General features: G+C 39.9%; 10 protein-coding genes across 15 annotated transcripts in view; 4 read left to right on the top strand and 6 right to left on the bottom strand.

Annotated features, from left to right (window-relative positions):
* The window catches only part of slco2b1 (solute carrier organic anion transporter family, member 2B1), a 32,123-nt gene extending 31,564 nt beyond the window's left edge, over positions 1–559 (top strand). For both annotated transcript variants that reach the window (XM_053331190.1, XM_053331191.1), the window contains one exon: positions 1–559. This exon is cut by the window's left edge and continues 75 nt beyond it. In XM_053331190.1, the coding sequence (XP_053187165.1) occupies positions 1–124 (124 nt within the window). In that variant the 3' untranslated portion in view covers positions 125–559.
* Positions 560–12,931: 12,372 nt separating this feature from the next.
* Positions 12,932–22,135, bottom strand: serpinf1 (serpin peptidase inhibitor, clade F (alpha-2 antiplasmin, pigment epithelium derived factor), member 1). Of its 3 annotated transcripts, XM_053331211.1 has the most exons (9): positions 22,063–22,079; positions 20,018–20,106; positions 18,765–18,825; positions 17,766–17,961; positions 16,498–16,653; positions 15,411–15,614; positions 14,846–14,985; positions 14,494–14,704; positions 12,932–13,570 (listed from the first exon to the last, which is right to left on the bottom strand). In XM_053331211.1, the coding sequence occupies exons 3-9, from the start codon at positions 18,822–18,824 to the stop codon at positions 13,320–13,322; spliced, it is 1,218 nt and encodes a 405-aa protein (XP_053187186.1). In that variant the 5' UTR covers position 18,825; positions 20,018–20,106; positions 22,063–22,079; the 3' UTR covers positions 12,932–13,319. The 3 variants fall into 3 exon arrangements, with proteins under 3 accessions (XP_053187186.1, XP_053187185.1, XP_053187187.1); XM_053331210.1 differs by lacking the exon at positions 20,018–20,106 and having other exon boundaries at positions 22,063–22,135; XM_053331212.1 differs by lacking the exon at positions 22,063–22,079 and having other exon boundaries at positions 20,020–20,042.
* Positions 22,136–24,829: 2,694 nt separating this feature from the next.
* On the bottom strand, positions 24,830–29,889 carry serpinf2a (serpin peptidase inhibitor, clade F (alpha-2 antiplasmin, pigment epithelium derived factor), member 2a). Its single transcript, XM_053331196.1, has 9 exons — positions 29,738–29,889; positions 28,348–28,416; positions 27,994–28,243; positions 27,675–27,812; positions 27,526–27,568; positions 27,284–27,429; positions 26,930–27,072; positions 25,865–26,069; positions 24,830–25,398 (listed from the first exon to the last, which is right to left on the bottom strand). Exons 2-9 carry the CDS (start codon positions 28,399–28,401, stop codon positions 24,872–24,874), a joined length of 1,506 nt encoding a protein of 501 aa, XP_053187171.1. The 5' UTR covers positions 28,402–28,416; positions 29,738–29,889; the 3' UTR covers positions 24,830–24,871.
* Positions 29,890–35,151: 5,262 nt separating this feature from the next.
* Positions 35,152–50,814, top strand: slc13a5a (solute carrier family 13 member 5a). Of its 2 annotated transcripts, XM_053331189.1 has the most exons (13): positions 35,331–35,526; positions 41,017–41,145; positions 41,830–41,966; positions 42,392–42,627; positions 43,220–43,390; positions 43,944–44,112; positions 44,462–44,584; positions 44,729–44,941; positions 47,828–47,931; positions 48,010–48,131; positions 48,776–48,937; positions 49,078–49,215; positions 49,803–50,814. In XM_053331189.1, exons 1-13 carry the CDS (start codon positions 35,413–35,415, stop codon positions 49,929–49,931), a joined length of 1,947 nt encoding a protein of 648 aa, XP_053187164.1. In that variant the 5' UTR covers positions 35,331–35,412; the 3' UTR covers positions 49,932–50,814. The 2 variants fall into 2 exon arrangements, with proteins under 2 accessions (XP_053187163.1, XP_053187164.1); XM_053331188.1 differs by having other exon boundaries at positions 35,152–35,526; positions 47,828–48,131.
* A 1,123-nt stretch (positions 50,815–51,937) lies between these two features.
* med31 (mediator complex subunit 31) lies at positions 51,938–55,171 on the top strand. Its single transcript, XM_053331240.1, has 4 exons — positions 51,938–52,110; positions 52,955–53,029; positions 53,146–53,242; positions 54,751–55,171. Exons 1-4 carry the CDS (start codon positions 52,101–52,103, stop codon positions 54,962–54,964), a joined length of 396 nt encoding a protein of 131 aa, XP_053187215.1. The 5' UTR covers positions 51,938–52,100; the 3' UTR covers positions 54,965–55,171.
* A 2,296-nt stretch (positions 55,172–57,467) lies between these two features.
* LOC128371011 (uncharacterized) lies at positions 57,468–65,549 on the top strand. Of its 2 annotated transcripts, XM_053331205.1 has the most exons (10): positions 57,468–57,589; positions 58,569–58,781; positions 59,245–59,383; positions 60,204–60,346; positions 60,429–60,481; positions 61,136–61,260; positions 61,333–61,440; positions 62,346–62,558; positions 63,071–63,388; positions 64,772–65,549. In XM_053331205.1, exons 2-9 carry the CDS (start codon positions 58,576–58,578, stop codon positions 63,380–63,382), a joined length of 1,299 nt encoding a protein of 432 aa, XP_053187180.1. In that variant the 5' UTR covers positions 57,468–57,589; positions 58,569–58,575; the 3' UTR covers positions 63,383–63,388; positions 64,772–65,549. The 2 variants fall into 2 exon arrangements, with proteins under 2 accessions (XP_053187180.1, XP_053187179.1); XM_053331204.1 differs by lacking the exon at positions 64,772–65,549 and having other exon boundaries at positions 63,071–63,909.
* Positions 65,550–69,229: 3,680 nt separating this feature from the next.
* On the bottom strand, positions 69,230–70,897 carry LOC128371008 (P2Y purinoceptor 3-like). The gene is made up of 2 exons (XM_053331201.1): positions 70,437–70,897; positions 69,230–70,145 (listed from the first exon to the last, which is right to left on the bottom strand). The coding sequence occupies exons 1-2, from the start codon at positions 70,895–70,897 to the stop codon at positions 69,230–69,232; spliced, it is 1,377 nt and encodes a 458-aa protein (XP_053187176.1).
* Positions 70,898–76,581: 5,684 nt separating this feature from the next.
* On the bottom strand, positions 76,582–79,580 carry LOC128371748 (uncharacterized). Its single transcript, XM_053332126.1, has 7 exons — positions 79,283–79,580; positions 78,760–78,825; positions 78,399–78,427; positions 77,987–78,007; positions 77,462–77,875; positions 77,110–77,340; positions 76,582–76,907 (listed from the first exon to the last, which is right to left on the bottom strand). The coding sequence occupies exons 1-7, from the start codon at positions 79,578–79,580 to the stop codon at positions 76,641–76,643; spliced, it is 1,326 nt and encodes a 441-aa protein (XP_053188101.1). The 3' UTR covers positions 76,582–76,640.
* Positions 79,581–83,288: 3,708 nt separating this feature from the next.
* On the bottom strand, positions 83,289–111,537 carry LOC128371005 (uncharacterized). The gene is made up of 6 exons (XM_053331197.1): positions 111,460–111,537; positions 110,298–110,606; positions 97,938–98,225; positions 86,753–87,037; positions 85,138–85,425; positions 83,289–83,764 (listed from the first exon to the last, which is right to left on the bottom strand). Exons 2-6 carry the CDS (start codon positions 110,602–110,604, stop codon positions 83,442–83,444), a joined length of 1,491 nt encoding a protein of 496 aa, XP_053187172.1. The 5' UTR covers positions 110,605–110,606; positions 111,460–111,537; the 3' UTR covers positions 83,289–83,441.
* Positions 111,538–131,226: 19,689 nt separating this feature from the next.
* The window catches only part of im:7136398 (schwannomin-interacting protein 1), a 4,979-nt gene continuing 1,797 nt past the window's right edge, over positions 131,227–134,408 (bottom strand). The window contains exons 3-5 of the mRNA XM_053331238.1: positions 134,326–134,408; positions 133,120–133,237; positions 131,227–131,888 (exon numbers count right to left, since the gene is read on the bottom strand). The exon at positions 134,326–134,408 is cut by the window's right edge and continues 31 nt beyond it. Coding sequence (XP_053187213.1) covers positions 131,794–131,888; positions 133,120–133,237; positions 134,326–134,408 — 296 coding nt within the window. The 3' untranslated portion in view covers positions 131,227–131,793. The remainder of the gene's footprint in view (positions 131,889–133,119; positions 133,238–134,325) is intronic.

Below are 134,408 nucleotides of genomic sequence, written 5' to 3'. Positions count from 1 at the left end.
GAGGGGGTGGCGTGAGGACCAAACAGACGCAGGGAGCAAAGGAGGCTACGAGCTGGTGAACGGGCAGAAAAAAGGGGAGGCCATTTCAGCTAAAGAAAAAGAAGCGAGGGGCATCAAGACCTGAAGACATGAAAGAAAGAAGAGAGAAAGAAAGAAGAGAGAGAGAAAGAAAGACGCAGAGAAAGAAAGAAGAGAGAAAGAAAGACGCAGGGCGGACGAACGAGGAGATGAGAGACATCACAGTGTGATGAGTGTCAGCCGCTATAATGAGGCTAAGAAACCTTTTGATATAATTTTTACATCCAAATACACACAACATTTCCAGGGGGACCATTGGTGTTTGTATATAAGCTGGTCCATATATTGTGACATATAAGCTTTTTGTATATGAAGCAGTGAGCCTGAACAACATCCTCCTCCACTTTTAACTGTTGTATCTGATGCTTATGTGTAATAAGCTACAGTTACTCTAATTTCCACTAAATGCTGCTCCAATGAGTTTGGCTGTATTGATGTGAATACAGTCAGGATACTGTGATCTGTGGAAGCCATTTTAATTGAGCAACACTAACAGCGTACCTGTATGGACGGTGATGTCGGTTGGTCCAGACTAACCCTAAAATAATAACTTTGAAGATCCTAAAACATCATCTAGCAGCATCAGGTCAAACATTTAAAGTGTGCAACACCAAATATCTGCATAACTAATTACATTCCCTTCGGCCTCTCAGCTGAACCTTGTACTGTGTTCAGTGCCAGCCAGCAGGTCCATGTGGGCCCATAAGGGTTACATTTTGGCTGCAAATATGGGTCCCAAGTGGGTTTGTCTACAGTTTCCATGGTGACCCCAACTATGTGTGCCCATATGGGCTTCAAGTGGGTTCTGACTGGGTTTCAGGTGCAGACCAGCTGAGTGAGACTCATGTAGGCCCCATGTTTGCCCATATGGGGTCTAAGTGAAATCAGAATGGACCTTAGATGGGCCCATTTAGCCCACATGAGCTTCACATGTGGGACTCACAACATTTGCCCAGTTGAAGCCCACTCAGTACCCACCTAGCCCACATTTAACCCATGTGGGGCCCACATGGACATGCTGGCTGTTAATTAAGAAATGTAGCATACTGTCATACCTGTCTAACATCAGCCTGTTAGTATGCTGATGTTAGCAATTCACTTTAAAGCACTGATGTGTTAGTACAGCCTCAAAGAGCTTCTACTGTGACTGGAGACTCTTCATGAAGCTGGCTTACTAACATCTATTGTGTGTGTATCAAAGTCTGATATATCTTCTTCCACTGATGTAGTCAGCACGGTGACTCAGTGGTTAGCACTGTTGCCTCACAGGTAGAAGGTCTTGGGGCCTTTCTATGTGGAGTTTGAATGTTCTACCCATGCTTGGTTTCCTCCCATTGTCAAAAAACATGTGATAGATTCATTCTCCTGTTGGTGACAAAGGCGCTCACATAAGTCCTGTTCCCATAAAGGAAGTTCCAGGTAAAATGTAGAAGTCGGGAACATGACAGGAACTGCTGTTGTGTCTCCACTGCAGAGTAGGACCTTGATCGGACCTGCCCGAGTCTAGAGGTGACCTAATCATTCTGCAACAGTTGAGAGACAATTACCCCGATGTTCCTGCAGTAGAAACAACACTATAGATCTGAGCTGGTCCTCCTGCACAGTGACTGCTCACTGCTCCCAGTACTTAGGATGGGTTCAATGCAGAGACTGAATTTCACTGTAAACAGTATGTGTGACAGATGAAGTACCTTTACTTTTGCCCCAAAATAATTAAAAACACAAAACTCCCAAACTCTTCATAATGAATCTAATCTTCAGAGTTTGGTTAGTTAGTTAAGAAGCGACTCTAAAGACTAATAACAGTGATCACATTTTCAGTCTCTGTAGAGTAGTTCTGTGTAAGGCAGACGCTACTGAGCATGTGCAGTAACGTGGGTCTGTTTACAGCTTCGTTAGCTTGCTGTGCTACAGATCACTGCCTCATGGCTTCTGATAATGTGGTAGTAACAGAGCCGTGCACCAGCACATGCTCAGTGGCGTTTTTAAAACACTGGATGTATTTTTGTGAACATATATCAGTGTTTTCATTTAGATTTCAGAGCAGATTGAGTGTGTTGACCTCTGAGGAGTCATGTGATTTCTTGTTTACATGAATTTAAAAGCGAAACATTTTATATTTGAGATGTATTTTATTTTTCTTGGGAACAAAGCAGAACACAGAAACATTCATCTGAGCCTCCAGTGAACACTTTGTTTTTTTATTGAATTTTGTGATTTTGTACACTCGTAAGTCTTTACTCTAAAAAAAATAAATAAAAATAAAAAGCTGCATTTTGATTGCAATGCATTGAATGGCTTGTGCATCAAGCATGAATGATATCCATATGGGGTTTAATGTCATTATTTTAAGGATGATTACTTTAATCAAATGTAAAGATGTTGACATGTTTTTTGTAATATTCTTTTCCAGAAGGCCACTGTGCAGCATCAAGTGAATAATTCAGTATGTGAACCTCAAAGTCCTAAAACTACCTACTTAAAAATGTTTGGGGACTTTTTGGGGCTTTGTCTGTCTTAAACCTGTGTGATTTCTTTCTGATTAAAAATGTATTTTTCTTACCAAGTGTGTGTGTGTGTGTGTGTGTGTGTGTGTGTGTGTGTGTGTGTGTGTGTGTGTGTGTGTGTGTGTGAGAGAGTGTGAGTGTGAGTGTGTGAGAGTGTGTGAGAGAGAGAGAGAGAGTGTGTGTGTGTGTGTGTGTGTGTGTGAGATATTTTGGGTTTTGAGGATGAACTGTAATAATTATCGTGATCTAACTTTTCATGTAAAGCCATCGTCGGGTCAAATTTACTGAGGATCTTTGAAAGGCGATAAAGTTTAATAAAGTAGCAGATGAGTAACTGAGATCAATAATATCCATGTTAAATATTAAAAAATGAGGAAAAACCCTCCTGAGCAAAAATCTTAAAAGTCTGACCTCAGATGTAACCTTCTTTGTAATCATCAACATCCTCATCAGTAACTGGAACAGATTACACATTTAATTTGTAATTTAATTACATAACACTGTTACATGGAAATAGTCACTCCCCAACTCTGCTAATGGGAAACATCTTCCCTCGGATAAACATAAGCAGTTATAAGTTGCCTTTGTTACGGCTCTAGAGGCACTCCTGTAGATCCTCCAGTGTTGTGGTGTAAGCAGGGCTTCTTGTCCTCGTTCTACCTGCCACACCTGCCTCCAATCAGCTCATCTCCTCCCTCATTGAACACACCTGCCATCTATCATCACATTTCAAGCATATCAACCCTGAACTTTACCCACTCTCCTCTCATGTGTTCCAGGATCATTTAATTACTTCCAACCTCCAGATCCTTCTCCTCTTCATCACTCCCAACCCAAAACTACTTAACTAGCACCACTCCGTCCTTGTTCCTGTGTTTGTTTGTCTCTCATAATTTCTTAACAGCCTTTTGTTTAATCAATTTAAAAGAAACAAGTAAAACATACTGAAAACATGCAGGTTAGTGTTACAGTAAATGATGTGGACCAAACCGAACCCATGCTTTAACCTACTGATCCCTGGTGTACAGTGTGTCCTGAATGTTGAAATTTGAAATGAAATTTTAAAATCCCATTATTATGCTCTTCTTGGACACACACAGGCAGAACATATTTAAACTGAAGCCAAATACAATAAACAGATTTCACAATCTCAGTGTTGATATAAAACATTCTCTGCTGAAGGGAATGGAGCTAAAGACAAGCCCAGGCAGCATCTTGAAGTCATCGTCATTAAGAAAGCTCATGCTGAATGTGGGACAGTTTGTGAACAGACCTCTTGCTTGCATTTCTGTTGCAGGCTGAAACTTGTGAGCTGCTCCTACTGTCAGTCATTTCAAGTTTTTACGCTTTAACGCCACTCATGAACCCAGCAACACGACACGCTGTGAGTCGGGTCATACTCATTGATTTCTTACACAACTTTGTACCAAACATTCAAGGTCACTGACAGAGCAGAGTGTGTGTTTGCATGTTCTCATGTGACCAGCTTACACTGATTCTTCTGCAGTAGGCAGATTTATTTCATTACAATGTTAACCAGGCCATGGTGTAAATGAACAGGATCAAAGAAACCTGATTTCCCTGATCAAGGAAAGGATAAAAGAAATCTTAATTATCGCTGCGGGGCAAATTCTTTTACTGACAGTTGTACCACATAACCATCAGACAAAATCATAAACACAACGAAACACATTGAGTATGGAAAGCACTGAGTACAACATAACATACAACATGATATTATAATGTGTTGTTTAAAAGGCCAATGGCAGCTGGAACGAAGAAATATGCTCCTTAAACTTTCTGCTAAAATATGTGAATGGTCACATCGTCAACACTCCCGTCAGACCTGTGAAGCAAACTGAAGTGGATCCAAATGATCCTGCCCTGTATTTAGAGGCTCATCCTTCACAGTTTTCTCAAGAGGTTTCAGAAGATGCAGACATGTAAGTGCCAAAGGCCTGTAATCACTTAGTAACTGTGGAGGATTGTTTGTTGGCTCAGAGTATATCTGCCGTTTTAATTTTTAACGATACAACCTCTAATAGGGCTGGGACTTTACTTGAGCCATGTTTCCATTAAAGCAACAAAACGAGCTTTGTTATTCTCCATCAGGAACTGGACATTTGCCCGAAACGTTCTTATCTTTGTTGTGTGACTGGACACAGCAATGATCACTGTGGAAAGGTGTATCCAACGGTTACCTTGTCTCTTCAGAGTCTGGAGCTTGCCGACACAGGGATGGGATGCTCCAATCCCCTTCATCAGGATCCAGCCAGGTGATCTCTCTGCTGAGGGATCCACAGTGCCCACACCAGAGCTGTGGAGGAGCTTGAGGCTATAATGGAAAATCTCCTGGTATTCACAAAGTCTGCACAAAAAGTGGTATAAAGGCATTAAAATGAGATGGAATCCTAATCTGATCATATCAGTAAAAAAAATGGACGATAAGAGAAGTCAAAAACAAAAATCGCAGCACACCACACCAGTGCTGCTGCCTATCACCATTTCCAGCCAAACAACAGATTTCCCAAAAAGATAGATTTCTCCTGCAGAAAGCAGATTTCTTATCTGGGTTTTTAATCAGATGGCAAACTGCATTCATCCAATCAAGAGCAGGCAGGGAGTAAATCTGTGAATCAGAGATGTGAATATTCCAGCTCAAAGTGGACAAAGAGTAAATCTGCACACTTTAAAGTGATCAGAGGTATGAACGCTCCAAACTAGAGACTGCAGGAGCAAAACTGTGCACTTTAAATCTGTAAATGACATGAACCGTCCAATCTAGAGCAGAAAGAAAAGAAAGAGAAACCGCATGCTCTGAGATGGTCAATTACATCCAATTATGATCAATCTAGAGACCACAAGGAGCAAAATCCATGGTGGTCCAAAAAGTGACATTTTTCTTGTCAAAAAATAATCAGTACATATCAGCCAGGCTTTCTAGAACTACTGTAGATCTACTAGTAGGGTTGTAGTCAAGACCGCACCAACCCGAGTCCAAGACGAAGACCATATATATCAAAGGAAAATCATAACAAAACATCAAAATGTGATTTTTATTTTTATTTAAGTTTGCTTTTAAATAAATGAGACTACAAACACTGACACCGGGCAGCAGCTGCAGCTAGCAAGATCTTTACACTGCCAATGATTTGAAGTTATTAGCTGTTTCTGAGAGGGTCCTTTTTCACTCTTATCAGTTAGGCATGGACAAAAAGCCTATCAGCGGTGGTCTCATTAAAAAATCCTGAGTCTGCCCAGTCCGAGACCGAGACAAGACCAAGAACCTCAAACAATGGTCTCGAGACCAAGACCGATCTCGAGTACTACAACACTACCTACTAGTCCACTAAAAAACTAAAGAAACCAAAGTTGGTGAACAGAACTAAGTGCTCTAAAGCTGTCAGAGATGTGAACCGTCCAATCTACAAAATCTTAACAGTAATTTGTAGATTGACTTTTTACATCTGAGCAGCATAATCTTAAAGAACACTGATCCTACCAGATCTGTCTTTCTAGTTCGTTTCATTTCATCTTCAGTCAGTATGATGTGGTGTTCCAGTAATACCACCCTGAACACACTTACCATCATCATGTTTTATAAATAAAATGCTTGATAAGATGCAGTGTGAAACAGTTTCACTTGCAGAAGTGAAGTGTTGCTGACAGGAAACATTTTAGTCTAATGATCTATTTTGTCATGAGGACATGACGTCTGCTGTCAAAACGAAATTAAGAAGAAGTGAGTTTTTGCTTCTGTTGGTGATGTGTTTTTGTTTCCATAGATTGAGGGATTTTAAATGTCACACAGAGTGAATGTGTGAAATACAACGTGCTGCATTAAGAAGAATTAGAAAAAGTATAAGAATCTACCACCATGCTAGCAGCTCTGTGAGGCAATGCTAACATGCTATAGCAGCTATAGTGTTTGTACTTCAGTGTGTCAGTATTTAGCATTCAACACAAAGTACAGCTGAGGCTGATGGGAATGGCATTAGCGCCGCAGTCGTTTGGTCACAAACCAAAGTATTGGACATATTATATTTTTGACCAGATGATGGCGCTAGAGGAAAGTCTGAGGATTACGAAAGTTATTACAATTCATCCTCTGGGGGACGTAAATATCCAAAACCAATTTCATGACAATTCATCCAACTGTTAAACTTTAGAGAAAAAACGGATGCTAAACTTACGTAATTAAAGGGAACATTATTAAAAATATAGACTAAAATATTCTTTAACCAAAGTGATGGATTGATGAACCAACATCTCTGGAGCCATACTGCTGCATGACTAAACAGAAGAAGCATCTCCCTCTAAAACCACAAACTACATTTTTTACATTTCTGTAAAACATACATGATGAAACCTGTTACTGTTAGTCAGTTCTCCGGGTGATGTTAGACTGATAAAAATCTGAATATCTCAAAAATAATGTGTGTTATCCTGAATGTTGAACTATGCCTTTATCGTTTAGAGGCTGAGACATTCATTATTTTAAGGGTCCACACATGTGTAGAGGTTCAGACCTCAGCAGTGTTTGTCTCCCTCTGGTGGAGACTGATAGAGTCACAGTCAGCATTCAAACTGCTGTCAGAAAATAACTGAAAGTAAAAAATAGTTTAAACAGCAACATTAAAATGATTGGTTGAGGTTGAATCACAGACATTTAACTATTTAATAAAAGTGTTGTTTAAGGATTGTAATGTTTTCTATCATATTGTAAATGCTCATCGTTGTGTCATGATATATGATTTATTTATGAATCAAAACTAAACAATATAATCCTGAAATCCAAAAACATGTGAACACAATTTGAATATAAGTAATGATAACATCGAAGTACAGAGACAGTCTGATAGATAGAGTAACAGTGTCACTGCAGATGCTGAGGCACACTGGTCCTGCTGTTATAGTCCCACTGAGTATTGTCTGTTGATCTGCTCTGAGCTGTACTGAGTGACTGGTCAGATATCACTCTAATGCAGGGGTGTCAAACATGCGGCCCGTGGGCCAGAACCGGCCCACTGAGGAGTCCATTTCGGCCCACTTTCCTTCCTGTCTTCTCTCGTCTTCCTTCCTTCCTTCCTTCCTTCCTTGAGTCCTTCCTTCCTTCATTCTTTCCTTCCTTCCTTTCTTGCATCTCTCCTTACATTCTTCTCTCGTTTTCCTTCCTTCCTTCCTTCCTTCCTTTTAATGGACCGGCCCGCATAAGATCAAATTGGGCTGTATGTGGGGGTTGAGCGTGTTGAGGTTATAGTCCTCGTTGCATGTGACCCTGGTTCGAATCCCAAGTCAGACGGTCTTAGCCTGCGTGTCATTCCCCCTCTCTCTGCCTGTTTCCTGTCTATCTTCACTGTCCTGTACATTAAAGGCAAAAAAGCCCGAAAAAATATACTTTAAAAAAAACTCCAACTCCACAAAATTGGGCTGTATGTGGCCCTTGAATGAAAATGAGTTTGACACCTCTGCTCTAATGCATGAGATACATCATCAAGATTCAATTTCAGTTTCACTCCAAAACACTTTCACCCTACTTGTTCTTGGCAGCTTCTTCTTCTTTGTTCCAAACAGGATTGACTCTGTTTGACCCAAATGTTCTGAAAGCTTGTTATCTATGAGCCACTCTCCTACACTCCTAACTCATTACTCATGTTTCCCTTGCCATCATTCCCAGATTAAACATTATAATAAATGTTGTTTCAGTGCTGTGGTGACGAAAACTTCCAGTGAAAGCAGAACTGCTGAGAATGTGGAACTTGGTCAGTCTTCAGCTGACTCGTGCCACTGCAGAGATCACTGCTTGTAGGTTGCAGAGAGTTAGGAGGTTAAGGTTTAACCCTCCTGTTGTCCTCAGGTCAAGGAAGGACAGAAGGAAGGACAGGAGGTAAGGAGAAGGTAAGGAGTTCGGAGGGAGGCAGGAAAGGAGGAAAGAAGGAAAGGAGTAAGGATGAAAAGAGGAAGGAATTTAGGAGAGAAGGAAGGAAGAAAGGAAAGAGGAAGGAATTTAGGAGAGAAGGAAGGAAGGTAAGAAAGGAGTATGGAGGGATGGAAGGAGGAAATGAGGAAAGAAAGGAAAGGAGTAAGGAGGGATGGAAGGAGGAGCAAAGAAAGAAGGGTGGAGGGGAAGAAGGAAGGAAAAATTAAAGGAAGAAGGAAGGAAAGAAGGAACAGTCAAAAGAGCGATGGGGGGGGGGGGTAAATTTGACCCGGGAGGATGACACAAGGGTTAAATATGTGGCTGTTTCTTTGAAGGTTGTTGTTGGCGCTGGTATGCTGGTACTGCTCAGCGTCCCACAGGACTGATAACAGCTGTGGGACGCTGTGGGGGAGAGTGCCCTCTTTAAAGTGCTTAGTGCTTCTGGAAGAGTTCTTAAAAAGAGTTCAGTTAGGTTTCACAGAGAGGATACAGTGTTATGGTTTCTTCCCCGGTCTATGAGTAAGTTTGCTTTGAGGCTAAGAGGAAGGGGGGAGCTGGGGGGGCTGCTATTTGATTATCGAAACCCTCACTCAGATCCTTCGAAGAGTTAAATTATTGTGCATTTTTGGTCGGTGTGAAGTGTCCGATAGGTTAAAACCAGGATCCATCAATACATGGAAACATTGTGTAGATTATAACCTTTATTTTAATGCATTAGATGACTATATATACATAGATATTACCACTTTTGGACAGATTTCTTGGCAAAAGCGACAAAAAAAAAAAGTCAGATCCCTTTAACCCTTAAATATTAAACACGCTCACAGTTTATTCTCCTCATTAAAAGTGTTTATACCAAATGTTGAAGCACAGATGTGTTTAGACAGCATCAATAATCAATAATCTGACTGATGAATAAATGTGATTAAACCTTGATTCATGTTTCAGAGAGCAGAGAGACTAAACAGCTCCTATCACACAATATCATGTTTTACCTCAGACATGAAAATATAACATAGACATAATGATGGAAATGTTATTTTATTGGTGGTTTTGAGTCTCTTTGGTCACTCCATCTCATCGTTACCATGGTAACTAGATGGCAGCTGTTCCTCCTTTCCTTCCTTCTTCCTCCCTTCCATCTTTCCTTCCTTTCTTCCTTCTCTCTTTCTTTCCTTCCACCCTTCCTCCTTTACTTTCCTTCCACCCTTCCTTCCTTCCTTCCTTCCTTCCTTCCTCCCTTCCATCTTTCCTTCCTTCCTTCCTTCCTTCCTTCCTTCCTTCCTTCCTCCCTCCTTTCCTTCCTTCTTCCTCCCTTCCATCTTTCCTTCCTTTCTTCCTTCTCTCTTTCTTTCCTTCCACCCTTCCTCCTTTCCTTTCCTTTCCTTCCTTCCTTCCTTCCTTCCTCCCTCCTTTCCTTCCTTCTTCCTCCCTTCCATCTTTCCTTCCTTTCTTCCTTCTCGCTTTCTTTCCTTCCACCCTTCCTCCTTTCCTTTCCTTCCTTCCTTCCTTCCTTCCTTCCTTCCTTCCTTCCTTCCTTCCTTCCTTCCTTCCTTCCTTCCTCCCTCCTTTCCTTCCTTCTTCCTCCCTTCCATCCTTCCTTCCTTCCTTCCTTCCTTCCTTCCTCCCTTCCATCCTTCCTTCCTTCCTTCCTTCCTTCATCCCTTCCATCCTTCCTTCCTTCCTTCCTTAGTCCTCTTCTTTAGTCAATTTAAGTCTCTTATTAGTCATGTTTTCATCTCTTTTTGGTGGTTAAATGTTATTTTCTATGTAAAGGTAAAATGAGCAGAGCTTTGTGGAAGTGTGGGGTTTATTGTAGAACCATTAGAGCCATCAGTCTTCATCCTCATAACTACTATCTTATTAAAACTATTAACTATTCATTTCACTAAAACACATGGACATAGATACGGGTCAAATTTGGACGACTTCAGGAAAAGTTTCAGGGTAAAAGAACGACCTTTGGAGTATTTTTACAGCTGTCAAAGTCAAAATGGGTCAAATTCTACCCTAAATATTATGTAAGGGTTAAGTCAAATTTAAATCAGTTTTACATAGAGCAAGTCTAGACTGGACTCTTTAATTTACAGAGACCCAACATTCCTCCATGAGCAGCATTTGGCGACAGCAGCAAGAAACAAGTCATTACAGTATCATGTCCAAGAACACAAGGGAGGCGCCACCAAGACCTGGATTTGTTGTTCGCTTGTTTTCAGTGAGTAAAAACTTTGAGCTTTTTATTTGTGGTCAGAGCTTCATTCATTCACTGCTACTAAATGTCTTCTTAAATCAAAATCTAGTACCAGTTTGTACTAATTGGATAAAGACTGGTTTAAGTCAGGGTCTTCATCTCGTCTTTGTGCTAAAATGAAGAAGTTGCATCTTCAATCCGGTTTGCTAAAATAAATATATACTAAAGCAGACAGAGGATTTATGTTTATTTCCTTTTAGATTATAGAGTTTCCAGTCTGTGGGCTTCATCTCGCCTCTTTTTGTCTCCAGTTTTCCTCTCTGTCAGCTCACTTTCTGCTGGGCAGCCTTTCAGAAACCTCAGGAATCTCCAACTGTGGAAAATCAAGACCACATGGGCCCACTAAACACACACACACACACACACACACACACACACACACACAGAAAATGAAAATGAAAATCACTTCAGATTCTTTGCTAATCCGATTTGTACTCTTAAAACTTTCATTCTGTTCATTTTAATACCGGATGTTCTCTTTTTTGGATGTCTTGTGTCCAGATGTCATTAAACACTGATGATGCATGAGAGTAAATGTGGTTGTTGTTTTGTAGAAGAATAAAAAGCAAGAATCATGGTGGTCAACTTGCTAAGAACAGAATCCAGAAATCGTCTCTGGCAGAAAGTAGTTTTTTGGGGAATGTGAGAGAGACGTGTCATGTGACCCGAGTTTCACATGTGGAGAAGTAATTAAAACGACAGCAGCTGCTTCCAGATTTCAAGCTGCTTGGTTTGAATTTCACAGATTAACCGCTGAATCTGACCGGTCTCAGGTTGTTTTTAATGGAAGTCTGGAACTGAATATCAGTCAGGTTCTTACTGGTTTTCAAACTACTGATATTAATCTAATGTGGTCAGATTGCTGATTGTTGTGTTTGTTCAGCTGCTTGTGTTCAGACAACATTCAACATTTGAAAACTTTTTGGGGGTTTTTTTGTTTTGTTTTTGTAGAAAAAAAAACACCTGCCGACCAGTTCCTCATTCCCAAATCATCCTCACCTGCCTCTCGTTGTCTCATTAGCCTCAGCAACATTCATACCTGCCCAGGTTCATTTACTGTTGATTCTTTGCAGCTGACTTTTCCTGATCCTGCTCACATGTTGCTGATTGTCTGGAATCTGCTGCCACTTTCTGCTGTTTGCTTGTTAAGTTTTTCCTGTTGTCAAGTATAAATCTGAGTTCATCTGTTACTGTGATTAAAAACCATAAATAAACCCTGCTTCAGTGTCTGCATGTTCCTTCTTGTTTGTAAACACAGCTGTGACAAGCAAGATGTCAACTAAACACTCATTTGTATTGCCAGTACTGAAACTCAGGTTTTACTTATCAAGAAGTCTGAAGATTCAGGAGTTATGTAATGTTTAAAAACAAGTTCACCATTTTCAAATGTGTCCCTATGAGCAGTGAAAGAGGTTTTCCTCTCTGTAATCATTCCTCCTGTTCATACTGACTATTAAAAGATGGAGGACTGTATCACAGTGTGTCGACTCCACACAGTCATTAAAAAGTAGATGTGATGTTCATTTGGGTTTCTGACTGTTGTTTTAAAGCACACTTGAAAAACTGTGAACTCGTCCTTTAAGTGAGTCTAAAGAATAAAAAGTGTGATAGTGACGCCTGCTGGTTGCAAAGTTCATTACACTCCATAACAGAATGCAGTCGGATAGAAGCACTTACTTATCAGACAATTACATTTACAATTAAAATTCTTTGTGGTTTATTATTAAAAATCAAACATCTGTTTTTGCTTCTGAGCCACGTAGTAAAGACGAACTACATCTCCCCCGTAGTGAATGGGTAATGTGGCTCATTCCAGCATTATGTAAGGTTTCCAGTAACACAGGGGAGACTGTGGGCTCTCCACACAAAGTCTGGAAAAACTGCCTCAGTCTACGCATAAGCACTTCTGATGTTCACACTAATGTCACAAAACTTCCTTTTTGTATTGTAGTCTTTTCCTATTTGGACTAAGGTTTTTCCACTGTACATAAATCCTGCAAATATGATGATCCAGTTTTTCCTACAGAGTGAATAAAGAACTTGCAATGAAAGCCTTAGGGTGGCACCAGAGGGCATGAACCATCTGGAGTTGATTATCCTCAGCTGTCATGGTAATCTGACCTGTAGTTGTAAGGAAGTCTCACTCCAGTGAAATAATCTGCACAGAGAGGCATGTTTCATTTCATTGTGTTTATTTCTTTTGACAAAATGACAATATTTGGTTTGTAAAAAGCATTCCTGTGTTGAGGTTTGGTTCAGGGTGTTTGAGCGTCCTGTCAGATTAACATGATCACGCTAACGTGTTTCAACATGAAAAGTAAAAAAAAATCATGTATAATCAAATCAAACTCAAATATCACGTATGTACTTTTGGCTCCACAAACACCTGAATTCCCTCCTAGGACCTGCTAAGAGTGTGTGTGTGTGTGTGTGTGTGTGTGTGTGTGTGTGTGTGTGTGTGTGTGTGTGTGTGTGTGTGTGTGTGTGTGTGTGTGTGTGTGTGTGTGTGTGTGTGTGTGTGTGTGTGTGTGTATGTGTATGTGTGTGTGTGTGTGTTAATGTGTTATATCCTCAGGTCCTTGGGGTTGACCACCCTGCCGATGAAGAGCAGCGCCCCCGACGCTTCGTCCCGGATCAGGTAGAGGAAGGGCCGGTCTACTCGGTAGGACAGGTGGCTCGGTGTTGAGGTGGAGCTCGGATACTGGTTCCCTTCAGGCGCCATCTCCATGACGACCTTATGATTCATGGTGCTGAGCTTGACGGGCTGAGCCGAGATCTTCTCCAGCTCCGTGTCTGCTAGCCATTCAGAGAGACCTGCAGGGAGGGAGGTTATGTTAAAAGTATTGTACGTTCAAACAGTGACACCTAGTGTCTGTTATTGGTACACTGATGTAAAACTAAATAAGTTTCACAGGAAATAACCTTCGACTTCCTGTCTAAGCTTCTAACATCTTGTAGCTTTCGGTATATAATGTGATAAAGTGTTTATTCATCATTTATATTTAATTGTTTTGGTCAAGATCGAGCCTTTTAGAGGAGATATTTACCAGAGCATGCTTACTGATGTTTTTCAAGCCAGTTTGTATTTTAGTTATACTCATTCTCACTTTCTCACTGAAAGTTCATATTTAAAGCACAGTAAGGGCTGCAAATCTTTGGACTGTATTTTTATTAGGGCTCCAAAACAATTTGGCATTTAAATATTTGGTAGATTATTTTTCATTGCCAGGATGTGACTAAGTACCAAGGAGGATCATGTCTGACTGAACATGTTCACTGTTTTTCTTTGTTGAACACAACAGGAAGAAGAAAAGATTTATCAGTTTATCCACAGATTTGAATCTTCAGGGTGGTCTGATATCTTTCCCTTAACGGCCTGAAAATATGTAGCATCAAATAGCGTTTCCAGATGTAACTGTGGAATTTAGAGCTAAAATCAGACTTGTGTGTGCGTGCCCAGTTCTACCACGACTGAGATTTCTAAAACAAAACCATGCATGTGCACAGCTTTACAAGATTTAAGTGAAGAATGAGTCCATATAGTTATGTATTGTTAAGTTCTGGCCCTGGTCCTCAGATGTTTGCTCTAACACACCTGATTCAAATAAAAGGGTCGTTCATCAGGCTTTTGCAGAGTGGATAAAGAGCTTATCATTCAGATGTGTTGGAAGAGGGAAACTTCTAAAAACATGCAAGGACCAGGACTGACGAACACTGATCTAGACTCCTGGACTCACCGAGGTCGCTGAGCAGTGGTAGCAGGTCTGTGGTGTAGCTGAACTTCAGAGCGGGCAGAGTGAGGGTCACCCGAGCAGGATGAAGCGTCATGGAGAGGTCCTGCACGAACTCAGCGGTCAGACTCTCCTCCAGCAGAGTCATGTTGGACGTCACATCATCGGGCAGGAACACGAACATGCTGACATCGTCCTGCATCTGGAATTGAGCGATCTGGACGAGGAAACGCCAAAAAATAAAAGTTTCATAAAAAGGAAATCAGACAGTTTCTAGTGACATCACCACACAGGGTTTTCTGGGTAATGAAGTATAACCAATTTTAGACTTTTTTTGTAGTTGTTCCAGTGAACTCACCGTGCAGCTCAAATCTGGGTCCGCTCCCATTTTTATTGGGTAGTTCTCCTGTTGCATCATGGGAATGCGGACAGGTGCTTTTCCATCCAACTGGAAGTTCTCTGACGTTCCACTCTGACTGAACCGTGTTGTCCATTTCCCTGTTTACAGACGAAATAGTGACATGTGTGGAAACATGAACATGGGGCTCAACAAGGGGATTTATTCAACTCTGAAGTCTTTTCTCACCTTCTTGATTTCTATTTTGAATCTATTTTTCTTTCATTTGTCTTCTTTCTTATTTAATGTGCATACCAATGTTAGCATCAGGTCTATGGTATATTACAGTATGGTGTCATGATCTGAAATGAGTAAATTCATACGTTGGAAAAGTTCAATAAAATATCTAAAAAAATAAATAACAGACATTTACCCATGCTTGGCTTCATACTGAAATGATTAGAAAACTAATTATATAATAAAAGATCAGGGTTGACCCAAGGCAGCATTTTCAAATCAAGACATACCAACTAACAAACTTTTCTTTCAAACTCTACAGTCAGAAGTTTTTTTGAGAACGTCGTACCTTTAAAGTAGGCGGCGCTAACGGAGTTCGCTCCAGAGTTTCGGGGGAGGGGCTTGGTCAGGAAGCGCTGGACCTTACCGCCCGTCTCCTGAGACACCCATTCGTTGATTTCTTTAACATCCTTGGATCCTCCCAGCAGAGGTTTGGGGCGAATGCCGTACTGCTGCTCCACAAGTCCGAAGAAGTCCTGCTTCAAACGAAGGCCTGAGGACAGTCGCACATAGAGGGTTTAATCACAGTCACAAATGAACATGGGAACAGAGAAACTAATGGACCTTTTAAGACACAGTTTAAACCTAGATTGTATTGACTGAAGGTTGTATTTCCAGTAAGACAGTGGCATAAGACTTCACACAGACCCGTATAAAATGGCAGATGCAGCTTCTGTTAACACTTCCTTCTGTTTTCTTTTCACATACTATTACATGTGAGTCACTGGAATACAGAAATAGATCAGTTCTACACTCAGTGAGCACTTTATTAGGTACATCTGTGCAGCCTAATGCAATCCAACAGCTGTGCCATAAACTCTACTTAAAGCTTACACATTTTCAGACACGAGAGGAGTAAAATATTAGGAACACCTTTTCAATATAATTTACTCCAAGCTTCGTTAAAGTAGAGTTTATAGCAGAGCTGTTGTACTGGATTTAATTAGATTGCACAGGGGTTCCTAATAAAGTGCATGTTGAGTGTATGTTGAACATATAGTTTAGTGCAGGTTATAATCTCCAAACTAAATGTTCCAGCTTTTTATAAACTGCTCCAATAACAAACCTGCTTCATTAAACCTGACTGTCATAAATCTCCATTAAATCTCTGTGTTTTATTCTGTGTTGCATGCCAACAAACAACCAACCAGGGGCTGCTAAAGAGAGTGATCTGTCTACAGGGGGCCAATGGTGAGCTGCCATCCTGCTGATCTCTGTTAGGTTGGTGCTAGGCAATACATTTCTTTTAGTAATTCCCGCTGGGCTTAATGAGCTATGTTTGTCCAAATCTCTTTATTGTAGTCGAAAAGAGACATAATAACATGATGATATACTCTGCATATCTTTACATCCCATCGACCCCTACATGAACTCACGTCGTGCCAGGTAGATGCGAGCGGCGGTGCTCAGGCCTTTCCCAGGCGCCTTCACTGAGGCCAGCAGGTCTTTCAGGGTGTTGTGGAGCTGAGGGTCCTGCAGGGTGTGGTACCTCAGGGCCCTGAACAGCTGCCTCTGGGAACGCTCAGACCCTCCTGAGGGTCAGGAAGGGTCAAGTTAGCTGAGATCCAACATGTTCATCATGATTTATTATTGTGGCTGTTGTAGTGTGTGAGTGAGTGTTTTATATGTGTGGTGTCTGCTTTGTCTAATTATTGTTTGTTGGGAGCAAGTTTTTAGCACAGTTAATCTATCTATCCATGTGTATGAAATATTTAAGGTTAGCTTTAAGCTTCGGATTCACCTTAAACATCTCGCTAGTTCTGAACTCTTCAATACTGTAAACTATAAAAACGTAATCATCTGCATGGTTCTAGTTTTTCAGTCTCGGTTCAAATTGACTGAACAAAGTAAAGTAGAAGTGAGAGGAGGAAAACGTGCGGGACAAAGCAAAGAAAATGAACTAAAACCATGTTCTTTTGTGATAAAGCTTATAGTTCGGGCTGGTTCCAGCTCCTAGTTTATGCTGCTATAGGCTTAGACTGCCGGGGGACTCCCATGATGCACTGGGCTCCTCTCTCCTCCTCCCTCTCTCTCTCTATCCATCCATCTATATCCATTAACATTCATGTACTATTAATGCATTCAATAAGCTAAACTTCTTCCCCGGAGTTGTCTGTGCTTTCTCGTCTCACAGCTAATCTGGGCCTGTAGACGTCCGGATGACAGATTCCAGTCCTGGACCTTCAATGTGCTTCTCTCTCCTCTCCTTCCTCTCTCTCCTCTCTACTCCAACCGGTCGAGGCAGATGTTCTCCCACTCTGAGTCTGGTTCTGAGGGTTCTTCCTGTTAAAAGGGAGTTTTTTCTCTCCACTGTCACCAAGTGCTGCTCATGTGGGAATGTTGGGTCTCTTTAAAGTTAAAACCTGAAGAGTTCGGTTTAGACCTGCTCTATGTGGAAAGTGCCTTGAGATAACTCTGTTGTGATTTGGCACTATACAAATAAAGATTGATTGATTGATTGATTGATTGATTGATTGATTGATTGACCACCAAGAAGGCATGTGAGAAACAAAACTAGTCATGTGACACTGCTGACCACCTGAAATACATTTCAACCAGTCTGGCCAACGAGCTCGTACACACCATGACGGTCAAAGCCAAAACACCATTTTGGTTTTAGTTTGTAGTGTGATTGTGTCTTCACCCATGGACAGCTGCGTCAACACTGCAGACACACTGATGGGGGACAGGAACACGTTAGTCGTTGCGTCGCGGCTCGCCAGAGCGCGGAACAGGTTGTAGCCGAAGTCCGAGGCGGCGGCGCCCATCTTTGTCCTAGGGGTGGTGAAGAGCTCCACATGTTCCTCCTCTCCGCCCGTCTCCTCGCCTCCCGTCTCCGACTGGAACAGATGGAGACAGAAGAGAAATAAACATTACTGTGCTCTGTGTGAGTGGATCCATTGTTACTGACGACATTTTAACCGTCACGAAATAACAGAATGTAGGAGAAGAAAGAGGAGGAGTGGTGGGAATGCTACCTGCTGCTCAGTGATTTTAATGTAATCTCTCTTTATGAGGCTCATTGTGAGGTAATAATCATTACAGCTACAATGAAAGGCTGTTTTTAAGAGTTGACTCACTGCTCTTCCTGTCATTTAAACTTGGAACAACATCCTCATATTCTAAAGTGGATCTCTGAGTTTTTCCGTTTTAAAATGTTGTGTAATAAAGTTTTTCTAATCTGACAGATAGAGACATGCTCAGAGCAACATATCAGCCTGTTTGGTCACCATGACAACAGAAACAAACAACAAGGAAAGGACTCTGTTGTAATGTCAGCTGCTGGTTATACTCCAATATTTTTTTCTCTGGATTTATGAAAGTTTATTGACTTACAAAGAGAGAACACAGTACCTACCTGTAGCTAACAGTACAACAGCCCATTACCAGCCCACTTTTATGGGGTCTCCTGATGGTTTTACTGGTTTCCAAACATGCCTATATGTTGGTGTCAGCATGTTTCCTTCACCCCACCTCCCCAAAAGACATAAACCCAGTCTGAAGGAACTTTACACTAATTGGAGCATTTAAATGTGGAGTTTAACAGTTAAAGCACTGCAGGTAACTATAGCAACAGTCCATATATAGGCTGTAGAAGGATATAGAAGGAAATAGGAGGAAATAAAGGAGGTTTTGTTCATACCTGAGCCCGACAGAAGCTCAGTAAGACTCCAAACACCAGCAGGAAAGTTGTTCGCTTCATCCTGGAAACACAAACACATGAATATATAAAGACAATCTTTAAACCATTCAGCAAACTTACAACATCACAGCTACCAAATACCTCAATCACAGATAACGAGCTCAAAAAGACAAACAGAGCAACATTAAGAGACTGTAATAACTCCTGTGTTTCTGGTCTCGGTATGTGTTTCATTTAGTTTCTGCTGGAAGTCTCTTTATGTTTTGCACTGATGATGTGAGGAGTATTTCATTTTAGTTTTCAGGGTACTTGCTGGTTAAAAGAAGAAAATAAATGCTGGTTAAACATCAGTCGGAGCATATCGGAAGAAAACCTTTGGGAGCAATGATACATTCTGCCATCGAGAGCTACTCTGACTAAAAACAGTGAACTCTCACTCTGATGTGAAGAAGGATGAGCTAAAGGTCAAGCTAAGCAGAGCAGACCAGAAAGCTCTGAGTCTGACCACCAACTCAAACAAAAACCACATCACAGCTTTTCTTAAAAATGAAGCTGTTAGTTATCGTTGGTGAGTGTCTGTCTGTCCAAAGCAGATTCATTGAACCTTCTAACTCATTTAGTTTATATCTGAGAACACATGAGGTGGTGCAGTAATCCCTCTGGTATGATCGTGTTTATAGTAAGATTAATAATATAACATAATAAATAATAGTGTAATCTTGTTGTGTGCATGTTTAGGATTACAGAGAAGAACATCTGTGAAGTTTCTCTTTCGTCTGTACATGTTGCAACCTGATCCTGAATCAGTTTAGATTATAATCTCCTGTAGTCTGAGTCCAGATCTCTGCAGCCTTAAACCAGGATTTCTGTAGAAAAACAGTTTCTCTTGTAATCATGGAGAAAGTTATGATTGCGAAATTATAGTTATCATCATAAAATCATGCAGCTGGAACACGTCACCACAGTAAAATGTCAGTGCTGTTGAGGCTCAGTTGGAGTTAGATGTTAAGTAAAAGTCTTTTATAGAAACACACGTTGTGTCTAAAACACAGAGAGAAAGGAAAAAAGGTCTCACATCCACACAGACTGTCTTTGTTCTTCTAAACACATCTGGACCTGGTTCTAGTGGTTTCAAAACAAGACTGTCATTTGAACCTCAGACCACACTCTCACTCTCTCACACACACACACACACACACACACACACACACACACACACACACACACACACACACACACACTAACACACTCACACGCTCTCCTGATGGGAAACCCAGACACTCCTTTCTCCAGATGGTGATTTCTTTCTTCTCTTCTGCTCAGAGCTTCTGTTCTTTTCTTTCTGTCATAACAGAATATGTAGATTTTAAACAGTTCATGAGTCGTGGTAGAAGAAGTAAAACTACTCTGTTACAGTTAAAATCCTCCTGCTCCTGTGAACATTTATTGAAATGAAAGCATGTGAGAAGTTTAGCTGTTAACAACTCATAGACATCTGAACTGTGAGCCGACTACACACTGCTGACTGGTTTCATCTTTAACTATGTGTTGTATTTTAAAAGCTTGTTAACATGCTGCTCTAACACTGATGCTTCACTATCAATAATACTGTAATACTGCATACTACATCACTCATAATACTGCAGTACTTTTACTGTAATACTGCATACATCACTCATAATACTGCAGTACTTTTACTGTAATACTGCATACATCACTCATAATACTGCAGTACTTTTACTGTAATACTGCATACATCACTCATAATACTGCAGTACTTTTACTGTAATACTGCATACATCACTCATAATACTGCAGTACTTTTACTGTAATACTGCATACTACATCACTATAATACTGCAGTACTTTTACTGTAATACTGCATACTACATCACTCATAATACTGCAGTACTTTTACTGTAATACTGCATACTACATCACTATAATACTGCAGTACTTTTACTGTAATACTGCATACTACATCACTATAATACTGCAGTACTTTTACTGTAATACTGCATACTACATCACTATAATACTGCAGTACTTTTACTGTAATACTGCATACTACATCACTATAATACTGCAGTACTTTTACTGTAATACTGCATACTACATCACTATAATACTGCAGTACTTTTACTGTAATACTGCATACTACATCACTATAATACTGCAGTACTTTTACTGTAATACTGCATACTACATCACTATAATACTGCAGTACTTTTCCATGAAGGAAACGTTATAAGCTACAGATGTGAGTGATGGATGTTGAGCAGCTCTGCCTCTCTTCATATCTGATGCGTGTGAACTTTGCACAGACCTGATGGAGACTGAAGACGAGCCGCTGACTCAGCAGCAGACATGTTACCTGCAGGAACTTGTCTCTAAAACACACTGGAATGTTTTTTCATTGGCTGATCTGATATCACATCAGGTCATAAACCCGAAATTATTCAACAGAGAAATGTTGTTCTTGGCACCAAAGTCATTACAACCTGAAATAACCTCAGTGATTTAAAAAGTGTGTGTTTCCAAACCCTTCAAACTAAACTACAGAAGGACAGAAATCACAAACGTTATGAATTTCATAGAATCGTAGCAGACATTACACCAGATATTACACTAATGAACATGTCAGATGCTTAAAAAAAACAAAATAAAACAATAAAATTAAAAGTGTGTTTAATGAGTGTTGAGATCAGGGGAATGACCTGCTGTGAAATCAGAACTATTATATAAACTGTTGAGTGGAACAGACTGACTGTGTTTGTTGGCACAGCAGCAGAGCTGAGGTGGAGAAAGTTCACTGACTGGAAACACAATCAGCGTGTTGGAGAAAACCATTCATCAGTTAAACTGGGTCAACTGATTGTTTCTTAGACTGTTGCTCTTACTGGATCATATTTATTATAAGTTTAATAAACAGATGTAAGCCACGTTGTTGTTTGTTTAGCTGCAAGCCACATTTCCTTTGAGGGACAAAAAAATCTGAACTGAACTAAATATGAAACTGTCTTTATCTCATCCAGTACGGAAGCCGTGAGTTATTTTTTAATCTTAATGCCAAAAGACCAAAACTCTGGATTCTCTGCAGGATCATCAAACATTTGTGGAGCTTAGTTTCGGTCAAAGTTGCAGCCTGCACTAAAGCAGACTAACCCAAACCCTGCTCCAACATCATCCAGAAATAAATGAACCGTAAATAAATTTCCACTCAAGATAAAACTGCTGCAGTTAAAGTGAAAAGCTAAATGAAAAGTTGTGCGTAAAAGCGCACAAAAAGCGCACTCACCTCTCCTCTGCTCGGGACGGTCCACGTCTCTCAGACTCTATGTGCAGATGTTTCCTCCCCGCTGAGGCGCGCCCCTGGCCGTGCACGTACGACCACAGCGGCGCAGGTCCAGTTGCTGCCAGGAGAGCCGCGGGGACGCGCAAATAAAAGAGAAGCTGCTGAATGAAGATGAATGAAAGTTTGCAGCCAGACAGAAAACGTGTTGGAACAACCAACCTGCCAACTGCCTGGAAACTGTGTGCAGATGTACCGAGAAGAGCTGCTGCTGTAACTGCTTTAACTGCATCAAGCTGATTTTACTGCAGGACTTTTACTGTAGTGGAGTTTTTTACATTGCTGTATAATGTTACTTTTACTGTAGTAAAGCATCTGGATATGTCCTACTACTGAGACCAGTGGATAACAGACTGGACCATCACTAGGAACCTCTTTAGGACTAATACATCCAGACATTAGGACACCAACCTCAGGGCTCCAGGACCCTTAAAGACCTCTAGATGTCTCAAAGGGAACCTTCATCCACTGTTTGGACCCTTGGAGCTCTCCAGAGGACCTTCATGAATTCATGAAAATTCTCTTCTGTAGCTACCATAGACTGTATATAAGAAATGGACGTAACATCCGTGACGTCACCCATTGGTTTGTGGACTGCTGCTCGGAAGCTCGGAAGCCAATAGTATCGAATCTAGGCAGCGCCATCTTGAAAATTTCAGGTGCATGCTGGGAAAAAATGAACACGGATTCTACTTATATGGGCATGAGGCGGAGTCATGAACAGACGAATGGGCGAGACCAACGGCGGAGCGGGGAGGCTGCGATTGGTTGCGAGGGCTGGATCTCAAGGACATTTGTCAATCAACCTGTCAATCACAACGTAGCCACGTAGCCTGCTTTATCGTCAAATATAAAATCAGGGAGGCCAAAATTTCACAAATGAACATCATACTGCATTGAAGAAGGCTTTAAACTAGCGATTGAGACCATAAACACATTTTGAAAACGTTTACTGAGGTTAGAAATCAAGTGAGAAGTTGGTGAATTCTCCATTGACTTGTATAGAGACGGTCGCCCCCTGGTGGCCTTTTGATAGAATGCAGCTCTAAGTTACTTCCGCATTGGCTTCTTTTCAGAGGACAGGAACTCCCCGCCTGGTAGATTAGCTACTCTTGTTTGTTTGTTTGTTTGTTTGTTTGCCCTGAACTTTGTCTTTCAGGCAGCACCTACCTCATTGGCAGTGTCTCTAACGAGCTCCAGCAATCAATGAGTTCAGTTTGAAAGTTGTAAGAATTAGTTTAAGACAATGGTTGAGTGCCAATTCTGTAAATAATCTGAGAGCTGGATCTGCCTGGAAGGCTGAACTCGGGGCTAAAATAGTTTTTATATTGGGCTTTTTTACAATGATTGTACATTTTGTTATTTCTTGTTATTTTGTATGTATAGTGCATGTAGAAGTGAAATTATTTTTCTGGTTTATGTGAACATAAAAGTGTTAACTGGCTAAAAATAAACAGCAGTGGTGAAGTGGTGAAACTGTGATTTTAAAAAACTTTCTTTCCATCAAAACAGATTAAAACAGTTTGTGTCAAAGTTTTATTTTCCCTGACAGAATATCAAATTAAAGTCATCACACTGTGGATAAAACATCTGAAGAGAAACAAAAAACATTTAATATCATAATGCACAAGGTGTTGTAAAGAATATTTCTGTGTGAGAACTATAAAGCTTTAGTCTTAAAACACCTGACAGGTTTAATAAATCAATAATGGTAAACCTGCAGTCAAATTATAAAAATAGGACTCTGCTGATTTATGAGTTTTTAGTATTTTAAATAGACTCTTTCATATAAAACTCAAATCTCATCATCTTCTATAATTGCAGTGCATTTGTAAGTTTTAATGTTGAACTATATAATGCCTTATGAGCAACGTGTGTCTCTCCTCTGCTGCACATCTGAATCTGCTTCAAAGGAACCGTTTGACATTTTGAGAAATGCACTCATTCACTTTTTTGCCAAGAATGAGATGAAATGTTTGATATCACCCTCATGTCTGTTTCTGGCAGCAACAATACTCCACATCATCACCTCCTACATTTACACTCTCCTGTTTTTATTCACATTTCCAACAGTGGAAACACAGAAAACTGTCAGCAATGGTTTAATGGCACCGACTGGAGAACTGACACCACAATTATTTATTTTTGATCAAATCCCGATATTTAATAACAGTAATGGACAGAAACAAGAATAAATCTACAACCACAACTCATTTTTACGTTTTTTTTTTTACAGATTAAACAGATAAGATATAACAACATGTCCTGCAACACAGTGGAGGTACGAACACTAAGGGCTCTGGCAAAAACAGCCAGGGTCATCCAGCAAAAAAGTAAAACCAGGCTCAACTTTTGCCATTAATGCAAGACGCCGTTTTGACCAATCACATTGTGACACAAACTCTGTTCCTCTTCTGTTTGTCTCGTAGTCATTGCTTGATAAACTTCCAGAGTTGTTTAATCCTGTTTCTGTGTTTTGGTATCTAAGAATCCTTCAAATTCACAAAATTCAGCAACCTTCATTGTTTTATCTCAGTCTAGTGAGCTAGTAGATTTTGTTACCTTTAGAAAAAGCCAGGCTAGCTGTTCCCCCTGTTTTTATGCTAAGATAAGCTAACTGGCTGCAGGCACTAATTTCATATTTATCCAACAGACAGACATGAGAGTGGTTTAGATTTTCTCATCTAAATCTCGGCAAGAAAGCAAATAAACACATATCTGAAAATGTTTAATTATTCCTTTTACAAGTAAGATTTCAAACATCAGGTACAGAGTTGTCTGGTTTGGTGTAGGTTTCATTTCCTTGTGTCTTCTTCTTCCCACTGCTGCCCTCCAGTCCATTTACAGGCTGCAGCTGCTCCTTTTCACCAGTGGGGGTGCTGCATGACTGCCTGCTGCTGCCCTCTGCCTGCTCTGTGTCACTGCATGACGTCAGTTCACTATTTATGTCACTTTTCCTTACGCTCTCCATTGCGGGTTGGTCGCCCATGGTGCTGTTAATGTGGGGATCATCATTGAGCATGGGGTCGTTGTCGGGGGCGGGGTTTGTGACAATGCCCATGAAGAGCGGGGTGTGGGAGGCCTCATCAACCAGCGCAAAGAGGAAGGGGGAGTTAACGGAGAAGAGGGAGATGGAGCGCATGGAGGTTATAGCAGTGGTGGCAGATGCCTCCGCGCCTTCCTCGCTTAGTTCGATGGTGCTGGCATGGCGAACATCCGTTACCTTCAGAGGATGGTCGGAGATCCCAGAGAGGTCAGGACCGGAAAACAAAGAGCCGAGACCTGAGAGACAACCAGAGACAGAGAGAAGTGAGGAGGGCTACTAATATACTCTGTGTAGATCAAAGCTGCAATGATTTGTCGATTAATCTATCTAGAAACTAATTTGATTAATTGTTCCAGTTATTTTTTGAGCAAAAATGCCAAAAATATATTAGTTCCTTAAATATGGGGATTTGCTGCTTTATATTGTAAATTAAATAATAATGACTGCTGCTCAGACTTCTTGACATTTCATAGACTTAAAACAATTAATCTATTAATTGAGAAATGAATCAGGGCACTGACACTCCAGTAAAGCATAATTTTTTATCACATTCACACTTCTGCTTGAATATTGCCTCTAGTGTGTCGTAGAGTCATATTAGATGATGCTACCAACATGATCAGTGTGTTTTGCCTTTAAGCTGTTTGAAAGTGATGTGTTGCTTGCGGTAAATGCCTCTTTGGTTCCTGTGAATATTCTCACCCATGCTGGTGAGCGCTTCCTGGAGCTCCTGGCGGTACTGCAGCTTCACCTTGGGTAAGTTGACTTGTATTGTTTTCTCCTGAGGTAGACGTCTGTAAAGGTCAGAGATGTTCAGTTTGGGAAGCAATGATGAGACGTTTCCTCTTCCCAGCAAAGGCATGACGATTAAGAAGCTGGTGTTTCCCTTGAAGGGAAAACTGGCAACCTAGATGAGAGATGAGGAATTTATTTTTATTTCTTTGTGTTTGGTCTGTCATGGACTAACTCCCTACAAACAATCAATAGGAGTACATGGTAGTTAAAGGGAAAAGGAAGAAAGCAAAGGAAAAAGAAATGCAATGAGATAAACTAGACTAAATTTAAACCATGGTCACTGAAAAATCTTGTACATCCTCCAGGATCCCAAGGCATACCCAAGTCAGATGGGATCTAAGATTAAGGAATCTCATGAGCCAACTCTGTGTTCAGATCGGTGCCCCATCAGACAGGACAAAGCAACAGGAAGTGGATTGATGTATAATCAAGTTTATACTGGATATGATTCTGGGCATCACCTCCGAATTGGACATGGCCAGAAGGAGTCCTGATCAGATGCCTGAATCTGTGATCTAAAGCACACAACCACAGCAGAGTGCTGGACTGTAAATCGAAGGTTAAATTGAGAATCCTTGTTAAGTGACCATGGTGTAAATTCTACACTCTTCTACGTCACATGCTTTTGTATATCAAAATGCATGATTGTGTTTCATTGCTTACATATACTGTGTGGAATTCAGACAAACATGCAATGCAGTAAAGAGAAAGAGATATCCATGGTGTTGATGTAGCCTTAAAACTTAGTCAAATGAGATCTACATGAATGATTCATCCAATTACTGCAATAACAGCACATTAAAGAGCATTACTGTCAGGACACTGGGTCAATGGTTTAAGTGGGACATCTGATAAGTCTACATGAGAGAGTGAAGATGGGATCCTACTATGTGAAGGCCTTTATGGCTTCTTGGCTATGCCCAAGATAGTGGATGATATCTTCAGCATCTCTAATGTACCCATGGCCATTACCTGTGCTTTCAGCTGTGGATCATCCATCAGGCGGAGTGGGTACTGGGAAGACTTCATCATGTCTACTGACACTGAGTTCTGGTTGTCCAGGTAGAATAGTCCCTTAGAGGTTGCTTGTGAGTCAAAACGTGTTTGCCATTCACCTGATGAGCACAGAGGAGAGCGAGAGGGAAGCATTAGTAGCTTAAAGGACAACTCCATCTGCATATTTTTCTGAGTTGTTCAAATAAAAATTCCCATTCAGCCAATAGCAGAAAGCAGTCAAGTGGGTTAGATCACTAATGCCCCCTACTCCCTTTTTGGGGACCTGCATTAATTTGGAGTCTCTGGGGACCAGCTTATCCAATGGTTCACCTTTGAAGTACACAGCGTTGATGAGCATAAGCACCACGTTATGTGGAATCCTTTCCAGGAAGTTGGGGATGTGGCCATTGGTGGCATTACCCACCCAATGATTGACCTCCTCCACAGAGGTCAGGGGAACGGGCTGTGATCGGTATCTGTACAGAGAAATAAACTATTTATTTCCATCAAATGTTCAATGTTCAAAATCCGCTGAAAAGCATTCAACCTGTGTGTTTATGACATGAGTATACCTGGCCAGAGAGTCTTCAACAAAAGATAATTTCACTTCAAATCCTGAGAGATAGAAAATGGAAAGAAAAGAGGAAAAAATGGAGATGTCATGTAAGAATAACTGTACTTTTTGTAAACAAAGTCCTGTTCAACACTCTTCAGCACACACCTGGTCTCAGGTACATGCGTGATGCCACATCCATGTTGCTGAAATTAGGTACAAGTCCTCCGAGTATATGATGGTAACATGGCAGACTTTGGGCATGAAGGCTTTTCAGCAGCAGCTTCTCTGTTTCATTACGAGCACCTGAGGGGAAAATATACAGTATATCTGAACAAAGTGTTTTGAAGGAACACGCAGGAACAATTGATGGTTGACAGTGTAACATAAGCAGCCTCTGTAACATGTGGCTTTCTATATGCAAACATTATTGGGTGATAAAGGGTTTTATCTTCTATACAGCAATTTTAGGAAACCTCTAACTAACCTAAGGTGAGATGTGCAAGTGCAAAAGCCAGGCTGAGAGGTGATAGGACGACATTTGGCTGCTTTGGACCAATAGGTAGCTTTTCTAGAAGCTGTAAACCCAGTCGCTCTATGGCGCCTCCTATCGCCCGATTCTCCTCAGGGCTGAACACTTGTCTTTCTCCACAGCTGTGAACCCTCTCCTCCGTCTCATTTTTTTTATCTACTGGACCAGAGACCTCAGGAGCTCCTGGAGTCGGACTGGGCTCCTCCTGGAAACAGGAAAGTGAAGAATAAGGTCACACCAAGAACAAACAGCAAATAAAGGATTCCTCTTTGGTGCTGAAATAGTTTACAAGACTGAGGTTCTTCTTACAGTCAGTCCCAGTTGGCAGAGACAAAGAAAAAGAAGAAGAAGACACAACTTCATTTCCAAACCACCAGCCTGAAAAACACATAGACATCATCAACAGCAAGGAAGACAGTAGCACCTGTGAGCAGGTTCATGTACTGATTGATCTGATCAATTGTCAGCTAAATGGAAACTGTAACGGAAATTAGACTTTGGGAATCAGCAAACAAATGCAAATCATGCAATACATATCAAATACATACAAAATAGACAATAATCTTTATCTGTGATGGCCCTTCGTATAAATATATTCAGGCCTGTAGAAATAACTGATGACCACCTGAACACAAATATCTAGCAAACATGATGTCACCAGGAGGAGTATTTTACAACTGGAGAGTTTCAGGCATCCAGTGGTGAAGTCCTCCAAATTCCACATTTCTTCTCTGACATGCTCACAAGGACAGCCTAGCATTTCACCATGCTAATATTAGCATGGTAGCATTTTCAGTCATAAAACAACAAAACTTTTCCACACATTCATCACGAAAAACCAATGAAGAAAGGCAGTTATTTTAACTTTTAGTGTTTTATCTTGCTTTAATTGTATGTAACACATTTTTTATAGTCTGAATCAGTGTGCCTTATTTCAATAGTTGACTGACTATTGTAAAGTACAGCTTTAATTTGTAGATAGCCTACAATACAAGTTGTAAGTTTTCACTAAAATACTAAATATTTCCACTCTTCTGTTATCTTTCCATTTTGTTCAATAGAGAAGAAAAACTTTTACACATTGAAAAAACCTGTAATAGACTCTGAGGATTTCGCATCATGTGGTCGGCTGCTGAAGTGTTGGAACAAATGTACTTTTGTCCACCTGGTGATGCTAGAGTTAAAGTTTCTTCCTCTGGGGGTCAAGAGTGTTTGTACCAAATTTTATGATACTTGATCCAACAGTTGTCAAGTTATTTTATTCTGGACCAAAGAGTCTTATTAAGCAACACCATCATCAGCTTCTATGGATGAAAGCTGTCATTAAAATAGTATCTGTCTATGTATGTGTCCATGTAGTATGTTTAAAGTCACTTGAGGTTTCAGATATGGCGGCTGTGTTTACCAGATGACTAAAGGTTACTGTTTCAGAAGCCTTTTTTGGCTGAATACACAGAACACATAATACACTGAACTCCATGAACTATATGAATCTACCACCATTGCATACAAGATAAGACTCAACTTCATGCTCCTTTAAACAAACTGCAACCGTGGATCATGTTGCATCTTGCATCTGAGAGCAATTCAAAGCAGTCTGTAAACTAAACCAAATTATTTTATCAGCGCTGCAACTGATTAGCAGCGCTGAATGCAGTTGAAAAAGCTTTTGGTGAAATCGAATATAGTCTGAACTTACCTGGCCTGTGTCTGATGTGGAGGAACAAAAAGGATTAACAGAAGAGAGGGATAAAATAAGAGTAAAGCCAGGTATGGTCAGTGCTCTCTAGGCTGGACAGCGTAGTGCCTGGACTCAACAACTGCCGCCCCCCTATTGGTTGGTTAATAATCAACACTGCAGTCACTACAGCATGTAAAAATAAAGAGACAGACTGACTATAGTAAGGCTCCTTGTAGAGTTAACTCACACTCTAAAAATGAGTCTGTGAATCCATCTGAGAGGATTACAGCCAATCAATTTCATTTATTAGCATTTTCAAAGTGAGCTAATTTATTCCCAGAGGTTCCAGTAAGTTAGATGCTATGACACAATAAACGACTCTTTACAAATGACTAAAGGTGGCTCAACTATCTCAACCATAATGTAGTCAAACATATAAGTTAAAGGACCAGTATGTGGGATTTAGTGGTATGTAGAGGTGAGGTTGCAGATTGTAACCAACTTATTGCCCCTCCTCTTCCAATCATGTAAGAGAATCTACAGTGGCCACAAAACTTGCAAAAAACATGAAAAGTCCTCTCTAGACCAATGTTTGGTTCGTCATTTTTGGGCTACTGTAGAAGTATCTATGTAGATATAAAGGGCTTATTCTAGGGTCACGAAAACACAACAATTCCTATATTATGTTGTATTTCTGCCAAGTTCCTTCTGCTAGTTGCTGTTAAACTCTACACACTGCACCTTTAAAGGTCACATATTATTGTATACCCTATATATTATTGCACAATTTCTACAAATACACCTGGGCCAAAAAAGAGTCTAACAAGTGACTTTACTTTGATTGCAGGTGTAGTTTATTTGATGATTATTTATTTTACTTAAAAGGATATCCGTCACCAATTCCAATGATTTAATAACATGTTAAATGTTAAATGTTAAAACACTGTAAATATGGCGAAGACACATTGCTATGAGTGATGAGGAGCTGGCAGATGATCCTATGCTGCTTGGCCAGCTGGCAGGTAACGTTGAGCTTGACCTTCACTGGTGTAACGGGAATAGATTAATGGCCTTTACATCACATTTATTTACATGCCAGAAGTCTAGCTTTTGATAAATAAACATTATTATCGATATTGTTAAGGGCCTCATTTTTTATTTTTCACCTCAACACCTCATCATGTTATACCCAGTACTGGTACATGAACACAGATTCACCACCAGTGGGCAATGCATAATCTACATTATAGCCGTGATGACAATATAGTATAATAACAAGATGTATTTTACTCCAATGTCCTAATAGTCATAATTATGATATTATGATTAAAATGTTCATCATTTATTTTTAATCAACATTTTATAATTGACTTTACGTTGGTAGACACATCTTCTCTATAAAGCGAATTATAGCTTTGTTTTTCAAAACTATAATAAACAATCAAATTACACAAACCAGATTTAAAGCACACAACCAGGCTAAGTTAAACTAAGCTATACTACAATGCTAAACTAAACTGAACAATAAAAATAATTAAACTATACCACACAACAAAGCTAAAATAAACTAAACTGACACTTTAGCTTAGTTTAGTTTTTCATTGGCTGTCGTTTCACAGTGTATTTCAGCTGCTTTGTGCACTGAATCGTCCTCCAGCTTTGTGCCTTCATGGCGCTCTGCACATACATTCAGCAGAAGGTGTGGGCGTGTATTTGTCTTGTCCTGACCGCCGGGTTGCAGCTGAACGCCCCCACAATGCAGCTCTCTAACAAACAGGGTCCTTCGTTCACCTTGATCCACATGTTTTCACCACAGAACAGTCACTGACACACTCCGAATCAGTCCAGTTTTGTTTAAAAAAACCCCACACACACCACCCTCCATAATACAAGGTTAACAACTCCCACGGTGTAATTCAAGAATCTGTTTATTTACATGGGTTGATATCCTCGTTCAGATCAGCACAAACAAACAAACATTCAAGAGTTCAGAGTTTCAGACGAACATCTGACACATGATCAGCTGTCAATAAAAAGGGATCATGTCCTGGTGTCTGCATACGTCTGGACTTCTAGCATATTACATTACTGAGGGTTCTCATACAAGGGAAAGGTAAAGGAAAAGGGAGGAGGACTGTACTGTCCACAGTGCTGATCAAAGAAAAACATGATTTAAGATCCAGCTCCTCCCACATGCTCTGCTGCCTGACTTCCAGTAATAACAAATATTTTGCCAACTACACACTCTGACACACTGACTAACCCTGTAAGCCTTCCCTATGATTGGTTCAGGCACCTCTCATTGGCCGAAAGTGACAAAATAAAACATTTAGTGTAAATTCTGACTGTCAAAAACTGAAAAAACACAAGTTAGTATGACTTTGTATCACCTGGTATTGATTAAACGTTGTTGAAGAGTCAACATTAGGAAAGGTTGTGTACTTCATGCACATCTGAACCATGACAGCATCCTGTGAGGCTCTGAACCACAAACACAGTAGTACTGCACGTCTGTGGAAAGAATCTCTGTTTATTCTTTAAACAGAAGCTCAGAAAGTCCAACTCAGAGAGCAGCAGGTGAGCTAACTATCAGTCACAGCTGCCAATCAACGCCCACATGGCAGGAATCTAAACTACTATTAGTCCACCAGCACACTTATTAGAGCCTGAATGTAGAGATTAGAGATTGAGACCAGAATGACTCAATGAAGAAGAAGTTAATTCGTACAGAGTTGAAGTTGAAGCTTTCAGTCAGTTGGAGCAGCTGGAAGACTTTTTACCTTAAACATCAATCTCAATAAATGTTATTAAAAATGACGTTTTAAATGAAGTTGTGGCTATGTATCTTTAATAGGACACATGTGTACATATCTGCCTTATTTTGAGTTAAGTAGGTTTTATTTGATAACTTCAGTTCTTGTAAGAATGAAATCAAATTAATGCTAAAATGCTGCTTGGCCTTCAGTCACCAAACCTTCAGGAAGAGCTTCTCTCACTATTTAATTTGATTTTGATTCTTGGTGGCCAATTTGATTCAGAATCAATTATCAATTAAAATCGATTCTATAGAAAATCTGCAGCAGTGTGTTTTTCTTATATACGTGTACGCATTGTCTTGAACTCACTATTTATTATGAGGTTGTGCTTTTTTAATCCCTCCACTGCAGTACCCAGAGTTGGCCAGCAGATGTCACCAACTTGACCAGCAGCACTTTCAAGGACTTCTTGTTCATAATGAGAAATATAGATATTATTGATATAACTTTTATTTTAACCTTTAAATTCTTTATCACTGGATTCTTCTTCTTCTCTTTTCAGTGTTTTCGGGAGTACAAACTAGGATTTGTTTGATGTCGTCTCTTACAGTCCTAAATCAGATCTATGTGATACTCAGCAGAAGTCAGACTATGATCTGAAGTTCACTGGTTCATCATGCAGGTCTGTATGTGTCCACCAGGGGGCAGCAAAGGATAAAACACAGAGAATTGTAGTGCGCTGATTCAGATCTCATATCACTCATCTGAAAATGAACAAACTGATCTAAACACGTGCTGATGATTCAGACATCATTTTGTTTGATATTTTAATGTAAAAGTCAACATCAGATCAATGAAAAGTCAACTACAAACATCTCTAATACATTCTTATTGCTTATTAAAGGAATACTGTGCAGGATTTTCCTAAAAAACAAACATATATACAATAATCCATCTCAATCATCACTTATGATGGACTAGAAGTGTGTGGTAGTGTGTGTATTTAAGGAGACTCTGCTCTCTGCTTGCATACTCTTATAACTTTGTTATTTATTCGAGACGTTTCTGGGCGTAAACCTTTGGTCAGTGGGTTTGTTGCCTCCAGCCAATAACAGCAATGGGTGTGAAGTTGGGATTCGTAGCGTAGTGACCAGGTTACATGTCTGTTTCCATCTCTCTGCTCCACTCTCTATCTATCTATCTGTCTATGAGACCAAGGTTTTCTGAATAAAGAGACATGGTCGAGTCCTGTAAGTGATTTTAGGAGGAGTTTCATAATGACTGATAAATGCACTGCTGACATAATATGAGACGTTTTAGTGTCTAAATGAACTGTGTATGTGTACTTGTTTGAAAACTTGTTCACCTCTTGAGGGACGACTAAAACATTTTGAATTGAGTAGAAATCAATCTTTCATTAGAAAATGTGACTTGGTCTGATACTGTCAAATATTGTACTAGTGAGGATGGACTGTTGGTTCTACAGGATAGTAGATCAACACAATGGGTTGTTTGTTAGAACAACAATCACATAACAAGGAGGATCCAGTTCCAGTCCATTTTATTATTCAAGCTGGTTTGTATCTTGAATAATAAAAGGCAGGAAATCATAGATCAGATTTATGCATAATAATAACTAACAATCAACCAAATATATCTAAACATTACTCAAACTAAAGAGGTAGGAATAATCTTCCAATACATTTATCATAATTACTAAACAGATTAATAACATGGAAACAAAGAGACTTACATCAAATACACAGCTTAAACTATTGTGTAGTTCAGCCAGCTACTTTGTTCTCCAGAAAGGGAAAAAGGCTGAGCTGGCTGAGCTGGCTGCCTAAATATACCGTGGGGCGGAGCTGGAGTGAGATGTGGTGGAAGGAGGTGACTTGGCCTGATACATTAAGTAACTGATAAAAACTGAGCTGATTTCTTCATGTGTTGCTTAAAGCAACTCTGTCTGCTAGAAATGACCTTCATATACGACTCAACTGTTTCACAGTGATGCTGCATTAATCTCTGCCTGGATGATGGACACAGTAAAGTTTTATGGAGTGGATTAAGCTAAATGTTTCTGCAGTGTGTGTGTGTTTGTGTGTGTGGGGGGGGGGGGGGGGGGGGACTCTGACAGCAGAGTGCTGCTGAGACCATGATCTTTGTCTGACCTGAGTGCTGCCAGAGTCTGAACACAACCAGCAGATGATTTACTGCAACATCACAGACTTTACTGTAAAATGAGATATTTTAATATGACATCAGATATCAGATATAACATCAGATAAACATTTAACTCATACATTCAGTATCAACATCTTGTCATCATTTGTCATGCTGTTGTAATATAGTCAAATATGAACATCATATGTAGGACAGATGTCATGAAACATCTACAATTAAGAAGACAGAATGAACATTTCAGAATAAAAAAGTAAGAAGTTGTTGAACATTCTCAGTAACATTAATAGATGTGTATCATCAGCATAGAAGTGAAGAATATCAAGTTTATAGTTAATATCTGCTGTGTGTGCAGGTTCAGTGCAGGAGGACACCAGGTGAGCTCAGCATGACGTAAACAGGAGATCTGATTCCTCTTCTGTGTTTACTCTGGTGAAAGTTTAGATAGTCTGCAGGGACACCGCGTGTTAGGGTGTGTGTGTGTGTGTGTGTGTGTGTGTGTGTGTGTGTGTGTGTGTGTGTGTGTGTGTGTGGTAACTCACATTAAGTTAATATTTAGTGTAGACCGTGAAATGCATCACAAATGTGTTGGAGAGACAGAAGCCGGCAGACAGAGTGAGAGCAGAGAGAGCAGAGTCTCAGTGGTGCAGTTCTTCTCTGACGGAGAGTATTTAGACTTTTTCTCCATCATCATCATTTTCATCTTCATCTTCATCTTCATCTTCATCGTCATCATCATTTTCATCCCTGTCACCCATGTCGGTTCTTCCTCTGCGGGTGAGAATGCTGCGGCAGGTCTGGAGGATGAAAGGCATCTTCATCCTGGTCTGCAGCCCGTTCGTCCTGCTGCCGCTGGCTCTCAGCACCTCGGTGAGACCAGTTCACTGAACAGGGACCAGTTTAACATTCCCAGTTAGTGTTTTACTGAGTTTGACCAGTTAAACTTTTAGCTGAATATTTTAAATGTTCATTTAGCAGTTTGCTGATTAACAGCTAAGTTTGCATTGTAATGTCTTGACCAGTTTAAACAACCAGTTTATTGGGAACCAGTTTGAATGAATAACTGACAAGTTCAAGTGACCAGTTTGCTGAGAACAAACCAGACTTACTGGTTTATGAGTGATAACCAGTCTAACCAGTTTACTGATCATATGAACAGTTTACCAGTTTACAGAGAGATCACCAGTCTGTTTAACCAGTTTCATGATCACTGACCAGTTCAAGATGCTGGTTTATGAAAGCTAACCTGAATAAAAAGGAACCAAACACTTAGTAGCTAACGTTAATCACTAATTAACACGTAAAAGTAACAAAGTGCTGATTTATGGAAAGTTAGTCAGAAATAATTTGACTATAACTTTTAAACATTTCTGCATCAGATGAGATAAACGTGTTAATCAGTGAGCTGCAGCTACTCATTCCTGGAGTTTATGGATGTTTTTGTGCAGAGCTGTTAAAGTTAACCAGCTGCTGACTGCAGAGATCAGAGCGATGCCAATCTACCTAACGCTCAGTCAGACAAGACAAATAAGTGTGTTTTCCAAAATGTTGAATTATTATGCAAAAAGTGAAATCTCTGAGTTCTGAAGCTCATAAAAACCCAGTTTAAAATGTGAAAGGACTCTGATATTTAGAGTACATTCAATGTGACATATACGGGAACAGATGTAATTACTAGGATGTCGAAACGTTTTACTGAACATTTAGAGATAACTTCACAGAGAGCAAGTTGTCTGTGTTCTGGCAATATTTATTTATCAAGAAGCACAAAGCTGTACGTTGTCTTTCTCTAGTTTATTCAGTCGTCTGCAGACGGACTCCTTGCTGTCTCAAGCGTGAGAGGGCACAGCGAGCCCGGAGCAGAGGAAATAGTCCTTGTTCTACCATCAGAACAATGTCAGCACAATAGTCATAATGTGTGTACAATCAGGACAATGGTTAGTCAGTAGATTATAACATACATGATGTTCACTCAATCAGCATTTCATGTAATATAAGTGGTGTCATGGTCACCAGATTATGACACACACATACACCCGATCATATGACATAGTTACTCATTTGATCAGAGAAGATGAATACTAAGAATTCCCATTACATCTGTCAGAGTTTTATTGTGATAGTTCAGGTTTGTCAGGCTGGAGAGATCCAGTATAGAGTTCAGTCTTGGTGTTAGAACATTACACTAACAGGTATTTTCTATCTTTAGAGAGTTTCTATCAGTCTCTGCTAGGGCTGGGTATCGGCACTCAATACCCTTTTAAGTATCGACCGAAATGAATCAAAACCAAGTAGTATCGAAACGTCTCCTGCAATCCATCCTTTTTGCACCCAGAACTAGAAAGTATGACTATAGGCCTATTTGTATGGGCTTGCTCACAGCCAATCAACGCAAGCTTTGTTCAATTTAATACAACATGTGATTGGCCCATTGCTACAGCAGCTACAACACATCTGTGGTGGTGAGTTTGAGTTAGCGCACTATGCAGTTGAGCAGCCATCTGCCTCGACCGGTTGGGGTTGAGAGGAGAGAAAGGAAGGATAGAGGAGAGAAGCACAATGAAAATCAACAATGAAGCTAGAAGGTCTGGGACTGGAATCTGTCACCCGGACGTCTACAGGCCCAGATTACCTGCACAGACAACTCCGGGGAAGAAGTTTAGGTTATTGAAGCATTAATAGTACATGAATGTTAATGGATATAGATGGATGGATAGAGAGAGAGAGGGAGGAGGAGAGAGGAGCCCAGAGCATCATGGAAGTCCCCCGGCAGTCTAAGCCTATAGCAGCATAAACTAGGAGCTGGAACCAGCCCGAACTATAAGCTTTATCACAAAGGAACGTTTTAAGCCTCCTAAACGCTCTAAAGTGAGTCTACGCTACACACCTGTTACACTGGATAAAAGAGAGAGCACTACATGTGGAATGGGTATCGAATGAAGTACTCAGTTGGTATCAGTATCACTTTAAGGGTACTTGGATTGGTGCTGGTTTTGTCATTTTTTAAACGATACCCAGCCCTAGTCTCTGCTGTGGAGGAAGAATCTCACTCTGCCTTCGTGTCTGAACTTTCTCTCTCTGATCTGCGACAGGAAGCAGAGAGCAGAGAGTCTGATAGTTGAAGGCAGCGTAACATCATCTTAAGACAATAACATCAGTTCCCATGTGAGGGTTAGGGTGAGGAAGGGTCAGGAAGGGTCAGGAAGCAGTGTGACTGTATTTAATCATCAGTGTGTTTCCAGCTGGATTAAAGGAGCATAAAGAATTTAGTGTGAGCTGATGATGTCACTGATGATGTCACTAGAATCACCTCTGAGACTGATACGATCATAACAAACCCCAAACTCAGACTGACTTGACAGAGGTTGAGTTGCATTGTGGGTAATGTAGGCGCCGGGTTAAGACGAGATCATTGAGTCTTCTGCATCTCAACTGTTTAATATTAAGTCTGAATTCAGATCATGTTCAGTTTCTCAAATGTGAAGATTGTTTGTTAAGCCTCCTGTTGTGTTCGAGTCAAGGAAGGAAGGGAGGACGAAGGAAGGAAAGGAGGGAGGAGGGAGGAAGGAGGGAAGGAAGGGAGTAGCAGTGAGAGAGAAGCAGTGAATCCAGATGTTGTCATGTAAAGCTGAGAGAAGCAGTGAATCCAGATGTTGTCATATAAAGACTGAATCCAGATGTTGTCATATAAAGAGTGAATCCAGATGTTGTCATATAAAGCTGAGAGAAGCAGTGAATCCAGATGTTGTCTCATGATTGTTTGTGTTTGTGTGATAAATGACTTTCATCACTATCTCATCGTATCGATCGCTGGACGCTCACAGCTCAGAGCAGAACAGTCAGCAGGTCACATTCACAGCTTCCTGTCACTCATTGACAAGCAGAGTCCAGACTGGGTGAAAGGTCACTGTCATAAGTTACTCTACTCTACTACACGCTTCATTAAAATTCATTCAGAACATGAAACAGAGTTAAAAGTCTTTTCTTCTTCCTGCTGCGCTGACAGACCTTTACCCTGAAACAGGGAAGAAGACTTCATTAATATTTTTGGTTTCTAACATTTCCCAGAAATTCACTCATGAAGGAGGAATCTCAGCAGGAGTGTGTGTGTGTGTGTGTGTGTGTGTGTGTGTGTGTGTGTGTATGTGTGTGTGTGGATGTGTGTGTGTGGATGTGTGTGTGTGTGTGAATGAAGGTTCATAAAAACAGAGACGGTGTGTTTGGACAGTCTCATGTCAGCAGGTGATGATCTGTTCATGTCGTGCTCTACTCTCTGCTTTCTCACACATTACATGTTTCCACATGATGAACTGAATGTCTGATGTTCGACATGACACACAGAGAATGGATCATATCTCAGTAGTGAAACATGTATTCAGATCCTGAACTACAAGTTTATTAATTGGTTACCTTCATGGTTCAACACTGAGTCGACATCTTCAAAACTCTTTATACAATCAACACAGCAGGCAGCAGCTGATTTTACACACAAACACAACAACCCATGAGTCACAAACAACAAACAAACAAACGTTTGGCCCTTTAGTTTCACAGTTTTATTCATTTTCCATGTAAGTTGTCTGATTTGAGTCTCTAAAGCCTTTAATAAGAAGACGATGGATTATTCAGTGCTGTCTGGGAGCTGTCTTTGGAGTTTGAACACAAGGTTTCCGCTGTAAGAAGTTCAGTTCATAGTGAGGAAGTCAGTGGAAAGTGACAGAAAGTGGAGCAACTCAAGCTATTTGTGGCTGGTTGAAGACGTGCTGCTGCATTTTGGAGCATCTGAGGTTTTAATGTTACAGTCAGCAAGCAGTTAAAGGGGGAAACGTCATGGTCTTTATTCTGTTCTGATGTCAGATGTTAAACGTGGTCGAAGCTCAGAAACTTGAGATGAACATACGATGAAATGCTGCCTGCAAGTCAAACGTCAGGCTTCAACCTGCTCTACACTTCATTTTCAGCTGTTTTTTCTACCTTTCTGACGAGCTGACATCATACATGCCTAATTTAGCCTTGTTTGCTAAGGTGGTTGCTACGGTGGTTGCTAAGGTGGTTGCTACGGTGTTTCCACTCTCATATCTCAGATGTGATTCAGCTCCAACATGTACGGATGTGATTTAAGAAGTTGAACATTTGGAGTAAAGAAGGAGAAAAAGAAGTGAAATCCTGCTGCTATAGTTAGTTTATATGGAAGCTTTGGTTGCTAAGGTGGTTGCTAAGGGCTGTGTTCTGTGGTTGCTAAGCGCTGTGTTCCATGGTTGCTAAGGGCTGTGTTCCATGGTTGCTAAGGTGGTTGCTAAGGGGGTCCTTAAAGAGACAGGAGGTAAAACGGCCTGTTAAGAGACAGAGGCTGAACTGAGCGGCTGCATAAAGGACCAGTAGAAGATAAATAAGGAGTTTTTATTCCAGTAGAGACTCAGAATATTAATATAGAAACTGGAAATGTGAAGATTATGAGCCTTAAAAGTCAGTTTTTCTCCCAGACTCCTGTCAGATGTCGTTAGAGAGAGTTCACCTGAAATCTGATCAGAGCTTGAATTGACTTAAATTTTCCATTTAAACGATGATGTTGTTTTAATTCTGGTTCAACTATGTTAAGCTCTTTGTGCATTTCTGTATAAAGTACGTTTAGTATTATTATCATTATTATTAGTTTCAATGGAAGAATGTCATTTATTGTGCATCAGTTGTGAGTATCTTTTATCCCACAGCAAGAATCTGGAGTCCAGCAACATGATCGAACAGAAACCTTCATGTTATCATACGTGTTATAAACCTGCACACATGTGACGGGCGTGCACGTGAGATTTTAACCCTCAGAGCTCACAGCACGAGCCTGCGTCAACACTTCTCTCATTTTCTACAAAAACAGCTTTTGTTTTAAATATTATATTACAGATCTGACTTGAGACCAGGGAGGAACTATATACTGGGAACACTCCTTTAAACTCCAAAAGCCTTTTAAACTTTCAATATTCATATTTAAATGTAATTAACAGAGCAAAGTGAAGCTCTAAATGTTCCTCAGTCTCTATAACAATCATGATTTAACATGTGATTGAAGGTTTATTGAAGCAGTTGAATGGATGCAGACGTCATTAATGTTTGTGTAAGAGGAAGAAGGAAACTGGGCCGGACTGGACCTCTTGGCGGGCCGGTTCTGGCCCACGGGCCGCATGTTTGACACCCCTGGACTAGAATAAACAAACTAACAAATCTATATATATATATATATATATATATATATATATATATATATATATATATATTTTTTAAAGGCATTTACAAGCAGCTCCTAAGCCGTGTTGCATGTTGGATCTGAGAATGTGTTAAATATGAATGTTTCTGTTTCCTGTGTAGGAGGCGGCCTGCGCTTATGTCATCGCTCTCATGGCCATTTATTGGTGCACTGAGGTTCTGCCGCTGGCGGTGACGGCTCTGCTGCCGACCATCCTGTTCCCCGTCCTCGGCATCATGCAGTCCAAAGATGTGAGACACACACACACACACACACACACACACACACACACACACACACACTGGACAACTAGAACCAAAACTTCTGGAAATTTCAAAAACAAAAACTAGAAAATTACAGGGAAATGTTGAGTGCCACGGGGCTACTGCCGGGATGAGTACACGATTTATTTCCAGTGTTCAAAAGTCATCCTGATCATATAACACTAAGTAACTTTTACTGTGGCAGTATTAAGTACATCTTACTGGTCAGTATCAAGTGTAACAGTAGGAGAGCACAAGGCAGTAGCAACATGCATTACACTACAGCACTTTACACTTCACATATAATGTTAGCACACTACACAGTGTGTGCAAAACACACAGACAAAGACACACACACACACCTGCCTGGCCTGCATTTGAGCAGTAAGAGTGTCAATAACTGAATAACATGAAGTGAAATAAGTCGTCAGTTTGTCAAATCTTCAATCAGTGCCATTAAACTACAGCAGAAGGAAAACATGAGGTGACATCATCAGTAGAGAGGCATCAAAGTTCAAACTGGAAATATACAGATTATTTGTCTTTAATAAGTCAAATGGAACAACTTCATAATTTACGCTGTTAAGTCTTCACATTGTTGTTAAATCAATTAAATGTGTGTGTGTGTGTGTGTGTGTGTGTGTGTGTGTGTGTGTGTGTGTTGCTGTGCAGGTGTGTATGCAGTACCTGAAGGACACTAACATGCTGTTTGTGGGCGGGCTGATGGTGGCCGTGGCCGTGGAGCACTGGAACCTCCACAAGCGCATCGCCCTGCGGGTGCTGCTGCTGGTGGGAGTCCGACCCGCTCTGTGAGTCACCTGATCGCTGTGAAGCTGCTCCCTCCTTCCTTCCTTCCTTCCTTCCTTCCTCCTTACTCCTTTCCTTCCATCCTTCCTTGCTTCCTGCCTTCTTTCCTTCCATCCTTCCTTCCCTCCCTCCGTACTCCTTTACTTCTCTCCTAAATTCCTTCCTCTTTTCGCCCTTACCCCTTTCTTTCTTTCCTTCCATCCTTCCTTCCTTCCTTCCTTCTTCCCTCCCTCCCTCCTTACTCCTTTCCTTCCCTCCTTCCTTCCGTCCTCCCTTCCTTCTCTCCTTACTAACTTCCTCTTTTCCTTCTTCCTCCTGTTCTTCCTTCTCTCCTTCCTTGACCTGGGGACAACACGAGGGTTAAAATTAGAATAAAATCCATCATAGCATCATCATGCCGCCCCCCCCCCATGTGTCTGTGGAGCAGGTTGATGTTGGGGTTCATGGGAGTCACGGCCTTCCTGTCCATGTGGATCAGCAACACAGCCACCACCGCCATGATGGTTCCCATCGTCCAGGCCGTCCTGGAGCAGATCCAAGGCGACGTCGACCCCGATCCCTCCTCCAAGACGCGGAGCAGGAGCGAAGTTTTACAGAAGGAGCATCAGGAGAAAACCATCAGCGTCCTGCAAACTGCTGTTTCCAACAACTCGGAAAACCCTGGTAAGATGAGCCATCAATCAGCAGATCAATGACCCGGTCTAGACCAGGTCTAGACCTGATCCAGACCTGGTCTATACAAGAGAAATATATTAAAGTTTGAATGTTTCTCGTTTACTGAGTAGTTTCTTAAAATACAAAGTTGAAGCACCCTGCTGTTTGCAGTAGAAAAACCAGCCCAATGTATTTTGGACCTGCAACACACAGTTTATATCCAGTGTCAGTGTTCATGACTAATGTTGGGAAGTCTGTCCTCCCAAGAGAAACGATACAGGTCCTAATGTCAGTTGCCCAAAAAGCCCCAATAGAAACATATCTGCTCATTAAATTTAGAGAACTGCTTTAATTCCCTGACCTTAACCAAACATAACAGAAGCAGCTGTGTGAAGAAATAAAAGAACTTGAGAGAGAGCTTTCACTCCGCTACACACCTAGCCTAAAGTAAAGCAGGCGCTATGGCTGAATTGTTTTGGAAAGTTTCATCTCCTACCTCCCAATGTTGGGAAGGTGTTTAACGATCCAATAAGTACTTTGTGTGGCCCTCAGGTTTAAAGGTCTAAAAGGAGCTAATTGTTTGCGGTGTGTTTGTTTCCAGATGTGAACGAGGACACTCTGACACCAGAGAGCTTAGAGAAAAGCAGCAACCTGCGAGACGAAATGCCGTCTGAGCAGAAAGAGGCATCAGAGGTTCGGATGGACAGACAGGAGAGCATCAAACCAACACCACAAGACAAACCTCCATCAGGCTGCACCGACAGCGGGACAGGTGAGATGATAGTCTACGTCTTTGCAAACCAACCGTTCAGCTCTCAGATTGGTTTCTTTCCCTCCAATCAGTTCAACTGATTTAGATACAAAAGTTTCTTGTGAAAACCTACAGAAATAGTCCACAGGGGTTAATTTGAATATCACAAAAACATGACTGTTGATTCTCATCCAGTTATATTTGATTTGAGATGTGACACAATGGATAATATAACAACACATTGTTAAAGATGAACCCAGTGGTATCTAACTCACTACTTTCACTTCAATACAAACTACATCAAGCTCATAATATTTAAACCCATAATAAAACTTGTAATACTCATGTACTTTTACTGTAGCATTGGTGTAATGGTACTTTTACTGAAGGATTACTTAAATAATCTGAGTGTTTCTTCCACTACTGAACATATGATATGATTAATATAAATCTACCAATATGTGCTTCTGTGTTTCACTGGATCAAAGGTCAAAGTGTCAAAGTAGTTTTTTTTAAAGAAATGAACGTAAAACTAATGAGAATTAGATTCTTATGACTCTACAAACTGTTTCAGTGGTTGTCTGCTGTCCGCTGGAGTTGGAGGAGGCGAGCGATGTGGAGGAGGAGAGGACGAAGATGTGTAAAGGCCTCCTGCTGTGTGTGTGCTACGCTGCTAGCATTGGCGGCATCGCTACGCTGACAGGGACCGGACCAAACCTGGTTCTGATTGGACAGATGAGCCAGTAAGAGCAAATACACAAGAACCAGACTGATACTGTGACATCTGAGTCATGTACAGTTTCATTAGCTGCTCAACGGCCTCGAGGAGCCGGTAGAAGACAAAGAAAGACTTTTTCTGTTGGTTGTGGTTAGTACAGACGCTTAAGTTCCTCAGGGCTTCATCATCTTTTCAATCTACATGCTACCAACATGACATCAAGAGCGCACTACATCAGTGTCCACCTTTATGCAGACGATACACACATTTATTTTAACTGTGACCACAACGATTTTAATAAGATTCTCACCCCTTTAAAACTGCTGTCCAGATTTTAACGGGTCTCACCTCCTCTTTGGCGTCCCGTCTCACAGACTCTTCCCTCAGAACGGTGACGTCATCAACTTTGCGTCCTGGTTCGTGTTTGCGTTCCCCACCATGGTGCTGATGCTGACGCTGGCCTGGTTCTGGCTGCAGTTCCTCTACATCGGCTGCGAGTGAGTCCAAATATTTTTGTTTATCCTTTAATCATCTAAGTCAAGAAGCTCAAATGTTTATCCAGAAAACACGTTAAACACAAAAAAATGTCAAAAAGTATGAGATGAACTTCAATTTGGCTTCCATTCACCGTTTGGTTGCAGCTTGCGGCGGACGTGGGGTTGTGGGACGGTGCAGACGGAGAAGGAGCGCGCTGCGTACGAAGTGATCAGGGATGAGCATCGGCGTCTGGGACCTATGAGCTACGGAGAGGCCAACGTCCTGGTGGTCTTCATCCTCATGGTGGTGCTGTGGTTCACACGAGACCCGCGCTTCATGGATGGATGGGCTACACACCTCTTCAATTCCAAGGCTGAGTGAGTGCCAACAAACTATTATAATGTATAATTTGACCTCCGTTGGGCTTCAAACAGTCGCTTCAATGAAATCTTGTGAGTAGTTTTGAGATTAAATGTCCAAGAACTGCTAACAACTCTTTAACATCTGAAATGTAACGAATGAAACGATTGACCCCAATGGCATCCATGTGAGAGATCATAAGCAAAAAGCTCAACTAAACTCACCATAGTTGAAGGCAGAAACACTTTTAGTAGATTATTGTATGATTATTGATGTTGCTCCAAAGAATTACACTGAAGCCAGTTTCACAACCGCTCTAGCTGAGTCCTGAACCATCTCCAAGTTTTTGTCACTCTGACACAAAACTATCAGAAAAACCAGGTTGAAAAATTCCAGAAATTCCCTTGAAGTCAGGTGCTTTATGTACGTCATCATTTAATCGATATTCAGCTTTTTATCCAAATAACTACTTTTACAACTCAGAATATTCCAACATTTCACATTTAAATAATTTCCACTCAGAGTCTTTCATGCACAGACTGAAAATGTAAATGCACATTCTGATCCCAGCTGATCCCTGTGAATGTTTCTCTGGACTGCAGTTTGTAGCTTCACTCAGTAAATGATCCTGAAACACTGCTGTGAATTCATTCTTCACATTTCTCCGTCTGTCTCTCTCTCTCTTCGTGTGTGTGTGTGTGTGTGTGTGTGTGTGTGTGTGTGTGTGTATGTGTGTGTGTGTGTGTGTGTGTGTGTTCTCAGCACTGCTCCTGCATAAATGTAAAGTGGAAAAAGAAAAGAGTTCAGGAGATGAATGAGCTCAGACTGTTCTTTAACGCAGACCTTGCCTCGGGGCTAAATCTCTGAACAAACAGGAATCTGAAGCAAAGAACAAACACAGGAAGCGTGTTCAGGGTACAAACAGTAAACTTTAGTGTCACGTCAACAACTGCTGCTGCTCTTTCCACACTTCATCTGGAGGCTTTTCACCTCTTAGGACTGATAGCTCACAACATGAAGAGATCCTGTAAGTTAACAGACCCGAACCAAACCAAACCACAACAACCGTTATCTCTGAATAAAAAGCATTAAATTGTTTGTTCTCTTTTATTTTCTACCTGGATCTAAATATGAAAAGTTAAAAAGGGTTTTAATGAAATCAGTTCTGTTCTGTAGGTAACCAGGAGAGTGAGTTAAAGCGTTTACATGCGTGTTTATATTCAGATTATAAAGTGGTCTGCACATGTTTCAGTCTGGATTCATTTAACAGGAACCAGCTGCCTGTTCTAAGATTAAAACCAGATCTAATACATCAAAGATAGCAATAAAAGAGAATAACACCTTCTACCTTAAAACAATGATGTTATGTTTCACACTAAAGACTCTTTCTCATAATTCCTGGTGAATTTCTGGGATAAATGTTCACTGTTCACACCTGCAGCTACATTCAGGAACATTTCAATGCATAACAATGCCAGAATAGACGATGGACAGTCCAGTAGATGGAGGTCATGCAACATTCGTGGAAGCCAACCACCTTAAAACTCAACAGTAGAAGAAGAAGATGGGGGAGAAAGTACAGATTTACATGAAAACATTTCTTATTATTTTCAGGAACATGGCAGGAGAGGAGCTGTTTTTGTCCAGTGTCAGTGTTCCTGTAAAGCACTCACACCAAAACTGTAAACAAGTCACGGATTAAAATACGTCATCAGTGAAGTCTTGTGATTGGTTTTCTCTTTGGTCAGGTGCTTGTCCCTGCAGGGTTACAGCTGCCAGTCACAACAGATGTACTGCTGAAATGTTACGAGGTCTTGAGGTGGAACATTGGTGGTCCAGTTTACCCTGAATATTGATCCCTGCCCCCGTTCACACATGACCCCACTGCAGGAAACATGTCAGGGACAGACATGAAAGAGGCTCTGCAGTGTTTCCTTCAGTAACAGCAGACTGGGTAGGGGAGTCGGGGGGAGTCGTGGGGTTGGGGGGGGGGGGGGGGTCGGGGGGCGGTTGGTCAACCTGGTCGTGTAGTTTGTGCAAACGGATGATTTCAACATGTTTCCCGATTACGCAGGTTGGTAGTGAAGCTCAGAGGTCCTTCAGTCAGTCAGCTGATCGTAGCTGAAAACATCATCTGGAATCATGCAGATAAATGAAGACACACAGCAAACCCCCCCACCACCACCACCATCACCACCCCCCAGTCCATCAAAGAACAAAGATATCTTAATATAAAAAGTCTTTAAATGACACCTATACTTTCCCCGTATCATTAAAAGTGACCTCATGCAGGGTATTAGGACAAATTAAAGTTGTAATTAATGATTGTTGCCATTATCAATCAATTTCATTATTCTTTTAAATGTCAGAAAATGAAAATGCCCGTTACAGTCTCCCCAGAGTCTGAATCAACGCCTTCAATTGTCTTTCTTTGTTTCTTTGAATGGAAATTCTTTTGAATGAAAATTCTCGAAAATGTAAAAACAAACAGACGGCTCAGGAGGCAGATTTGGAAATGTCCCGGTAGTTTTTACTTTTGGCCGTCTGTCTACACAAATACAAACCGGTTGTGGTGAAATCCCCATTCATGAGCCGAGCCGTCGCTCCATGTGACGGAGGTCAGTAATTAATGTGTAAATATGATTGGAACAGGAAGTGAAGCTGAATGGGGAAGTACTGTTTGACAAAAATGTGGGGATGTTTTTGAAATTAGAGACCATTAGGAACTGTTTTGGACATTAGGAAACTTTTTTGGATCTCCAGAGATGTTTTAGACATATTAATAATAATTTTTGATGAGTTTGGACCTTTATACTGAATTGATCATGTGACTCGTTGTAGTTCAGGTAACACCACTCACCTTGACACCTTTATTTGTTCTGTCGTCTTCTTCTTCTCTGCAGGTTTGTCACCGATGCGACCGTCTCTCTGTTTGTTTCTGTGTTGTTGTTTGTTCTTCCGTCTGAGCCTCCGAGATACCTCTGCTGCTGGAGGAGCTCTGAGACAGGTACTACACACACACACACACACACACACACACACACACATTTTTGGTTAGTGATTAACCCTTTTTTCATGTTTTCAGACTCCCAGGTGTCCAGAGGCCCCGCCCCCTCCCTCCTCACCTGGCAGGTGACTCAGAGGAAGATGCCCTGGAACATCGTCCTGCTGCTGGGAGGAGGCTTCGCTCTGGCCAAAGGCAGCGAGGTGTGTGACACCTTTACATCTTCAGGGAGATATTAAGAAGTATTAAGACAAGGGAGAACCTTTATGAAAAGTGAAATGTCTTATCTTGAACAGTATGGGAATTTTTAGACAGTATTTTTTGAGAGAGCTTTTTGGATATTAGCAATATTTTTTTTAATTAAGAACCTATTTTGGAAACCTTTTGAGGATAGTTTTGGAAAACACATCCCTTCTGTTGAAAGAAACAACTCTTTTGGACAATAAGAACATTTCTGTAAGCACAAATACTTGTACTGTAAGAACATTTTAAATAAGTAAGAATATCTTTAGTATGTAAGAACATTTTGTTAAGTAATAACATTTTTTAACATAAAGAATAGTTTGGAAAGAAATAACATTGAACATTTAGAAAAGTGTGGAGATTTTTGGAAAGAGGAACCTCAGTAGAAATTAAGTGATTCTTAGAAAGCGGGGACATGATCTAGTAAAGAGGATCACTAGAACATCGTCAGTAAGAGAGGACGTGTGTGTGTGTGTGTGTGTGTGTGTGTGTGTGTGTGTGTGTGTGTGTGTGTGTGTGTGTGTGTGTGTGTGTGTGTGTGTGTGTGTGTGTGTGTGTGTGTGTGTGTGTGTATGTTTGTGTGTGTGTGTGTGTGTGTTGTCAGGAGTCCGGTCTGTCCCGCTGGCTCGGTGCTCAGATGACACCGCTACACTCCATCCCTCCGTGGGCCATCGCTGTCATCCTCTGCCTCCTCATCGCCACCTTCACCGAGTGTGCCAGCAACGTCGCCACGGCAACACTCTTCCTGCCCATCCTGGCGTCCATGGTAACAAAACACAAACACACACACAGTCTTAAAACACAATCAATGAATCAAGTGATCAGAAGTTTTCATATGAACCTGATCATGTGATATACTGGTCAATCAACCTCAACATCAGTGTAAGTATATTCTCTGTGTTTCAGTCTCAGTCTATAAGCTTGAATCCTCTGTACGTGATGATCCCCTGCACCCTCAGCGCCTCCTTCGCCTTCATGCTGCCCGTCGCCACGCCGCCCAACGCCATCGTCTTCTCCTCCGGTTATCTCAAAGTGTCCGACATGGTGAGTCCCGCCTCCAACATCTCATCTCTGTTTACCAGAATGTTTACAGACACTTTAACTGGAAGTCTCAACAGCTGTTATTGATAAAGTTAGATATTTTACTGACTTGTATCCATTAGGAAATATTAAAAGTTATTGAGCAGATGCTATTTACTGTTTTATTTATGGCATCATTCGTTGGTTCCAAACTGCAGCAATGAATGAAAAACATTTTTCTATAGCAAGAAGTAAATATTTGTTGTCATAGTTGTAATAAATGCTGCCGTACTACAAACTTAGAAAGTGTATTTTTAGTGTTTTGTTCTTCCACAAGAGACAATGAGACCTTTTATGTGTATTGACCTTGCATGACTCCGAAGAGCTCATTTTATTGGTTGACACAAAGTTCAGAGATGGAAGATGTTTTAAACTATCAGCAAAGGAACAATACTTTATATATTTGTTATTGGTTATAAATGTGGATATACAGTATATAAACAGTATGTATGTATGTACCGTAGACATTTTTGTTCATCTTCAGACCGACACAGGAAATCACAGTAACCTCTGCTGTCCTTCTTCCTCCTCCTCTGCTGCGCCCCCTGCAGGCTAAAACAGGCGTGGTGATGAACATCATCGGGATCTGCTGCATCAGTCTGGCCATCAACAGTTGGGGTCGCGTCATGTTCAGTCTGGATTCCTTCCCGTCGTGGGCCAACAGCACTGCGCCCGTGTAGAAGCACCACTGCTTTCTACAACCTGCTGCTACATCTTAATGTTTTATTCAACGTCTTCAGGCTTCGTCACTCATCACTGGATGGTGACATTTTTTATTCTTGTGTTTGTATATTGTATGTACTGCAGAATGTGACACCTGGTTCTGAGCCACCAGAAGCATCAAGAGTCTGTTTTCAGATGTTTTGATGTCAAATCTTTACTTTTCTTTGGCAGAAACTGTTGAAATGAAAATGTTTGCAGCCTCCAGGATTAAGTCTCCTTTGGTTAGGGTTATAAATGGGTGAGGGGGGGGGGGGGGTAATGCTGTAAACACTTTAACACTGATACTGATTTTATTTTCTAATTACTCTCAATCACTGCAAATACTCATATTTATGCAGGTGACACCAACAAACATTTGGCAATATATTATCAAAAATGCTCAAATCTCTGTTTCTGTTTTTAACACTTCAACTGCTTTCATCACTAAGTATTTAATTTAACATTGTCTAGTTAGTTTTATTGTTTTAGGCATGTGGAGCAAATTAAATTACCAACAATATTATAATGCCACTAAATTCTACACACTGCACCTTTAACAATAGAAACTAGATATTAGACAGCTGTCATTCTTAGTTATCTGTTGTTTTTTTTGTGACTCTGGATGAACAAACTGCAGCAGGATGAGAAACTTTTCAACAACAACTGTGAATCTGATTTATTTTCCTGTAATTAGAAACGTGTTTTGTATTGTTTTCTATTTAAATGCCTGAGTTTGTATTTCATGACATAGATTTTTTTTATGTAAGAGAGTAAATGTATATTGTACATATGTAACTTCCACAGTTTTGTACCATGTTGTTGCTAACAGTTTTATTTGATATTAATAAAAATTGATCTATAAAGAAATCTGTGACAATAAATCTTTGTGTAGTAATCCAAAGCTGTTCACAGCATAATATTTAATACTGCATAATACTAACAGAATAAGACTTTCATTGGATCTTGATAAGACATTAACAAACCTGTATTAACATACCTGATATGTGTAACTTATGTTGGTCAATTCTAACATAAAGGCTTGGTTTGGCATTTAGTAATTTATTGACATATTTTCCAAGAGTAGAACAAGGAAGAAAGGATGGAAGGAAAGAAAGAAATAATGAAATTACTTTACATTTACAGCAGTAAAGGTACCAATACAGCAATGTAAAAAATATATTACAAGTTAAAGTCCTGCATGAAAAATCCTGCTACGGTAAAAGTACTGCAGTATTATAGTGATGTAGTATGCAGTATTACAGTAAAAGTACTGCAGTATTATAGTGATGTAGTATGCAGTATTACAGTAAAAGTACTGCAGTATTATAGTGATGTAGTATGCAGTATTACAGTAAAAGTACTGCAGTATTATGAGTGATGTAGTATGCAGTATTACAGTAAAAGTACTGCAGTATTATAGTGATGTAGTATGTAGTATTACAGTAATAGTACTGCAGTATTATGAGTGATGTAGTATGCAGTATTACTGTAAAAGTACTGCAGTATTATGAGTGATGTAGTATGCACTATTACAGTAAAAGTACTGCAGTATTATAGTGATGTAGTATGCAGTATTACAGTAAAATACACAAATGTGTTTTCAGTTTTTGGACTTTTTCTCTAATCTTTGATTTTTGCTGAAATATTGGATCATTTGAACATTTATTGAAATGAAAGCATGTGAGAAGTTTAGAGGGAAGAATCAGTATTTGGTGGAGCTGTTAACAACTCATAGACATCTGCAGTTTCATCTTTAACAATGTGTGGGTTTGAATATTATGAGCTTGATCTTTAACAATGTGTTGTATTTTAAAAGCTTGTTATATTATCCATTGTGTCAAATCTGCATCTGTAAAGTAACTAAAGCTGTCAGATAAATGTAGTATAGTAGAAAGTAGTGGAGTGGAGTTTGTCGCCATCTAGTGGTCAGATACTGAACAGCAGGAGCCGTAAACTGGTGTACACTGTCACAAAGTGGTGCGAGTTGATTTCCGGTAAACATGGCTGTGTGTTGTTGAGGCTCTGAACAACAAAGAGTCAAATAATATATATATTTATCGTCTGTTAGTTTCAGAGTTTCTTATTTTCTTATTTTGCTCCGCTCAGTGACAGACTGTTGATCTAACGGCCGGCCCGCAGCTGTCGCTATGGAAACAGGTTAGTAACCGTCGTAACTGAAGCTAAAGCTAGTTAGCAGAGAACAGAAATAAAGATAATAAATATAAAATAAAACTCAGTATTAATATAAAAATATACAGTTAGACAGAGGAGAATACAGACTGAGAGACTTAAAGAGTGTTTCTATTGAGCTGTTTCATGTTTGAAATGAATTAAACTAAAAAGAGTCGATTTAAAGCTGAATAATATTTAATTTTATCCAGTTTATTTCTGTCTGATATTTAAACTTATAAACATGATAGTTTCCATTCAGAGATAATCATTACAGCCACTAAACATTTAAATGTATTTGTGCTGAAGGTAATTAGTTCATTAACTGATTGAGATATGATAGTTTAAATCATTTTAAATATTTATTTCAGCTTGTTGTTGTTGCTTTTGTCTGTTTTTAATTTTTATTTTATTATTTGTGCACTAAATGATTAATAGATTAATCCAAATGATAATTAAGACATGAATTGATAATGAAAATAACGTTTTCTAACGTATAATTATTATTTTAAATGGTTTAAACCTTAAATAAAAGTTAAAAGTCAAATAATTACTGTGAAGATTTTATCATAAATTATGTTATTTCACTGTTAACCTGTGTGTGTGTGTGTGTGTGTGTGTGTGTGTGTGTCTGTGTCTGTGTGTGTCTGTCTGTCTGTCTCTGTGTGTGTGTGTGTGTCTCTCTCTCTGTGTGTGTGTCTGTGTGTGTGTCCCTCTCTGTGTGTGTGCGTGTGTGTGTGTGTGTCTGTCTGTGTGTGTGTCTACGTGTCTATGTGTGTGTGTGTGTGTGTGTGTGTGTGTGTGTGTGTGTGTGTGTGTGTGTGTGTTACAGAGGAGCAGGCCAGGAACCGTTTCCAGTCAGAGTTGGAGTTCGTTCAGTGTTTGGCGAATCCGAACTATCTGAACTGTGAGTGAACAGCTGATTGTCATCTTTATGTCTTCACTTTGTTCTGTTTTAGTATATATACAGTATATAATATTAATGTGCAGCTCATTCATACTGGAGGTTGTTTTGTGTTGCAGTTTTGGCTCAGAGAGGTTTCCTGAGAGAGAGGCCGTTCATTAACTACCTGAAGTATCTGCTGTACTGGAAAGAGCCGGAGTACGCCAAGTTCCTCAAGTAAGACCAGCTGATACACACTTACACCTATATGGACCCTTATAGTTTTATTAGGGCTTTATTGAATTGTAATTCTATTATTTAGCAGTTGTAAAGTCCATATTAACAATGTAAAGTAATTCTTAGCAGTAATGAATGTAAAGAAAATGACTTCATGAACTTTTAGATGAATCTCACGTGAACAGAAGTTTACTGAGCCTGAGGTAACACGATGTCTGCTTCAGAAATATAAAGAAGAAATGTTACAACAGTGTGGTTAACTTCACTTAAATACATTTTATTTTGGAAGGATTACACTCTGCAACATTCAATCAATCATTATTTATATAAAGTGCCAAATCACAGTAAAAGTTATCTGGAGGCTCTTTACACACAGAGCAGATCTAGAAGACAGCACATAAAATAGTCCATAGCTCCGTTATGTATCTGTGAGGAAGTTCACATTAAGACGCTCTGCAGAAACATCAGCAGCTCTTCTCTGAAGCTCCATCACAAACATGCAGAAATCCTGCAGAGCTACTTTACCCTTTACCATGGAGGAGCAGACAATTATTCGTCAACTATATGAAGCAACTCTGATGCAGCAAAAGCCAGGAAGGAATGCTGGCAGAAAATTGCAGACTCTGTTAATGTGTAAATTCATGAGATCATACAATATTAATTTATCAGACAATATAAACGGACAGCACTCTGATCACACAATGCCACTTTATTACGGCACAGACGTTTGGGGCAGAGCGCTTCCTCAGTGCCCTTCCTTTCATAGAGACATTAAGTTAGTTTAATATTCAACATTCAAAATACAAACCTATTATGTTTCAACCACTTGAGTGAATAATTTCAAACCAACTGTATAACATACAGAATAATATCCCTCATGTGCCTCAAGGATTATTTTACAAATATATATTTTGGCCAATTAAAAAATTGCATCTATCCCTAAAAACTCATTCTCTCCTAAGCACTCCTCTCGCGATCCGCGTGTTGACAGGATCTTTTAAGAATGGGCAGGTCATTTCCTAAGAGAGCTGATTGGTCAGGAGGTGGTGCTTTTGTACTCATTGATCTCTTATCCAGAACATTAACCTGCTCCGGAGCAGGTTAATGTTCTGGATAAGTTACCATGGTGATTTACCCCGGTAAGAAGTGAACCAGCTTCGTAGTACAGGCCTCAGATCAACACATGCTGAGCAGTTTACTGAGTTACTGAATTCAAGGAAAGCAGCTGCAGAAAGTTTCCAGACATGTTTTTATATCTGATGAAGAACAACATGATGATGATGATGTGTGTGTGTGTGTGTGTGTGTGTGTGTGTGTGTCTCTTTGTCTCTCTGTGTGTGTGTGTGTCTCTCTCTCTCTCTGTGTGTGTCTGTCTGTCTGTCTGTGTGTGTCTCTGTGTGTGTGTGTGTGTGTGTGTGTGTGTGTCTGTGTGTGTCTCTATGTGTGTGTGTGTGTGTGTGTGTGTGTGTGTGTGTGTGTGTGTGTGTGTGTGTGTGTGTGTGTTGCAGGTATCCTCACTGCCTCCACATGTTGGAGCTGCTGCAGTATGAACACTTCCGTAAGGAGCTGGTGAACGCTCAGTGTGCGAAGTTCATCGATGAGCAGCAGCTGCTCCACTGGCAGCACTACTCCAGGAAACGCACCCGTCTGCAGCAGGCGCTCGCCGAGCAGCAGCAGCCGCAGCAGCAGCCGCCGCCGCACGGGAACGCCGCCGCCAAGTGATGATGATGATGATGATGATGATGATGTCACTGGAGGCGGGAGGCGGGAGGCGGACTGATGAAGAGGAGGAGCTGCAGATGAAACACACACTCACACTTTTTGTTTTACTTTGCAAACTGGACGCTGACTCAGTGACAGAGACACACACACATACAGAGACACACACACAGAAACACACACAGAGACACAGACACACACACACACACACACACACACAGAGACACACACACACACAGAGACACAGAAACACACACACACACACACACAGAGACACATACACACACACAGAGAGAGACACACAACACTGATGATGATGATGTCACTGGAGGCGGGAGGCGGACTGATGAAGAAGAGGAGCTGCAGATTTTTGTTTTACTTTGCAAACTCGACGCTGACTCAGGTGACATCATCAGTGACATCATCAGTGACATCATCAGTGACATCATCAGCTCCCTCCAGAGACACCTGGAGACGACGCACGCCGAGGTGGAAGATCTCTGTAGTTCATCTTTAACCCTTTGTGTCGTCCTCCTGGGTCTTATTCTTCTTCCCTCCTTCCTCCCTTCTTTCCTTTCCTCCCTTCCTTCTTTCCTCCCTTCTTTCCTTCCTTCCCTCCTTTCCTTATTCCTTCCTCCCTTTATTCTTTCCTCTCTCCCTCCTTCTCTTTCTTTCCTCTGTCCTTCTTTCCTTCCTCCCTCCTTTCCTCCCTCCTTTCCTTCCTTCTTCCTTCCTCCCTTCCTCCCTCCTTTCCTTCCTTGACTCAAGGAAACAGGAGGGTTACTAAGCAGCAGAGAGAGTCTTGCTGCAGCTCCATCCAGGACTGGACGGTTATCTGGAGCTTCTCACTCAAACATTCAGCTCATAAAAAGATGAAAGTATAAATTCACTGGATGGTTTTAAATCTTGTTGGTGACAGATGGAGAAACGTTGGAAGGAAGGGAGGAAAGAAGGAAGGAAGGAAGGAAGGAAGGAACGAATAAAATGAGGAAGGAACGAAGGAAGGGAGGAAAGAAGGAAGGAAGAAAGGGAGGAAAAGAGGGAGGAAGGAACGAATAAAATGAGGAAGGAACGAAGGAAGGGAGGAAAGAAGGAAGGAAGAAAGGAAGGAAAAGAAGGAAGGAAGGAAATGAGAAAGGAAGGGAAGAAAGGAGGAGAGAAGGAAGGAAGGAAGGAAGGAAGGAGCACAACAGGAGGGTTAAAGTCAAAGTCTCTCTCTCTCTCTCTCTCTCTCTCTGTCTCTCTCTCTCTCTCTCTCTCTCTCTCTCTCTCTCTCTCTCTCTCTCTCTCTCTCTGTCTCTCTCTCTCTCTCTCTGTCTCTCTCTCTCTCTCTCTCTCTCTCTCTCTCCCTCTCTCTCTCTCTCTCTCTCTCTCTCTCTCTCTCCCTCTCTCTCTCTCTGTCTCTCTCTCTCTCTCTCTCTCTCTATGCAGTAGAAACAGACCTCTGCTGATAATCATATTTATTCACTTCCTCACAGCTTTCAGGTCACTAACAAGATTTTCTGCCATTTAATAAATTCATAAATTTCAAAAAAAATGTTCAAATTATGTTTATTATACAGTCGTGCATCAGAGCTCTGAGTATTAATAAATTAAACGTGTGAATGAACGATGACATATGACCCTTATCACTTCTGTTAGTCTAAAATTAGTTCAACTTTATAGATAAAAAAACATTTTCAAGGTGTATTTTTTCCTGTTTCCCAATTCTGCTTTCATTTTTCTTTTTTTTAATAAAATATTTGAAATAAGAATTGTTTTTTGAATTCATCAAATATCCAAAATCTACATGAACTTAGATTTTAGGAAGCAAGGAAGGAGGGAGGAAGAAAGGAAGGAAGGAGAGAGGAAGAAAAGTAGGAAAGAAGTGAGAACAATTGTTGAGATTCTCTTTAATTTGTGTGTAAAATAGAAACCTTAAATATCCTCATGATATATATCAACAGTTATTATTTAATCATTACTATTTAAAAAAAATGTGTTTCATATTTGGATATTTAGCAAACATCCACTTTTGCTTTTTCTCTTTTCACACAAAATACTGAGACAAAATTTGACAGATTAATTAAAATCAATAATTATCTTGATTTAATTATATATCTAAGTGTATAACTTAAGCGTTTCTGTGTGTATAATGTATTTGAACACATTATTAATTATGGTATTATTAATTCTGCATTCATTCATTTATTTTTGTTGTCATATTTAATCCTCCATCATTTTATTCTGAAAATCAGCCTCATATTCTGCTGTAGTAATAATGCTAATTCCAGTATAATTTTGCTTTTCAGTCATATCAGATTGATTATAATAGTTAGTATAAAGTATTTAGTCTTTAAGAGTTTATTTTACTAACAATCTGAAGTTTTTTTGCGACTTTAATTTGATCTTTAACTCATTATAAATGTGATGTCGCTTTTATTGTGAAGGCTCGGGATCGGAAGTGTTTTGTGACACAGTCCGTGAACGATTCTCTCCGTAACACCTTTGTCACTGTGACGTAACGCGCAGGTGTTACACTGAGAACGGTCCTCCGACACAACGGCTGCTCGGTGTTTCATGTGATGTTAATGTTTTACTCCGCTAACAGTCGGACAGCGGGACGGATAAAGGCTGACAGCCACTACGGTAACACTCCGCTTATTGATTATTACTAATTTATCAGAGTATTTAGTTTAAAAGTCTCTATTTTAAGGTTAAAACAGAGGAGCAGCGAAGTTAGCCACCGTAACAAAGTTAGTGGTCGCTCTCTCTGAGCATGCGCAGTTCTCAAACTACAGTCAACCAAAGTTCAGCTTTTAATCGACAGAGTTTGAAACAGTTAAAGTCCAAACCTGCTGATTTAATCTGTTTAACATAAAGTACATTTCCTCAAGTACTGTATATAAGTACGGTTTGAGGTACTTTTACTTACTGTAGTACAGTTTGAGGTACTTTTACTTTACTGTAGTACAGTTTGAGGTACTTTTACTTTACTGTAGTTCATATTAATAACCACAATCTCTATAAAACCCTCTGACTTGTCTCAACGTTAATGGGGTGGACAAAATACACTCCAGCAGCTCAGAAATAAACATAATGTAGAAGTATCTCATTTCTGACAATGTCAAGCTTTATAAATATAAAATACATGATAGAGTTGTTGTTTGATTGCATTCAACTGTTCAGGTGTGAAGACACATTTAAAGTCTCTCTCTCTCTCTCTCTCTCTCTCTCTCTCTCTCTCTCTCTCTCTCTATCTCTCTCTCTCTCTCTCTCTCTCTCTCTCTCTCTCTCTCTCTCTGTCTCTGTCTCTCTCACACACACATACTTGTCTAAGTCATTTCTGGGTCCGCATATTTTCACCTACCCTTGGAGGACATCTCTTTCTGGATGGTTTAGAGAGATGCTGCTGTGGGGAATATATTACTGGAGTCTTTAGCTGTACACAAATACATAAAACTGGAGAAAGTCACTTTTGGGTGCCTTACTTTTCAACTTGTCAACTGAAGAATGCTTAAATTAACCCTTTCACGCATAGTGGACACTACAGTGGAAGTTATTCAAAAGCAGTTTTCTTATATGCATGATGATGGATCAGTCCTAAACTTAATAACCCCGCCCTCAGGGTGAGGATGGCGTTGCAGAGGGTAGCAGTAGTCGGTGCCGGTGCAGCAGGACTCTGTGCAGCCAGACACATCCTGTCTCGTCCTCACATCTTCGCTCCTCCCGTCGTGTTCGAGCAGAGCGACGACGTCGGCGGTACCTGGCGCTACGAGGAGCGAGTCGGTACGTACGACAACGGACGGCCGATCCACAGCAGCATGTACAGAAACCTCAGGTACGTTAACCTGCACACATTTACACTCTTACACATTTACACCTCTATATTTATACTTTGGAAATAAAAACTCCTTATTTATTTATCTTCTACTGGTCCTTTATGAAGGTAAAGTTTATATTTTTCTACATTTAAAGACTTAAGAACACATTTCAGAGTCAGTTCTCTTTGTTCCAGGGTCAGTGAACGCCTCCACGTGTTTCTTTTAAATGTTTTTATTAACTAAACATTTCCTGAAAGCAGCGTCTAATATCGTGATACTTTATTAAATTTAGGACTGATTCAGTTTATCTTGTCTACTGTTGTTCTCCTGCATGAATCAAACAGCTTCTGATTGCTTGATTCATGTTTTTAAACTCTTAAAAAGTGTCAGAAGTTTCCAAACATATCCGTAACTATTCTCTAACTGACAGTAAATTCACAGTTTTCAGTGTCCAACTACATATTAGTTTACTCTCCTCAGGACCAACCTGCCCAAAGAGGTGATGATGTTTCCAGACTTCCCGTTCGACCCTCAGCTGAGCAGCTTCCTGCCGCATCAGGAAGTTCAGCGATACCTGCAGAGTTACTGCGAGAGTCACGATATCCGAGCCAACGTCCGGGTGAGTCGACCCGCCGATCAGCTGACTGAACTTTATTATCAAATGTAAAGATTTTTATTAGAGTTTCTTTCACCATCTTTTTATTGGGTTAGGGTTTAATTCTTGTTCTTTTTTGTTTTTTCTTTCTTTTTCTTTTCACATATATTATTTATTTATCTTTTTAATATATTTGTAACTTTTCTATTTTTTTAAAACCTTTCCTTTTCTGATCTTTAATCTTTTAATTTTCTTAATCATTCTTTTTTATTCTGTTTATATTTTTTCTTTTCTTTTTTAAATTATTCTTTTTTCTTTTTTTATCTATTTATTCTTTATCCTTATTTTTTTAAATATATAATCTTTTTTAAATCCTTTTCAATTTTTTCTTTTTTCTTTCTTTCATTTTTTAGAATCTATTCTTTGTTATCCTCTTTTTATACATACTGTATATTTGTAACATATACTTTTTATATTTTTTTCTTCTTTATAATAATATATATAATTCTTAATAAGAATCCAAATAAATAGACACAAATATGTACAGGTTGTTTTAATATGTGCACAGTTTAACTTCCATACACTCAGCTTAACATTAACAGAATGACACTGAATAAAAATAATTTAATTTACAATTAGCAAGAAAAAAAACCTGCATTTATTTCAGATTAATCAGTAAAAACAGAATGAAGAAAATCATTGAGCAGTTAATATTGAGGACAGAGATAAAGCAACAACTTTGAGATTTAATGAAATGTAATTTTAGTGAATTATATGCATTCCTACACACTTTTCTGATATTTCATGGTCCAAACAATAATGAAATTAACTCTTCGTGTTTCAGTTTAACACCATAGTGGAAAGTGTGAAGCCGGTTGTCGTGACAACAGGCGGCGAGAAAGAGAGAACGACATGGGAAGTGACATCATCTGATTCATCAGGTTGTCAGAAAACGGAGACGTTCGACTCGGTCTTCGTGTGTTCGGGGTGAGACGCAGTTCCCTCCTGCTGCCACAAGGTGTCACTGACGAGCTTCAGGGTTTAAATGTGTTTCCTGTTTGTCTTTAAGGCATTACTCTGACCCTCACATCCCAGACATACCAGGGATAGACAACTTCAAAGGTACAGTCACAGTTTATATTTACATGTATTTATATGAACCCATGACTGACACAGAAACTGGTAGAAACTTGTAAAACATAGAGAACGTTACATCCCTTAAATAATGTCTATTACTGACTATTAAAAGATCTCCTTGTGTGTTTTCAGTGTTCAGTGATGGAGGACTGTATCACTCATTCATTTAAAGTCTCTGATCAGCTTCTATTGAGCTTCATCAGTGTGAGTTATTATAGTAACCATGGTAACCATAGTAACTATAGCAGTGTGAGTTATTCATATCAGTGATATCTGACACATTTACAGTCTGTTTAGCATCAGATTCCCTCTTAGTGTTTCCTGTTTCTCTGTGGTGGAAGTATAGTAACAAAAAGACTTTGCTACTAAAAACAGTGTAACGCTGAAACATAGAAGATGAAGATTTGACTCATTCAGACTCTGAAGCAACTTTATAATCCATGTTTCCACAGAAGGAGGACTGTGGGTTTAGTCCTCCATCACTTCCTGTAAACATTATGAAGGATCTAATGCTCAGTATGAACAGGAGGAATCATTACAGACAGAAAAAGAGTGTTTTGGGGGTTTGAACTGTAATAAATGATAGCTGAATGTCTGCAGCTCTGTACTGGACACTCTGATGTCTCTGGTCTCTTGTAGGTCAGGTGCTCCACAGTCACTCGTACAGGCATGCAGAGCCGTTCTCAGGTCAGTCCGTCGTGGTTCTGGGAGCCAAAGCTTCAGGACTGGACATCTCCATAGAGCTGGCTAAAGTCGGCGCTCAGGTAACAAACATGTCCTCCCTTCACCTGAGACAGTAGAGGAATGGTTCCCTCTAAATGTGATCATGTTTTCAGGTGACTCTGAGTCACGGTCGTCCTCGTCTCACCTTCCCTCTTCCTGCCGGGATCCAGCAGTCTAGTCCGATGGTTTCGGTGGACGATGACGGCAGGATTCGCTTTCAGGTAGCAGCACGAATCTTCACTGATGTTCAACCTGCTTCGTTTTTCTGTAGTGAAAAGATACAGAGGCCAAAGACAAACAGATTGGAGGCTTTATCTCCTAATTATGAGATAACGGTGTTGTTTCATTCTTTTGATAGTTGTTACCAAATGATTCTTTATTAGTTTAGAGGAATCACTGATGAACATCGTCTCATAGCAGCTGCTTTAGATACACAGTGCTGATTTACTGATTGCAGTTTTTATTTTTATTCTTTGTGTCAAATTGTTCCACATAAATTATCCATCAAGGATGTGCTTCAATCTAATAACCCCCCGTTATTACATCATCACATGAAGCTACTGAGCCAAAAAGACTTCCCCGTAGACTTACACCATGAAAGAGACATCTGTAAATCAGCAGTTAAATTTAGTTTGAGATGAGCAGCTTTCATAGTGTCCAGTCCACACGTTCCTTTTGCACGTTGGGACCTTCTTCCTCCGAGCCGCGGCCGTCTTTTTACGGTAGCCGAAGTATTCCCATACAGCTGTCTTGGTCCTTTTAGACGGGGGGGCTCGCCTCCTTCAGCCATCATACAGCCTGCAGAGTAACAGCAACCGGAGTACGGGAGGGGTTGTACTTCACGCTGCAGCTGCACACGATCTGAGAGACCTCCACTCTCTCTCTGACCAGACATCACATTAAAAAAAAAACCCGCTCATACCCACAGACTGTAACCGGCCCATGCCTACTCCACACTACTTTTTACATTGACTTGGCCTGTGAGATGATCAGATTACTGTCTGATTGAACTATTAACACCATCCACATTATTCAGTCCTATCTTAGTCCAACATGTCAGTAACAGTCTGTTCAAACCTCCTGCTGCTCTTCTAATCTAACGTTCTGATTGGTCGCTGTGTTGCAGGACGGCTCGGTGGGCGCGGCTGACGTCCTGCTGTTCTGCACCGGATACAACTTCAGGTACCCGTTCCTGGACCCGGCGGCTCAGCTGGGTCTAGAGATCCAGGACCAGGTGGTGGCTCCTCTGTACCGCTTCATCATGCCCCCCGCCTTCCCCTCGCTCTTCTTCATTGGCATCTGTAAAATCATCTGCCCCTTCCCCAACTTCGACTGCCAGGTGAGCCGCAGGGGTGTTAAACATGAGGCCCGTGGCCCAGAACCGGCCCACCAAGGGGTCCAATGCGGCCCACTCTCCTTCCTGTCTTCTTTTCCTTCCTTCCTTCCTTCCTTCTTCCCTTCCTCTCTTCCTTCCATCTGTCCTTGCTCCCTTTCTTACTTCCTTCATTCCTTGCTTCCGTCCTCTCTTCTTTTCCTTCCTTGCTTCCTTCTTGTCTTCTCTTCCTTTCTCCCTTTTTCTCTTCCTTCTTGTCTTCTCTTCCTTTCTCCCTTTTTCCCTTCCTTCCATCTTTCCTTCCTGTCTCCTTTTCCTTCCTTCCTTCATTCCTTGCTTCCTTCCTTCCTTCCCTTCTTCTTTTCCTTCCTTCCTACCTTCCTTCCTTCCTTCCTTCCATCTTTTTAATGATCCGGCCCACATGAGATCTAACAGGTCTGTATGTGGTCTAACTCTCTGCCGAAGAGGGTCAGACTGATGAGGTCTCAGAGGTTTATAACCCCGTCTGGTCTCTGCAGGTCCAGTTCTCTCTGGCCGTGCTGGACGGCTCGGTCACGTTGCCGTCTCGGGCTCAGATGGAAGACGACGCCCTGCGAGAGCTGCGTGAGAAGGCATCGCGAGGAGTCCTGCAGCGCCACCTGCTGATAATGGACAAGGATCAGTGGGGGTACTGCGAGGCGCTGGCTCGCTCCGCCGGCTTCCCCCCGCTGCGGCCGGTCGTACGAAGCCTGTACGAAGAGGTTTGGCAACAGCGACGAATTCACCCCGAAAACTACCGCAGCAACAACTACCGACTGATCAGTGACACCCAGTGGGAGCTGATCCACTGATGGAAGGTTTACAGACACTGATTTCTATCCTGCAGCACTGTGATTCACTTTGAAATCAATCAATCTTTATTTATATAGCATCAAATCACTTTATACATAGAGCAGGTCTAGACTCAACATTCCCAAATGAGCAGCAACGAAAAACTCCCTTTAACAGGAAGAAAGCTCAGAGAGAAGCTGTGGTGGGCGATCATCTGCTTTGACTGGTTGAGAGAGAGAAGGAGAAAATTATAGCAGCATAAATAATATAAATATGTCTCCAACTATCAACTATTGTTTCGTGCAGCGCCAAATTAAACATTTAATAAATAGTTTATAACACCATAATGCAGACATGAGTACGTTTAAAGTGTTTATTAATGAACATTATGTGCCAACAATGAAAACGTCTCCTATGAAGACTTATTATATATCATTATAATTGAGTATATTTAACTACAAGAGGAGGAATTGTTGTGAACTAATACATTAATAAACACTTTTATCTGCTGACAGCTACATTACAGTTTTAAACCTTTTATTAACTGTTTATTAGGACCGGCATCAGTACTCTATACCTTTAAGATATATACTGAAATGAATCGATACCAAGTAGTATCTAAACATCTCCCGTCAATCGATACCTGCAATCAATCCTTTTTGCACCCAGAGCTAGAAAATAGGACTATTTGTATGGACTCACTCTCAGCCAATCAATGCAAGCGTTCTTGGCTTTAACACATCATGTGATTGGTCCACTACCACAGCAGCTACGACCCGTCTGTGGTGGTGAAGTCGTGATGAATCTGAGTTAGCGCACTTAGCAGTTCAGCAGCCAAGACGCCTCCTAAACGCTCTGAAGTGAGTCTAAACTACACAGAGACTCAATGTGTTTAATGGGAATCTGATGAAGGACTCAGTTAGTATCAGGATCATTTTAATGGGACTTAGATTGGTACTGGTATCATCATTTATTAAAGTTTAAACAATACCCAGTCCTACTGTTTACATACTGATTATAAATGATAAATAGGAGTTAAAGTATTGCTGTTTTTTCTTGCCACTGTCCCCAAGGGCTGCTCATGTAGGATTGTTGGGTCTTAAATTAAAGAGCACGGGTTAGAGCTGCTCTATGTGCCCTGAGATTACTTTTATTGTGATTTGGCGCTATGTAAATAAAGATTGATTGATTGAAAACCTGCAAAACCAAAGACATTCCCATCAGACTCTAGTTTGTGGTACGTGCTGATTAACGTGTTAAAGTAAGGTGGTGAATCTCCGAGGCTAACGTTAGCATGTAGCTCAAACCAGCACTGTGTACAAAGTACAAAGTCACGATGAGATTATCAATCAATCAATCTTATCACACATAGAGCAGGTCTGAACTGTACTCTTTAATTTGATTTATAGAGACCCAACATTCCTCCACGAGCAACACTTGACCACAACGGAAAGGAAAACTCCCCTTAAACAGGAAGAAACATCATGTAACGCTTTTATCCAACGACGCTCCTGACCAGCAGGAGAAGTTTGGGTTTCGACATCAGGATCAATCTGCAGACCTTGTAACTTGTTGCTCTACCTCCGGCTGCCTCACACTGACCAAACAGTCAATGGTCAGCTTGTCTGTGAAGGCTGTTGCTGACAAACTGGCCAAACTATGAAACTACAACTTCTTGGACCAAAAAACATTTTTCCTGCACTTAATCATGAGAAACGGAGCGTCTGTAAAACGGTGGAGACGTTTCCACTGAGAAATGACTCAGAATCTGATCCCTTTGGTCTGATCATGTTGGGAAAGTCTAGAAACCACTGCACCATTTAATTGTTTTATCCCCGATTGGAGTTAGCTCTAATTAGCTACCAGTACTCTATGATCTACCAGCACATTGTCCCCATAGAGAACAATACAAGTTCATCCAGGGGTTTGCTTTACAGGAAGCAGGAAACTCTTTATCTCAATGGTTGGAGCTTGTTTAGAAGTGAAGACATGAAGAAGTGGAAGTTGAATAAACACTCATTAGGTGTGTTTCCATCCAGACCTTTGATGTATTTGTTCTGGGATGGAAACAAAATTAATTCACATTTTCTTTCATAATTTTTCTGACGTTCTGATTATAATCACTGCATTTGGATGTAAACACTATCTGCTCGTTGTGATCATGTAACTTCTGCCTTTGATTGAAAGTCTCTGTATCACTGAATAAAAGAGTGGAAACAGTTACTGTGAGGAACACACTATTAGCATTTCTACAGAGGGATCCAGTGAAAATCCAGCTGCAGTCTTTGTACTTTAAACCTATAAATCTGTTCTTGGTCTCCAATGAAACATCCTGATCTACGAAGGAGTATTAGGGCCAGACAAAAAAAAAAAAAAAAAAAGCCAGCAAAAAAAAAAAAAATCCGGCAAAAGGGGGGAAAAGCAGGCAAAAAAAAAAAATCAGCAAAAAAAAAAATTCCGGCACAAAAAAAATAAATTCCAGCACAAAAAAAAAAAAAAAAAAAAAAAATCAGCCCAAAAAAAAAAATTCCGGCACAAAAAAGAAAAAATCTGTCCCCCCAAAAAAAAATCTGGTACAAAAAAAAAAAGTCAGGCATAAAAATAAATAGGCTACATTTAGGAAATATCAAAGTAGGCCATGGCATGGCTGCCTCTACAGACGCGTTGATTAAGCGGTACTTCAGAATCGGCTATAATAATAAGGAAATTCTGTCCCTTTTAGCCCACAGACACGGTGTGGTGATTAGTATTAGGACGCTGAAGAGACTGTCAGAGACTTGGTTTGTTCAGGAGGAAAAACCATACGAACTTGGCCACATTCATACAAAATGAAATACCTGGAACGGGGCAGATGACTTTTTTTTTTTTTTTTTGTACCGAAATTTTTTTTTTTCGCCTGACTTTTTTTTTTTGTGCTGAAATTTTTTTTTTCGCCAGACTTTTTTTTTGTGCTGAAAAATTATTTTTTTTCACCTGGCTTTTTTTTTTTTTTTTTGCCTGCTTTTCCCCCCTTTTGCCGGATTTTTTTTTTTTTTGCTGGCTTTTTTTTTTTTTTGGCTGGCCCTAATACTCCGTCGTACTGATCACTGTCCTCCTGATGTCCTCAGGAAAAAGGAGAATATTTAATATATAAATATTTAATATTTAAATTGCACTCTTATTTCATTGACTAGAAGTTAAAACAGTGAGCGGATGTATAAGAATAAATCAATCATATAACACGATGATCCTTAAGATGACATCTTGGGAGTCCTTGACACCAGAAAGGTTGAAACCACTTCTTTACCTCCAGCACCACCTACAGGACAAACTTTACTCTGATCCAATATTTCAGCAAAAATCAAAGATTAGAGAAAAAGTCCTAAAACTGAAAACACATTTGTGAATCAGAACTTTGTTTTTTCTTCTTTCCCATTAATCATCTCAGCAGCCCTCACATTTATCTGCTGACTACATCACTATAATACTGTAATACTTTTACTGCAGTAAAGGATCAGAGTACTTCTCCCTCCTCCTGTGAATAAGCTGTTTTACTTGAACAGTCTGATCTGCAGTGTCAGAGAATCAGCGGATGTGTCTCCACACAAACGGAGATGAGTGTTCAGTTGGCTAATGATTCCTCAGACCTCCGCTTGGACCGAACGGATCCTCCAGTTAACCATGAACCAGGTCTGAGACACAGAGTTGATGTCAACATCAGACTTTAATCCAGATATTGCGCCACAAAACATCAAAATACAGAATAAAGAAGTCTGATCACAGACCGACCTGAGCTCAGAAAACAACAACAACATCACATGAAGCCGGAGCGTCCGTCATGCAGAGCTGCTCTTAATACATTCAGACACCAGCGCAGGTCAGTAACACGGCTGCCGAACAGCGTTTAAAAGAGGAGATCCACCTGTTTAAGAATAACATTGATTACATGTTCCAGGTCAGCAGCTGTTGGTCCTCAACAGAACAGGGTCAAAGGTCAGCTCTATTTTCTGGCTAATGGCAGCTCACCTGGCTTCACAACTGATTATTCTTTCATTTATTTGAAAGAATAACAGAGCTGTTAAAAAAGCCCAACATAAAGTCATCAAATGTCTTATTTTGCCCGACCAACAATCAAAACCCCAAAAATATTAAATTAACTTTGTTGTGACAAATGTCAACAATGATGAAAATAGTTGCTGAATAATTTTAGATCAGTTAATTGCTGCAGCTCGAATGTTTGCACAGATCTTTCCTGACAGATTTATTTAAAATGTGTTTAAACCCCTGAATGTAACGTGGGATGAAGAGACAGCTGCAGATCCATCAGGTGGAAATAAATCCTCAAAATAATAACTTGACTTTCTGTCATCAGGAGCACAGAAACAAACTCAAAGAAGACTCGAGCTGAAATAATAAATTGATCATTTTAGCAATAATTTGTTGAGTTAATCATAAAATCCCGATCACTGACCTGTCACAGTCTCTGAAAAGCGAATATTTGCTGCTTTTTTCAGTTTTAAATCGCTATCAATATTGAAGCCGTCACATTGGACTCTTGAAAAGTTTTCACTAGTTTTTGGCATTTTATACAGTAAAAGATTAAACATATGATCAAAAAAAGTATTCAACTTGTCCTAAATAGATAATACATATTAATTCATTACATTATGTTACTGGACAGGAAGTATTATTTTCTTTATTGGTTAATCTGCAGATTTTCTTTGTCAATGAAATGTCAGATAACAGTAAAAAATGTCTATTATAATCTTCCACAGCTCGATGTGATGCATTCAGTTACTTTACAAGATCAACAGTTTGAAGAAATTCAGTTTACAGTCAAATGTGACACAAAAAAAAGCAGCAAATCATCACATTTGAAGCAGCAACCAGTAAAATATTTGGCATTTTTTCTTGATCAGTGATTAAAATGATTAATCAAATATATATATGTCACAGCCAATTGAAGTTTTCAAAGATCTGTGTGGAGCTTTTTCACCAACACACACAATTTGGATTTTTACAGCTACTTACAGTATTCTGTTATTTTAAACTTTAATTTGTTCCTAAGTGAACACAGTGGAAACCTGCCTAGTATTAGTTATGTTAATTAGTTTAATTAATTAGTATTATTATGTATTCTGGATTTGTGTCTTCAAAAGCTAAAACCAGAAATATATATGCACGTCTGTTGAGCCAAGATCAAAATTAAATTCAACTGTTAAATCTAATTGGTCCACAATGTGTTAAAGGGACAAAAGAAGTTTTATTGAATTAAGTCGAAGGCACAACTTAGCATTCAGATGACATGAGGGTTAGGGTTAGGAGTAATTTAAGGGTACAAATTACTAAATTAAAAAGAACAAAAAACCTGCATTAATTAATAATTCAGAAACATGAGAGCAGGATGTTAATTAACTACCAGGCTTCACACTTTTCTGATCCGGGACATGTTACTGAGTGGAAGCTGAGAGGACAGAGTGCCTCCAGGACACATCTACAGTCTGTGAGATCAATGATGTTTATTTCTTACTTCACTCAGGTCAAACATCTGAGCAGTAATTCTGGGTCTTTAATTCTTTTTTCAGTACCGATCAAAACGTCAAGAACACAAATCTGGCCTTGAATGTCCGCTCAGATTGAAAATGTTGGTCACTTTTTCTTTGATCTGATAGTTTTAGTATTTACGATCATTTATTTAGACGGCCAGAAGATCTTGTGTGTTCAGACATTTATCAATTATTATTTTTGTATCAGTAACAAAAGTTAGACGTTGTATCGGTATTGAAAAAAAATCAAACAAAATCCGACATTACTGGTACTGGATTTCTTTTCCAGGTGCATCTCGCTCTGTTTAAGTCTGTTATAAAGAAACCGGCACTGAAGCTTCCTCAGAAGATGACCCTCGAAGACTTGGACTCGTTCTCCATGTGCACCGTCCTGTCAATCTTCTCGGCTGCCTCTTGGTCATCATCTCCAACTGCGTCCTTCCTCAGGATCTTCAGTGGCCACCAGAGGGAGCCGGTCTGGCGGTCTCTGCGGATGGTGGGCTCTACCTGCCAGCAGCAGGGGGCACCCTTATCCCCTGTCAGGAAGTAGAGGAGGGCGTTGAGCCAGGCGTTGCAGGAGGCCAGCGGCCGTGTGACCTTGTAGCAGATGGAGACGGTCTTCATGGCATTGCAGCCGCCGAGGTGTCCCTGCCGCAGGAGCAGAAACACGGTCCGGGTCACGTGGAAAGGCAGGAAGCAGAGAGCGAACAGCAGCGTGATAGTTACAATGGTTTTAATGGATTTCCGCCGTCGCCTGATATAGTGCGAGTACTGCGAGCCGGATATGGAGACAGACGTTCTCGCTCGCCCTCTAACTCCTTCTGGTGCTCCGTCTCCCACCGGACCGTCCTCGCCACCCTCTATGGAACTAGGAGGGGAGCGCAGCGTCTGAAATATCGTCCTGACGACCTGTGAGTAGCACCAGGCGATGATAACAAATGGCACAAAGAAACCCAACAGGTGGAGGACAATGCCATATGGGACGTAGTCGGCAAACTCGCTATCGATGGCATCATCCCAGCAATTCATGTACCCCTCCCCGTCCTCCCCCTGAAATCCAGTCCAGTTCCCGTCGTCCCTCACACCTTCAGACCCAACAACCCCGCCACCCCTTCGATGGACATAACCCGTCTGTGCAAACCTAAAGATAGGGCAGGTTAGGATGAAGACCACCACCCACACCAACGCACAGGTCCCCTTCACCACCCGCTTGCTCTCCAGAGTGATGGTCCTCATCGGGTGGCAGATACCCAGGTACCTGTGGACGAACAAGCAGTTTATTTTATAATCCATCACTTAAATCTGTTTGTTAATCAAAACACTGGACGACATATATAGGCTGTCAGATTGAAAGGATTTATAGAATTATTTGTCATTTAGTATATTCACATGGATGAATGTCCAAAGTGCACAAATGTAGGACAGCGGACGCTTTAAAACAAAGTGATTTATTTGTGAGCCATCGTCAGTTGTTGCATAGGTTGTTACCAGGTAAATCAAGACCCGAGTGCTGATTGAAATGGTATTTTCCAAATCCGGAGCATCCTACCTGTGCACGGAGATGCAGGTGAGGAAGAAGATGGAGCAGTAGAGGTTGAAGTAGAAGAGGAAGCGGACAAGGCGGCACATGAAGTCTCCAAACACCCAGTGGTCTCTCAGCATGTAGCTCGCCACCAGGAAGGGCAACGACAGACCGTACATCAGGTCGGTGGTGGCCAGGTTCATCATGTAGATCAGCGAGGTGTTCCAGCGTCGCCCGCTGCCACCAACACCGCAGCAGCCTCCATGGTGGCGACAGGAGCGCAGCAGCACCACAGAGTTGAGGGTGAGGCTGAAGATGAAGGTGAGCGAGTAGCAGACGGGCAGGAAGACGTACTTGTAGGATTCGTCGATGCTGCAGGATGACTGAGTGAGGGACGAGGTGGGCAAGGTGCCAGAGGTGTTAGCGTGGTTTCTTGCCACCACCGTACTCATGTCTGGAGTGACATCAGAGACTTGGCTCAATCCCATTATGAACCTGTGGAGGTTATTTCTGGCAGAGCTGGATCGGTTCAGGTTCCTCTGTCGTCATCTCAACTCCTCCAACAGTCTCAAGTCTTCTCATACACTGAAGTTTCCTTCATTTGTCCCCCTTCTGCACTATCTATCTATCTCTCCATCTCTCTATCTCTCTATCTATCTATCTATCCACCTACCTAGCTGACTGTCTCTCTAATCTCTATTCGTCGCCGACTGAGTCATGTCTCTGGTATGTAGATGGACTTTCTGTGACAGAGGGGGAAGAAAACACACCATCATTAGTTTGGAAATGCTCGTTCAGAATGTACAACCGGTGTTTTGCTGATGAAGACTATGTCTCGCTCAATTAGCCCGTCAATCATTAACAAAGCTTTCTCCATTCATGTAGCCTCTCTGTACAGAAGGTTCGGTGGTGTGTTCCAGCTGCTGAAGTCTTGGGGTCAGGGTTTACATTCAAGTCTGTGTTTTGGAACAACGGCGTGAAATAATGTCACAATGACTGGTGCACCTCAGGCTGAGATTTATTTATGGCTTCAGAATTGGAGTTTGCAGTGGTCTGAACAAAACTGACTCACACATTAATGTGGAGTAGAAAACAAATTGCACCACATTGTCCAGAATGAGCTTTACTTCATATTGTTGGGTTTAATCAGCCTGAACAGCAGCAGGTAGTTCTTAATTACACTGGTCATGTTTTCTGTGTGATTAAACTTAGAATTTAACTTAGGTTTACATTTTATAATTAATCCATCTATAGTCTCAACCAATAATTTAAAGAAATTGATAGTTCCTTTGGATGCTTGCAAGAAAAACTGAATTTCTTTTCAACTAACTGCACAGTTTTCTCAGTTTTCTTTATGAACCTCTACAATACAATTGAGATTTCTATTGACAAGAAAAGTGTTTTTCACCAAAGACCAATGTGTAACATCTGAGAAATAAAGTATTTTATATACAAATGTATATATTAATTTGAAATAATAAAAAGTGCAGTTAAATTTGAACATGTCACTTTGGACAGCAATTAGACTTTGGGGCTCTGTAATTTCTTTATTAATTGTTTGGTCTTTAAAATATTAGAACATAGTTTAAGAAACTCATTACAATTTCCAATAGTCCACAGTTGACAAGTGTTTTATTTTGTCCAACCAACAACAACCAATATGTTTTTGGTCTAAAAGCCCAAAGATATTCTGTTTAGAAAGAAGAAAAGCAATAAATCTTCACATTGGAGAAACTGGAAACCAGAGAATTATCAGCACTTCTGCTTTAAAATGTACTTAAATGATTATTTAACTATCAAAATTATGATCAAATAATTATTCACTGGATTGTTTCTGCAGTACTATTTGTGGTACACCAAAGAAGACATGCACAGCTGGATTAGTTCACATCACTTGTATGAAATATGATCAATCTGTTCAATCAGACCATTTTTCACAATAAAAACTGCAGCTGATTATAAAGACTGAATCTGAACGTATGTTACAGTCGGTGTGATCTGGATCAGAGAAGAAATGATCAAGTTTGAAGGAGTTCGTCTTACCTTCAGCTGTCCTCGTTTCTTGGACGGCGTTGTGGCTCAGAAGTGTGGTTTTCAGGGCCGAAGGGTCTCTCGGGGCTTCTCCCCTGACCTTCAGCTTCTCTGTAAATAATTGATCAGTGTTCATTCAGTCAGAAGTGCAGGAATGAAACCCAATACAGGGACTGCAGAGGAGGAGGAGGCGCTCACAGTGCAGCTCTGGGCTGTTAGCTTTTAATAGGACACACTTTTAGTAACTGAGGTTTTAAAAAATGTAAAAACATACTTTAAAATCAACATAGCGGTAAAGACTTTGCTAACAGATGCTAACACCACAAAACATATTTAAATGTACCACTGCTAAACATTTCTCAAACAAACCTTTCAGTTAATTGGAATTTAAAAACTAATATTTTAATATTCTTTGTGTATCCTGATTGCTAACTGAGGATGCTAATTAGCTTCAGGCTAACTGCTCCAGCTGTGTTGGACTGTCCAGCACGTGGTCACTGCTAAAAACAACAGATGAATAAAAGCTCTCATCTGTTTTGACAAAGTAGTTATGTAATCTTTTTAGATTTAAAACAGAAAAGGTACAAAAATACAAATGATTTTCAATAAGAAACCAAAAATTCAAGGTTTATAGGTTACAGGTTTATGTTCCTCATCTTGTATTCATGAAGAAAATCAGACAAAATACAACAAAACTGAATTAATTCTGAAACATCTGAGAACAAATACCAAACCAATGTCGCAGTTTGTGAAACAGAAACATTTTTTTGTAAGTACAGCACTGCGTTAACGACAGATATCATTTACTGTCTGAATCAATAATATTCTGATATGAAGACATCTTTAATCAATAGCTGCTGTACGATATAAATCTAAGAGACAAAAAGCTCAATAAAGCTGCTTTGGTTGAAACAGCAGACGTATTAAATCTCTCACCTTTTCTTCAGAGAAGCCGCTGAAGCTTTAAATGTCTGACTTTCACCTCCTCACTCTGCCTCTCGTTATCTGAGGATCTAATTAAAGCAAAGTGAGTCCTTTAAACACAGCAGCTCCTCCTTCCTCCTCTACACACCCTCCTGCTCTCATCCCTCCATCCTCATCACATCTGAATCAGACAGTAAATATTGGGTTTGATCAAACACACACAGAGTTGTGAATAAACACAGTGAGAGTTGGGACAGAAATCTTTTACATTATTAAATTAAATACTTTAATCTTTCTGATTCTTAAGCAAATCAAACTTATGTTGGTAAATTTGCCTCCTGATGTAAATAAATAGCACCTCCAGCAGCTCATATGTGACTCAGTAGTGTTTTATGGCCCCCGCCTGCCTGTACGCACTCCTGACAATGTCTAGACACGCTCCTGATGAGTTGACGGATGGTGTCCTGGGGGATATACTCCCAGACCTGGATCAGGGCCTCACTGAGCTCCTGGACTGTCTGTACTTGACACCGAGACATAATGTCCCATAGGTGCTCAGCTGGATTTAGGTCAGGGGAACGAGAGCTCCAGTCAATGGCATCGATGCCTTCATCATCCAGGAACTGCCTACATACTTGAGGCCGGGTCATGCACCAGGAGGAACCAGGACCAACATAAGGTCTGACAGTCTCTGAGAGTTTCATCGCAGTACCTAACAGCAGTCAGCGTTGGCTCTGACATGGAGTCTGTTTGGGACAGTCTGGTCAGAAACATGCAGCCAGCTGGAGCTCATGTTTTGGGCTGAGGCTGCTCCTCCTGCTGCTGGGTCGATGTCCGGCTCTCCTGGTGGAACGGCCGGTCTTTATTGTGATTTGGTGCGATACAAATAAAGATTGATTGATTGACTCATTGACTCACTGATGCCCCTGTGGTACAAGGTGGTCCTTACAAGACAGGACTGGGCAAAGCTAGCTGGTCAGTATGCTAACTTCAGTACATATACTGTAGGTCTGAGACACAAGGTCAAAGCTATCATTTCTTCACATTCTTACACATTGAACCTTTAACCCTTTATAGGACACTCATTGAAAAGAAGGGAGGAAGGAAGGAAGGATGGAAGGATGGATGCAAGGAAGGAAGGAAGGAAGGAAGGAAAGGAAGGAGGGAGGAAGGAAAGGAAGGAAGGACGGAGGAAAGAAGGAAGGAAGGAAGGTAGGGGGGAGGAAAGAAGGAGGGAGGGAGGAAGGGAAGAAAGAAGCAAGGAAGGAAGAAGGAAGGGAAGAAGGAAGGGAGGAAAGAAGGAGGGAGGGAGGAAGAACAGATGGAAGTAAGGAAAGGACAGAGGAAGGAAAGAAGGAAGGGAGGAGAGAAGGAGGGAGGGAGGAAGGACAGATGGAAGGAAGGAAAGACGGAGGAAATAAGGAACGAGGGAGGGAGAAAGGAAAAGAGGAAGGGAAGAAAGAAGGCAGGGAGGAAGGAAAGGAAGGAAGGAAGGATATTTTGGGATATTCACAGAAGTTACCAAATATAATTATTTGCCCAATAAAGGGTTAAGTGCATCATGAGTCAACATCAACTACTGTCAGTTCAGCATTTAAACCAGCTGGTGAAACAGGTTGGCTGATCTGTGGTTCTTTAAAACAGGAAACAGACATCAGTAAAGTGTATTTTACACTGTTGTGTTCTGTTTCTTTCTTTTTAACCCTCCTGCTTTCTGAACAGAACAGAACAAATGTAGACTCTGCAGCAGCTTCTTGCTCCTGGCTGTCTGGTCCTGCATTTCACTGCATGTATGACAACTGCAAGCATTAGTAGTAGTAATGGATTTATTTTGGTCCTTTACTATTCTCCCAAAATAATTCACATAGAAAAAATAGACTAGGCATTAAATGACAGTGACACTGCCTCAGTTGACATGGTTTCAGAAGGTAAACTTGTTATAATTGATATAAACTCACTCAGACTCAGTCAGCAGTTATAGTTGCTGCTTCTTTCTTAATAGTTTTGAGGATTTTGAGAGAACACTAGGGTCCACCCCTGTACTGATGGAGCCTGTCAGTCTATTGGTCCGCACAATGTTTAAATATGGTGCATTTTTCTGTTTTACAAACATTCTGAGTCAGATTGAAGATGTCCTGATCCAGTTTTGTGTTTTGGAGAAAGTGTGCAGGCGTTTTTAAAATATTGTGCACGTTGGTCCTGCCTGCACACACTGGAAAGCTCAACTAGACTTGAGGGGTCTGTGTTTAGTTTAGTTTTGGCAGATCTCTGCTGCCTCTGCTGGTCAACACACTGACACACAAAACACCTTCACACTGTTTCTGTGTTGTGATTTGAGTTTAATGTGGAAATAGTACAAAGACATTTTAGTCAGATTAAACTGTTCACTGATAGAGCTGTAAAACACTTTATAATCTACAGAATAATTGCAACAATTATCAGTTGATGTTTAACAAATCGAAACAAAACCTCAATCTGTTCCTGTAAAGTCTGTCAGCTGCACAATAACTAACTCTATTCATACTTACCTACTAGAACACTGCGCTCCCAGCATGCAGGTCTACTTGTGGTTCCTAGTATCTCTAAAAGTAGAACAGGAGGCAGAACCTTCTGTTCTCAGGGTCCTCTCCTGTGGAACCATCTCCCAGATTGGTTCCGGGGGGCAGACACCCTCCCTACATTTAAGAGTAGGCTTCAAACGTTCCTTTGTGATAAAGCTTCTAGTTGGGGCCGGTTCCAGCTCCTAGTTTATGCTGCTATAGGCTTAGACTGCCGGGGGACTCCCATGATGCACTGAGCTCCTCTCTCCTCCTCCCCCTCTCTCTCTATCCATCCATCTATATCCATTAACATTCATGTACTATTAATGCATTCAATAACCTAAACTTCTTCCCCGGAGTTGTCTGTGCTTTCTGGTCTCACAGGTAATCTGGGCCTGGAGACGTCCGGGTGACGGATTCCAGTCCCGGACCTTCTAGCTTCATTGTTTGATTTTCATTGTGCTTCTCTCCTCTATCCTTCCTTTCTCTCCTCTCAACCCCAACCGGTCGATGCAGATGTCCGCCCACTTCTGAGTCTGGTTCTGAGAGTTTTTTCTCTCCACTGTGTCTCATGTGGGAATGTTGGGTCTCTTTAAAGTTAAAACCTGAAGAGTTCAGTTTAGAACCTGCTCTATGTGGAAAAGAGCCTTGAGATAACTTTGTTGTGATTTGGCGCTATACAAATAAAGATTGATTGATTGATACTGACTGTTTGTCTTGCTAATTAATGTTCTGTTTATGTTTTACATTTTAGTGATGAAAAAATGGTATTAATTTTTCTTCCTTGTATTTCTACATCTGCTGAGAATGGCATCTTATTAAGAAGATTTTCTTTAAAATCGCCGTCCAGTCTTAAGTTAAACTTGCTCCCCAGAAGTTGAGTGGACACGACAAACGTATCGATCCGCCCGTTGTACACCGCCTCCAGGAACGTCTGCGTGGGGTCGGTACTTTGGATCGCCTGAATCTCAATTCTGGCTTTCTGGACAGGAGCTCTTTCAATCTGCAGAGACACAACGTTTATAGTTAAAGATCAGGACACGCTGAGAAATACATTAATAATCATGTAGTAGCTAACAGCTGATGGACTCTACAGGATATATGGTAATATGTCCAGAAGCTTCTAATTCCACTGAAGACTAAACAGGTATCTTGAAGTATGTTACAAAAACATCAGTTCAGCAGAAAGATCTCAGAACAGCTACCGGAAGAATTCTGGTGAATCCAGTTGAGTTCAGGGACACAGTATTATGGTAGCGACTGGTCTTCACGTTGGTCACATTGACGACGTCTCCAACTGATATTTCTTTGACCTGTTTGGTGTTTTCTCCCCACATGCAGATCCTGATGGACTCTTTGTCTTCCTGTAGGAGGAATTCTTGCCTCTTTGTCGTCCTCTGTTGGGTCGTCACCTCCGTTTCTACAACAGGACGAATCTGAACAAACCAATAACAGTTCATTACACAGTAGGTTTGGATCCAAACATGAGATTTGTTGACAAGAAGACAAATGAAGAAAACCCCACTAGACTAATCCTTTAAGTATCTGGAGACTCACCTCTGTTACAGTTCCTTCAACAGTCACTCCATACTTCTCAGGAAGTGTTTTGGCTTCTGCGATGGAGTAAACTGGACTCTCAACACAAATGAGTTTCCGTGCTTCCATTTCTAGCTCCTCTGGGACTTTGACAGCACTCGTCTGTGACACTTTGCTGTGTTTATTAACCTTCCAGACATTTTCATCTTTCATTAGCTTTCTGATCATGTAGGAGCACTCTTCATTGATTTCTTGATAGCGGTGTTTCCCATAAACCGTCAGTCTAGTACAGTCTGTGTCATCAACGACTGACACATAAAAGAAAACTGTTCCATTGTCATTCTTCCGTAGCCCTGATTTCTGCATAACTTTCCCAACGATGGCTTCTGAATCATGAAGCTGATCACTGGATTTCAGATCCCTGATGGTTTTTCTCTGGACACAAAGGGAGAGAACAAATATCTCCATGTCAGCAACATGAATACAAACACATGAATCAGTATAAAGTCAAAAGTTGTGAGCAGTGAAAGAAAACTATAAACATACCCATGACTGGTTGTTTCTCTCCTGGGAAAAAAAACAAAGACATTTCATTAATGCTCAGTTACACAGAAGCTAATATGAAAACAGCTTTTTACTGCTGTGGAATTCTACTTTTGATTGCTTAAGTTCATAATTCATTCTTTATTCTTTATTAGGATTCCCATTAGCTGATGCTACTCTTCCAGTTTCCATCTGATCACAGTAGGAATACATGATACATGTCAGGACAATTAATAAGCTAATTGAATTACTGATATTGTGATACAAGTGAATTTCAGATGATAATGATGTCCTATCTCTGATTCAGAGCCAGCAGGAGTTCTGTATTAGACATGTTTTAATAGATAAGATGTACCGTGCCTCATGAATGCCAGCAGGTCAAAATGCATGCATCATTTTATTTCAACACTCTTACCTTTTCCAGTCTGCTCCGCTTCAGTTCATCTTTAAAAGAAGAAAAACATCAGTTCCTTGAGTTATTTGAGATCTTTTACATTCATAAAGTCAAATTTACATCAAGACTGATACAAGTATTCTTTGTCTAACACCGATATCACACTAATGATCCTGTTATGAAATGAAAACAATAAATTAACAGAGTAATTTATGGCTGAAAAAGTTACATGTGTAAAAGTATGATATGGGTGGGTGTAAACTTCAGGTGGTGCCATGAAGGAACGCTGTGATGTGGCTTAAAGTTTGGGTAACAATGATTTCAATAATCTGAATAAACCATTTACAGATCTCAGAGATGATGTAATCCAGCCGGTATTTACCTGCTGCAGGTCGTTGCTCCTCCTGCTCCTCCTGCACTGGATCACTCACATGTTTCCTTTTTTTCCCTGAAAATTTAATTTGAAAATGTAAATTTAAACACATTATTTAGTTCCATGTTTAGATCCATGCAACCCTTCTTTCATTCTTCTAATCTCATCATCCTCCGGTTTCTAGTTGTCTAACCCACATTTCCCAGGTTTTGGATTTTTTCAGAAATAGTGAAACCTAATCCAGAAGCGCTTTTACTGTGTTGATTTTGACAGACAGTGATGTGAGAGAAACAGTACCAAGTCAAAGTAGAACTGCCTGTAGGTGTGAAGTTTAAGACACTGCACTTGTTCCCTTACATATTTGACTAAACTAAATAAAGCCTGAAGGAGTGCATATTTAAACAATGTTAAATATATTAATTTCTGCCCTGATATTATGTGATTCAAGGTAGTTAAACATTAATCATTAGTCCAACACAGATTAATACTTCTTTGACCAAATATGAAAAACTGTAAAATTGTATGAACTCACCATCTCTTTCTTTTTCATGATTGTTCTTCAGTTTGTCCTCAAAGGGTCGCAGCAGGTCCTGGACTTTAGAGTCCCTCCTTGGCATCTCCCACATTTCTTCTTTGATTACAGAATAGGACCTGTGTAATCCATAGTGTTCAAGAATTATTTGGGGCATCTGTTCTCTGGGTTTGCCAGCTTTTTGATTTTGACGGATTTTTGACAAAAGGTCCAGCAACGTATCGTACTGTTCCTGGTTCAGCTCCTGGAGGATGGCATTCAGGGCTGATTTCCATTCTTCCTCTAAAGTCTTCCGCATCTTGAACAAACACACAGAAACAAGCACTTTAACCATATAGCCTTTACAAAGTGCAGCAGTAGGTAATACTGGTCTGTCAGTAACTTAAAAATAGATATTTTTAGTTTGATATATTTTGGATGAGCATTAATTTATTACATATATCTCTGCTATTATGGACATTGTATTCAAGGCAAGGCAAGACAATGCAGTTTTATTTATATAGCGCATTTCATACACAATGGCAACTCAACGTGTTTTACATAAAACAGAAAAACATGTAATTTGAGAAACATTAAAACATACAATTAACCCCCCCCCCCCCCCCCCCCCCCCCCCATAATAAAAACAAAGTACAGAAAATTAGAAAGAGAGAAATAAAACACTAGAATAGAGCATTAAATATAAGATCGCAGCATAAAATAATGATTAGCTTTAAAATCATTAATAGGACAAAGAGTGCAAATGAAAGATTAAAATGTAAAGTGCTTTAAAATAAGAGTTCAATCATAACCACAGGAGAAGAGAAGTGTTTTTAACCTGGATTCAAACAATTACATTTCCCCTAAAAACACTTTTCAACTACAACACTGATTTCACAAGAGTAAACAGACTTCAGAGGAGGCAGTAAGTTCAGATAAACACACAGCTGACAGTCATACAGGACACATTAATCCAGTAAAACAGATCAGAACTTGCAGCTCTGTTTAAATTCATTTTACAAAAGGAATGAACAAGTTATAATACTCACTTTGTTCTGTCTGTTGTTCGCTGTTTCAGTCTTTCAGGTTCATGGTCTGTCCACAGTAAAGTTACTCAGTGTTTGAACGTTTTAAATTGAGTCAGAAACCAACATGTTTAACTCTCTAACTCTGACCGTTCACTCGCATCATATCGTGTAGTTTTGCCGTTCAGAGTGGGCGAGACTTTTTTTTTTCACAAAATGGCGCCAAGTTAAGACCCGCCCAACTCTGCCTCTGATTGGCTTACCCGATACTCAAACCGAGCCGACCACGCCCCTCTTGCGTAAACCTAACCAATCCGTACAACGAAGGCAGCGATTACTAGCCAATCAGGGGTAGAGTAGGACGGGGGGGAAGGTACTGGAGGCGGGAAGAAAGAAGTTATGTTGGTGCTTTTAAATGGCAGATACCAACTTAAATAATGTGTCTATTATCTGCTCGCCACCTTATTTATCTACATTAAACGCCAACACATGCATACGAAGACAGATATTTCACCATTAATATTTTACTTTTCTAAATACTGTTAATATCCTCGTAACATCCCGTTTCAAACGCACATACCCCCCCCCCCCCCTTTCCCTGTGAACAATGGTTTGGCCGAACAGTTACTTTCACTTTCAAACACCAAGTTAACTTTGTGTTGTTGTCTCGTGCTGTCAGAGGAGTTAACGGATCTGTTTCTGTAAAAAAAAAAAGGGAGAAATATTCATATCTTTTATTTCAGTAAAAGCAGCAACACTGTAAAATAGTCCAGTGTTAGCATTCAGGATTAACTCTTAATAAACACCAACAGTCCATTTATGAAATAAACAGGAGACATTTATTATAACTACAAACACACAGGTTACCATAGTGTTCGTTGTCATGGTTACTGGGTTACTTACCGAGGGTCAGAGCTCTCCAACAGATAAAACTGTCAAGTATGAACTAGAATCAATAGGCACAGATTATAAAACCTCTCCTTTAATTAATAGTAAATTAGTGGAGCACGGGTCAGTAAACTAATAACAGTTGATGTCATCAAGAAAAAAAACTCACACAAAATAAAATAAATGAATTGATTTTTCAGCTAACACATGCAAAGTAACATGACACTCACATCAAACATGGCTACTATTTTAAAGAGAATATAATAATGCATCTGTGACTGTTACAGTAACATAAAAATGAACTTAGCTCCAAAACTAAAAGTGCTTAAATGCATCATGGCTCCTTCTAGAGTTATTATAAATTTTATAGTACAGGATTATCACTGACACTTTTAAACAACTGTATATTATAAAGTTGCTTAAATGTCCAAATAATTGATGAATTGTAGATTATAAAGTGGAATACATTTTACAAGTTTAGACATGGCTTGGTTGTTTATTTAATGTAGCAATAAATCACATTTTATAAAATGATCAGAGTAGACTCAGCAAATAATATATAATAGTTGTGGTTATATCTGTTGTCTCTACTCTATGTTCAGTTATTCTAAATAAATATATATCTATATCTAAATATTTGTTTTAGCATTTTATTGTTTATAATTATGCCTTCAATTTGTTTCTTTTACCTTCCTCATTGTTATTGTAGTTTGATTTATATTAAGTGACTGCTGTAACACTTAAATTGCTTTTAGGGATTAATAAAGTACTCTATCAAACCAACCGCTGATGGTGTAATGAAGTGCTCAGAAATCTAATGAACAGCATTAAACTAATTGAAGAGATGAACAGAAAAGTAAACAAGGTGAACTTAAACTCACAGGACTTACTCTTTAAACATACTTTTGAGATTGCGGTACAACAATTGAGAGGAACTGGTGATAGAGTTAATGGGGAATTTGACCTGTTATACTGTAGTGTGAAAATACATAGATGAGTATTTCATGTAATCTAAAAAAAAAGCTGATGTTTCTATTGGTGTCTGCTATCCACACTGACATAAAACTATTCTATTTCCATTTAACTATTACACATTATTGTATCACATTACTGCAGTACTTGAAAGGATTTCTGTGAGCTTAACAACATTGCCTTGATGATCGAGGCTGAAGCTGGTGATGTTGAGTCCACTGAGTTAAACCTGTGGATGTGGATTATGACCCTGAGATTGTTTAGAGGAGTGGAGGAGTAAACATTAAAAATAACCCGGAAGAAAAACAAGTGGAAAACTGAAAAAAAGTACAAAACAAAGACTTTATTAAAAACTTAAGTATAAGACGTACAACTCGACCACAATGAGGAACAGAAAGTGAGTTTGACTAAAAAATTTAAGACAAGCACTTAAACTAGGAATGCACCAATATGACTTTTTCAGTCCCGATACTCAAACTAATACCTGGGCTTTGGTATCAGCCGATGCTACTGTCACTGTCAGCGCTCCCTCTCTTCATTCACTCTCTAGCTCGCTCCACCACAGCTAACACAACAGCGTCCTGTAGCCGTTTACTGACGGAGCAACTCTGGCCTCCATTCAGGGGCCATCATCCACACGGAGACGCCTTTTTGGTTTAAACGCAGATGTTTTGCATCGTTTTGGCCGATCGTCCAAATGAATACTGTAAACGCCTGAAAACCAAGCTTTCTGAAACCTGGTCCCAGGGTGGAAACAAAGCTTTCTGAAACCTGGTACCAGGGTGGAAAAATTTGCAAACTCAGCCCTTGAGTGTTCGTTTGGATGGTGAAGACGCATACCTGCGTTTCGATGATGTCATCGCCACACCCCTCGAGCTTTGTAAACTGCCGATTTGTAAACAGCGCTCAAGCTTTATGCGGATGCTCCGCCTCTTCCTCTCCGTTTTTTGTGAATTTCTGAAACTGAAACAGCGCCGCCTATAGGCCTGGAATATGAAGTAGTGTGTTGAGTCGTGTTGAGATGGATCCGTTTGTACGCAAATATTCTTGAAACGATGACAGGGAAAACGGAGGGGGGAAAAGATCGTTTTGGTACGAGTCTACCAGCTGCTGATGCACGAGAAAGCACTAAAGCAAACAGAATTGAAATGAATGGATCAGCCCTATTATCCAATACTCTATCTAGCTATTTAGTAAATATTGGGGGAATTTCCAATATTAATATCAGATTGGTGCATCCCTACCTGAGACATCAAAACTTGTTTAAAGGTGACAGTAAATAATTGTTATACAAGTTAATCATCTCTTAATTTGAGCTGTCTGGAAAGGTTTGGATCCAGCTCACAGAGGATAGCGATAAAACGTGAGCTGGGATCATTTCCCTTTTTTCGCACCGTGTCAATCACGTCCTGAGCTTTGTCTGCTCGTGGTTTTATTCTCATCGACTCCATTTCACCGTCATTTATAATGCCAGAGTCAAAAAGTTTATTCAGAAGCTGATCTAGATTAGATTTAGACACTCTGTCAATAAACTCTGTCCGAACCGACCGCAGCGTCTCCTCCGCTGAAACGCTGCCCCCTGCTGGTAGATTCCTCTGTAGGTTTTCCCTCTGTGGACCTGGAAGATAAACCAGAGAAAAGAAGTTTAATAATCCAACAGTCACTTTGAAACAGAGACCTCTTAGAAATGAAGAATATTTTAACAAAATCTCCACATGGAGAGACAGGGATCTGTTATCCAGGTAGCTCGCATAATGGAAACAACTTCTTTACAAAAAGGTTTCAAAGAAAAACCCTCATTTCAGCCATTAGCTGTAAGACTTGTAAAAAGCTCTTGTCTGGAGCAACAGTCTGCACCTATTCCCTCCATGTTTGAGCATATTGACCAGTTTGCCTCTAAATCTGAGCTGGCTAACATCACGCTTACATTGGTTAAAATGTAGAGCGATACTGCCACTTTACACACAGAGAGATAACCATCAGTTTCTCTAAAAGATAATTAACCGGTGATATCTGAGACATTTCTCAGTATTCTGTAACATTGTCTGAAAGCAGCATGACAAGTCCAGAAGTGGATATTTGATTCATAATTAGAGGAACAATGTGGTAAAATACATATATGCATATGTTCATCTGATCAGATCGGATGTGTGATTTAAGTGTTCCCTTTATTATTTTGAGTAGTGTATTTATTCACATATTACAGGTAGGACACATGCACACAGCATTTTACTATTTTAAATATTTGTTTGTAAATATGATTTATGAAAGTGCTCATCATAAAAACTCCATCTGAAAATGTTTTGTCCTAAAATGCATCAACTTACATTTGGTCCGTTACGGTCTCACATCAACAGCTAATAACTGTGAACTCACCTTTGTTCTCTTCTTCAGGATGGATTACAGGATGTTTGCTGTTACCTACTGAACTTTTGGTGTATATATTTGTGTATTAACTTACTAGGTTTAGTCTTTGGCTTCTTGTCTGCTGAGTTCTGATCACTTTCATGTTTCCTCTTCTTCCCTGGAAATGACATTTTAATAAGTTTAAGACACAGATTAGTCAGCTTCATGTTAAAATCAACACAAGCTGTAAATGAAGTTGAAATGATGCTTCTCATGTTGGTTTCTTTTATACTTGAATGTCATGTGTTTGTTTGTTTTCTGTGGAGACGTGATGTTGATGTCAGACTGCTACTAAAACATATACTGAATCTTTCTGTCTATAAAATATCAAAACATGGTGGAACATTACTGTTACAGTTTCACAGGATCAAAGGTGAAATCTTAAAATGTGTTTTGTTTCATCAGCTGTTCACAACTAAAGTTTCAGGTTACTGTCATGTATAATGGAGAAAATCATTTAATCATCACATTTGAGAAGCTGAAAACATTTTTGGGGCATTTTCTCAGACACCAACCATAAAACTCTCTGTGCTCATATCAGACATCTACAGTGGCTTCACACTAACAGCTAATAACTGAACTCACCTTTGCTCTCTTCTTCCTGTTTGATCCTCAGTTTGTCCACAAAGGGACGCAGCTTGTTCTGGACTGCAGAGTCCTTCCTTGGAATGAACAGCATTGCTTCATTGATTGCAGAGATGGATTCATCTTCTCCTAAGATCTGGATGATTGTTTGAGGCATCTCCTCTCTGGACTTGCTAGTCTTCACACCTTTGGGGATTTTGTCAAAACAGCAACAAAACAGCATCTTCTTGTATTGCTGGTCATCGAGTTCCTCCAGGATGGAGGTCAGGGCTGTTTTCCATTCACTCTCTGAAGAATAGTTGTAAACCATAAATCTGTTAATCGAGTGTCAAAAACCCTTATTGTAGTCAAATACTGCTGCAGGAAAAGTCTCATCATGCTTTCTTTAGTTGGCAGGTCTGTGCTGCTGTCTGCTGGACAACACTGAAATACAAAAACACCTCTCTTTGTTTTCTGTGTTGTGATTTGATCTTAATGTGGAAATATTACATAGATAATTTAGTCAGGTTAAACTCCCAGTTCACTGATAGAGCTGTAAAATCACTTAACAGCTAAATAAAGTCCTACTTAATCATCATTAACATATTAACTACGTATTACTGTATTTAATTCAAATAATAAGCAGCTCAAAGCGCTGTAGGTAAAGACCAAAGAAAAGGTTGCAACACGTAACACGCAAAATAAAATAAAAATAAAATAAACTTTTCAAAGTTTCAAAAACTTTAAATAAAACTTATATTTTTCTATAACTATGCCTGAGGATGTAATAATGCAACAGTCCAGTTAATAGGAGAATATTATCAAGCATAATTAATTATAAGAATGATGCTTCTCCAGACTGAAAGCAGGTGAACATGTTCAGGAATCACTCTGAGACGTTCCTGTGTCGGTTTCCTTTATACTTGAATGTCATATGTTTGTTTTTGGACCCACCTACTGACAGGAACTGAATCAATAAACACCTTGATCTGCTGTCAGATGTTACCTAAAACACTCCAGGTAGATTCACAGACATGTTGTTGTGTATCTTCTAAGAAACCTAACTTTGGTTTCAGCCATTGTCATCATCATCATCACCCTGTGGTTTCTGGTTGTTTCTCCTACCTTTCCTTCATGGAGTCCATCAGAACAATCAAACAAAGGGTTTCTGTTATTTAGCATTTTTGAGAAAGGTTGTGGCTATTCCACTGTCACCTTTTCTCGGTGGAGACATGATGTAGATGTAGGACTGCAACTAACAGCTATATTCACTACTGACAAAATATATATGTAATCTTTTTTCTTTATAAAGTATCAACAAGGTGAAACATTACTGTTACAGTTTCCCAGGATCAAAGGTGAAATCTTAAAATTTGTTTTCTGTGACCAACTATCCAAAACCAAAGTTTCAATTTACTGTCATGTATAATGACGAAAAGCATTAAATAATCACAATTGAGAAACTGAACAGTTTGTTTTTTTATATTAAAAATGTCTTAAAGTCTTAAATGTAACTTGGTGAAGCTGCAGAAACCTGGTCTGTGCTGCCACCTGCTGTTTCTCAGACACCAACCATAAAACTCTCATCAGACATCTACAGTGGCTTCACATTAACAGCTAATAACTGTGAACTCACCTTTTGTCTCTTCCTTACATTTGATGCTCAGTTTGTCCACAAAGGGACGCAGCTTGTCCTGGATTGCAGGGTCCCTCCTTGGAATGAACAGCATTGCTTCATTGGTTGCAGAGATGGACTCATCTACTCCTAAGTACTGGATGATTGTTTGAGGCATCTCCTCTCTGGACTTGCCAGTCTTCATACGTTTAGGGATTTTGTCAAAACAGGAACACAGCATCTTCGTGTATTCCTGGTCATCCAGTTCCTCCAGGATGGAGGTCAGGGCTGTTTTCCATTCACTCTCTGAAACATTTGCAGACATCTCTGACACACAAAGAGACGAGAGACAGAAAAGTGAGAAACATGAGCCAGATACAAACAATGAAACCACTGCCCAAAGAACATGTTGTAACATTGCAAAAACATGTCTATTCCAAATGTAGGCAAAACTTTTCAAGATGTATAATCCATAAAACTGTTCATAAAATGTTAAAAAAACTTGTATTACCACTGCATAAACTCCCAGTTCACTGATAGAGCTGTAAAACCACTTAACAGCAAAATAAGATCCTAGCTGGGAATGTGTAGCATTGTTTCTTTAATTTCAGAGATATGGGAATATTAACTACGTATTATTTAATTCCAATAATAAGCAGTTCAAAGTACTAAATCGATAAAAGAGCAAAGATAAGGTTGCAACACTTGTTAACATACAAGAAATGATCCAACATCTGCAGCACTTGATTTCACAGGAGAATATTATCAGGCATAATTCATCATAGTAAAACATACTGTAAAAAAGTGAATTATTGATAGATTAGCAGACAGCCCTCTGCAGATAACACCATACAAACTGAACCACACGTACATTTCAGTTACTGTACAAAACACATTAATCCAGTAAAACCAGTTATTAGTTATTATTATTTCAGTTCTGTTAAACATAAACAGGAAGAGCTCATCTGTCAGACTCTTTCATTTTTCTAATCTGACTAGTTTAGTGTTAGTTTGTACTTAATGTGATTAAGGATCTTAACAGTAGATTCATTTTTAAAAGGAATGCGTTGTTAGAAATATTAATACTCACTTCTTCCTTTTCTGGACTAGTTTCTTCTTTCAGAGTCCACAGTCAGAGTTGCTCTCAGTCGCAGCAAGAAGTTGTTTGAGTGGCAGATACCAACTTAAATGTATTAAAACCTGCTTGACACAGAAGCAAAATGCTCAAATATTTATATGAAGACAGATATTTCCACGTCAGTGTTCCGTCTGATAATGTCCCGTTTCAAACACTATGAACAAGGTTTGGCACTCAGAGTAGTTTTTCTCTTTCGTCGGATGGCGCCTCTAGTCGGTTTTCTATTGGCTTACCCTAACTAACCCAGCGTGTCCTGGCCAATCAGAGGCAGAGAAGGGCGGGTCATAGCCTCACCATAACATTCCAAGCTGCAGTCAGTGGCGGGAAGAAGTTACGTTTGGTAGATACCAACTTAAATTATGTTTCTACAACATTCTTCCCTCGTTATTATCTACAGTAAATGCCAAAAAGACACCATAAATATTTTACTTTTCTAAATCGCTATTAAACCTTGTATTATCTCAATCAGTGTTACGACTTATAACATCTAGGTTTAAACTCACAGCTCCCCCTTTCCCTGTGAACAATGGTTTGGCCGACCAGTTACTTTCAGTTTCATTTCTGTCATTTTGTCTTGTGCGGTAAAATGGTTCAGCTTCTGTGTGATAGGTATTCAGATCTTTTATTTCAGTAAAAGCAGCAACACACTGTAAAGATAGTCCAGTGTTAGTGTTCAGGTTTAGCTCTTAATAAACATCACCACTCCCTTTATGAAATAAACAGGAGGCATTTATTGTAGCTACAAACACACATGTTACTATAGTGTTAGTCGTCATGGTTACTAGGTTACTTAATGAGGGTCAGAGCTATGGAGGTATGAACAAGAAACAATAGAAACACTACAATAGTCACAGATAATAAAAACTCTCCTTTAAAATACAGTAAATTAGTAGAGCACAGGTCAATAACATTATTTCAACTGAAGCAGATATTAAGATAAAATCACTTCTTCTTGTAGTTTGTTTTAGTTGGTTTAGTGTAGTTATTGTATTAAGCCTTCACTTGCATTTGTTTATTTTACCTTCCTCATTATTATTGTAGTTTGATTTATATTAACTGGCTTCTGTAACAATTAAATTGCCTTCAGGGATTAATAAAGTACTCTATCTAGCCATCTATCTATTGAATTTTTTTTTAATGCTATAGCTGTTAGAGTTATGTTAGAGATGTTGGACTGAGGGCCGACTGGACTAGTGATAGTAGATAGTTCAGGCCAAAGCTAGCTGGTTTGCTAACTTCAGGTCATGTAATGATCAGTACATAGAGGTCTTAGACATAATGTCAAAACTGATTTCTTCATATTCTCTTGGTAATATTAGTTAATTTCAGAACGTTTTCAACTAAAGTTCTGGTCAATTCTTACATATGAACCTTTAAGTGTATCCTGAGTCAACATCAACTTCTCTCAGTTCATTTACAACCAAAATCAAAAACCACTGTGAGAACTCCCACCTCATCAGGCTGGCTGCTCTTCTGTTGTTCGTTTAAAGAAGTAACAGACATCAGTAGGTGTATTTCAAACTGTTGTGTTCTGCAAATCTTTCTTTGATAACTGAACTCACTCTTGTTTTCTGGTATTCAGTTTGTCCACAGAGGGGCGCAGTAGGACTGTTGAGTCCCTCATCAGCATCAGATCCATTACTTCTTTGACTGTAGATATGAACTAATCTACTACAAAGTGTTAGATCTCTTCTTTTGACCTAAAAGGAACAGACTGCACTTATACAGCACTTTTCTACTTTATCAGACAAAGACCTGTCAGAGCTGCTCTGCAAGGCACTGATAGGACCTTCAGGAGCAACTTGGGGTTCAGTGTTGCTCAAGGACACTTCAGCACCTGGACAGGAAGTGAGGGAGTTTTAGGGGGAATGTTTCCATACACAAAAGCATCTTCTTGTATTTTGATAGTTTTGTGGTGAGACCTTTGTATTCCTGCTCTTTTCTAAGTACTTTATTGAACTATTAATTGCTGTTAGACGTTTAACACCAGGCCCGTTATAGAGCCAGTCAGTCTGTTGGTGAGCATGATGTTTAAATAAAGTGCATTTTTGGCAGTTTTACAAACAGTTTGAGTTTGATCAGTTTTGTGTTTTGGAGAAAGTGTGCAGTCATTTTTTGTCTTTTTAAGCACCTTCATGTTACCATTGTATGAGTATTTTAATCATTTCTAAAAATCTGTATATATATTGTGCACCCTGGTTACGCTTACACCCTGCCAGCACACACTGGGTTGACTGTAAAGCTTGACTTGAAGAAACGTCTCAGTGTTTTGTGGAGTGTCGGTGGATCTCTGCTGCCTCTGCTCGTCAACACTGACATACAAAACTCTGTCGAAATATTATGTAGATATTTTAGTCTGTGTAAGCAAGGCAAGGAAAGGCAAAGTAGATTTATTTATATGGCACATTTCATACACAGGGGAAACTCAATGTGCTTTACAGCAAAACAAATGTCAGATGATTTAAAAGTAACAATTGGAAGGATTAAAAACATGCAATTAAAAAACAAAACAATTGTAATTAAAATTTTAAAAAGTATAAATTGAACAGTAAAAATTGGAAATATTAAAACATACAATAAAAAACCCCAATAATAAAAATAAAACAAAGTACAGAAAAATAGAGAGAAGAAAATAAAAAGCTAGACTAAAATAGAGCATATACGGTAATATGAGAGTGCAGCATAAATCAATCAATCTTTATTTGTATAGCGCCAAATCACACCAAAGTTATCTCAAGGCTCTTTCCACATAGAGCAGGTCTAAACCGAACTCTTCAGGTTTTAACTTTAAAGAGACCCAACATTCCCACATGAGCAACACTTGGTGACAGTGGCAAGGAAATAAAATAATGATTTGCTTTAAAATGATTGAAAGAAGATACAGAGCAAATGAAAGAGTAAAGTTTAAAGTGCTTTAAAGGAGCTCAATCATAAGTACATGGAAAGAGAAACATTTAACCATTTAACCTGGATTTAAAAATATTAACATTTGGGGGTGAATTTAGTAGAAAGAACTCAATCTATTTACAAAACCTCTTTAACACAGATGAACAGAAATGCCCTGAAACGTTAGGACTCTTAAGGCCCGTCCACACCAAGAACTATAACTATATAGTTTTTAAAATTGTTTTAACTCCAGTGGATGACAAAGTCCACATCAGTCCATAACTGTTCTGACAGTGTTGAACGATATCACTGGATCACTTTCAGAGTGATTTGATGAACGATAGAAACACTGACAGCCAATCAGAATCCTTCCTATAAACCGTACAGCAGCCTGACATTTACAGTAAATCATTTTTGGAAACTGATTGATGGCTTTATTCACTTTAATGAGGCTTTGTTCCTCTCTCACTGCAAACTGAGGCAGAATGACATGATTTATTTAGAGAGTCTTTATTAATGCAAAGATGCTGGAACTTTGTTCTCTATTATAATGTGAAAAAACAACAAAGTTATTGGATGTTTAAGACTTCAGCTCTGTGCTCTTAGTATGTTTCATAATGTTCTGCTTTGAGTCGGCTCAGTTTGGTCTGTAAATACTGAAACATCACAGCAACTAGTGTCTGAAATACTTCTGATCATCACACTGAATCAGCACCTATCTGTTCAACATACAGCCGTAACAGCTCATCTATATCTATTCTCATTAGCTGCAGACACAGCTGGAACCAGCAGCTGTAGTGTGGATGCTCTCATCCTTATCTTTAGTTATTATTATAGTTATTGTTCTTAGTGTGGACGGCCCTTTACTCTTAAGACTACTGTAGGACACAGCAGGAAACAAAACACAGAAAAAATGAAAATGAACAAAAGACATTTATAAAAGTCAAACATTTTCTTTAATGCTAAATGTGTGCCAATGTGTTTTTAACCTTCTGGCAAAACAAGGAAAGCCACCATCATAACACACAGCACCCCTAACTGTGTGTGTGTGTGTGGGGGGGGGGGCTTTTACATCTCTTTACTGGCTTTGATTTTATTGATTTGACTTCCTTTTATTTCCACATTTGCTTTGAAAGGCATTTTTTCAAGGAACCTATCTGTCAAGTCACCTTCCAGTCTGACCTCAAACACCTTTGCCAGAAGTTTAGAAGCCACAACCAACGTCGCCCCCTCGCCATTGATGTTTGCGTCCAGCTGAGTCTCCGTCATACTGGCTGAGACGATTCCTATGATCACAGCTTCGACATTCTGGATGGCCGCGCTTTGTATCTGCAAACACAAACATTCACAGAGGACGTCATGTTTATTACATTTTTTACACAGCATACTAATAACTCCCTAGAGGAGCTTTTCAATTACACAAAACTCACAAAACAAGACAATACATACAAAAACTGCACAAAACACAAAGACTGATGAAATAAAATGACCATAAAACTCAGTCCAGACCAGTCATGACAACTGCTTCACTTACACTACAGTTAGGAGAAAATGGCATCAACAGTTTTCTATTATTATACTATGAAGTATTCAATAATTCCACCCTACATTTGCAGTATAGTGTCACTGATTATGAAATGCAGAAGCACTTCATTCTACCAGCAAACTGAGCAACAAACACTGCTTCTGTGTGTTGAGAGAAAAACTAAAATGTACTAAACTAACATCAGTGGAACAGCCTGCAGCATGTGTGGAAGCTACCTTGCAAATTCTGGTGAAATCTGTTGAGCTCAGAGAGACAGTGTCATAGTAGCGTTTGGTCTTCACGTTGGTCACTCTGACGAAGTCTCCGTTTGATATTCCTTTGATCTGAGCGATGTCTTTGCCCCACAAGGTGATGCAGATGGAATCGGTGTCATCTTTAAGGTGGAAATCTTGCTTTTCTTTCTTTCTGCGTTGGTTCTTCACTTTGACGTGTTCGACAGGACCAATCTGAACAACAAACAACAATGGAAACAATCCAACAAGTTTATTTATGTTCAACCAATTCATCAACAGATTGTGAAATCTTTAGCTACACTGGATTTGTCTAATGTGTGGATTTCACATTTCATGTAACATAACCTGAGGTCAGTGAGTCTTTGCTATAAAATGGCTCAGTTTTGAGAAAAAGAGTTTGGAGGTAAACTCACAGGAAGCAAAAAGGAAACAAGAAGGGATTTGGTTTGTTTGTGAGGACGAGGCATGGCTTATGACACTACAGTTTAAGTGTCACAAGCCAAAATGGTAGAGATAAACATGTCAACTTGTGTTCCATTCACCACTCACCACTTTTCAACAGCATATACTAATTCTTAGACATGCACCATTGCTTATTATATGGATGCTGATGTCTCTACACAGACAACGAAGCATTAGCATTATGTTTAGCTGATCACAGGTGTTCAGGTTCATGGTTGAGTGTACTGTGGAGATTGTGAAGCGTCATTATAGTCAAAGCACAGATCTGTGGAGCAGACATTATTATACTTGAAATGGGAAAATAACATGTATTTACTATTAGAGTGCTTAGCCTATTATTTATATTCTGTGAGTATGACTGCATGTTCATTTCTCTCATGTTGTTGGTGTATAAACTTATTCACACCTCAACTGGATTCATTCACTGGAGGCTGTGGGGTTCGTGCAATGGTGTTTTTATCTTTTTACCTTTTCACTGGGATATGTGTAATATGTCATATGTGCAATACACTCTGTGGGGCTACGTGTAATATGTGGATGTTCTTTTTTGTTGTTTTTGTTTAGTTTTTTGCATTGGATATAATTATATATATAATTTTATGTATCAGCTTGAGTCCAAAACAAATTTCACAAAAGGGACAATAAAGTATATTGCATCGTAAATTAAAACAGTATTACATTGTTGTCACTTCTCTCAATTAGCATGGCTGAATGTCTCATGGGAACTCACCTCTGTTACAGTTCCTTCAACGCTCACTGCTGTCAGGTTATCATATGTGTTGGCCTTTTCTATGCTGCAAACTGGCTTCTGGGGATAAATGAGCATTTCAGCTCCCATCTCCAGCTCCTCTGGGACATCAAAGGGCTTCGTCTTTGACACTTTGCTCACTTTGGTAAATTTCATGCCATGTTCATCCATGATTACATCTCTGAATATGTAGAAGCTCTGCTTCTGGAATTTTTCATAGTGATCTTTTCCATTGTACACCATGACTTTAATGCAGGCTGTCTCATCACTGATCCCCAGGCAAAAGAAAAACTTTTTCTTCTTGTCTTTGGTTTGGTATGTGCGCAGAGCAGATTTCTGCACAACTTTCCCAGCGATGGGTTTCTTACCAAGGTCACCACTGGTCAGTACATCTTTGATGGATTTTCTCTGGACACAAAAGGGAGACAAAGAAATGTCAGAGCAACATAAATGTAAACATGAACGTCTGGATGAATCACTACAAAGTCCTAAAGAAATGCACTCACCCATGATGGAATCTTTCTCTCCTGAAAAATAAACATATGTTTAGTATTATAAAACTCAAATCAATAAGAAAAGAGGCTTTGATGCAACGCTGCCAAAGGCTGAGCCAGGTTCAACTTTCTGATCTAACTGAAATGGATGAAGGGGCTTCATGTTTTCACACAGGACTGCGGTCTGTCTGAACTCAGCTTAAAAACTCAGTGACACTGTTGCTGCGAGCATGACTCACTGCTTTACATTAAAACCAAGACAACAGAGCATCAACCAGAGTGACTGTATTTGATAAACGCCCCCTGCTGGAGGAGAAAAGAAATTGTCTGTTGAGGTTTTGTTCTGACCGACCATTAAAGTTCTAAAGTTAAAGTTTCTTTGAACAGAAACTGTTGTGATAAATGTATCACTCCAGTGAAGTTTTGGTTGCCTAATTTTTGCCTCTATTGGGAATACTTGGGCTGTGTTCACACTGCAAGCCACAATCCGATTTTTAGCCCATCTAGATTGGAACCAGATGGCTCTTATGAAGTCTGAACAGTCATAAATCACATGAGATCTGACTTTTGCAAACCAGATTGAAACCACCTTTGGGAGGAAGTTTCAAATCTCATTTGGACAGATGTGTCTGAGTCTGAACAGCTCCAAACACTCATATTGGATTTGACTGTCTGTGACGTCTCTCTACGTCTCTACGCTACGTCACTCTATGAGACACCAGACCTGCGCTTATTCCAGTTGTTGTTGCTAGGTGATATCACTGGAGGACTTATTCCAGTTGTTGTTGCTAGCTGATACCACTGGAGGACTTATTCCAGTTGTTGTTGCTAGGTGATATCACTGGAGGACTTATTCCAGTTGTTGTTGCTAGGTGATATCACTGGAGGCAACGGACGACGTAAACATCAGTCCATGGACAGAGGACCAAACCAAATTCTTAATCTCTGGGGAGATGGCTCAGTTCAAGAGAAGCTAGAGGTTTTGTTGTTGCAGTTATAATTATATGACATCACACAATACACACTAGATGACGCCTCTGCTCCAACGATGTTGCCACGGCAACCTGTCAGAGTGGTCATTAATGTGGCCCAATCTGAACAGAGCCAAATCCCATTTGGACACTTGCTAAAAACAGTGTGGACAGTCAGGCCTAAAAATCAGATTTGAATCAGATTTGCCTGCAGTGTGAACGCAGCCTTGGATAAATGTGTGTGTATAATTATCTTGGGAAAGTATGTTTATATCTCTTACTTTGAAACCCAAACTATTAACTTGATCATAAATACAGCATAAATATATGTTTAATAATGCCAGCATGTGTAGATTCAGGCTCTTACCGTGTCAGGTTGGCTGCTCTTTGGTTGATCTTTAAAAGAAGAAACAAACAGTCAGTTTCCACACTGAGGACTTCCTCTTGTCTTGGGGTCAGTGAGAAAACCTGTCTAGCAGTAAAGAGCAGGTTAATGAGTGCTGATGACATCATCTCAGGCAGTTTCAGCATGCAGAGATGCAAATTCTGGACACTTCTGAGTTTCTCCATTTTGGTCATATGTTACCATAATGTAAGTCATTTCCATGTTCCTTTGTGAGATTCATTTGGGGGGGGGGGGTATATTAGGCAGCAAGTGAACAGTCAATTCATGAAATTGGTGTAATGGAAGCAGGGAAAATGGTCAAGTGTGAGGACAATGCTGGATTAGTACAACCAGGGCCTTGTAACTACATTTCCCCCTCCCATCACTGAGGGCCCCTTGTTACTTACCCAGACTGCCTGCACATGGCTGGTAGATCTAGCCATGCAAAAGGATTTGAGCGACAAATTGCTAGACGACTGGATCAGAGTATTTCCATAGCAGCAGGTCTTTGGGGTCTTTTGGGTAAGCAGTGGTCAGTACTTCTCTAAGGTGGTCTAACGAAGGACAATGAATGAATGAACCTGTGACAGGGTCATGGACATCCACGGCTCGTTGATACATGTAGGAAGCAAAGGCTTGCTCATCTGAACGTTCAGATGTGCTACTGTAGCAAAAACTGCTGAAAGGTTCATGCTGTCTATGATAGACAGGTGTGTGAATAGACAGCAGATTACAGCTTGCTGCATATGGGACCCAGCTGCCCATGTCTTGCTGTCAGATACCAGAGGACGCCTTCAGAGGTTTTTGGAGTCCATGCATCAATGGGTCAGAGCTGTTTTGGTGGCATGAGGGGGACTAGAGGTCGACCGTAATTTCTCATATTAACGGGATCAGCATGTTTTTAATTGGCCGGACGATTTTTAAAAAGCAGTCTGTACAGAAACATGCACTCCTCTGATGCAGCCGCCGCTCTGCCTGGCACAGTCTGACTCACACCAGAAGCTGCTCCGAGTGTGTGCACAGCAGCAGCCACAACGCCCCCACCCTCCCTGCTGTAGATATTTTGTAAAACTCACTATTTTATCTGCTGTGTTGTGTGTGTTAACCCACCAGCTGCAACATTTTGCTCCTCATCAGAAGAACCTGTGTCGCTCTCAGCTTTGTTCTTCTTAAACTCTGAAAATGAAATTTGAAAAGTTAAACACACATTTTACTTGCACAGCTCCACAGCAACACCTGGGAACTACGACAAAATGTGATATAAATGCAAATAAATCAATGTTCTTAGTAGTTATCATATAATGCAAGCCAAAAAATGCCAACTGCAGTTTGACAGTTTGTGTTGTGGTCAACAGCAGCAGCAGGCGGACCTGTACTGTATGTGTTAATGTTCATGTATTAACCTACTAGTTTTAATCTCTGGCTCCTTGTCCGCTGAGTTCTGATCACTTTCATATTTCCTCTTCTTCCCTGAAAATGACATTTTAATAAGTTTAAGAAACAGATTGGTCAGCTTCAGGTCAAGATCAACACAAGATTTTGATGAATTAAGTTGAAATGATGCTTCTCCAGGCTGAAAGAAGGAATCACTCTGAGACGTTCCTGTATCGGTTTCCTTTATACTTGAATGTCATATGTTTGTTTTTGGACCCACCTACTGACAGGAACTGAATCAATAAACACCTTGATCTGCTGTCAGATGTTACCTAAAACACTCCAGGTAGATTCACAGACATGTTGTTGTGTATCTTCTAAGAAACCTAACTTTGGTTTCAGCCATTGTCATCATCATCATCACCCTGTGGTTTCTGGTTGTTTCTCCTACCTTTCCTTCATGGAGTCCATCAGAACAATCAAACAAAGGGTTTCTGTTATTTAGCATTTTTGAGAAAGGTTGTGGCTATTCCACTGTCACCTTTTCTCGGTGGAGACATGATGTAACTGTAGGACTGCAACTAACAGCTATATTCACTACTGACAAAATATATATGTAATCTTTTTTTCTTTATAAAGTATCAACAAGGTGAAACATTACTGTTACAGCTTCCCAGGATCAAAGGTGAAATCTTAAAATGTGTTTTCTGTGACCAGCTATCCAAAACCAAAGTTTCAATTTACTGTCATGTATTATGAAGAAAAGCATTAAATAATCACAATTGAGAAACTGAACAGTTTGTTTTTTACATTAAAAATGCCTTAAAGTCTTAAATGTAACTTGGTGAAGCTGCAGAAACCTGGTCTGTGCTGCCACCTGCTGTTTCTCAGACACCAACCATAAAACTCTCTGTGCTCATATCAGACATCTACAGTGGCTTCACATTAACAGCTAATGACTGAACTCACCTTTGGTCTCTCCTTTACATTTGATGCTCAGTTTGTTCACAAAGGGACGCAGCTTGTCCTGGACTGCAGAGTCCTTCCTCGGTATTTGATCCATTGCTTCATTGGTTGCAGAGATGGACTCATCTACTCCTAAGTACTGGATGATTGTTTGAGGCATCTCCTCTCTGGACTTGCCAGTCTTAACACTTTTGGGGATTTTGTCAAAATAGGAACAACACAGCATCTTCTTGTATTGCTGTTCTTCCAGTTCCTCCAGGATGGAGGTCAGGGCTGTTTTCCATTCACTCTCTGAAATATCTGTAGACATCTCTGACACACAAAGAGACGAGAGACAGAAAAGTGAGAAACATGAGCCAGATACAAACAATTAAACCACCACCCAAAGAACATGTTGTAACATTGCAAAAACATGTCTATTCCAAATGAAGGCAAAACTTGCATAAACTCCCAGTTCACTGATAGAGCTGTAAAACCACTTAACAGCAAAATAAGATCCTACCTGGGAATGTGTAGCATTGTTTCTTAAATTTCAGAGATATGGGAATATTAACTACGTATTATTGAATTCCAATAATAAGCATTTCAAAGTAGTAAATCGATAAAAGAGCAAAGAAAAGGAACCACACCTACATTTCAGTTACTGTACAAAACACATTAATCCAGTAAAACCAGTTATTAGTTATTAGTTATTAGTTATTATCATTACAGTTCTGTTAAACACAGGAAGAGCTAATTTTTCAGACTCTTCATCTTTCCTTTTTCCAATCTGACTAGTTTAGTGTTAGTTTGTAATTAATGTGAATAAGGATCTTAATAGTAGATTCATTTTTAAAAGGAATGTGTTGTTAGAAATATTAATACTCACTTCTTCCTTGTCTGGACTAGTTTCTTCTTTCAGAGTCCAAAGTCAGAGTTGCTCTCAGTCGCAGCAAGAAGTTGTTTGAGTGGCAGATACCAACTTAAATGTTTTACAACCTGCTTGGCACAGAAGCAAAATGCTCAAATATTTATGATATATCTATGAAGACAGATATTTCCACGTCAGTGTAACGTCTGATAAACACACAGCTCTTCCTTAAGCTATGAACAAGGTTTGGCACTCAGAGTACTTTTTCCTCTAGGTGCCTAGATGCCTCTAGTCGGTTTTCTAATGGCTTACCTAACTAACCCAGCGAGTCCTAACCAATCAGAGGCAGAGGAGGGCGGGTCATAGCCTCACCTTTCTAGAAGAAAACATTCCAAGCTGCAGTCAGTGGCGGGAAGAAGTTACGTTTGGTAGATACCAACTTAAATTATGTTTCTACAACATTCTTCCCTCGTTATTAATCTACATTTAATGCCATCAATATTTTACTTTTCTAAATCGCTATTAAACCTTCATCAAACCTCAATCAATGTTAAGACTTATAACATCTAGTTTCAAACTCACAGCTCCCCCTTTCCCTGTGAACAATGGTTTCGCCGACCAGTTACTTTAAGTTTCGTTTCTGTCATTTTGTCTTGTGCTGTAAAATGGTTCAGCTTCTCTGTGATATGTATTCAGATCTTTTATTTCAGTAAAAGCAGCAACACACTGTAAAGATAGTCCAGTGTTAGTGTTCAGGTTAAGCTCTTAATAAACATCACCACTCCCTTTATGAAATAAACAGGAGGCATTTATTATAACTACAAACACACAGGTTAGTATAGTGTTAGTCGTCATGGTTACTAGGTTACTTGATGAGGGTCAGAGCTATGGAGGTATGAACAAGAAACAATAGAAACACTACAATAGTCACAGATAATAAAAGCTCTCCTTTAAAATACAGTAAATTAATAGAGCACAGGTCAATAACATTATTTCAACTGAAGCAGATATTAAGATATTAACTGGCTTCTGTAACACTTAAATTGCCTTCAGGGATTAATAAAGTACTCTATCTAGTCATCTATCTATTGAACTTTTTTAAAAAATGCTATAGCTGTTAGAGTTATGTTAGAGATGTTGGACTGAGGGCCGACTGGACTAGTGATAGTAGATAGTTCAGGCCAAAGCTAGCTGGTTTGCTAACTTCAGTTCATATGCTGATCAGTACATAGAGGTCTTAGACATAATGTCAAAACTGATTTCTTCATATTCTCTTGATAATATTAGTTAATTTCGGAAAGTTTTCAACTAAAGTTCTGGTCAATTCTTACATATGAACCTTTAAGTGTATCCTGAGTCAACATCAACTTCTCTCAGTTCATTTACAACCAAAATCAAAAACCACTGTGAGAACTCCCACCTCGTCAGGCTGGCTGCTCTTCTGTGGTCCGTTTAAAGAAGAAACAGTAGTAGGTCAGTAGTAGTAGGTAGTAGTACATCAGTAGGTGTATTTCACACTGTTGTGTTCTGCAAATCTTTCTTTGATAACTGAACTCACTCTTGTTTTCTGGTATTCAGTTTGTCCACAGAGGGGCGCAGTAGGACTGTTGAGTCCCTCATCAGCATCAGATCCATTACTTCTTTGACTGTAGATATGAACTAATCTACTACAAAGTGTTAGATCTCTTCTTTTGACCTAAATGGAACAGACTGCACTTATAAAGAACTTTTCTACTTTATCAGACAAAGACCTGTCAGAGCTGCTCTGCAAGGCACTGATAGGACCTTCAGGAGCAACTTGGGGTTCAGTGTTGCTCAAGGACACTTCAGCATCTGGACAGGAAGAGCTGGGAGTTTTAGGGCGAATGTTTCCATACACAAAAGCATCTTCTTGTATTTTGATAGTTTTGTGGTGAGACCTTTGTATTCCTGCTCTTTTCTAAGTACTTTACTGAACTATTAATTGCTTTTAGACGTTTATCACCAGGCCCGTTATAGAGCCTGTCAGTCTGTTGGTGAGCATGATGTTTAAATAAAGTGCATTTTTTGCAGTTTTACAAACATTTTGAGTTTGATCAGTTTTGTGTTTTGGAGAAAGTGTGCAGTCATTTTTTGTGTTTGTAAGCACCTTCATGTTAACATTGTATGCGTATTTTAATCATTTCTAAAAATCTGTATATATTGTGCACCCTTGTTAGACTTACACCCTGCCAGCACACACTGGGTTGACTGTTAAGCTTGACTTGAAGAAACGTCTCAGTGTTTTGTGGAGTGTCGGCGGATCTCTGCTGCCTCTGCTCGTCAACACTGACATACAAAACTCTGTCGAAATATTATGTAGATATTTTAGTCTGTGTAAGCAAGGCAAGGAAAGGCAAAGTAGATTTATTTATATGGCATATTTCATACACAGGGGAAACTCAATGTGCTTTACAGCAAAACAAATGTCAGATGATTTAAAAGTAACAATTGGAAGGATTAAAAACATGCAATTAAAAAACAAAACAATTGTAATTTAAAATTAAAAAAGTATAAATTGAACAGTAAAAATTGGAAATATTAAAACATACAATAAAAAACCCCAGTAATAAAAATAAAACAAAGTACAGAAAAATAGAGAGAAGAAAGAAAATAAAAAGCTAGACTAAAATAGAGCATACAATATGAGAGTGCAGCATAAATCAATCAATCTTTATTTGTATAGCGCCACATAGAGCAGGTCTAAACCGAACTCTTCAGGTTTTAACTTTAAAGAGACCCAACATTCCCACATGAGACACACTTGGTGACAGTGGCAAGGAAATAAAATAATGATTTGCTTTAAAATGATTGAAAGAAGATACAGAGCAAATGAAAGACTAAAGTTTAAAGTGCTTTAAAGGAGCTCAATCATAAGTACATGGAAAGAGAAACATTTAACCATTTAACCTGGATTTAAAAATATTAACATTTGGGGGTGAATTTAGTAGAAAGAACTCAATCTATTTACAAAACCTCTTTAACACAGATGAACAGAAATGCCCTGAAACGTTAGGACTCTTAAGGCCCGTCCACACCAAGAACTATAACTATATAGTTTTTAAAATTGTTTTAACTCCAGTGGATGACAGAGTCCACATCACAACTGTTCTGACAGTGTTAAACGATATCACTGGATCACTTTCAGAGGGAAAGCCAATCAGAGTCCTTCCTATAAACTGTACAGCAGCCTGACATTTACAGTAAATCATTTTGGAAACTGATTGATGGCTTTATTAACTATAATGAGGCTTTGTTCCTCTCTCACTGTAAACTGAGGCAGAATGACATGATTTATTTAGACAGTCTTTATTAAAACAAAGATGATGGAACTTTGTTCTCTATTATAATGTGAAAAAACAACAAAGTTATTGGATGTTTAAGACTTCAGATCTGTGCTCATAGTATGCTTCATAATGTTCTGCTGTGAGTCGGCTCAGTTTGGTCTGTAAATACTGAAACATCACAGCAACTAGTGTCTGAAATACTTCTGATCATCACACTGAATCAGCACCTATCTGTTCAGCATACAGTAGTAACAGCTCATCTATATCTATTCTCATTAGCTGCAGACACAGCTGGAACCAGCAGCTGTAGGGTGGATGCTCTCATCCTTATCTTTAGTTATTATTATAGTTATTGGTCTTAGTGTGGACGGCCCTTTACTCTTAAGACTACTGTAGGACACAGCAGGAAACAAAACACAGAAAAAATGAAAATGAACAAAAGACATTTATAAAAGTCAAACATTTTCTTTAATGCTAAATGCGTGCCAATGTGTTTTTTAACCTTCTGGCAAAACAAGCAAATCCACCATCATTACACACAGGACCCCTGACTCTGTGTGTGTGTGTGTGGGGGGGGCTTTTACATCTCTTTACTGGCTTTGATTTTATTGATTTTATTGATTTGACTTCCTTTTATTTCCACATTTGCTTTGAAAGGGATTTTTTTAATGAACATATCTGTCAAGTCACCTTCCAGTCTGACCTCAAACACCTCTGCCAGAAGTTTAGAAGCCACAAACAACGTCTCCACCTTGTCATTGATGCTTGCATCCAGGTGAGTCTCCGTCATATTGGCTGAGATGATTCCTATGATCTCAGCTTCGACATTCTGGATGGCCGCGCTTTGTATCTGCAAACACAAACATTCACAGTCAGAGTCAGAGTCAGGAAATACACTGAGAATCACAGCTAAGCAGCGCAGAGGACGTTATGTTTATTACATTTCTTACACATACTAATAATAACTCTAGGTCCCTAGAGGAGCTTTTCACTTACACAAAACTCACAAAATCAGAACTAAACAAGACAATACATAGAAAAACTCATCAAAAAACTGATGAAATAAAATGACCATAAAACTCAGTCCAGGTCAGTCATGACAACTGCTTCACTTACACTACAGTTAGGAGAAAATGGCATCAACAGTTTTCTATTATTATACTATTAAGTATTTAATAGTTCCACCCTACATTTGCAGTATAGTGTCAGTGATTATGAAATGCAGAAGCACTTCATTCTACCAGCAAACTGAACAACAAACACTGCTTCTGTGTGTTGAGAGAAAAACTAAAATATACTAAACTGGCATCAGTGGAACAGTGTGCAGTGTGTGGAGGCTACCTTGCAAATTCTGGTGAAATCTGTTGAGTTCAGAGAGACGGTGTCATAGTAGTGATTGGTCTTCACGTTGGTCACTCTGACGAAGTCTCCATTTGATATTCCTCTGATCTGAGCGACGTCTTTGCCCCACAAGGTGATGCGGATGGAACCGGTGTCATCTTTAAGGTGGAAATCTTTCTTTTCTTTATTTTCTTTCTTTCTGCGTTGGTTCTTCACTTTGACGTGTTCGACAGGACCAATCTGAACAACAAACAACAATGGAAACAATCCAACAAGTTTATTTATGTTGAACAAATTCATCAACAGATTGTGAAATCTTTAGCTACACTGGATTTGTCTAATGTGTAGATCTGCTGTCATCTATCAACTGGATTTCACATTTCATGTAACATAACCTGAGGTCAGTGAGTCTTTGCTATAAAATGGCTCAGTTTTGAGAAGAAGAGCTTGGAGGTAAACTCACAGGAAGCAAAAAGGAAACAAGAAGGGATTTGGTTTGTTTGTGAGGACGAGGCACACTACAGTTTAAGTGCCACAAGCCAAAATGGTAGAGATAAACATGTCAACTTGTGTTCCATTCACCACCCACCACTTTTCAACAGCATATATACTAATTCTTAGACATACACCATTGCTCATTATATGGATGCTGATGTCTCTACGCAGACAACGAAGCATTAGTATTACGTTTAGCTGTTCAGGTTCATGGTTGAGTGTACTGTAGAGACTGTGGCATCATTATAGTCAAAGCACAAATTTGTGGAGCAGACATTATTATACTTACATACAATGCAGCCCTTATTATACTTGAAATGGGAAAATAACATGTATTTACTATTAGAGTGCTTAGCCTATTATTTATATTCTGTGTGTATGACTGCATGTTCATTTCTCTTATGTTGTTGGTGTATAAACTCATTCACACCTCAACTGGATTCATTCACTGGAGGCTGTGGGGTTCGTGCAATGGTGTTTTTATCTTTTCACCTTTCCACTGGGATATGTGTAATATGTCATATGTGCAATATACTCTGTGGGGCTACGTGCAATATGTGGATGTTCTTTTTTGTTGTTTTTGTTTGTTGGATGTAATTTATTTATGTATCAGTTTGAGTCAAAAAAAAAATTTCACAAAAGGGACAATAAAGTATATCGTATCGTAAATTAAAACAGTATTACATTGTTGTCACATTGGCAGATGAGCCAATTTTTTGGCACTTCTCTCAATTAGCATGGCTGAATGTCTCATGGGAACTCACCTCTGTTGCAGTTCCTTCAACGCTCACTGCTGTCTTGTTATCATATACTTTGGCCTTTGCTATGCAGCAAACTGGCTTCTGGGGATAAATGAGCATTTCGGCTTCCATCTCCAGCTCTTCTGGGACATCAATGGGATTCGTCTTTGACTTTTTGCTATCTGTGATAAATTTCATGACATTTTCATCCATGATTACATTTTTGAATATGTAGCAGCTCTGCTTCTGGAATTCTTCATAGCGATCTTTTCCATTGTACACCATGACTTTAATGCAGGCCGTCTCATCACAGACTCCCAGGTGAAAGAAAAACCTTTTCTTCTTGCCTTTGGGTTGGTATGTTCGCAGAGCAGATTTCTGGACAACTTTCCCAACGATGGGTTTCTTATCCAGGCCACCACTGGTCAGTACATCTTTGATGGATTTTCTCTGGACACAAAAAGGAGACAAAGAAATGTCAGAGCAACATAAATGTAAACGTGAACGTCTGGATGAATCACTACAAAGTCCTAAAGAAATGCACTCACCCATGATGGAATCTTTCTCTCCTGGAAAATTAACATATGTTAGTATCATAAAACTCAAATCAATAAGAAAAGAGGCTTTGATGCAACGCTGCCAAAGGCTGAGCCAGGTTCAACTTTTTTTGCCAGAGCCCTCTGCATTATCTATTCTAACTGAAATGGATGAAGGGGCTTCATGTTTTCACACAGGACTGCTGTCTGTCTGAACTCAGCTTAAAAACTCAGTGACACTGTTGCTGCGAGCATGACTCACTGCTTTACATTAAAACCAAGACAACAGAGCATCAACCAGAGTGACTGTATTTGATAAACGCCCCCTGCTGGAGGAGAAAAGAAAATTTTATGTTGAGGTTTTGTTCCGACCGACCATTAAAGTTCTAAAGTTAAAGTTTCTTTGAACAGAAACTGTTGTGATAAATGTATCACTCCAGTGAAGTTTTGATTGCCTAATTTTTGCCTCTATTGGGAATATTTGGGCCGCGTTCACACTGCAAGCCGCAATCCGATTTTTAGCCCATCTAGATTGGAACCAGATGGCTCTTATGAAGTCTGAACATCACATCAAAATCACATGAGATCTGATTTTTGCAAACCAGATTGAAACCACCTTTAGGAGGAAGTTTCAAATCTCATTTGGACAGATGTGTCTGAGTCTGAACAGCTCCAAACACTCAGATCGGATTTGACTGTCCGTGACGTCTCTCTACGTCTCTACGCTACGTCACTCTATGCGACACCAGACCCGCTTATTCCAGTTGTTGTTGCTAGGTGACATCACTGGAGGACTTATTCCAGTTGTTGTTGCTAGGTGATATCACTGGAGGACTTATTTCAGTTGTTGTTGCTAGGTGATATCACTGGAGGACTTATTCCAGTTGTTGTTGCTAGGGGATATCACTGGAGGCAACGGAGGACGTAAACATCAGTCCATGGACAGAGGACCAAACCATATTCTTAATCTTTGGGGAGATGGCTCGGTTCAAGAGAAGCTAGATGTTTTGTTGTTGCAGTTATAATGATATGACATCACACAATACATGCTAGATGACGCCTCCGCTCCAACGATGTTGCCACAGCAACCTGTCAGATTGGTCATTAATGTGGCCCAATCTGAACAGAGCTAAATCTGATTCGGACACTTGCTAAAAACAGTGTGGACAGTCAGGCCTAAAAATCAGATTTGAATCAGATTTGCCTGCAGTGTGAACGCAGCCTTAGATAAATGTGGGTGTATAATTATCTTGGGAAAGTATGTTTATATCTCTTACTTTGAAACCCAAACTATTAACTTGATCATAAATACAGCATAAATATATGTTTAATAATGCCAGCATGTGTAGATTCAGGCTCTTACCGTGTCAGGTTGGCTGCTCTTTGGTTGATCTTTAAAAGAAGAAACACAAAGTCAGTTTCCACACTGAGGACTTCCTCTTGGGGTCTTGGGGTGGTGAGAAAACCTGTCTAGCAGTAAAGTGCTGATGACATCATCACAGGCAGTGTCAGCGTGTACAGCAGAGATGCAAATTCTGGACACTTCCCCAAGGTTGAACATAAATTGCCAGAATGTAAGTGATTTCCATGTTCCCTTTGTGAGATTCGTTTGAAATCTGAGGGGTTTTTTTTAACCATAATTTTAATACTCTTTATGTAGTTCTGCCATGGGGGGGGGTCCTGCATTTATAAATTATGTGCTAAGATATATATTTGCCTTTGATTCAGAGTTAAAGGGCTAAACAAATTGGTTGGGAAAAAAATATGATTTATGATATTTTTAATACACTGATGATTCTAAACATTAAAACCACTGAAAGGCAAAGTGAATAACATGGATCATCTCATTAAAGTGGCACCTATCAACGGGTGGGATATATTAGGCAGCAAGTGAACAGTCAATTCATGAAGTTGGTGTAATGGAAGCAGGAAAAATGGTCTAGTGTGAGGACAATGCTGGATTAGTACCACCAGGGCCTTGTAATTTTTCCCCCTCCCATCACTGATGGCCCCTTGTTACTTACCCAGACTGCCTGCACATGGCTGGTAGATGTAGCCATGCAAAAGGATTTGAGCGACAAATTGCTAGATGACTGGGTCAGAGTATTTCCATAACAGCAGGTCTTTGGGGTCTTTTGGGTAAGCAGTAGTCAGTACTTCTCTAAAGTGGTCTAAGGAAGGACAATGAATGAATGAACCTGTGACAGGGTCATGGACATCCACGGCTCGTTGATACATGTAGGAAGCAAATGCTTGCTCATCTGAACGTTCAGAAGTGCTACTGTAGCAAAAACTGCTGAAAGGTTCATGCTGTCTATGATAGACAGGTGTGTGAATAGACAGCACATTACAGCTTGCTGCGTATGGGATGTGCTGAAAAAACAAGTCAGATCCTGTTTTGGTGGCGTTTGGTCGCTCTGCCTGGCACAGTCTGACTCACACCAGAAGCTGCTCCGAGTGTGTGCACAGCAGCAGCCACAACGCCCCCACCCTCCCTGCTGTAGATATTTTGTAAAACTCACTATTTTATCTGTTTTGTTGTGTGTGTTAACCCACCAGCTGCAACATTTTCCTTTTCATCAGACGAATCTGCTTTGCTCTCAACTTTGTTCTTCTTAGATCCTGAGAATTACATTTGAAGAGTTAAACACGTTTTACTTGCACAGTTCGACATCAACACATCAACAACAAGATGTCATATGTTATAAATGTAAAGAAATTCATGTTCTTATAATAAATAATAAAAGGCCTTATTGCCCCCCCCCCCCATTTTGGGCCAGGAAAAACCCTGGTATTTCATAAAGTGCTCTTCATAAAAACTTAATCAGAAAGCATAAAATGCATCAGCTTACATTAAGTCCGTTACGGTATTTTTTGCCAAAGATGTAATTTTTTCTCTAGTCCAGTCAAAAGTGTGGACAGGACTTCCTGAATGAGAAAATGTGTCCACACTTTTGACTATTTTGTAGAACTTGTCATCACTGTTTTATCTGTGATGTTGTGTGTTAACTCACCAGCTGCAACATTTTGCTCCTCATCAGAAGAATCTGAGTCGCTCACAACATTGTTTTTCTTAAACTCTGAAAATGAAAATTTTAAATGCACACTTTACTTCTACAGTTCAACATCAACACCTGGGAATTACTGACAAAATGTCATACGTCGTACAAACCGGTGTATAAGGTGCACCTTAAATGCAATTTTTTTTCCATTGTAAAGTGGGATGCGTCTTATACACCGGTGTCCTATACAGGAGCAAAATACAGAGAGGTTGGATTTGAATGTGATCATAGATCTGTAAAAGGCCATCCACACTAAGAACAATAACTTTAACTATAAAGATAATGATGTGAGCGTCCACACTGAACTATAACGTTCTATAAACAGAAGTGTCAGGCATGCACCGTGAGCTCCAGCTGTTTCAGCAGCAAATTAAAATAGAGCCGTTACTGTTGTATGTTGTACAGAAAAATACAATTAAAAGCCAGGCGCATTCACTGGTGCTGATTCAGTGTGTTGATCAGAAGTAATTCAGACACTAGTTACTGTGATGGTTCAGTATTTACAGACCAAACTGAGCCACAGCAGCTGATGTTGAAGCACAATATGCAAAAGCGCACAGACGAGCACAGATCTAAAGAATAAAAGATTCACTAACTTTGTTGTTTTTCCACTGGATGGAACAGGGGATGTTTGACTTTGGGACTGACACAGAGTCCAGCGACAGTGAGCACACATCTACACACTCTATTAAATATGTAAAGTTACTGTGCTCTTGTAAAAAGTTTAATTTAAACTCAGCCTAACTGAACCCGGTCTGAATTAATACACCGGTCCAGTTCACTTAAGCAAATCATTACTTTACCATTAACCCAACACACTGTTTAGGGTGTAATATGTAGGCTTGACATGATCAGGATTTTTGGGGCTGATCACCGATCAGTGAGTTTAAATAAACCGATCACAGATCAAACATGTCGGTGGTGGAACTTCTTCAGAGTAAATGAGATGAAACACAACATCTTCAATCTATGCAACGGGAGCATCTGCAAAAAGTTCCAACACGACGACATTGATCGGATCGGCCAACTAAGACATTACAGCCGATCTCACTGATTACATAAAATGCTAAATATCCGCTGATCCGATGTAACTGATCAGATTGGCGTAAAGCCTAGTAATATGTGTGTTTTAATTGTGTTTCTAATAAAAGTAAATTGAAAAAGATTTTGGATATAAATGAATGAAGGAATAACTACTGGTGCATTCAAATAAACCAATCTGTAATAAAAAAGCGTTTGTCCCGCATGACACCCCCCAAAACAGACTGCGACTTATACACCGGTTTTTACAGTAAATGTAGATAAATGTATGTTCTCAATAAATAATAGATGGCCTAATTGACCAGTTTGACTGAGAAGGGTATTACATTTAATTTTATGATATTTCTTATATTAAAAAATAAATTTTGCTTGGATTTTTGATATTATTAGAATTCTCTACTTTTCTGTCTTGTTTTTCTTTTGAGTTATTTCTCTGTTTGCTGTTACCTACTGAGCTTTTGGTGTTTGTGTTCATGTATTAACTTACTAGGTTTAGTCTTTGGCTCCTTGTCTGCTGAGTTCTGATCACTTTCATGTTTCCTCTTCTTCCCTGAAAATGAGATTTTAATAAGTTTAAGACACAGATTAGTCAGCTTCATGTTAAAATCAACACAAGCTGTAAATGAAGTTGAAATGATGCTTCTTATGTTGGGTTCTTTTATACTTGAATGTCATGTGTTTGTTTTCTGTGGAGACATGATGTTGATGTCAGACTGCTACTAAAAAATATACTGAATCTTTTTTTCTATAAAATATCAGAACATGGTGGAACATTACTGTTACAGTTTCACAGGATCAAAGGTGAAATCAGCTGTTCACAACTAAACTTTCAGGTTACTGTCATGTATAATGGAGAAAATCATTAAATCATCACATTTGAGAAGCTGAAAACATTTTTGGGGCATTTTCTCAGACACCAACCGTAAAACTCTCTCTGCTCATATCAGACATCTACAGTGGCTTCACATTAACAGCTAATAACTGTGAACTCACCTTTGGTCTCTTCTTCCTGTTTGATGCTCAGTTTGTCCACAAAGGGACGCAGCTTGTCCTGGACTGCAGAGTCCATCCTTGGAATGAGCAGCATTGCTTCATTGGTTGCAGAGATGGATTCATCTACTCCTAAGATCTGGATGATTGTTTGAGGCATCTCCTCTCTGGACTTGCTAGTCTGCACACTTTTGGGGATTTTGTCAAAACAGAAACAAAACAGCATTTTCTTGTATTGCTGGTCATCCAGCTGCTCCAGGATGGAGGTCAGGGCTGTTTTCCATTCACTCTCTGAAATCTTTACAGACATCTCTGACATATAAAGAGACAAAAGTGAGAAAAATAAGCCAGACTGCAATGAGTTATCCAACACATAAAAAAGAAAACTGGTTTGTTCCAGATGTTGACAAAGCTTTTCAGGATTTGTAAACCACGAAACTGTTAATAACGTGTTAATAAACCTTTATTGAAGCTATTGTAGTCCAACGCTGTTTTTCTGCAAAACTACAAGAAAACTCTCAACAACAGTGAAATACAAACACCTCTCTCTTGTTTTCTGTGTTGTAATTTAATTGTAATGTTTCCACATTGCGTAGATATTTTAGTTGGATTGAACTCCTAGTTCAATGATAGAGCTGCAAAATCACAATAAAATAAGATCCTACCTGGAAATATGCAGCACTGTTTTCATACTTTTAGAGATTAAATATTATTATTAAAACAAATAAATATTATTTAATTCAAATAAGTTATAAGTAATACTTAACATGAGATTAAAAACATGACTCAATGTAAACACCCTCAAATTTAAGTTGTGATGTTTTGGTATAACTATCGCTGAGGATGTAATAATCCAACAGTCCAGCTACTTAGATGGGTACAATAAACAGCAGATAATCACACCACTCAAACAATGAACCATGTGAACGTTTCAGTTTCTGTAGAGGACTCATTAATCCAGTAAAACACGTATTACTTATTAGTTATAAACATTTCAATGTTAAACATAAACAAGAGCTCATCTGTCAGACTCTTCATCTTTTACTGTTCCAACCTGACTTAGTGTTAGTAAGTAATTAATGTGATTTAAATCTTATCTTGCATAAATTATTTTTGTTTGTTTTTTAAAAGGAATAAATAATGCATTAAGAATATTAATACTCACTTCTTCCTTTCCTGGACTGATTTCTTCTTTGGTCCACAGTCAGAGTTTCTCTCAGCAGCAGCAAGAAGCTTGTTGTTTTGACCTTTGAATGGCAGATACGAATTTAAAAAATGTTTTAAAATCTGCTTGTGACCAAATTATATGCTAAATATTTATATAAAGAGATTATTTCCACGTCAATGTTTTAGTTTTCTAACTTAGACAATGTTAAAGGTCCGTTTCAGAGCTCACACCTCTTCTTTGTTCTGTCACATTCAAGTTTGGCGCACTTTTTGTTGAAGGCGGTACTTTTTTTCCTTGGATGGCGCAGCTTTTCCCCGCCCAATAAGTCTGTCTTTCATTGAACCCTACCTAACCCAACGAGTCCTAACCAATCAGAGGCAGAGTAGGGCGGGTCATAGCTTCACCGACCTGGAAGAAAAACACTGCGCACCTGAAAGACTTAAAGGTGCGTGACGCCACCTACTGTATAGAGTGTGTAACGTCATGATATTAATTACAAGATTTGTAAGACTTGTTTCAAAGGACAGTACTTGTTGCAGTTGCTCTGTGGCTTATAAAAGTTATTTTTGGCAGATACCAACTTAAATAATGTTTCTACAACATGCTTACCAGCCTATTTATCTATATTAAATGCAAATAAACATAACACCATCAATATTACTTTTTGTAAATACTGTTAATCCTTATAACATGCACATAACTGTGCTTATAACAAACGCACAGACAACCCCGCCCCTTTCCCTGTGAACAATGGTTTGGTCGACCAGTTACTTGTTACACACTGAGGTTTGTTGTCTCGTGCTGTCAGAGGAGTTAACGGGTCAGTTTCTGTCAGAGATGGAAGAAATATTCATATCTTTCAGTAAAAGCAGCAACACACTGTAAAATAGTCCAGTGTTAGTGTTCAGGTTTAACTCTTAATAAACACATTTATTATAACTACAAACACACATAGTGTTAGTATAAGTGTTGTAGTACTCGAGACCGGTCTCAAGACCATTTTTTGAGGTTGTTGGTCTTGTCTCGGTCTCGGGTTTCTTTTAACGAGACCCGTCAAGATCACCGCTGATAGGCTTTTTTGTCCGTGCCTTGTTGATAAGAGTGAAAAAGGACCCTCTCAAAAACAGCTAATAACTTCAAATCATTGGTAGTAAGGATTTCCCCCAGCTCAGTGTGAGAGTGACTGGCACGCCTTTATTTAAAAGCAAACTGAAATAAAAAAGAAAACTCACACTTTGATGTTTTTTCATGATTTGCCTTTGATATATATGGTACTGTCGCGGTCTCGACCTCTAAAAGTCTTTGTCTTGTCTCGGTCTCGGTTGGTGCGGTCTTCTTGACTACAGCACTAGTTAGTCGTCATGGTTACTGGGTTACTTCCTGAGGGTCAGAGCTCTCCAACAGATAAAACTGTCAAGTATGAACAAGAATTAAGTCACAGATTATAAAACCTCTCTTTTAATTCATAGTAAATTAGTGGAGCACGGGTTAGTAAACTAATAACAGGTGATGTCATCAAGAAAAAAAACTCTCACAAAATAAAATAAATGAATTGATTTTTCAGCTAACACATGCAAAGTAACATGACACTCACATCAAACATGGCTACTATTTTAAAGAGAATATAATAATGCATCTGTGACTGTTACAGTAACATAAAAATGAACTTAGCTCCAAAACTAAAAGCGCTTAAATGCATAATAGCTCCTTCTAGAGTTATTATAGATTTTATAGTGTAGGATTATCACTGACACTTTAACATTTAAACAACTGTATATTATAAAGTTGCTTAAATGTCCAAATAACTGATGAATTGTAGATTATAAAGTGGAATACATTTTACAAGTTTAGACATGGCTTGGTTGTTTATTTAATTTAGCAATAAATCACATTTTATAAAGTTATCAGAGTAGACTCAGCAAATAATATATTATAGATAGAGTTGTAAGTACTCTATCTATCCATCTTTTTATTTAAAAAAAAGCTACATGTTAGAGTTGGGTTAGAGATGTTGGACTGAGGGGTGACTGGACTAGTGATAATAGTTCAGGCCAAAGCTAGCTGGTTTGCTAACTTCAGTTCATATGCTGATCAGTACATAGGTCTAAGACATAATGTCAAAACTGGTTTCTTCATATTCTCTTGATAATTTTAGTTAACTTTGGAAAGTTTTCAACTGAAATTCTTATTGAACCTCAAAGTGTATCCTGAGTCAACATCAACTTCTCTCAGTTCATTTACAACCAAAATCAAAAACCACTGTGAGAACTCCCACCTCGTCAGGCTGGCTGCTCTTCTGTGGTTCGTTTAAAGAAGAAACAGTAGTAGGTCAGTAGTAGTAGGTAGTAGTACATCAGTAGGTGTATTTCACACTGTTGTGTTCTGGTCTTCTCTGGTGTTTGTTTTCAGTTTGTCCACAGAGGGGCGCAGCAGTACTGTAGAGTCGCCCCTCCTCAGTATCAGATCCATTACTTATTTGACTGTAGATATGAACTCACCTAAATCCAAAATGCTGAGTCTCTTCTTTGGACTGCACTTATAAGGCACTTTACCTCATCAGACACATACTTGTACAGCGTAGGAGCAAGATGCTGACCGGGCATTCAGGAGCAACTTGGGATATTGCCAACCCTGTAGCTCGTGGATGACCCGTTCTACTTGTACACCTTTGATACACTTTGATCCTGCCTGCACACAATGTGGACAGTGAAGCTCAACTAGACTTGAGGAAAGGTTTCTGTGTTTAGTTTAGTTTTGGCAGATCTCTGCTGCCTCTGCTGGTCAACACTGACACACAAAACACCTTCACACTGTTTCTGTGTTGTGATTTGAGTTCAATGTGGAAATATTACAAAGACATTTTAGTCAGATTAAACTGTTCACTGATAGAGCTGTAAAACACTTTATAATCTACAGAATAATTAGAACAATTATCAGTTGATGTTTAACAAATTGAAACAAAACCTCAATCTGTTCCTGTAAAGTCTGTCAGCTGCACAATAACTAAATCTATTCATATTGACCGTTTTCTTACATTTTACTTTCTTTTAATTGCAAAACAACCATTTCAGAACTGTGAAGTCTCATTACAAGATATTATCAACAAGTTCTATCCTTTTAATCACGGACATACGAAGAGAATAAGTCCAAGATTTCTGCAGGTTTGAACGAGTTACATTAAGTTACATTTAAGACTTTTAAAACCTTTTTAAGACCATTTTGGATTAAATTTAAGATCTACATGAAGTACAAAAAAGTAAGGAAAACCACAGTCCCAGAATTACTTTCACAGTAATAAAATGTATTGCCATTCAAAGAGCAACTCATGAAAGAATAGTGCCAATTTCTTTGAAAATGAATCATTTTCTCTTATTTTAAATAATCAGGGTTGATCATTTGAGGATGTTTTATAAATTACTTGATTATATGCAAGGTCCGTACCCACAAAAGCATGTGTCCTCAGATAAGATCTTATCATTTCAATTTGATATGAACCTGTGAAAAAATTATTTAAAATATATAATATACATACCAGTTAATCAGTTAATTTTCAACAATATTTGCTTATACACTCATTTTGTGGTTGCCAAAAAAGTCAGATATTTATAAATAAGTAATAAAATCAAACAACTACAAGGTCAGTTATATTGCTGAGGACCCGCTTTCCATTCTACACATCTGATAAACGAAAAAAACAAAGTCAAACAAGCTTTATTCCATAATTTTCACATATTTATTGATGTTGCTGGTGTCACAACCATGATGCGTCAACACTGTCTCTTTTGTATTTGGAGAGTAAAATATGAAATACATTTAACCATTTTATGAGGAAGTCAAAGGTAGCTAACAACAGAGGGAAAACAAGATGGCTCCTGTATAGAACTCATGCATCAACACTGTCAGGTTCTGTCTGACCATGGGGATTAATAGGTTTATTAGAAGCTACCGATCCAAGCTGATCAGATTTTCAAGTGGCTTCACAACAATATAAAGCTGACAATTTAAAAATGATGATGTTTATAACAGTACTGTTAAACAATACTAGTTATTATTTGATGTAGAATGATACATTTACATGATGAATTGTAATTAGGCCACTGTCACCACTGTCACCACTGTCACAGTCTCTTTCTCCAAAACAGCTGATTTATTAAAGTAATTGTTTCTTTAAATGAAAGAATGTGTTAATTTATGTTCAAAACTGTTATATTTCATATTAAATGCAAATGACAAGACTTGCATGATATAAGAGTTGCACACATGAAACAGCATAAAAAAGGAATAAAAGGGACTATTCAACATTTAACAACATATTTGTGAGCTTAAGGTGAATACATGCTGTAATCGATATCAGACCAAATATATAGGAATAATTAGCTTTTTATTGTGTTTGACTGTGTTGACAAAACACAAGTGATGACAGGAAAAACACATTTTATGAAAAAATTACAAAGTCAGGAGGTTGCACTGATTATAAGTGTAAAACTAAATATCGATTTCTTAATATTTGATTTTTTTAATTTTCAAAATTAAAACCTGTTTTATCCAAATTCTCAAGGATCAGTTTCCTGCATTTTTTTGCAGTGCATGAATTTTTCTGCCTTGTATTTCTACATCTGCTGAGAATGGCATCTTATTAAGAAGATTTTTTTTTAAATCACCGTCCAGTCTTAAGTTAAACTCGCTTGCCAGAAGTTGAGTGGACACAACAAACGTATCGATCAGCCCGTTGTACACCGCCTCCAGGAACGTCTGCGTGGGGTCGGTACTTTGGATCGCCTGAATCTCAATTCTGGCTTTCTGGACAGGAGCTCTTTCAATCTGCAGAGACACAACGTTTATAGTTAAAGATCAGGACAGGCTGAGAAATACTTTAATAATCATGTAGTAGCTAACAGCTGATGGACTCTACAGGATATATGGAAATATGTCCAGAAGCTTCTAATTCCACTGAAGACTAAACAGGTATCTTGAAAGAAGAAGAAGAAGAAGAAGAAGAAGAAGAAGTTCAGCAGAAAGATCTCAGAGCAGCTACCGAAAGAATTCTGGTGAATCCAGTTGAGCTCAGGGACACAGTTTCATGGTAGCGACTGGTCTTCACGTTGGTCACATTGACGACGTCTCCAAATGATATTTCTTTGACCTGCTCGGTGTTTTCTCCCCACATGCAGATACTGATGGACTCTTTGTCTTCCCGTAGGAGGAATTCTTGCCTCTTTGTCATCCTCTGTTGGGCCGTCACCTCCGTTTCTACAACACGATAAATCTGAACAAACCAACAACAGAAACAAGGTTGGAAAAAGCCCCAAAATACTGTTTTAAACACATTTTTCTTGTTTGGGAACAGTGATGAGAGTTTCTCTCTTCAGAACAGGAGTCATGACATTTTTTTACCTAATGATGGTGTGTACCATCTGTTCTTTACATTTTTTATGAAATCTTGAAAACTAAATGGTAAGACTTGCAACGACACATTACCTAACTACGATGTATGTATTAAATTATTACTGTTAGTCTTTGTTTCCGTTTCTCTACAAACCAACATGTCACCCAGTGCAGCAGTGTGACTCACTGATGTGTTTTTCATCGTTTTTGAACAACAACGAAGGAATAAGATATATCAGGCTTTGATACACACATAACACTTGTTAGTAGATCAATTCATAGTTGGTTTGGATCCAAACATGAGATTTTCTGACAAGATGAAAAATGAAGAAAACCCCACTAGACTAATCCTTTAAGTATCTGGAGACTCACCTCTGTTACAGTTCCTTTAACAGTCACTCCAAACTTCTCAGGAAGTGTTTTGGCTTCTGCGATGGAGTAAACTGGACTCGGGACACAAATGAGTTCCCGTGCTTTCATCTCTAGCTCTTCTGGGACTTTGACAGCACTCCTCTCTGACACTTTGCTGTGTTTGTTAACCTTCACACCCTTTTCATCTGTTATTAGCTTTCTGAACATGTAGGAGCACTCCTCATTGATTTCTTGAAAGTGGGGTTTCCCAAAAACCATCAGTTTAATACAGTCTGTGTCATCAGCGACTGACACATAAAAGAAAACTGTTCCATTGTCATTCTGGGTTTTAGATCTGCGTAGCCCTGATTTCTGCATAACTTTCCCAACGATGGCTTCTGAATCCTGAAGGTGACCACTGGACTTCAGATCCCTGATGGTTTTTCTCTGGACACAAAAAGAGAAAACAAATATCTCCATGTCAGCAACATGAATACAAACACATGAATCAGTCCATCCATCTTCTTCTGCTTATCCTGGTCGGGTCACGGGGGCAGCAGCCTAAGCAGAGAAGCCCAGACTTCCCTCTCTCCAGCCACTTTATTCAGCTCTTCCCGGGGGACCCCGAGGCGTTCCCAGGCCAGCCGAGAGACATAGTCTCTCCAGCGTGTCCTGGGTCTCCTACCGGTGGGATGGGCCCTGAACACCTCACCAGGGAGGCATCCTAACCAGATGCCCGAGCCTCCTCATCTGGCTCCTCTCGATGCGGAGGAGCAGCGGGTCTACTCCGAGCTCCTCCCGGATAACTGAGCTTCTCACCCTATCTCTAAGGGAGAGCCCAGCCACCCTACGGAGGAAGCTCATTTCGGCCGCTTGTACCCGCAATCTTGTTCTTTGGGTCACGACCCAAAGCTCATGACCAGAGGTGAGGGTAGGAACCAAGATCGGATCTGTGCAGAGGGTGAGGGGGTGTAGAGCTGGTCCACAGTTCCACGGCCTGGACGAAAACCACACTGCTCCTCCTGAATCTGAAGTTCGACTATCCAACGGACTCTCCTCTCCAGCACCCCTGAATAGACCTTACCAGGGAGGCTGAGGAATGTGATTCCCCTATAATTGGAACACACCCTCCGGTCCCCCTTCTTAAAAAGAGGGACCACCACCCCAGTCTGCCAATCCAGAGGCACTGCCCTTGAGGAGCTTTTCGACCACCTCAGCCCCAGAGATAGGGGAGCCCACACCCGGGTCCCCAGGCCCTGCTTCCTTACCGGAAGGCGTGTCGGTGGGATTGAGGAGGTCTTCGAAGTATTCCTTCCACCAATCCACAACGTCCCGAGTCGAGGTCAGCAGCACACCATCCCCACCAATGTTCCCTCCAAGCTGCGCGCTTGCGCAATCGCGCACTGCTTGCACATTCTCAGCACACAATAAAATCTATGCAGCGCATAAAATAAAAAACATAAACGTATTAATTAATAGTTAATATTAGACCTAGTCTAATCTAATTAATTAGACCAATAATATTGTTTCCTGTACCATTTTGCAATGTAACTCAGTGAGTGACAGGTGTCCAGCCAATGATACGATACGGTTCACTTAAGCTACGCAGCCAATCATAGCCTTGACAGTGCTTGCATATGTGCCCTCTGCCCTGCCCATACACGGCGTTCAGGCTAGCTAGCTAACAACCACCCTTACCATGGCGAAACGAACGGGCAGCGACACATCCACTCACCAAGCCAAAGTAAAAAAGAAATGCGGTTCTTTTAAGATGGAATGGCTGTCGGAGTATGTGCAAATAGAAGAACAAGCGGTGAAACTGGGTGAGATTTTTTCTTTTTCGAGTGAGAAAGGTCTACTCTGCAAAACATGCAGCGAAGCCAAAGTAGCAAGTGAGTTTTCGGAGGGAAACATGTGGACTGAATGGAAGTTGGACTACCTTAAGCGTCACATTCAGCAGAAAAGTCATTTGAAAGCTGTTGGAATTGTACAAAGACTTAAGATGGGGCAGGGGATTGGTACATTATTGCGGGAGAGCGCAAAAGACCGAGAGAAAAGGAACGAGCTGTCACACAAAACAAAATCTGACCCCGAGCAAGTTCAAGTTCTCATTGACAATCAAATCAAATCAAAACAGCATCCAGAAATCGTCTTGAAGTGGCACATTTGGACCAGCTGATGCGCATAAAGTCAAAGCAAGAAGCAGACGAAGCCATCAACCTGGACAAAGTGCACAACCATTGGAGAAGTGAGAAGGACTGACGTGAAAAATAAGTATATAAAGTAAATAAAGTATAATATATATAAGTATAATAAGTATAATAAGTAAATAAAATTTAAGTCAGATTTGTGCATATTCTAGTGACATTTATTAAGATTTTTTATTTATGGATATTAAATGCTGTTACTACTAGATAATTTATGGGTAGTAGAAATGCTAATTAAAAAACTGAGGAATTAGAAATTTTACAGAGAAAGAGTTACAGGAATTTACACTGTATCACAAGCTATAGCACACGTCATTGTGCAAAATGTGAATGTTTTAATGTGAACAAAATGTTATGTCTGAAAGGTGTATATGTATCATTTCTTCCAGAACAGGACCCTCAGCCAGGCCACAAACTGGACCTCACCCAGGCAGAAGCAGGACTCTTCCCATGGCCAAAGCAGGACTCTCACATATAACATACTACACATCTCATGAACAAGATTTTTGTCTTTTTCATTTTAAGTGGGCCAAATCACTTACAGTAAAAGTAAACTAATGAAAACTGCTGCTGTAATTTGATTCTTTTAAGCCATGTAACTTGCTATGATCCAAGGTTTTGAACAGGTGTGATACTGGTGTGTGGCCACAGTGTGCACATCTGATGTTGCTCACAGTGGTCCTCAGTGTGCTCAGGGAGCTTGTGTGTATGCCCAGACACATGAAAAATTAGAGGGAACATTGATCCCCACCATACACGGTGTTGACGATGCACTGACCACCAGGAATCCTCCCCCCACCCCCCAATCTGAACTATACTGATCATGAATCAGCATAAAGTTGTGTGCAGTGAAAGAAAACTATAAAACGTACCCATGGCTGTTTGTCTCCCTCCTGGAAAAAAGACAACAAAAACATTTCGTTAATGCTCAGTTACACAGAAGCTAATATAAAAACAGCTTTTTACTGCTGTGAAATTCTACTCTTGATTGCTTTTTCAGTTAATAATTTCCATCTGATCACAGTAGGAATACATGATACATCTCAGGACAATTAATAAGCTAATTAAATTAAAGATATGAAATGTGAATTTCAGACGATAATTATCTCTGGTATAGAGCCAGCAGGCATGCATGGTCATTTTATCTCAACACTCTTACCTTTTCCAGTCTGCTCCTTTTCAGTTCATCTTTAAAAGAAGAAAAACATCAGTTCCTTGTGTTATTTGAGATTTTTACATTCATAAAGTCAGTTTACATCAAGACCGATATGAGCATTATTTGTCAAATGCCGATACCACACTAAGTATTCGGTTATCTATTATGAAAAACATTTTAGGTCAAATTTATGTAGAAATAGAGAAAATTGTTAAGTGTTCACAGCAGTACCATATCCGAGGTAGGACACATGCACACAGCACAAAACCCTGGTATTTCATAAAGTCCTCTATAAAATCATCAACTGAAAACTTTTCATCCTAAAATGCATCAGCTTGCATTTAGTCTGTAATTGTCATTTTTGCCAAACATAGTTTTTTTCTCGTCCAGTCTAAAGTGTGGACAGGACTTCCCATTGGCCTGAAGGAGAAAATGCGTCCACACTTTTGACTGGTGCTGCAGATATTATTTCATCACTGGTTTATCTGTTATGTTGTGTGTGTTAACTCACCAGCTGCAACATTTTGCTCCTCATTAAAAGAATCGGAGTTGCTCACAACTTTGGTCTTCTTAAACTCTGAAAATGAAATTTGAAGAGTTAAACACGATAAACTCGCATAGTTCCACATCAACAGCTGGGCAGTACTGACAAAATGTGACATAAATATAAATAAATTAATGTTCTCAATACATAATAGAAGGCCTAATTGTCCTTACTGGTTTTCTGTCACTGACCAGTTTGACTCAAAGGTTTATTAAATTTAATTCTATGTGGTATTAAAAAGGTCTCCTTTAATTTGATGAACACCAAATGGAATCATTTGTTGCTTGGATTTAACTGTTGATATTATAAGAACTATTACTGATCTGTCTTGTTTCTCTTCTCATGTTTAGTTATAAACGTGTAGAATATACTGAGCTATTTCTCTGTCTTGGTGTCCCAGATACTGTAATTGTCTACTTCATCACCTGTTAAGTTGAGCTGTCTGGAAAGGTTGGGATCCAGCTCAGAGAGGACAGCGTTGGCACATGAGCTGGGATCATTTCCCTTTCCTCGCACCGTGTCAGTCAGGTCCTGAGCTTTGTCTGCTGCTGTTAATGATCTGTCTAGACAAAATTAACTGTTACCATGGCAACACATGATGGACAGGATGGATTACAGGCACAGACTGTATAAAAGAAATGGACGTAACATCGTGACGTCACCCATTGGTTTGTGGACTGCTGCTCGGAAGCCAATAGTTTCTAATCTAGGCAACGCCATCTTGAAAATTTCAGGTGCATGCTGGGAAAAATAAAAACATGGATTCTACTTATATGGGCATGAGGCGGAGCCATGGGCGGAGCGGGGAGGTTGCTATGGTTACGAGGGCTGGATCTCGAGGACATTGGTCAATCAACCTGTCAATCAGGACGTAGCCACGCCCTAATGCATACCCTGCTTTATCGTCAAATATAAAATCAGGGAGGCCAAAATGTCCCAAATGAACATCATACTGCATTGAAGAAGGCTTTAAACTAGCGATTGAGACCATAAACACATTTTGAAAACGTTTACTGAGGTTAGAAATCAAGTGAGAAGTTGGTGAATTCTCTATTGACTTGTATAGAGACGGTCGCCCCCTGGAGGCCTTTTGATAGAATGCAGCTCTAAGTTACTTCCATGTTGGGCTCATTTCAGAAGACCAGAACTCCCCACCTGGTTACAGGATGTTGGCTGTTACCTACTGAGCTTTTGGTGTTTGTGTTCATGTATTAACTTACTAGCTTTAGTCTTTGGCTCCTTGTCCGCTGAGTTCCGATCACTTTCATGTTTCCTCTTCTTCCCTGAAAATGACATTTTAATAAGTTTAAGACAGAGATTAGTCAGCTTCATGTTAAAATCAACACAAGATGTTTCTTGTGTTACAGTTTCACAGGATCAAAGGTGAAATCAGCTGTTCACAACTAAAGTTTCAGGTTACTGTCATGTATAATGGAGAAAAACATTAAATCATCACATTTGAGAAGCTGAAAACATTTTTGGGGCATTTTCTCAGACACCAACCATAAAACTCTTTGTGCTCATATCAGACATCTACAGTGGCTTCACATTAATAGCTAATAACTGAACTCACTTTTGCTCTGTTCTTCCCGTTTCTTCCTCAGTTTGTTCACAAAGGGACGCAGCTTGTCCTGGACTGCAGAGTCCTTCCTCGGTATTTGGTCCATTGCTTCTTTGATTGCAGAGATGGACTTATCTACTCCTAAGTGCTGGATGATTGTTTGAGGCATCTCCGCTCTGGACTTGCTAGTCTTCACACTTTTGGAGATTTTTTCAAAACGGGAACAATCCAGCATCTTTGTGTATTGCTGTTCATCCAGTTCCTCCAGGATGGAGGTCAGGGCTGATTTCCATTCACTCTCTGAAATCTTTGCAGGCATCTCTGAGACACAAAGAGACAAAAGTGAGAAAATTAGTTTCTGAAACTGCAATGAGTTATCCAATACCCAAAAAAGAAAACTGGTTTGTTCCAAATGTTGACAAAGCTTTTCAGGACTTGTAAACTATAAATCTGTTAATAAACCTTTATTGAAGCTATTGTAGTCCAATGCTGTTTTTCTGCAAAACTACAAGAAAACTCTCAACAACAGTGAAATACAAACACCTCTCTCTTGTTTTCTGTGTTGTAATTTAATTGTAATGTTTCCACATTACATAGATAACTCTTAGTTCTCTTAGTGGGAATGTACAGTACATTGTGTAGTTTTCATACTTTGAGAGGACATATTAATTATTTAATTCAAATAAGTTGCAACACTGGTTAACATAAAATACATAAACGTGACTCAATGTAAGCACGTTGTTTTTGTATAACTATCGCTGAGGCTGTAATAATGCAACAGTCCAGCTAACATGATGGATACTAGAAACAGTAAAACATACAGATCAAAATATGTATGCATGTACGTGTGTATATGTATGTTTATGTAACTTGTATGTACTTGTGTTTATAGCTAATAGCTAATGTAACTTAGATTGCTAATGAGCACATCAGCCATCTGTGAACTTCCTTTGTTGTTTATTGGACGACTGTTAAAACTTAAGTCAGAACTGTGTATGAAATAATATGAGCAACGAAAAATCAATCTAAAAAAAAAAATACAGGGATAAACAGCTGACAGCCCTCAGTAGATAATAACACCACTCAAACAATGAACCATGTGAACGTTTCAGTTTCTGTACAGGACTTATTAATCCAGTAAAACAGGTATTAGTTATTAGTTATAAACATTTAAATGTTAAACATAAACAGGAAGAAGCCAGTCTCTTCACCTTTTACTGTTCCAACCTGACTAGTTAGTTTGTAATTAATGTGATTTAAATCTTATCTTGCATAAGTTAGAAGTTAATAGTTTTTTGTGTGTATTAATACTCACTTCTTCCTTTTCTTCTTTGGTCCACAGGTTGCTCTCAGCAGCAGCAGCAAGAAGCTTGTTGTTTTTACCTTTGAGTGGCAGATACCAATTTAACAAGGTTTTACAATCTGCTAGCGACCAAATTACATACTAAATATTTATATATATTTATTTCCACGTCAATGTTTTAGTTTTCTAAAGGCTGATTTCTACTTCTGCGTCGGAAAGACGGCATACCTCCTCGTACCTAACCCTGACCGTGATTGCTCTGCACAGTTTTCTAGTCCACCTGTATGGGATTTCAAATTTGGCGCTGTTTCGGTTTCTAATAGAAACTGATTAACGCTCTGGAGCCCGGGAACCACCCCACACGATCTTTAATTCATAAAAAAGATGGGTTCATGTTTAGCTAACATTTAGCAGTTCTTCGCTCATAACCCCGCAAGAGTCCTACGATCAGGCATTTTATTCCGCACTAGTTCTTCACACCGTAGAGATACTAGTACGCCGGGGGGTGGCACGGCCGTTACGTGAACGCGCTCAACGCGTGAGGCGTGAACGTGCCTGCTTTTTCTTAACATGGCTGCTGGTGCCGGTGTTATGCCGTATTAAGCACCCCTGTCGCGGAATGTACCCCCTCGCGGGAGCGCGCACGCACCGAATTAGTTGTTCAGGAAGTGAAGCAATTTGCCTTCATATCGCAAACAAACGTAAGGAAAATACCATTTTACGATTTTAATTATTAATGAAGGAGACAGAAGAGAGGAACATCGGTGACTTACAGTTTTAAACTCTTTTAAAGAGTGTAATAACCGATGTTCCATCATTACAAAATGAATTAAAGTGATTTTTGTGAGCAAGTTGAATGTATTTGACATGGCTTTGAACAGAGTTACCTGTATATAAGCTACTCATATAGGTCGAAACAAGCCTTCTGATCCAGAATATCACATATAATGAAAGTGTACTGTGGTCTATATGTCTACAGACTGATAGACAAGTCATAACCTCTGTGTGTTTCTCACCATTAAAGGACATGTTCTCTCCATCAAATACTCTTGTTTTTAATATATTAAATATTTTTCTTGCTGCTTTATAAAATAAAATACAATAAATAAATCCCCCATCCACCATTGACTGTTCTCTTGTCAGACCTATCAAACTCATAGGCCTACATATATTGGCACCAAATGTATGCTACGTGATGCTGGGCTAAACAGGAACAAATGATGCAGGTGGGGTGCATTGTTTTCCATTTGCTGTGATATGTACAACCTGCATTACTCTGAAAACACCTGAAAGTCCTAAAGAAAGTAGACTATGGAGATGTACACAGTGCTGTATGAGAAGGTTCAAGATTTCACCATGACACGATGGATACTGACAGGAAGAGCCTGCAACGGTGGCTCGGGATGAAGGGTGAGTGTCTGGATGCGACTGACGCTGCCTTCCACTCCACCTGCTCCGTAAGCAGCAAACAATGGCAGGTAAGGTAGTAAGGTTGGTGAACTGAGGTGAATTATATTGAAGGTGTTCCCAATGTTTTGCCCTCCTTGGTTATATTAATGGAGTGGACAAAATATTAGGAACACCCTTCAATATAAAGCACCTTAACACACCACCATCACCCACTATCAATCAATCTTTATCAATCAATCTTTATTTGTATAGCGCCAAATCACAACAGAGTTATCTCAAGGCACTTTCCACATAGAGCAGGTTCTAAACCGAACTCTTCAGGTTTAACTTTAAAGAGACCCAACATTCAACAGGAAGAACCCTCAGAACCAGATTCAGAGTGGGAGAACAACTGCCTGGACCGGTTGGAGTAGAGAGGAAGGAGAGGAAGGAGAGGCGAGAGAGGAGAGAGAGGAGAGGAAGGAGAAGAGAGAGAGGAGAGAGAGGAAGGAGAGGAAGGATAGGAGAGGAGAGGAGAGAAAGGAGAGGAGAGACCGGTGGGAGAGGAGAGAGAGGAAGGAGAGGAAGGAGAGGAGAGAGAGGAAGGAGAGGGGAGAGAAGCACATTGAAGGTCCGGGACTGGAATCTGTCATCCGGACGTCTCCAGGCCCAGATTACCTGTGAGACCAGAAAGCACAGACAACTCCGGGGAAGAAGTTTAGCTTATTGAATGCATTAATAGAACATGAATGTTAATGGATATAGATGGATGGATAGAGAGAGAGAGGGAGGAGGAGAGAGGAGCCCAGTGCATCATGGGAGTCCCCCGGCAGTCTAAGCCTATAGCAGTATGACCTCAGTAATAAACATAAAGCAGAATTATCATCTTCCTGACAACGTTAACAAAAACTGATCATGTATAAACTTTATAAATGTAGAATATAAAGCAGAGCTGAGATTATACTGTGATCACAAAACACAGACGCAAAAACATTACTGTCACCTTTTTGACTCTCAAAATATATTTCAGAATTAATGTTTACATTTACAAAATACATTTACATTTACATTTAGAAATACATCTCTAAAGTCACAGTGAAATGAAAATCAATCTGTTCCTCTTGTAGTTAACCCTTTATAGGACACTCATTGAAAGGAAGGGAGGAAGGGAGGAAGGGAGGGAGGGAGGAAGGAAGGAAGGAAGGAAGTAAGGAAGGAAGGACGGAGGAAAGAAGGAAGGAAGGAAGGTAGGGGGGAGGAAAGAAAGAGAGAAGGAGGGAGGGAGGAAGGGAAGAAAGAAGGAAGGAGAAAGGGGGATGGAGGAAGGAAAGAAGGGAGGAGAGAAGGAGGGAGGGAAGAAGAACAGATGGAAGTAAGGAAAGGAAGGAAGGACGGAGGAAATAAGGAACGAGGGAGGGAGAAAGGAAAAGAGGAAGGGAAGAAAGAAGGCAGGGAGGAAGGAAAGGAAAGAAGGAAGGAAGGATATTTTGGGATATTTACAGAAGTTACCAAATATAATTATTTGCCCAATCTTTAGGGCACTGACATCACGTTACCGATGCCTTCTTACTTTAACAGCCTCATAATTACATTTCATTGTGACTTTAAATAAATGTGAATAAAGAATAAACATCATTTTACATTAATATGACATTCGGCTCCTTATTACAGACCAAGAAGAGACTGCAGGAGTAAACAGTATCAACATATCATCTCTTAGTAAGGCACTAGAAAACATAACCAGTGACATATCTTAACCCTTCTGTTGTCCTCGAGTCAAGGAAGGAAGGGAGGGAAGAAGGAAGGAAGAAGGGAGGGAGGGAAGGGAGGAAGGAGGGAGGGAGGAAGGAAAGGAGGGAGGGAGAAAGGGAAAGAGGAAAAGAAGGATGGAAAGGAGGGAGAAAGGAAAAGAGGAAAAGAAGGAAGGAAGGAAAGGAGGGAGGGAGGAAGGACGGAGGGAGGGAGGGAGGGAGAAAGGAAAGGAAGGAAGGAAGGAAAGGAGGGAGGGAGAAAGGAAAAGAGGAAAAGAAGGAAGGAAGGAAGGGAGAGAGGAAGGGAGGAAGGAAGAAAGAAAAAGAGAAGGAAGGAACAGTCAAAACAGACGGGGTTAATTTGACCCGGGAGGACGACAGGAAGGTTAATCTGCTCTGATGGTTTAATACACATTTAAATATAAAACCAACAACACATTTAAACAGTCAGATGAAAACTTCACATCCATCAGGAGAAGTTTTCATCTGACAGCAGTAATATTTCACTGTATGTCCAACACTTCCCATCACATATACTAGGATACATTAAGTGGATAATTCCCTTATATTTATTTATTATAAAGTAAACAATGTAATCACTGTCTGTACCTGAAGTGTTTAACATCGAGAGGAATGACACCAACTCTTGTTCTTATTATAAACTAGGGCTGTCAGCGTTAACGTGTTAATCGCGATTAGATTAATGCAATCCATAACGCGTTAATATTTTTTTAATCGCATTTTAATGTTGCAAGCCTTTTTGTCCCTTCTACTCCCCCGTAGACGGCTCCTCTAGCTGTAGCGCTATGCTTTGAAGTGGCCTCCTGCAGTAAACCTACCGCGCTGATGGAAAGTAAGAGAGCTACTGGACTTTTGAACGGCTTGTTTAACTTTAAAACACTTCCAGACGCTTCAGTTGACAAGTTAAAAGTAAAATGCAACCTGTGTCAAACGGAGTTTAACTACCACCGGAGTACGTGGAGTTTGAGTTAGCACCTCCACGCTAAACACCCAGGTGCAGCCAAGCCAGCCTCAGCTCCACCAAAGGACCATTTTGGAGTGTGGGAGTCGCAGCAGAGCCGTGATTGATTCCCAGTTAAGACACTCTGGTAAGAAATGCTTTACATTATGGGCTTAAAACTGCCTTCAAATGTAAAATAACAGAATTTTAAACATGCAATTCAAAACGCCATTAATCGTGATTAACTATGGAAATTCTGTGATTAATCGCGATTTAAAAAATTAATCGTTTGACAGCCCTATTATAAACTAATCAAATATTAAAATTATAAAATAATAATGATGGATGGCCATGCTCCTCTTTCTAATGTAAGATCTTTTTTGTCTACTGAGACCATACACGGTATCAAACTTCAATATCAATGTGCAGAAACTAGAAGAATATCTTCAAAATGATTATGGCAAAGCAAAGTTGATGAAATTCCCACTTCAAGCAATAACAAACAAACAAAATATAAATGGGTCAGTTAAGTTGAGCTTGTCTTGCTACACATGCTGTTCCCTTGTTACAATAACAGGTAAAAGTAATAAAGTATTAAACACAGTCAAGTTTAAATAAGATAAGTTAGAATCCCTCATTTGCATATAAATGTATGAATTTACAATACAAGTTCAAACAAGTTCAAACAGCTTTTTTTTTTGTCTCACTGTTCAACAAACAGAAGTATTGAAGTGCAGTAAATGTAAAGATTAACACATTTTGGACTTTTGTGTTGCGGCTGACATCTGAATAATAATAATAATAATAAAGTATGAATTCTGTTTGATCCCAAATTCACAAACAAATCTGAAACCTCACATCCCGACTCCAGGCCTGCGAGCGGATGGAGAGAGTAGAGTCTAGGGCTGAACGATATGGACAAAATTTCATATCTCGATATTCATGCCAGATATCTCGATATCGATACGATACGATATGACTACGGGTTCGGTGAAAACCAAGCATTTTTTAGAAAAATAAAAACATCAGAAAACAAAGGAGTGCAGTTTTATTGATTAGAACTCACTGCCAGTCATCAACATTAACATAAAGTCACTCAATAATAAATAATAATCAAGTTGGTTGTGTTCCCTTGCTTCGTCGCAATTTTCTCCAAGCACGACTTGCACAACACCTCGCTCTGGTCAACATCATCCTTTCTAAATCCAAAATACCTCCAAATAATGGAGGATGATTTATGTTTTGGCACAAAATTAGATTCTGCACTGCCACCGGCCGCATTACCTTCTGCACTCATGTCTCTTTTCTTCCGTTTCGATTTCCCCACTGTGAATGTCCTGTGTGTGTGGCTGTGTGCGTCTCAGTCTACGTCTCCCTCACTCCAACTCTCCTATGTTTGTCATTGGTTGGCTTCAGCTGTCGATCAACAGCAAGTATGAAATAAGCTTTGTGGTTGGCTGGCCGTAGTGGTGCGTTCAAGGGCAAAGTTAAAAGTAATGTTTATGGAGACTGCTCGAGCTGTACAAGCAGGGCGAGCGCGGCGGAAATATATCGTTTATATCGTTGCTTTTCCGTTATTAATGTCTTGAATGTTCATATCTCGATATAGATACGATAACGATATATCGTTCAGCCCTAGTAGAGTCGTCATCTTTCTGGAGAAATATTCTGTTTTGTAGGATTTTAGACGTCAAACAAATATTTAACTTCCCTAAAATACAACCTGGTTGACATTAAATAATAAGCAGGTGATGTTAGCCGATTGGACAAGCTAACATTTATGACCTCTGTGGACTCCACTCTCTTCCCATTGGCTCACAGACCTGCTGTTGGACCTTCTGGGTCAAAGTGCTCGACTGGTTTGGGAATCTGCTGCTGGTCTTTCTACCTGAGAGAAATCCAGAACCCTAACCCTAACACGTATGAAAGAGAAAACGTTTGATCGGTTTATCTCTGAGCTCTTCAGAAACCTGCCACGGTTGTTTCCTAAAATGATCTTGTGAACACGTGACGTCACTCAAAAATACTTTTTCTTAGCATAAATTCAACATTTCTCTTGTTCCTACCTGCCTGAAGGTTTTTTTTAATACATGATTGAAGCTTTCCTTTCTTTCTTTCTTTTGTTACGAGGACAACAGCGTTTGTTCCTTGAGTGCATTTATAAGATTTACCCGTTGACCAAACCGGTCTCTAAAACAAGAGTGTTGATTGTTTTTTAATGTAACGTAATGATAATCACGTTTCCATTTGGATTCTCCGTTAGCATGTTGGAGCACATGCTGCCAATTTAGTTTGACGTTGCAGTTAAAACGTTTCGACTCATTTCATACCATCAGATAGTTTCCTGATATAAAAAAGGCCCAGTGCATGCAGCCAAGAAGCTTTAGAGACGGATTGAAATCTGATTGTTGACTCACGTTTCTCTAATCTGAAAACCCCAATGTTGTCTTAACTCCTCTCAAGGGTTGCACCAGCTGATTGTAAATCCAGCCGTCAGTTTATGTGTAAAGTCTCTTTGCTTTTTAGTCCAGTTGAATCAAACTCTGGTTCGTTTCCTCCATTGTGTGATTTGTTTGAGCAGATCTGAACACAGTGGTTGTACTCAGGTGAGGACCAACAACTGTATCAGGACTCTTTAGATGCAGCGGTCTTGGTCTGGTCCCAAAGGAAATGGACTAGTCTGTTCGTGGTGGGGCTTTGGATAATACAATGCTGATAAGTGAATATAACAGTTGATTAAGGTCCGAATAGTTGCATTTGGCTCGAGGACTTTCTTCCTGTTCCTGCAGACACAACTAACCAATGAGCGGAGTGAATGTTTGGCATGAAGTGATGCATTGTGGGTTTGCTTGTATTTTTCTCTGTGAAAAGAAACCGAACCAAAGTTAAAACCCATCCACAGATTCAGACCAGAACTAACTAAAGGTTTGAAAACATCCTTTAAGTTCTGAGACACCTAACAACTAGTTTGTGTTCCACGTAGTTTTAGTTGAGTGATTGCGTTATAACTCCAGTTTGAACTTACGAACAGCTGGTGCAGCCGACTCCTTTACCTTCTTTTCCACGTACAACACAAAGAACTGGACTGGCTTTAAAACACAGATCCTGAGTAGCTTATTGGGTAAACCAGATACTGAATGACTAAGTGCAGCTTAGATGTGTCTTTGTTTCTCTAGTTTAAAAGGCCTTGTAGCTCCGGCTGGTTCAACGCTGCTCTCACTAGCCAGCAGCTGATCGGAGAAGTCGACGCATCTTTGTTCCTTTGTAGATTTGAAACATTCACAGTGACTTTCTGTCATTTCATGCTAACTTCCTTTTGTTGTTTCAAATCAACCTTCTGTCATATACCAACTCTACACAAACCTTACTTTGGACGTCTCATCCTCATCGTCTCACAGATTTGATTAGATTTCCTTTTACCCTGAGCATCCAGATGCATCTCCCTCTTGTTGACACTGGTGGTTTGCCAGTTTTCAGAAATTAGCTGGTCGGCTAATGATTAGCTTTAGTAAACAACTCCTGGGCTAACGTGGTCGGTCCCAGAGCGGCCAAAAGTCCACACTGAGTTGGAGGAAACTCGATGGCTCGGCTGAGTTGGTCTGGATGGTCCAGTCTGTGGTCCTGGTGTTAGGCCAATGTGTGGTCCTGGTGTTAGGCCAGTCTGTGGTCCTGGTGTTAGGCCAGTCTGTGGTCCTGGTGTTAGGTCAGTCTGTGGTCCTGTTGTTAGGTCAGGTCCTGAACATCCAGCAGCATGGCGTCCTGCTTCGTCCTCAGTTGGTCTCGTACCAACAGGTGAGCCACCAGCTCAGAGCTCAGAGCTGGAAGACAATCAACAAGATCGAGTCAAAGAGGGAATATCTGTGGTTGTAACTGACAAACTGCTGGTCAGGAAGAATATGAGTATTTGCCATCACTAAAATGTAATCTAGTTGCTTTATGCTTCTGTGTCGGACCGACGGCGTAGCTACGTGTAGCCCTCTGCGTCGACGCGGACCTCTACACCGTAGTCTGACGTGCACCTCCAAAATATCCTAACTACGTGTCACGGCAACGCGGACCGCAAAGGCTGTGATTGGTCCGGTCAAAGCGTCAGTTCCTCCGGCAGTTGCTTTATTTATTAATTATGAACAGAAGGTTTGTGTTTTCTGTTATTAGAGCACATAGCACAATGCTACATGCTACTGTGACCGGAAGATAAACAAGGATACAGATAGAGACTCCTCTGAAACACACACACCCACACCCACACCCACACACACACACACACACACACACACACACACATACATACAGTCACACCCCCAAGCTACACGTTCCCTCGATGCAGAACTTCGAAAGGACTACGGCGTAGCAACGGCATAGCAACGGCGTAGCAACGGCATAGCAACGGCGTCACTCCGACGCAGAAGCATAAATCAGCCTTAAGAGGGAATTTGATGCTAAAAAGATATGACTAAATCACACTGATGAAGCTCAATAATAGCTGATCATCTACTTTAAATGAAGGAGATCTTTTAATAGTCAGTATGAACAGGAGGAATGATTACAGAGAGGAAAACATCTTTACTGTTCATATGGACACCTGACTGCTGGTTAGAGCAGTCCTGACCTGGTGGGATTTGTGAAAAGGTGAATGTCAGACAGTTATTCTGTAGGAGGAAAGATGCTTTGGGAATGCTTGATAACAATGTGCTTATTATAAGATACGGGCAACACAAGTGTCAAAACACTCATTTAGCACAGAAAAGGCATTGTTTTATGTGTGATGTGAAGCTTCGTGACTCCAGTTTGTCTCCCTGGACGTCACCTTCTTTACGATCATAATGGATCATCTGTTTCCAGAGTTCCTGCAGTAAAAGTTTCTGAGCTTCAAGAATTTGATCAACATGAACCTCTCATGGTTGCATCATCAGTACAAAAGAGGAACATGTGTGTTAGAAAAGATTAGTTTTTTTGATGAAAAGTCAAACTTGAAGTCTGAGTGAAGATACGTATGTCTGCTGTGAACATGTAGATGTACAGCGGGGGGGTTTTCGTGTGTTTGTGTACCGTGTACTTCCTGTTGAAGCGACGCTCTCAGACTGCTGAGCTGCTGCACCGAACGCTCCTGCAGCTCCCAACGCTCCAGATGTTTCCTTTTGGCAACACCGCTGCTGCTGGCCAGATGCTGCAACACACACACACACACACACACACACACACACACACACACACACACACACACACACACACACACACACACACACACATTCAGCAGCTTTAGCTTTCTACTGTTTCTACTGTCAAGTGTCTATAATGAATATTTTAATGACTCCACTGTGTAATGTGTTTTTGTGTGGAACCTGCAGAGATGTTTAACCCTTTATATGGCAAATAATTATATTTGGTAACTTCTGTAAATATCCCAAAATATCCTTCCTTTCCTTCCTTCCTTCCTTCTTTCTTCCCTTCCTCTGTTCCTTTCTCCCTCCCTCGTTCCTTATTTCCTCCGTCCTTCCTTCCTTTCCTTCCTTCCATCTGTCCTTCCTCCCTCCCTCCTTCTCTCCTCCCTTCCTTCTTTCCTTCCTCCGTCCTTCCTTCCTTCCTTTCCTTCCTTCCATCTGTCCTTCCTCCCTCCCTCCTTCTCTCCTCCCTTCCTTCTTTCCTTCCTCCGTCCTTCCTTCCTTCCTTTCATCTGTTCTTCCTCCCTCCCTCCTTCTCTCCTCCCTTCCTTCTTTCCTTCCTCCGTCCTTCCTTCCTTCCTTCCATCTGTTCTTCCTCCCTTCCTTCTTTCCTTCCTCCATCCCCCTTTCTTCTTCCTTCCTTCCTTCTTTCTTCCCTTCCTCCCTCCCTCCCTCCGTCCTCCCTTCCTTCTTTCCTTCCTCCATCCCCCTTTCTTCTTCCTTCCTTCCTTCTTTCTTCCCTTCCTCCCTCCCTCCCTCCTTCTCTCTTTCTTTCCTCCCCCCACCTTCCTTCCTTTCCTTCCTTCCTCCCTTCCTTTCAATGAGTGTCCTATAAAGGGTTAAACTGAGTCCTGCAGAGAACTATCAGAGACTCTGCAGCTTAAAGTATCTCCATCATATATTTCTAGAACATGTCTTTTCTGTCAGTGACGTGAAACTCTACATAAAGAGAGTTTTATAGATTTATAGTTGAGTTTCAGCTCATTGTTTATCTGCCCGGCTGTTCTGGTTCACTCTCATCGCTCTCATAGCAAACCACTGTTCACTTCCTGCTCAGCACCAAACAGCAAACAGTCCCAACGTTCATCTTTACCTCCTCCTCCTTCTGTTCAGCCATCAGTTTGTCTCTCAGCGTTCTCAGAGCGCTGGCCACTTCCTGTTTCAGCCCGGAGGCAT

The sequence above is a fragment of the Scomber japonicus genome, chromosome 13 (assembly GCF_027409825.1).
Source record: "Scomber japonicus isolate fScoJap1 chromosome 13, fScoJap1.pri, whole genome shotgun sequence".
Classification (NCBI taxonomy): domain Eukaryota; kingdom Metazoa; phylum Chordata; class Actinopteri; order Scombriformes; family Scombridae; genus Scomber; species Scomber japonicus.
Note: the sequence above shows the minus strand (reverse complement) of the source record. Positions and strands in the feature narration are given on the sequence as shown.

What these genes read in the sequence shown, in the direction of transcription:
- LOC128371011 (XM_053331205.1), top strand. Translation starts at nt 58,576, where the DNA reads ATGGCGTTGCAGAGGGTAGCAGTAGTCGGTGCCGGTGCAGCAGGACTC. An exon ending in ATATCCGAGCCAACGTCCGG is followed by an intron (nt 59,384 to 60,203) that starts GTGAGTCGACCC and finishes TTCGTGTTTCAG; the next exon opens with TTTAACACCATAGTGGAAAG. An exon ending in TGGCTAAAGTCGGCGCTCAG is followed by an intron (nt 61,261 to 61,332) that starts GTAACAAACATG and finishes TCATGTTTTCAG; the next exon opens with GTGACTCTGAGTCACGGTCG.
- slc13a5a (XM_053331188.1), top strand. Translation starts at nt 35,413, where the DNA reads ATGTCGGTTCTTCCTCTGCGGGTGAGAATGCTGCGGCAGGTCTGGAGG. An exon ending in CTGATTGGACAGATGAGCCA is followed by an intron (nt 44,113 to 44,461) that starts GTAAGAGCAAAT and finishes CCCGTCTCACAG; the next exon opens with ACTCTTCCCTCAGAACGGTG. An exon ending in ATCTCAAAGTGTCCGACATG is followed by an intron (nt 49,216 to 49,802) that starts GTGAGTCCCGCC and finishes CGCCCCCTGCAG; the next exon opens with GCTAAAACAGGCGTGGTGAT.
- serpinf1 (XM_053331210.1), bottom strand. Translation starts at nt 18,824, where the DNA reads ATGAAGCGAACAACTTTCCTGCTGGTGTTTGGAGTCTTACTGAGCTTC. An exon ending in GTTGACGCAGCTGTCCATGG is followed by an intron (nt 16,654 to 17,765) that starts GTGAAGACACAA and finishes CCTGACCCTCAG; the next exon opens with GAGGGTCTGAGCGTTCCCAG. An exon ending in ACCCAGATTTGAGCTGCACG is followed by an intron (nt 14,705 to 14,845) that starts GTGAGTTCACTG and finishes TTCCTCGTCCAG; the next exon opens with ATCGCTCAATTCCAGATGCA.
- LOC128371008 (XM_053331201.1), bottom strand. Translation starts at nt 70,897, where the DNA reads ATGGGATTGAGCCAAGTCTCTGATGTCACTCCAGACATGAGTACGGTG. An exon ending in ACCTGCATCTCCGTGCACAG is followed by an intron (nt 70,146 to 70,436) that starts GTAGGATGCTCC and finishes GTTCGTCCACAG; the next exon opens with GTACCTGGGTATCTGCCACC.
- serpinf2a (XM_053331196.1), bottom strand. Translation starts at nt 28,401, where the DNA reads ATGAAGTTGTGTCTTCTTCTTCTTTTTCTTTGTCTCTGCCAACTGGGA. An exon ending in TCTGCCAACTGGGACTGACT is followed by an intron (nt 28,244 to 28,347) that starts GTAAGAAGAACC and finishes TCCTGTTTCCAG; the next exon opens with GAGGAGCCCAGTCCGACTCC. An exon ending in GGAAGCGCTCACCAGCATGG is followed by an intron (nt 25,399 to 25,864) that starts GTGAGAATATTC and finishes GTTGTCTCTCAG; the next exon opens with GTCTCGGCTCTTTGTTTTCC.
- LOC128371005 (XM_053331197.1), bottom strand. Translation starts at nt 110,604, where the DNA reads ATGTCTGTAAAGATTTCAGAGAGTGAATGGAAAACAGCCCTGACCTCC. An exon ending in ATGTAAGGAAGAGACAAAAG is followed by an intron (nt 85,426 to 86,752) that starts GTGAGTTCACAG and finishes ACTATTCTTCAG; the next exon opens with AGAGTGAATGGAAAACAGCC. An exon ending in ACAGGAAGAAGAGAGCAAAG is followed by an intron (nt 83,765 to 85,137) that starts GTGAGTTCAGTT and finishes TTTATCTTCCAG; the next exon opens with GTCCACAGAGGGAAAACCTA.
- med31 (XM_053331240.1), top strand. An exon ending in GAATCCGAACTATCTGAACT is followed by an intron (nt 53,030 to 53,145) that starts GTGAGTGAACAG and finishes TTTGTGTTGCAG; the next exon opens with TTTTGGCTCAGAGAGGTTTC. An exon ending in GAGTACGCCAAGTTCCTCAA is followed by an intron (nt 53,243 to 54,750) that starts GTAAGACCAGCT and finishes TGTGTGTTGCAG; the next exon opens with GTATCCTCACTGCCTCCACA.
- LOC128371748 (XM_053332126.1), bottom strand. Translation starts at nt 79,580, where the DNA reads ATGCGGAAGACTTTAGAGGAAGAATGGAAATCAGCCCTGAATGCCATC. An exon ending in AGAGAAACAACCAGTCATGG is followed by an intron (nt 77,876 to 77,986) that starts GTATGTTTATAG and finishes CTTTGTGTCCAG; the next exon opens with AGAAAAACCATCAGGGATCT. An exon ending in GATTCACCAGAATTCTTCCG is followed by an intron (nt 76,908 to 77,109) that starts GTAGCTGTTCTG and finishes GTGTCTCTGCAG; the next exon opens with ATTGAAAGAGCTCCTGTCCA.